This window comes from Ranitomeya variabilis, chromosome 1, assembly GCF_051348905.1.
Source record: "Ranitomeya variabilis isolate aRanVar5 chromosome 1, aRanVar5.hap1, whole genome shotgun sequence".
NCBI classification, from domain to species: domain Eukaryota; kingdom Metazoa; phylum Chordata; class Amphibia; order Anura; family Dendrobatidae; genus Ranitomeya; species Ranitomeya variabilis.
In genome coordinates this window covers 711,530,823-711,637,513 of record NC_135232.1, presented here as the reverse complement: position 1 = coordinate 711,637,513, position 106,691 = coordinate 711,530,823, and the positions used below count along the sequence as shown (strand labels likewise).

The following is a 106,691-nucleotide window of genomic DNA, read 5'->3' as shown; positions in this document are numbered from 1 at the left end:
CTTGTAGCTCAGCTTTGTTTGTACACATTACTCTGCAAGGTTAGTTCTACTCTTCATTCCATATGTAGTACAAAGGGGAGAATAAGTATTTGATATATTGCAAGTTTTCCCATCTACAAAGAATGGAGAGGTCTGTAATTTTTATCATAGGTACACTTCATCTGTGAGAGACAGAATCTAAAAATAAAAACCAGAAAATCCTATTTTATAATTTTTCCATAATTAATTAGCATTTTATTGCATGAAATAAGTATTTGACACAGTAGAAAACTTAATATTTGGTCCAGAAACCTTTTGTTTGTAATTACAGAGGTCAGACGTTTCCTGTAGTTCTTGAGCAAGTTTGCAGTGATTTTGGCCCACTTCCCCACACCGATCTTCTCCAGATCTTTCAGGTTTCAGGGCTGTCGCTGGGTAACATTGAGTTTCAGCTCCCTCCAAAGATATTTTTTTTTTTTAATTGGGTCCAGGGCTTTAGACTGGCTATGCTACTCCAGGACCTTGAAACTTTTTACGGAACCACTCCTTAGTTGCCCTGGCTGTGTGTTTCTGATTAGTGTCATGCTGGACGAACCAGTCATGACCCATCTTCAATGCTCTGAGGGAAGGAGGTTGTTGGTCAAAATATTGCGATACATGACCCCATCCATCCTCCCTTAAATACGGTGCAGTCGTCCTGTCCCCTTTGTAGAAAGGCATCCCCAAAGTATGATGTTTCCCCCCACTATGCTTCACAGTTGGGAAGGTGTTCTTGAGGTTGAACTCCTTCTTCCTCCAAACACGGCAAGTGGCGTTGATACCAAAAAGTCGTAGTTACTCACCGATAACAGTGTTTCTCAGAGCCCATGACAGCACTACCAGAGAGAGGGGATCCGCCCTTCAGGGACAGGAAACCTACAAGATAAAAGGGCGGTACTTCTCCCCTGCATCAGTTTTGTTTACAGAGCATCGGAGGTCCTCCAGGTTAGTCACAACAACAACAAAAAATATACAATTTTATCATATTGCTTAACGAGTAAACACCGTGTCTATATGGAAAAAACCCACACGTGATGAGGGGGGGGGAATAAGCAGGTGCTGTCATGGGCTCTGAGAAACAACGTTATCGGTGAGTAACTATGACTTTCTCAGTCGCCCATGACAGCACTACCAGAGAGAATTTCATAGATTATTGCTTAGGGAGGGACCACAGCCTGTAGAACCCTTCTTCCGAAGGTTAGGTCAGATGATGAGGCTAGGTCTAAGCGGTAGTGTCTGAAAAAGGTTGAAGGTGATGACCAGGTGGCCGCCTTACAAATTTGGTCTAATGGTACCTCTGACCTTTCGGCCCAGGAGGTCGCCATAGCCCTTGTAGAGTGGGCCTTCAGTCCCTGTGGGACGGCGTTCCCGGTGGAGGAGTACGCCAATTCTATTGCGTCTGTTACCCATCGAGCAATAGTGCCCTTAGAAGCTTTGAGTCCTTTTCTGGGCCCCTGGAAGCAGATAAAAAGAGACCCTTCCTTCCTATGCTGCTGGGTGATTTTAAGGTATTGAACTAGACACCTTCTCACGTCTAGTGTGGAATTTCTCTTCCTTCTTATTTTTAGGGTCTGAACAGAAAGAAGGAAGGATTATTTCCTGAGATCTATGGAATGTGGATGCAACTTTTGGTAAATAAGCAGGGTCTGTCTTTAGTATAACCTTATCGTTTAGGATCTGTGTAAATGGAGGGTTTGCAGATAGGGCTTGGAGGTCACTTATCCTACGGGACGATGTCAGGGCTATTAGGAGGGCCGTTTTAAGAGAAAGAATTTTAAGGGGTAATGCTTCTATGGGCTCGAACGGGGATTCTGTTAGAGCTAACAATACTAAATTCAAATCCCAGGATGGTAATCTACGTATAGTTATGGGTTTAGACCTTGCGGCTGCTCTGACAAACCGTATTATCCAAGGGTTGGCTGCTATGTTTTCGCAGTATAGGGTGTCATGAATCCCCAATGGCTAGGGATAGCACAGGACAAGCAAAGTACAAATAAATAACGGACGAGCTCTAGGGTGATGGAACCTGGGCTGACCGCTGCCCTACGCCTGACAAACGCAACTAGAGATAGCCAGGGAGCGTGCCTACGTTGGTTCTAGACGCCACGCACCAGCCTAAGAGCTAACTAGTACTGCAGAGAAAATAAAGACCTCACTTGCCTCCAGAGGAATGAACCCCAAAAGATATAGTTGCCCCCTCACATGTATTGACGGTGAAATGAGAGGAAGGCACACACATAGAGATGATATATATATAGATTTAGCAAATTGAGGCCCGCTGTAAACTAGAAAGCAGAACGATACAAAAGGGGACTGAGCGGTCAGCAAAAAACCCTAATCAAAAAACCATCCTGAGATTACAAGAACCCATGTGCCAACTCATGGCACATGGGGAGAACCTCAGTCCACTAGAGCTACCAGCTAGCATAGAGACATAATAAGCAAGCTGGACAAAAAAACAAACAACTGAAAATCAGCACTTAGCTTATCCTGAAAGATCTGGGAGCAGGTAGGCAGGAACCAAACAGAGCACATCTGAATACATTGATAGCCGGCAAGGGAATGACAGAAAGGCCAGGTAAAATAGGAAACACCCAGCCTCTGATGGACAGGTGGAAACCAAAGGCCGCAACCCACCAAAGTCACCCAGTACCAGCAGTAACAACCAGAGGGAGCCCACAAACAGAATCCACAACAGTACCCCCCCTTGAGGAGGGGTCACCGAACCCTCACGGCGATCAGGGTGAGCTCTATGGAAGGCGCGGACCAAATCAGTCGCATGAACATCGGAGGTGACCACCCAGGAATTATCCTCCTGACCATAACCCTTCCACTTAACCAAATACTGGAGTTTGCGTCTGGAAACACGAGAATCCAAGATCTTCTCAACAACATACTCCAATTCTCCCTCCACCAGCACCGGAGCAGGAGGCTCAACCGAAGGAACAACGGGCACCTCATACCTCCGCAACAACGACCGATGGAACACATTATGAATAGCAAACGATGCTGGGAGATCCAAACGAAAAGATACAGGATTAAGAATCTCCGAGATCCTATAAGGACCGATGAACCGAGGCTTGAACTTAGGAGAAGAGACCTTCATAGGGACAAAACGAGAAGACAACCACACCAAATCCCCAACAAGAAGTCGGGGACCCATGCGGCGACGGCGATTAGCAAACTGCTGAGTCTTCTCCTGAAATAACTTCAAATTGTCCACCACCTGATTCCAAATCTGATGTAGCCTGTCCACCACCATGTCCACTCCAGGACAATCCGAAGACTCCACCTGACCAGAGGAAAAACGAGGATGAAACCCCGAATTACAAAAAAAAGGAGAGACCAACGTGGCAGAACTAGCCCGATTATTAAGAGCAAATTCGGCCAGTGGCAAAAAAGCAACCCAGTCATCTTGGTCAGCAGAAACAAAACACCTCAAATAAGTTTCCAAGGTCTGATTAGTTCGCTCCGTCTGGCCATTCGTCTGAGGATGGAATGCAGACGAGAAAGACAAATCAATGCCCATCTTGGCACAAAACGTCCGCCAAAATCTAGACACAAACTGGGATCCCCTGTCAGAAACGATATTCTCCGGAATCCCATGCAAACGAACCACGTTCTGAAAAAATAAAGGGACCAACTCAGAGGAGGAAGGCAACTTAGGCAAGGGCACCAAATGAACCATCTTAGAAAAGCGGTCACACACAACCCAGATAACGGACATTTTCTGTGAAACCGGGAGATCAGAAATAAAATCCATGGAAATGTGCGTCCAAGGCCTCTTCGGGATGGGCAAGGATAACAACAACCCACTGGCCCGAGAACAGCAAGGCTTAGCTCGAGCACACACTTCACAAGACTGCACAAAGGTACGCACATCCCTAGACAAGGAAGGCCACCAAAAAGACCTGGCCACCAAGTCTCTAGTACCAAATATTCCAGGATGACCAGCCAACACAGAAGAATGGACCTCGGAGATGACTCTACTGGTCCAATCATCCGGAACAAACAGTCTTTCTGGTGGACAACGATCCGGTTTATCCACCTGAAACTCCTGCAATGCACGTCGCAAGTCTGGGGATACGGCGGACAATATTACCCCATCCCTAAGGATACCAGTAGGCCCAGAGTCTCCAGGAGAGTCAGGCACAAAACTCCTGGAAAGAGCATCTGCCTTCACATTCTTTGAACCTGGCAGGTATGAAACCACGAAATTGAAACGAGAAAAAAACAACGACCAACGAGCCTGTCTAGGATTCAAACGCCTGGTAGACTCAAGGTAAATGAGATTCTTGTGATCAGTCAAGACCACCACACGATGTTTAGCACCCTCAAGCCAATGACGCCACTCCTCAAATGCCCACTTCATGGCCAAAAGCTCCCGATTACCCACATCATAATTGCGCTCGGCGGGCGAGAATTTTCTAGAGAAGAATGCACATGGCTTCATCACCGAGCCATCAGAACTTCTCTGTGACAAAACCGCCCCCGCTCCAATCTCGGAAGCATCAACCTCAACCTGAAAAGGAAGTGAAACATCTGGTTGACACAACACAGGAGCAGAAGAAAACCGGCGCTTAAGTTCCTGAAAGGCCCCCACAGCCGCAGGAGACCAATTAGCAACATCAGCACCCTTTTTAGTTAAATCAGTCAAAGGTTTAACAATACTGGAAAAATTTGCAATGAACCGACGATAAAAATTAGCAAACCCCAAGAACTTCTGTAGGCTCTTAACAGATGTAGGTTGTGTCCAGTCACAAATTGCCTGAACCTTAACGGGATCCATCTCAATAGTAGAAGGAGAAAAAATGTACCCCAAAAAAGAAATCTTCTGGACTCCGAAGAGACACTTTGAGCCCTTCACAAACAGAGAATTGGCCCGCAGAACCTGAAACACCTTCCTGACCTGTAGAACATGAGACTCCCAGTCATCAGAAAACACCAAAATATCATCCAAATACACAATCAAACTTATCCAGATATTCACGGAAAATATTGTGCATAAAGGACTGAAAGACTGACGGAGCATTGGAGAGTCCAAAAGGCATTACCAAATACTCAAAATGGCCCTCAGGCGTATTAAATGCGGTTTTCCACTCATCACCTTGTTTTATCCGCACCAGATTATACGCACCGCGAAGATCTATCTTAGTGAACCACCTAGCCCCCTTAATGCGAGCAAACAAGTCAGTCAATAATGGCAATGGATACTGATATTTGACTGTAATCTTATTCAGAAGGCGATAATCTATACAAGGCCTCAGGGAACCATCTTTTTTTGCCACGAAAAAAAAACCTGCTCCCAGAGGGGACGAAGATGGACGAATATGTCCCTTTTCCAAGGACTCCTTAATATAATTCCGCATAGCAGTATGCTCTGGCTGTGACAGATTAAATAAACGACCCTTAGGGAACTTACTGCCAGGAATCAATTCTATAGCACAGTCACAATCTCTATGAGGAGGGAGCGAATTGAGCTTAGGCTCCTCAAAAACATCCCTATAGTCAGACAAAAACTCAGGGATCTCAGAAGGAGTAGATGAAGCGTTAGAAATCGGAGGTGCATCATCATGAACCCCCTGACATCCCCAGCTTAACACAGACATTGTTTTCCAGTCCAGGACAGGATTATGAGTTTGTAACCATGGCAGACCCAGCACTAGTACATCATGTAAATTATACAGTACAAGGAAGCGAATCACCTCCTGATGAACGGGAGTCATGCGCATGGTCACTTGTGTCCAATACTGCGGTTTATTCATAGCCAATGGTGTAGAGTCAATTCCCTTCAGAGGAATAGGGACTTCCAGAGGCTCCAGACTAAAACCGCAACGTTTAGCAAATGACCAATCCATAAGACTCAGGGCAGCGCCCGAATCCACATAGGCATCAACGGAAATGGAAGACAGTGAAAAAATCAGAGTCACAGACAAAATGAACTTAGGCTGCAGAGTACCAATGGCAAAAGATTTATCAAGCTTTTTTGTGCGTTTAGAGCATGCTGATATAACATGAGCTGAATCACCACAATAAAAACACAATCCATTTTTCCGCCTATAATTTTGCCGTTCACTTCTGGACTGAATTCTATCACATTGCATAGTCTCAGGTGCCTGTTCAGAAGACACCGCCAACTGGTGCACGGGTTTGCGCTCCCGCAAACGCCGATCAATCTGAATGGCCATAGCCATAGACTCATTCAGACCTGTAGGCGTAGGGAACCCCACCATAATATCCTTAATGGCCTCAGAAAGACCATTTCTGAAATTTGCAGCCAGGGCGCACTCATTCCACTGAGTAAGCACCGACCATTTCCGAAATTTTTGACAATATATTTCCGCTTCATCATGCCCCTGAGAGAGGGCTAATAAAGCCTTTTCAGCCTGAATCTCCAGGTTGGGTTCCTCATAGAGCAATCCCAATGCCAGAAAAAACGCATCCACACTGAGCAATGCAGGATCCCCTGGTGCCAATGCAAATGCCCAATTCTGAGGGTCGCCCCGCAGGAAAGATATTACAATCCTGACCTGTTGAGCAGGGTCTCCAGAGGAGCGAGATTTTAAAGAAAGAAACAATTTACAATTGTTCCTGAAATTCAGGAAGGTAGATCTATCTCCAGAGAAGAACTCTGGAATAGGAATTCTAGGTTCAGACATGGGAGTGTGAACAACAAAATCCTGTATGTTTTGAACTTTTGCCGCGAGATTACTCAGGCTGGAAGCCAAACTCTGGACATCCATGTTAAACAGCTAAGATCAGAGCCATTCAAGGGTTAAGAGGAGGTAAGAAGCAGCTAGACAGCAATTAAGGGCTAGGCAGCAAAACTCTGAAGGGAAAAAAAAAAAAATTATTTCCCTTAAACACTTCTTTTTCTCCTGCTTCAGCCCAAACAATTAACACTTTGTTGGCCGGCTATACTGTCATGAATCCCCAATGGCTAGGGATAGCACAGGACAAGCAAAGTACAAATAAATAACGGACGAGCTCTAGGGTGATGGAACCTGGGCTGACCGCTGCCCTACGCCTGACAAACGCAACTAGAGATAGCCAGGGAGCGTGCCTACGTTGGTTCTAGACGCCACGCACCAGCCTAAGAGCTAACTAGTACTGCAGAGAAAATAAAGACCTCACTTGCCTCCAGAGGAATGAACCCCAAAAGATATAGTTGCCCCCTCACATGTATTGATGGTGAAATGAGAGGAAGGCACACACATAGAGATGAGATATATAGATTTAGCAAATTGAGGCCCGCTGTAAACTAGAAAGCAGAACGATACAAAAGGGGACTGAGCGGTCAGCAAAAAACCCTAATCAAAAAACCATCCTGAGATTACAAGAACCCATGTGCCAACTCATGGCACATGGGGAGAACCTCAGTCCACTAGAGCTACCAGCTAGCATAGAGACATAATAAGCAAGCTGGACAAAAAACCAAACAACTGAAAATCAGCACTTAGCTTATCCTGAAAGATCTGGGAGCAGGTAGGCAGGAACCAAACAGAGCACATCTGAATACATTGATAGCCGGCAAGGGAATGACAAAAAGGCCAGGTAAAATAGGAAACACCCAGCCTCTGATGGACAGGTGGAAACCAAAGGCCGCAACCCACCAAAGTCACCCAGTACCAGCAGTAACAACCAGAGGGAGCCCACAAACAGAATCCACAACAATAGGGCTCCTAGAGCTGCTATTTGTACTTTTAATGTACTTACTGAAAGGCCTAGGTCTAACCCTTTTTGTAGAAACTCTAGTATTTCAGCCACTGGAACCCCATCCTTCAACCTTACCCCGGAGGAAGATAGAAAACTTTTTCCAGGTTTTACCGTAAATTTTTGTGGTCACAGGTTTCCTACTTTTCATTAGAGTAGACACTAGTTTGTCAGAAAAACCTCTTTCCCTCAATAGTGACCTCTCAAATTCCACGCTGTTAGATGGAGATTCTCCGACTGAGGGTGGAACACCGGCCCCTGAGACAGAAGGTCCGGAAGATCCGGAAGGACCCAGGGATCGGTGATCGATAGCATCCTCAGCCATGAAAACCAGGCTCTCTTGGGCCAGAAGGGGGCTATTAAGATGAGTCTAGATCTGTCCTGCCTGATTTTCCGTAGGACTGCTGGAATGAGAATAGTGGGGGGAAAAGCATACGCAAGTGTTTGTGTCCAGGGAATTGTGAATGCATCCACAGCCTGAGGGTTCCCCCTGGGATCTAGGGAACAGAAGGTTTCTACTTTCCTGTTGTGGACATTGGCAAAGAGGTCTATCACAGGGATTCCCCATAGATCTGCGATTTTGTTGAATATATCCTGATTTAGAGACCACTCTCCCTGCTTTAATTGGGTTTGACTCAGGAAGTCTGCTTTCTGGTTTTCCACCCCTTTTATGTGTAGGGCTGATAGAGAAAGTTAGTTGTTTTGAATCAAGCTGAAAATTTCGGAGGTGGTTTTCATTAATGTTTGGGATCTGGTTCCCCCCTGGTGGTTTAAGTAAGCCACCACTACTCGGTTGTCCGAGAATACCCGGACATGATGTCCTTGTAGCTAGTCTCGAAAGAACAGTAACGCATGATTTACCGCTGTCAGTTCTTTTTGATTTGAGGAAGACTTGAGATCCTGATTTGTCCATAACCCCTGAGCGACTTTGTTGTCTAGGTGAGCCCCCCACCCTGTGGGACTTGCGTCTGTGGTGACTATTTGAGACGCCTCTATCACCCAGGGAACCCCTTTTGATAAGTTGCTGGGATTTAACCACCAAGCTAGGGAACGAATAGTGAGCAAACCTAGAGACATGCGACTCTCTAACCGCCCCCCCAGTAGTTTTTGGTTCCTTAAAATGTCCCACTGGAGTGGTCTTGTGTGGAGCTGTGCCCACTGAACTGCTGGGAGACAAGCAGAGAGGGACCCCAGTAATGACATCGCCTTCCTTAAGGTCATGGTAGGGTTTGCCCGTGCTTCTGATACTAAGTGGATTATCTTTTGTTTTTTCACGTGTGGAAGGTAACACATTTGAGAACTTGAGTCCAAGGTGAGACCCAAAAATTCTTGAACTCTGGTTGGATTCAGCTTTGACTTTTGGAGGTTCACTAGCCAGCCCAAGTTTTTTAAAATGTCTATGACTTTGTCGCATTGCTGACGGCACAGTTCGGCCGAATTGCTGACAATCAGAAAATCGTCTAGATATGGAATAATCAAGATATTTTCCTCTCTCAGATGCGCCATCATCTCTGCCACCAGTTTGGTGAAGACGCGGGGTGCAATTGATATGCCAAAGGGAAGAGCCCTGTATTGATATTCCCTTGTCTGTCCTTTCATGACTACCGCCAGTCTGAGGAATTTCTGAGAGGTCTTGTGGATGGGGACGTGATAATACGCGTCGCTGAGATCTAGAACTATCATACAACAGTTTGGAAACAGATTTTTTATCGTTGACTTTATTGACTCCATTTTGAATCTTATGTAAAAAACCAAAGTATTCAACTTCCGTAAGTTTATTATGGTCCGGAAGGTTCCATCTGGTTTGGGCACCAGGAACAATGGAGAGTAAAATCCCTCTCTCCAGAGGGGGGACCTCTTGGATGACAGCTTTGTCTATTAGTTTTACGATTTCTAGTTCCAGGGCTTCTTGTTGTTGGGGAGACGATCTCAGCGGTGTTACGACATAGTTTTGTGGGGGGTAAGGATAGAAAGTCTATGTGAAGCCCGTCTCGTATCAATTTTAATATCCAAGGGCTGGTCGATATTTTCTCCCAGGCCGGGAGGAATTGAGATAATCTCCCTCCCACCCTGGGAAGGATGTCACTTGGGGGGGGGGGTTCTATTCCGAGGGGAGTTACCAAAAAGGAACCCTCTATCTTTCCTCCTCCCGTCATCCCATCGGGTTTGATCCCTTGGCGGTCTCCTTTTAAAAAAACTTCCTATTTCGAAAGGGCCGCTTATTATATGATGGGGCCAGGATGGGAAAACCTTTCTTTTTATCCCCTGCTTTTTGCAGGATATCGTCCAGAGTCTCTCCAAAAAGAAATTTGCCCTCACATGGGAGTTTTTGCTTGGTTTGTAAGTCCCCCGGCCAGCTTTTTAGCCATAGAGTTTTACGCGCTGCATTTGAAAGGGCTGCGGATTTAGATGCTAATCTAATTGAGTCAGCCGAAGAATCTGCTAGGAATGCCGCGGCTCCTCTAATCATAGGGATAGAGTCTAAGATTTTATTTCTGGGGACCCCATCCCTGAGCTGTTTCTCTAGGTTGTCAACCCAGATCATTAAAGACCGTGACGTGCAGGCTGCCGTTATGGTAGGTCTTAAGCATCCTCCTGCTGACTCCCAGGCCCCTTTAAGGAAAGTATCTGCTCTCTTGTCGAGAGGATCTTTCAGGGTTCCCATTTCCTCAAAGGGTAAGGCGAACTTCTTTGAGGCTTTAGCCACCGCAACGTCTAGTTTAGGGGCTTTATCCCATGAGACAGAAGCCTCATCTTCAAAAGGGTATTTCCTTTTAATAGAGGGAACCGATACGTTTTTCCTCTCCGGTTTCTCCCACTTTTTTTTAATTAACGACTGTATATTTTCATTAAGGGCGAACACTTTACGTTTTTTCTGGGATAGCCCCCCAAACATAATGTCCTGCACAGTTTTGTCAGGACGAGGGTCCAGCACCCCCATTGTTGATCTTACCGCCTTAACAAGGCTATCAACCTCATCTAGGGGGAAACAATGACGACCTCCACTCTCATTATCCGAAGAAGAAAAAGAGGAATCTTGTGTATCCGAGTTCTTACTCTCGGAGCTGGAGGGGTCAGAATTTTCAAGGGGAGTAGGTTGTTTCCTATTACCACTTTTCCCGCTTTTAAGGGAGCTAAACATAGTCTCAACCTCTGATTTAATTACAGATCGTAATTCGGAGGCGAAGTTTGGGGTCTCCTCACAGAGGACTCATTCTATACAGGAGTCACACAGCTTCTTATCCCACGTCTGGCAGAGCTTTTTCACACAAGGGGCAGGCTCTATTTTTCATCTTCCCCGTTCTTTTCCTTGCCTAAGATAAATGGAGAAGGGGAACCCCAATTACAAAAAGTGAACTTTCACGAAGATCACTCACCAATCTGACGCAGCCACAGGTACCGGTTCTGGAGGAGGGGTAGGATCTTGAAGTGTGAGATCCGCAGAAGGTAGCTGATTCACCACGCTGGAGATCTTGCTCTGTTGCGTGGAATGGCTACCTGACCGAGAACTCCGGGTGCCAGCAGAAGATCGCTTTTTCTGTGCGTCCGGTTTCGGTCGTTGATGGTGGCGCTGCTGCTGTGTCGGCGGCTGGAGCTGCTGATCGCTGTCTTCCATGGTTTTACCCTGGGACGGCATGCAGCAAGAAGTCTCCATGTCCACCTTCTTTTAAACTAAGCGCTTATTATTAGCCCCTCCTCTGTGGCTGCATCATTGAGGAAGCGTCCATAGAAAATTTTTTTATTTATTTTTTTTTTTTTTTAAACTCTACTGCGCATGCGCGCGCAGTCAGAGACCCGGAAATGGAGTAATCCGGTTCCGGGGCAGCGCCATCTTGGTACACCTTAGTTACTGCGCTGCCCCCGAACCAGAAGTTGTCTTTACCACTTCCGGTGCGGCGCCATGTTGGAATGCTGGCGTCCTGTGCACAGCCGAACGCCGGGAGCCCCGAACTCCTATCCGGAGTGGCGGCTGCGCTTCCCCCCGCTCACGCTCCGGACCCATCGGTCGTAGCCGTGGCGGCCTCGGACACCGCACCAGCCGTGGCAGGGGCCTCCCCGCTGCCAGGACTCGGACTGGCCGGTTCCGGATTCTTCAGTTGGATCTTCGTAGTTTCGGTCTTCAGGTACTGTCCTAGAAGGTTCCCCGTCAGGGACAGGAAACCAAACTGATGCAGGGGAGAGGGCGGATCCCCTCTCTCTGGTAGTGCTGTCATGGGTGACTGAGAAAGTTCTATTTTGGTCTTATCTGATGGTCATTGGTGAACTTCAAATAGGCCTGGCATGTGCTGGCGTGAGCAGGGGGACCTTGCGTGCCCTGCAGAATTTTAATCCATAACGGCGTAGTGTTACTAACATTCATGTTTGAGACTGTGGTCCCAGCTCTCTTCATGTCATTGACCAGGTCCTGGGTAGTTCTGGGCTGATTCCTGACCTCTCTCGGAATCATCCTTACCCTACGAGGCAAGATCTTGCATATTGCCCCAGACCGAGGAAGATCGACAGTCATCTTGTGTTTCTTCCATTTTCTAATAATTGTGCCAATCTCAGCCTTGTGGGCGTCTACAATTTTGTCCCTGGTGTCTTTAGACAACTCTTTGGCCATGGTGGACAGGTGTCCCTTATACAGGTAAGAAGTTCACAGGTGCATTTCCTCCAGGTAATGAGAACAGAGTAGGAGATCTTCTTATGGAAAAACTAACAGGTCTCTGTGACAGCCAGAATTCTTGCTGGTTGTTTGGTGATGAAATAATTAAATTGCATTTCATGTCATTGCATGAAGTATGTAAAAATCATACAGTGTGATTTTCTGTTTTATATATACATTTTTTTTAGATTGTTTCACAGGTGGTGTACCTACGATAAAAATTAGACCTCACCATTCATTGGAAACTGGAAAACTTGCTAAATCGGCAGTGAATTAAATACATATTTTCCTCACTGTACACATCATAGTCTGTGCTCATCATCCCCATGTTCCAGGACAGGGCTTGGGGGCACCCCCCGTTTCACTCCTCCGTGGGCTGGGACAGGAGTGGGCCATAGCCTGCAGCTTGATGAAATTAAGGATGTCCTCCCCGTGCACATATGACAGAATATACACAACACTCCTTTAATAGCCACTTAGTATGTGCATAAAAAATAGATCAACACCTGTAAAAAATGCGCTGAATATAGGGCCATGAATCCAAGGGGTACCTATAAGCAGTGTATCATGACGGCCGTATGTTGTATCCTCGCACAACGGTCTCTCCATTAGCCTCCTGACGAACTGGTATCATGGCAGGGAAACGCGTAGAGGCACCAGACGATCATTTGGACACCAGATAAGACTATTGGTCTACTTGGGGTAGTTAGTGGCATTTTGATAAGCAGGGTAGTGTGCAATGAGGGGACGAGTGTTTGATTATCAAACACAATGAATATAAGCATGGACATTTTTTTGCACTTTATTTGTCCTACTGTATGAGATATCATTTTTTGCAGATGCTGACCCCTGGAGGTATTAATTGTGTGGATATTTATCATAGGTTTTTACACACTTGGAAAAGGTTTAAGCATTTATCTGCTAAATTTATCACTACATCTTTGCCAATTTAAGGCTATTTTCTGTAGGATACTGTGCATGTATATTTGTACAATAACTGTGTAATAAGCTGCGGTGGATACCATTGTTTGGAGAATTCTAAATCGCTGATGCTCTAATTATCTATATGGTTCCCCCAATGTGATATGATTTTTGCCCCCTGTATCTACATGATTTATGAAATTTACTAACGATGTTTATATAAATTGGAAGGGCATTTGTACAATAACATGCTATATAGGGTATCATTTATCCTGTGGAGGGTACCTGTATGAGGAACTGTGTACCAATTGCTATTATCCTAGGTTAAGCACCTGGTATGTGGAGGTGACACCTCTCATGTGTTAATAACCCCCCCTTTTCTTGATCATATATCTATCCAATTACTCACCATACGTACCTTCTCCCTCCTCTCCTCTCCCTTTCCCCCTGGGCCCTATTAAGCTACATAAGGGCTGGTATATGGGATAGGATAAGTGGACAGGGTTATCGAGGGACAGTCGACGAGACCGGGGGCGCCAATTGCGTGATTATTTAGGGGTGCCAACCTCCGCATGCTAGGTAGGGATAGTGCCCACAGGGACTGCGTAGGTTAGGTTCATGACATCTTTTTAGCCACTATACCCAATTTCCACATTATTGTGATGTCCTATATATATTTGATAAATCTAGGCTATTGTATACTAATCACCATATCGACCCCCCTATCTATACGTCTCTAGCGGCACGTCCTACACAGGTATGGGTCTGTAAACCAGTCCTGTGTGTAGTAGGGCCAACTAGTTTGATAGTATAAGTGGATAAAGAGTGGGGAGGCCATCATTGGTACCGATTGGGGTGCCACCCATGATTGACAAAGGTGTATTAGGGAAGTATAAGGATACAATAGTCCTACTTACTTTTGCTACAGTGCTGTAGGTTTGCAGTGTTTTTGTCGATTACAGTTTTTAATTCATTTTTCTAATAAAGTAATTTTAGGTATTAGTTGTTTTGGAATAATATGCTTTGATCACTATACCCACTTATTGTTTTTTTGATTTTGCATAAAAAATAGATCAACACCTGTAAATAATGCGCTGAATATAGGGCCATGAATCCAAGGGGTACAAATGCCCATATACAAAGACTTGGAATGGATTTTCTGGCTTTCTTGCGGACCTACACACAGGGCTCTTCTGCTCTGGCAGCACCTACTGGAGCCTAGGTCACAATAAATTTGGTGGGTGTTTGTGTCTTAATTATTCTATTTTCACCTCTAGTCTCCTTACACTAAAGTGCATGAGCCCCAATATATTGAGAATGGGGACAATGCCTAGCTCGGGTGTACACAATGATGGCACGACAGACACATGGCAGCTCACAGTGTTGTGTGCCCCACGTATTAACACGTACTGAGCCGATGGAGAGGAGATGCGTTTATTCTTCTGTGCGAGCAGTACATGACAGCTGATGGGATGTAGAGACGTTCAGCTAAGGATCGGACATCTTGTCTTATGGATGTCGGGCAGCTTTACGCCTGACACCAACTCTCCAGAAATGGGTTGAGTTAGAAAGACTGATTGTCTGTGCTCCTCCGAGGCTCCAGGTGACCTGAAAGAAGGACAAGTTGTTAGGCCGTTGTCACGTGATGGATTTGTCAGTGAGATATGCTATGAGGATTATAAGATGCTAACGGGAGGGAGCTGCCGTTTTCTCCTTAAAGCGTATGTTGCATGAACATCTTAATTTTTATTGTAACTTTCACAATTGGATATTAAAAAAAAAAAAAAAAATGTTCCTGTGCTCATAATATAAATGTGCCCCTGTGTAATGGCTGTGTCTGACCGAACAGGAATGTGGACGGCACATACCACAGCTCCTGTGCAAGGAGGAAGCAAGAGAGTCTACAGCCAGGACAGTCTTGATCACAACTGCTGAGTAAGGAGGAAGCAAAAGAGTCTACAGCCAGGACAGTCATCATCACAGCTGCTGAGCAAGGAGGAAGCAAAAGAGTCTACAGCCAGGGCAGTCGTGATCACAGCTGCTGAGGAAGGAGGAAGCAAAAGAGTCTACAGCCAGGACAGTCATGATCACAGCTGCTGAGCAAGCAGGAAGCAAGAGTCTACAGCCAGGAGAGACGTAATCACAGCTGCTGAGTAGAGGAGGAAGCAAAAGTCTACAGCCACGACAGGCGTGAGAACAGCTGCTGAGGAAGAAAGGAAGCAAAAGTTTAAAGCCAGGACAGCTGGAATCGCAGCTACTGAGGAGAGGAAGCAAAAGAGTCTACAGCCAGGACAATCGGGGAGTGCAGCTGATTCTTAGGTTACTGTTTAAAAACATTATTTGGCCTTAATTGTAACAGTATAAATCATAAAATCCTACAAATAGCAATTACTCTTTCCATCATGTATCAGACAAACACCATTCTTTATTAAATATACACAAGACTTAAACCGTTCATGCCATGGCCGTTTTGTTTTTTTATTCTATCTTTCTTCGAACTGCCATAATTTTTTTTTATCATTCACTATAGCTGCATGACGGCTTGTTTTTTTTTTTGTGGAATGAGTTGTACTTTTCAATGACACCATTCGTTCTACCACATCGTGCAATGGAAAATGGGGGAAAAAATCATAGTATGCTGAAATTGCAAAATAAAAGATCAAATTCAGCACTGCTATTTACAGATTAAAAAAAATCACTATCTTCAATGAACGCCAGCCCCGGGTCAGTGTTCACAGTAGGATCGTCGTGTCCGGCATGGGGATCAGCAGCAGACCCCCGGCTGTCATGACAATCCTATGAGGGGCGTTTTATATTGGAATGTACATCACTCACAAAAAGTTAGGGATATTTGTCTTTCAGGTGAAATATCATGATGAACCAAGATGCACTCTAATGCTTTTCAGGTGAACTTAATGTTACGCGTCTCAAGCTTCTGAATACACATGTCCAACTGCTCAATATCTGAGGACTTTTTGCACAACGTGCTGTCCTCTAACAAGGAGCTTAATGAAAAAATTCACAACAGGTGTTTGATCCATGAATCGGCCAATACATTTCGGGGGCCAATTTAGCATTTGTAGTATACCGTGGTGATGAAAGATTAAAAGAGCTGTATTCTGCCATGAAGCAACGTTTCGATCATTATAGGTCTTTATCAAGCATGACACCTAACAATTGATCACCAGTACCCGCCATTGTGAGGCTTCATGCAGGATGTTGTCGGATGGAAGTGGCCACTGAGTGTAGAGCGTCGGAGTATCATCAGCAGATTACAACAGAGATACTGGAAGAGTCACAGAAAGAGAACTGGTGTAGGATGTGGCCAAAAGGCATCCAGTGTTCCCCAACTCTGGTCCTCAAGAGCCACCAACAAGTCATGTTTTCAGGATTTCCTTAGCATTGCACAGGTGATAGAATTATTGCCTGTGCAGGTGATGCAGTTATCACCTGTGCAATACTAAGGAAATCCAGAAAACATGACCTGTTGGTGGCTTTTGAGGAATGGAGTTGGGGAACACTGTCCTACACTAATGACCACTTCAATGTGAACAATGCCCTTCAAAACCGGATGATAAATGCCACACAACTCCATGTACATTTAAGGGAGGTGAGTCATCCAAGTGTCACATCTGACCATTTGAAACAGTTTACAGTGTGGTCTTCATAATAAACCACCTGCAAAATACCTGACCCCACCACCAGGCACAGGTGTTAGCATCTTGCATGGACAGGAAGCATCTACGCCGGACAAAGGACCAGTGGATCTCCGTGCTGTTCATGATGTCGCCATCGATGTTGGAGATGTCAAGGAGGGCGTTATACACCAGCCACTGTTGTCATCATATGAGTCTTTAGTGGTGGTGTTAGTGTGGGCAGGTGACTTAACCCCTTAGTGACAGAGCCAATTTGGTACCTAAAGTGAACCTGTCACCAGGTTTGGCAGATATGAGTTACAGCCACCGCCTTTCAGGGCTTATATACAGCATTCTATAATGCTGTATATAACCCCCCGCTCTGACCTGGAAGAAGAAAAATTACTTTTATTATACTCGCCTGCGGGGCGGTCCGGTCCGATGGGTGTCGCAAGTCTGGCGCCTCCCATCTTTTTATGGTCCCCGTCCTCCTGCTTGCTTCATGTGGATGACGCGTCCCTGCGTCATCCATACAGGCTCCCCGGAATCACGCTCCTGTGCAGGCGTACTTCTCTGCCCTGTTGAGGGCAGAGCAAGGGACTGCAGTGCGCAGGTGTCGGGAAAGGTCAGAGAGGCCCAGCACCTGTGCACTGCAGTACTTTGCCCTCAATAGAGCAGATAAGTACACCTGCGCAGGAGCGCGATTCCAGGGAGCCTGTAGGAATGACGCAGGGACGCATCATCCACATGAAGGAAGTAGGAGGACGGCAATCATAAGATGGGAGGGGCTGGACAAAGAAGAGCGACGCCCATTGGACCAGACCGCCCCCCAGGTGAGTATAGTAAAAGTTATTTTTCTTCTCTTCCAGGTTGGATCGGGGGCTTATCTACAGCATTATAGAATGCTATATAAACCTATAAGCAAAAAGTACGACTCAGACCATAATTGTACCAAAAATACCAAGCTTTATTGACAAAAATTAAGACCAAAGACACAAATGATGATGTGTACCAGTACAAAAGGCACCATCAGCCCGAGGTATGTACATACATTGTTCCTATTACCATATAGTGTGCCACCAAGGTATGTATATCTATTCCACCCAATGGCCCATTAGTACTATTCCCAAGGAGTAATCACTCCTATATGGCATAAGCTTAAAACAGTATATAAACATATTTAAGTTACCTCAGGTCCAATAGGTGCCAGAGCCCCTACGCACGTTTCGGCTGCGACAGCCTTCTTCCGGGGGAGTGGCATCATCAAATCACTGACTAGTTTAAATACCATGTCTGTCCAATTAGATTCTATTAAAACGCTGCACGTCATCAAGCCGCCGCCTTGTTGCGGCGCATGCTCCGACCGCCATCGCAAGGCCCGAGTCCTCCACAGCGTCATCAGGCACTCCCGCCCACATGACCGCAAAGCAGTCACGTGAGCGCAAGGACCCGATCCAGACACCAGTGAACAACGCACGGCCAAACGGTGAGGGGCGCGCACGCGCACAGCGGCAGACCATAAACGGAGCGACGCCAACCCACTAAGGGTGATATTATATTAACCCCTTGTTCTACTTTTGACCCGGATCTCATATACTACAGAGATGCCACAAACATTATGTTTATATATAAAAGTGCATAAACTCGTGCATTAATACTATACAATATATACTTATAATCATAAAAAATAGACATAAAATACAGTGCTTATATAATAAAAACATAATTAATATATAAAGTGCATATAAACAATTTACATAGTGCATAAGTGCTAATCTATATACTGTGCCATAATGAGCCATATTAAAAATACCAATATACAGTATCAGTTGTTAAATATTTTATAAAAAATCCCCCGACAAAAACTTCATATACGAGGACATATGATATATATACATAAGTAACTGTGATAGAATATATAATTTTATACAATCATAAACAAAGCTCAACCAAAGTGCAAATGTGCATTATACAAAAATTCATGAAGAATTCATAAAGTGCATCACATGAAAAGCATCTCTTCCAATTTCGTCCACCTGTATTCAAAGACTCATAAGGGCCAAAAAAGGACGTGGCGAAAACTATAAATTAATAACAAAGACAACATTAAATAAAAATCAACATAAAAACAATTAAAAACAGATGAACCACAAGAATTTTATATTAAAAATTGACAGGTATATTACAGAAAAGGTGCAAAGCTCAGTGTTTCATTTAAACCATCTGGTTTAAGGGTACGTAGTTCCCAGATCCACCGAGATTGTAAATTGTTAGTACGGGACTGTTATAATTTAACATCTCCTGACGGGCACAGGGAGTAGTTTTATTTTTCACCTGTGTTTTTGTTTGTCCTTTCGGTAATTGTAATTTGCTGTGTATTTTCACAGAGTTGTTCTTGACAAACAAATGGATTATAGAAATCGAGACACGACCTGGCAGATACAAGCTGCTTCGGTCTTTGATGGTGCAGGAACCAATGCAATGATTGACAGCAATGAAGAGGTTAAAAATTTGCAAGCTCAGCTTAAACGTCTGGTACATAAACGTACAAAGCTTTGGTGGAATAGGGCGTTCCTTGAGAACTATTTAAAAAAGAAACTAATCCCTAGGGGATTGAGAATCCAGGTCTTTCCCTCATTTCCAGTGCACGATGAAGACTTTATCGTTAAATGGGAGGAGGTGTGTACTGCATCTTCTTTTCAGTTTATGGAATTACTGATTGAACTCAACAAAAAATCTGTAACTAGCTTGGAGGTGGAGATTGATGAATTTTATGGTAATCTGAAAAAGTTGATATTTGTAGAATCCCTGTCAAATTTCAATCTAAGTATGGACAAAAATTCGGATGATTGGGAAACACAGATAAAAACAACACAGGCCAAAAAGGTGTCCCGTGACAATGCGGACTTTCAACAGGGCACTATGTATAGATGGAGAAGGAAAAACCATGGGGGGCACACTAGAAGAACCTCATCAGTGTCATCTCTGTCATCTTTGTCATCTTCTGGAGGGAGATCTGATGGAACCCAATACTCGATCCAAACAAGATTTGGTAATAACAAGAGGAAAAAAGAACAAAAAGTGGAAACTAATAAACGTCCACAGACCTCCAATCCCAGAAATGACACATTAAAGGTAATCAACCTATCCAATCATGAATTTAGTAGTGAGGAATTATCTGTTTTGTCTAAGGGTCTAACTTTTTCACCTAGCACACGGCTTGACATGTTTACGGTGATTAAGGATCTACATATATTTGGGAGATCACTACTATTCAAAAAGTGGCATCATAGTGAAGAAATCCAAAAATTATTTCCCCTACCTGAAGAACAAGCTACTTTGAGGGATTTGGAGGAGTTGGCAAAAGAGCATACCAATCCATCATTAGGTAAGGTACCACCTTCACTTCGTCCAAAATCAAAAAAATTCCCCCCCTTGTCCTTATGTCCAAACGTGGAAATCTTTATTGAATTAGTAACGGAAGAAATAAAAGGGATCCCGCCAACAGTTTGGCGGGACAATTTAACAAGGAATGAACACCAGTCCTTAAAAGCCCTTGGTAACCGTAAAGACATTTTAATAAAACCTGCGGACAAGGGCGGGAATGTTGTAATCTGGCCCACGAATTTATATGAGACAGAGGCATGTAGGATGTTGAGAGATTCTGTCTGCTACAAAAAACTGACATACAATCCTCTTGTCTCATATAAAGAGGAATTACGTAAAATGTTGTGGAGGGCGGAGGAGTTGGGAATTATCACCGTGGAGGTGAGGGATAATCTTTTTGTGAAAGATCCATGTATACCGACCCTGTACCTTTTACCAAAGGTACACAAAAATCAGAAAAATCCCCCAGGAAGACCTATTGTATCCGGGATAGGTGGCCTTACGGAGGGCATCGGGAGGTATATAGATATGTTCCTCAAGCCATTGGTGGAAACCATTCCCTCATATACTAGAGACACGTCTGATTTTTTGAAAAAAATAGATTCAATACATATAGATGAGGACATGTTATTGGTGACTTGTGACGTGGAGTCGCTTTATACAAACATTCGGCACCACGATGGCTTGAGGGCGGTATCTGTATTTTTGGCCATGACTAATTTTTCGGGGGAGGAAATTGATTTTTTGATTAGTCTTTTACGTTTTTTATTGACTCATAATTTTTTTAATTTTAATGGATCCTTCTACCTACAGCTCCAGGGCACTGCGATGGGGGCGGCTTGTGCGCCTTCGTATGCAAATGTGTTCCTGGGGCTGTGGGAGAGGGATCTTTTCACGTCAGATCGGGGGGCATCGATGGAGCGGGTCATTTTTTGGACCTGCTACATCGATGACATTTTTTTGATCTGGCGTGGTTCGTCATCTGAGTTAAAAACTTTTTTCAGACGTTAAATAATAATGATTACAATATTCATTTGACATATAAACACAGCTATGAACAAATTGAATTCCTCGATGTCATGGTCAAAAGGGACCCTAATGGCCTTTTGGTCTCAGATGCCTTCCGTAAGGACACTGCCGTGAACTCTGTGTTACATGCCAGCTCTTCTCATCCGCCTCATGTAATTAATGCAGTACCATATGGCCAGTTTCTTCGGATCAGAAGGATATGTTCCACTATGGAGGATTTTGAGAGTCGTGCACTGGAAATGAGGCAGAGATTCTTGGAAAGGGGCTACAGCCGAAGAAGTATAAAAAGGGCATATAATCGTGCTCGTAATGCGGATCGTCAGCAGCTTCTCTACTCACCAGTGAAAAAAGCGGCCACCAATCAGGTAAGATTGGTGACAACTTATAATTCCCAATGGGGTAAATTGTCTGACTGTGTGGCAAAACACTGGCCGGTCCTACTGGCGGACCCGATACTCAAACAATATCTGTCACACAAACCTTCACTTACTGCACGACGATCAAAAAGTCTGAGGGACACTTTAGTACGGAGTTTTTATACTCCAAGAGAGCGGCCTTTGTTTGAGTCACAAAGGCAGAAGCATCCCCATGGGGTTGTAAACCATGTGGGAAATGTGTGGCATGCCCCAATGTGGATACAGCGACTGATTTTGTATCTTCTGATGGACGAGAGTTCAAAATTACACATGCAATAACATGTACTACCACTGCGGTGGTGTACTATGCGTACTGTACGTGTATGAAAATCTATGTAGGATTAACTACAAGAGCTTTGAAAATACGAATCAGGGAACATGTGAGGGACATCCTTGCTGGAAAGGAGGAGGATAATTTGGATGTATTGAAAAGTGTTCCAAGACATTTTAAGCAGTTCCATGCCAGTGACCCTTCCTGTTTCAGGGTAAAGGGGATTGATTGTGTCCCCATAAGTCCACGGGGGGGTAATGTAAGTAAGGTCTTGGCCCAAAAAGAATCTCTGTGGATCTGGGAACTACGTACCCTTAAACCAGATGGTTTAAATGAAACACTGAGCTTTGCACCTTTTCTGTAATATACCTGTCAATTTTTAATATAAAATTCTTGTGGTTCATCTGTTTTTAATTGTTTTTATGTTGATTTTTATTTAATGTTGTCTTTGTTATTAATTTATAGTTTTCGCCACGTCCTTTTTTGGCCCTTATGAGTCTTTGAATACAGGTGGACGAAATTGGAAGAGATGCTTTTCATGTGATGCACTTTATGAATTCTTCATGAATTTTTGTATAATGCACATTTGCACTTTGGTTGAGCTTTGTTTATGATTGTATAAAATTATATATTCTATCACAGTTACTTATGTATATATATCATATGTCCTCGTATATGAAGTTTTTGTCGGGGGATTTTTTATAAAATATTTAACAACTGATACTGTATATTGGTATTTTTAATATGGCTCATTATGGCACAGTATATAGATTAGCACTTATGCACTATGTAAATTGTTTATATGCACTTTATATATTAATTATGTTTTTATTATATAAGCACTGTATTTTATGTCTATTTTTTATGATTATAAGTATATATTGTATAGTATTAATGCACGAGTTTATGCACTTTTATATATAAACATAATGTTTGTGGCATCTCTGTAGTATATGAGATCCGGGTCAAAAGTAGAACAAGGGGTTAATATAATATCACCCTTAGTGGGTTGGCGTCGCTCCGTTTATGGTCTGCCGCTGTGCGCGTGCGCGCCCCTCACCGTTTGGCCGTGCGTTGTTCACTGGTGTCTGGATCGGGTCCTTGCGCTCACGTGACTGCTTTGCGGTCATGTGGGCGGGAGTGCCTGATGACGCTGTGGAGGACTCGGGCCTTGCGATGGCGGTCGGAGCATGCGCCGCAACAAGGCGGCGGCTTGATGACGTGCAGCGTTTTAATAGAATCTAATTGGACAGACATGGTATTTAAACTAGTCAGTGATTTGATGATGCAACTCCCCCGGAAGAAGGCTGTCGCAGCCGAAACGTGCGTAGGGGCTCTGGCACCTATTGGACCTGAGGTAACTTAAATATGTTTATATACTGTTTTAAGCTTATGCCATATAGGAGTGATTACTCCTTGGGAATAGTACTAATGGGCCATTGGGTGGAATAGATATACATACCTTGGTGGCACACTATATGGTAATAGGAACAATGTATGTACATACCTCGGGCTGATGGTGCCTTTTGTACTGGTACACATCATCATTTGTGTCTTTGGTCTTAATTTTTGTCAATAAAGCTTGGTATTTTTGGTACAATTATGGTCTGAGTCGTACTTTTTGCTTATAGGTTTATATAAATTGTTAGTACGGGACTGTTATAATTTAACATCTCCTGACGGGCACAGGGAGTAGTTTTGTTATTTTTCACCTGTGTTTTTGTTTGTCCTTTCGGTAATTTTAGCATTATAGAATGCTGTATATAAGCCCTGAAAGGCAGTGGCCGTAACTCGCATCGGCCAAACCTGGTGACAGGTTCCCTTTAAAGAACAGGCCAATTTTTACAATTCTGACCATTGTCACTTTATGAGGTTACCGATCTGGAACACTTCAACGTATCCCACTGATTCTGAGACTGTTTCTTCATGAAATGTTGTACTTCATGTTAGTGGTAAAAAAATTTCGATTTAACTTGCGTTTATTTTTGAAAAAAAATGGGCGTTTGGTAAAAATTTTGCAATTTTCAAACTTTTAATTTTTGTACCCTTAAATCATTCCTCACATGTCTACCTTACATCAGCACAATTTTGGAAACAACGTTGACCAGCAATTTCTCGCTTTTCCAACAAAATTTACAAAACCATTTTTTTAGGGACCACCTCACATTTGAAGTGAGTTCGGGGGGGTCACTATAATACAAAATACCTAAAAGTGACACCATTCTAAAAACTGCACCCCTCAAGGTGCGCAAACTTCTTGAATGTGGTTTTATTAGCCCTTTAGGTGCTTTACGAGAACTAAAGCAATGTGGAAGGAAAAAAATAACATTTTACTTCTTTCATACAAAATTTACTTTGGAACCATTTTTTTTATTTTCACAAGGGTAGCAGGAGAAAATGAACCACAAAATTTGTTGTGCAATTTGTCCTGAGTATGCTGATACCCCATATGTAGAGGAAAGCCACTGTTTGGGCGCATGGCAGGGCTTAGAAGGGAGGGAGCACCGTTTGACTTTTTGAATGCAAAATTAGTTGGAATCAATGGTGGAGCCATGTAGCGTTTGGAGAACCTAAACAGTAGAAACCCCCCCAATTCTAACTCCAACCCTAACCCCAACGCACCCCAAATCCTAATCTCAACCATAACCCTAGCCCCAACCCTAACGGAAAAATGAAAATATATCTTTTTTTATTTTGTTATTTTTACTTAACTAAGAGGGTGATAAAGGGGGGTTTGATTTACTATTTTTTTTTTATCTTGATCACTGTGATAGACCCTATCATAGTGATCAAAATGAACAAATAGGAAAAAATTCCTATTGGTGCTGGCTGTCAGATCTCGGCGGACACACTGTGCATGCATCCACCATTTTCTTCCCAAAAGAAGACACCGTCGGCTGGAGGACATCACGGGGGGATGCAGGACGATCACATCAGAGGAGAGAGAGAGAGAAATTAAATGGGAAATCGGCCTTTTTTTCCCGGTTGCGGTTATTCCGTGAATAACGGTGATCGCAACACTGGGGTCGGTAAAAACAGACCCGAATTTCCAACACTAGGGGGGGCATACAAATGCACAGATCATGGGAAACCAACAAGGAGAATTGGAGCTGCTAACACAGGAAGAGAGAGATACTGTATGTCATAGGCATCAATGAAACTTGGTGGGATGATACACTTGCTTGGAATACAAAACTTAAAGGGAAGGTGCCATCAAAAAAATTTTTTTTACAGCAATTGTAAAAATGTAAAGAATTAATGTTTACATTTTCTTAAAAAAATATTATCATTTGTTTATAATTTAGTAAAATATGAAAAATTTGAAAAGTTTTGGAATTTCCACTTTTAAACACTAGGGGGAGCAGCTGCTGAAATTTCAGAAAAACCTAGTGTACAACTAGCTCACATTACAGCACTGCAGTAATTATGGGCGGAGTCTGCTGACGTGTGTGTGATGTCACTCCTCTCCTTCCCTTCTGGGTGTCTGCTAAGGGATGAGGATGATATTCAGGAACCCAGTGAGCAGCCATTTTGTTGGTGACTGCAGAGTAAGGCTGCCGTCACACTAGCAGTATTTGGTCACTATTTTACATCAGTATTTGTAGCCAAAACCAGGAGTGGAACAATTAGAGGAAAAGTATAATAGAAACATATGCACCACTTCTGTATTATCACCCACTCCTGGTTTTTGCTTACAAATACTGAGGTAAAATACTGACCAAATACTGAATGTGTGATGGCAGCCTTATACTGACAAGTAGACAGTCACCGAGGATGGCAGGCAGCAAGGATTCTGGGAGATATGTGGTGGAGGGAGCAGGGGACAGCAGCAGAGTATTTCAGGAGAGCAGTGTGCTGGTCTACAGGGGGCACCCCGTTTGGTGCGCGGAGCAGCCAGGGATTGTACATAGAGCGCTGTCTTTTATACACATGGATGGACCGTCTGCTCCACAGAAATCCAGGAAACATTTCTGCGGATTGATGGCCTGTTCTGATCCAGACATTGCATGCAAAGACCCCATTCCCCTCCTCAGATCCTGTCTTCTCCATCCTGTCCTGGCGATGTGTGAAAGTGAGACGACAGGCGCAGTCCGGGGTGACGCTGGGAAGGAAATGTAGCCATATAGTAACGATAAAAATGAGACCCCTCTCTTCAGCTGCCTCACCAGCCCTGACTGCACCTAACTGGAGGTCATGCTGCCCCCTCTATTACCCCAGACCGGCGTGCAGGTGCTCAGCCAGAACCACCATAGAATGGGTCTGCTTTCTGAAGATAATACTGCCATAGTGTTCTCACATAATACCGCCATATAGATCACACATAATACCGCCATATACATCACACACAATACTATCAAATAGATCACACAATACTGTCATACAGTTCTCACATAATACCACCATATAGATCACACATAATACCGCCATATAATTCTCACCTAGTACTGTCACATAGATCACACATAATCCCACAATATAGTTTTCATATACCACCGTCATATAGTTTTTACATCATTCCACAACACTGATCAAACATAATACCGCCATATAGATCACATATAATACCGTCACATAGATCACACAATACTTGGCGGCATAATGTGTGATATTATATACACTCACCGGCCACTTTATTAGGTACACCATGCTAGTAACGGGTTGGACCCCCTTTTGCCTTCAGAACTGCCTCAATTCTTCGTGGCATAGATTCAACAAGGTGCTGGAAGCATTCCTCAGAGATTTTGGTCCATATTGACATGATGGCATCACACAGTTGCCGCAGATTTGTCGGCTGCACATCCCAAAGATGCTCCATACAAGGCAGGATGGATCCATGCTTTCATGTTGTTTACGCCAAATTCTGACCCTACCATCCGAATGCCGCAGCAGAAATCGAGACTCATCAGACCAAGCAACGTTTTTCCAATCTTCTACTGTCCAATTTCGATGAGCTTGTACAAATTGTAGCCTCAGTTTCCTGTTCTTAGCTGAAAGGAGTGGTACCCGGTGTGGTCTTCTGCTGCTGTAGCCCATCTGCCTCAAAGTTCGACGCACTGTGCGTTCAGAGATGCTCTTAGGCCTACCTTGGTTGTAACGGGTGGCGATTTGAGTCACTGTTGCCTTTCTATCAGCTCGAACCAGTCTGCCCATTCTCCTCTGACCTCTGGCATCAACAAGGCATTTCCGCCCACAGAACTGCCGCTCACTGGATTTTTTTTCTTTTTCGGACCATTCTCTGTAAACCCTAGAGATGGTTGTGCGTGAAAATCCCAGTAGATCAGCAGTTTCTGAAATACTCAGACCAGCCCTTCTGGCACCAACAACCATGCCACGTTCAAAGGCACTCAAATCACCTTTCTTCCCCATACTGATGCTCGGTTTGAACTGCAGGAGATCGTCTTGACCATGTCTACATGCCTAAATGCACTGAGTTGCCGCCATGTGATTGGCTGATTAGAAATTAAGTGTTAACAAGAAGTTGGACAGGTGTACCTAATAAAGTGGCCGGTGAGTGTATATTATAATATCTCGGCATAATGTGTGGTCTTTATGGGAGTATTATGTGATAAATATATACAGTCATGGCCAAAAGTATTCACACCCGTGCAATTCTGTCAGATAATACTCAGTTTCTTCCTGAAAATGATTGCAAACACATATTCTTTGGTATTATCTTCATTTAATTTGTCTTAAATGAAAAAACACAAAAGAGAATGAAGCAAAAAAGCAAAACATTGATCATTTCACACAAAACTCCAAAAATGGGCCAGACAAAAGTATTGGCACCCTCAGCCTAATACTTGGTTGCACAACCTTTAGCCAAAAAAAACTGCGACCAACCGCTTCCGGTAACCATCAATGAGTTTCTTACAATGCTCTGCTGGAATTTTAGACCATTCTTCTTTGGCAAACTGCTCCAGGACTATGATATTTGAAGGGTGCCTTCTCTGTTATGATCCGGTGGCCTAAGAGCAGCATGAGACGTACTCTGGAGAAGGTGGTACCTGTACTGACCGCAGACCCTGAACTTAACACCGCAACTAGAAGTAGCCGTGGAATGTACCTATCACTCCCTAGACATCTCGACACAGCCGGAGGACTAATTACCCCTAGAGATAGAAAAGGGAAAACTATCTTGCCTCAGAGAAAATCCCCAAAGGATAGACAGCCCCCCACAAATATTGACTGTGAGAGGAGAGGGAAAAAAACATACAGACTGAAATCAGAATTTAGCAAAGAAGGCCACTTCTAGCTAAATAGAAAGGATAGGACAGAGTACTATGCGGTCAGTATTAAAACACTAGAAAATATCCACCACAGAAAATACAAAATCTCCACATCTAACTAAAGATATGGAGGGTATATCTGCATCTCCAGAGATACCAGCTTGGCTAAACAAATCCTTATACAGACCAAGCTGGACAAGACAAAAACATGGAAAAGAACTGAACAATAAGGCCCACAGCATGTGGACTGCAAAAAATCAAGGCCAGAACTTATATTTGTTGAAATGAACAGCAAAGCAGGAGAGACCAGGCAGGGATGTGAATCCTCCAGGAACAATGGACAACTGGCACTGACTAAAGGGTGAAGCAAGACTAAATAGCCCAGTCAGAATTGCAAAAAGTGGACACACCTGATGAATGCTGCGATCCAGAGACAGCAGCGCTACCACTTATAACCACCGGAGGGAGCCCAAGAGCAGAATTCACAACACTTCTCCAACATGCCATTTTTAGATCTCTCCACAGGTGTTCTATGGGATTCAGGTCTGGACTCATTGCTGGCCACCTTAGAAGTCTCCAGTGCTTTCTCTCAAACCATTTCCTAGTGTTTTTTGAAGTGTGTTTTGGGTCATTGTCCTGCTGGAAGACCCATGACCTCTGAGGGAGAAACAACTTTCTCACACTGGGCCCTACATTATGCTGCAAAATTTGTTGGTAGTCTTCAGACTTCATAATGCCATGCACACGGTCAAGCAGTCCAGTGCCAGAGGCAGCAAAGCAACCCCAAAACATCAGGGAACCTCCGCCATGTTTGACTGTAGGGACCGTGTTCTTTTCTTTGAATGCCTCTTTTGTTCTCCTGTAAACTCAATGTTGATGCCTTTTTCCAAAAAGCTCTACTTTTGTCTCATCTGACCAGAGAACATTCTTCCAAAATATTTTAGGCTTTTTCAGGTAAGTTTTGGCAAACTCCAGCCTGGCTTTTTTATGTCTCGGGGTAAGAAGTGGGGTCTTCCTGGGTCTCCTACCATACAGTGCCTTTTCATTCAGACGCCGACGGATAGTACGGGTTGACACTGTTGTACCCTCAGACTGCAGGGCAGCTTGAACTTGTTTGGATGTTAGTCGAGGTTCTTTATCCAACATCCGCACAATCTTGCGCTGAAATCTCTTGTCAATTTTTATTTTCCGTCCACATCTAGGGAGGTTAGCCACAGTGCCATGGATTTTAAACTTCTTGATGACACTGCGCACGGTAGACACAGGAACATTCAGGTCTTTGGAGATAGACTTGTAGCCTTGAGATTGCTCATGCTTCCTCACAATTTGGTTTCTCAAGTCCTCAGACAGTTCTTTGGTCTTCTTTCTTTTCTCCATGCTCAATGTGGTACACACAAGGACACAGGACAGAGGTTGAGTCAACTTTAATCCATGTCAACTGGCTGCAAGTGTGATTTAGTTATTGCCAACACCTGTTAGGTGCCACAGGTAAGTTACAGGTGCTGTTAATTACACAAATTAGAGAAGCATCACATGATTTTTCGAATAGTGCCAATACTTTTGTCCACCCCCTTTTTTATGTTTGGTGTGGAATTATATCCAATTTGGCTTTAGGACAATTCTTTTTGTGTTTTTTCATTTAAGACAAATTAAATAAAGATAATAATACCAAAGAATTTGTGTTTGCAATCATTTTCAGGAAGAAACTGAGAATTATCTGACAGAATTGCAGGGGTGTGAATACTTTTGGCCATGACTGTATAGCGGCATTATACGTGATCCATATGGTATTGTGCTGCTCTAGGGAGGTCACAGAGATGTATGGTGGAAGGAGCAGGGTGACAGGAGCACAGAGTATTTCAGGAGAGCAGTGTACTGGTCTATGGGGGGGAGGGTGTGCTCACACTCACACGCTCCCAACTGTATACTTAGCCTTTACTGGCTATTAAAATGGGCGACACCCCCAAAAAAAGACGTGGGGCCCCCTATAATTAATAACCATCAAATACTATGCTGACAGCTGCGGGATGACATTAATAGCCTAGGAAGGGGCCATGGATATTGTCCCCCCCAGGCTAAAAACATCAGCTCTCAGCCGCCTTTTACATGCGCCTTTTCTGGCGCTTTGCCTGGCAATTTCCACTTGCCCTGTAGCGGTTGCAAGTGCGGTTCATATTTGTGGGGTTAATGTCACCTTCATATTGTCCGGTGACATCAAGCCCACGGCTTAGTAATAGAGAGGCGTCTATAAGGCACCCATCCATTACTAATCCTATAGTTGTATTGTAAATAAAGACTCGGCCAGAATAAAGTCCTTTATTAATCTTTTTTAAACCATACCGAAAGCATAATCCTCGACTCCCTCATCTCCCACAACAAAAATAATAAACCACAATGGGGAAAGTGCATAGGAGAGGATTAGATACTGACTGCTGAGCCGTGTATCTAATCCTGTCCTGTGTGATACCGACTGCTGAGCCGTGTATCTAATCCTGTCCTGTGTGATACCGACTGCTGAGCCGTGTATCTAATCCTGTCCTGTGTGATACTGACTGCTGAGGACACAGTACACAGGACAGGATTAGCTACACAGGACTAGATTAGCTACACAGGACTAGATTAGCTACACAGGACTAGATTAGCTACACAGGACAGAGGTAGCAGTGATAGGTGGTATATAGAGGCAGGTAGCAGTGGTATACAGAGGCAGGTAGCAGTGGTATACAGAGACAGGTAGCAGTGGTATACAGAGGCAGGCAGCAGTGGTAGGTGGTATACAGAGGCAGGTAGTGGTATACAGAGGCAGGTAGCAGTGGTATACAGAGGCAGGTAGCAGTGGTATACAGAGGCAGGTAGCAGTGGTATATAGAGGCAGGTAGCAGTGGTAGGTGGTATATAGAGGCAGGTAGCAGTGGTATATAGAGGCAGGTAGCAGTGGTATATATAGGCAGGTAGCAGTGGTAGGTGGTATATAGAGGCAGGTAGCAGTGGTAGGTAGTATATTGGGGCAGGCAGCAGTGGTAGGTGGTATATAGGGGCCGGTAGCAGTGGTATATAGGGGCAGGTAGCAGTGGTAGATGCATGAGAAAAAAAAAAAAACCTGTACTTACCTTCCGTCCTCTCACAGGAAGTGCTGAATCCTGTTCAGGGCAGAGCAGTGTGACGATCTCTCTGCTGTGCTCTGAACAGGTCGGCAGTGAGCAGTGATTGCAGCCTGTACTGTAATACTAAGTACAGACAGCAATCACAGCTCCTCGCTGCAGATACTTACCTCGGACCCTCGCTTCCCAGCAGCAGCTTCTCCCTGGCAGCTCCTGCCATCGCACGCACTGAGCTGTGTGTGCGATGACAGAGGAAAATAAACAACAAAATGGCCGCGATCTCCTCTCACAGATGTGACGTAGCAGCTCAGTGGGCGTGCCCAAGTCACAGCTGAGAGGCAGGAGGAGCGGCCTCAATGAAAGAGATGCGGTCGGAGTCCGACCGTTGGCTCCTATGCCCATGGCTGCCGTAAGTGAGGTGTGCAAGTGTCGTGCCCAGACACTTACACCCACACTAATGAAAATGGCGGCCTCCAGTGGTAAAAGTAAAAGTGAATAAATAAAAAAGTATGAAAATAGTAAATTTACTTTTGTATTAAAAATAATTGATTATATAATCAATAATTATTAGTACAAAAACTAAAATCATGGCACCCTCCCTTTAAAGGCTACAACTTATTTATTAGAAACAGGCTGTAAGGATTATTGATCCTCTCACCTTGCAAGCGGGGCCTTTGTAATTACGTCATCTTGATGGGTCTTTTCACTCAGTATTGGATTTCTTTTCCTGGTGATGGTAAAAAAAAATTATATATATATATATATATATATATATATATATATATATATATATATATATATATATATATATATATATATATATATAATCTGTATTATTTCCAGATATAAGAAGGATAGGATGATGAAAAGTCACAGAGCAAACACCAGTAGAACCACTATAATTAGTGAATTAAAAATTCTGATACAGCTTTTACCTGATATTTACCATCAGGGGCCATATCCCCAAACATGTCACATGTTTGTGTCTCAGAATTAGAACCAGCCAACTCTCCAAAAAAGATCAAGCCAATTTATTATTTTCTATAACTACTGCTAAAGCTCTAAAATAATGAAAAAACTGCTATTATTCACCTCTTATAGGTGGAAAGATGAGGCAGACGGGCGGTGGATTACAGGCAGAGGGATGAGGCCGAAGGGCGGTGGATTACAGGCAGAGGGATGAGGCTAAAGGGGGGTGTATTACAGGCAGAGGGTTGAGGCTGATGGGCGGTGGATTACAGGCAGAGGGATGAGGCCGACAGGCGGTGGATTACAGGCAGAGGGATGAGGCTAACGGGTGGTGGATTACAGGCAGAGGGATGAGGCCGACAGGCGGTGGATTACAGGCAGAGGGTTGAGGCCGACGGGCGGTGGATTACAGGCAGAGGGTTGAGGCCAACGGGCGGTGGATTACAGGCAGAGGGATGAGGCCGACGGGCGGTGGATTACAGGCGGAGATATGAGGCCGACAGGCGGTGGATTACAGGCAGAAGGATGAGGTCGACGGGCGGTGGATTACAGGAGGAGAGAAGAGGTCAACGGCCGGTGGATTACAGGCGGAGGAGGCTGACGAGCGGTGGATTACAGGCAGAGGGAGGAGGCTGACGGGCGGTGGATTACAGGCGGAGGGATGAGGCCGACAGGCGGTGGATTACAGGCAGAGGGATGAGGCCGACAGGCGGTGAATTACAGGCAGAAGGATGAGGTCGACGGGCGGTGGATTACAGGAGGAGAGAAGAGGTCAACGGCCGGTGGATTACAGGCAGAGGGAGGAGGCTGACGAGCGGTGGATTACAGTAGGAGGGATGAGGCCGATGAGCAGTGGATTACAGGCGGAGGGATGAGGCCGACGTGAGGTGGATTATAGGCGGAGGGATGAGGCAGACAGGCGGTAAATTATATTATAGATGGAGGAATAAGGCTGATTGGTGTTTTATTTTTTTTTTTGTTGCACATGTTTTACACATGACCCATGAGTGCCATATATAAGTATATTCAAACATGACAGATTTTTCCACCGGGCATCTGCAGTAAAATATGCACTTTGCTTTGGTTTTGGATCTGCTATGAATTCCACCCTGCAGCTCTGTTTTCAAGTAGATATGTTCAACAATAGTGTTGAGCAAATGTGTTCCGATAAGGTGTTATCCGTGCACACTCAGGTGCTTACCGAGTTTTTTCGGCATGCTTGAACATTATGTTTGAGTTGCCACGGCTGCATGTTTCGCGGTTGTTCGACAGTCACAACACATGCAGGGATTGCCTGTTTTTTAGTAGGGAGACATGCAGCCGCAGTGATTCAAACATAGTATTCCAGCACACAGAAGATACTCTATCAGCACTTGAGTGTGCTCGGATAACATCTTATTCATCACTATTCAGCAAGTTATTGAAGGTGCTTAAGGCACAAATACATGGGTAAATTTGGGAAAATCCACAGCACGTCTGCAATGTGTGAACATGTATTGAGATTACTTAAGAATTGTTTTAATATTCTATTACCTGATCTACCAGGACCTGAAAGAGTTTTTTTTATCACTGTAGTGAAGGGACAGTCACACAGACACCCTTACCCAATGACCGAGCCATTCATCTTGGCAAACAGCAGTCTAAGAACTTTCTCCTTTTGCTCCCATGTCAGATCTGTAAAATCCACTCTTCCATTCTGAAAGTGTGACCTATAAAACACCCCAAGTTCATGATCAGATTGGGATAAAGCCGTAAAGGAGTGTGGAGGGTTTACTTGATCTATACCATGTCTTTAAAAGCTAGGATATCAGTGTGTGCACCAAAGAAGTATCACTAAGTGGTGTGCCATAGACACTGGCACACTCCAGCGCATTTCTCGTCGTCATTATTGCCTGTATGCTTAGTAAAATTAGGCTTAAAGACACATGTGTTTTCTGATGGCGGATGTGCCCTGGGTGCTTGTCAGGGTGGCACAGACGTCTTAGGTGTCGAGGAGCAGTAAACTAGCGTGAGAAAGACATCCTAGGTGTCGAGGAGGAGTAAATCAGGGTGACGTAGATATCCTAGGTGTTGAGGAGTAAACCAGGGTGACGTAGAAATCCTAGCAGGTCAGGATGGCAAAGTCATCATAGGTGCTGAGATTGAGCAGGGCAGAATGGCATAGTTGTCATAGGTGCTGAGAAGGAGTGGACTTTGGTGGAATGAACACCCCAGGTGCCGAGTGGGCCAGGAAGGCACAGTTACCCTAAGTGCCAAGAGCGTGCAGGCCAGTGTAGCAGTGAGGCCTAGATCCTGAGAGGGTGCAGGCTATGATTGCACAGATTCCCCAAGTGCTGAGACGCAACAGACAAGGATGACACAAATGAAGACCAGGTTAGTATGGAGTAAAGGCTAGCATATGTGGCTGTGTAAGGTGGGCAGGATAGACTAGAATGTAGAGGGCAGGTGCTGACTGCAAGTGAAAGTTCTGAGGGATATAGACTTGGGGAAGGATGCCTCAGGTACCCAGGGTTGAATTCTGACTATATAGTAGCACCATACTGATGAAATGACCGGGGGAAAAGTGATCTGGGTGTAGGGATGCAGTTCTCATCTCAATGTCAGTACATTACCAGTTATCTGCTGCCATCAGATCATGGCTCACATCATTGCTGCTGTGCTTTTTGTTGTGAAAGGTGCGGACCTTGGGATACTGCTCAGCCCCTGTCGCTGCCTTCCTCATTTGGCTGTGATATGCCACTTGTGCCACCTTCTGATAATAGTTCCTGCTTGACTTGATCTCCTGCCTCACATGCTCCATCGCTTCCAGGAAGAACTGTTCCACCTGCGTCCTCTCCTGCAGGATGTTGTGGGCCAGCTTCTTCACACGCTTCATCTCTCGGTCTTTCAGCTCTAGAGTTTGGTGCAGCATTAGCATGTCCATGTTTCCTGCTAGATCCGTCGTCGGCTGGAGTGGTTTCTGTGTCATGGGCAGGGTTGGCTCCTTCTGCTGATTGCTCTCCAATGCAAGCTCCAAGGTCCTGATCCTCAGCTGATATGATTGGATCTGGCTGTTCCTCTCTGATATTTCATGGATCTTTTCCTCAAGAAGCTGCTGGTTGGTCTTCTGTGCAAGAAAAAACAGATTTGAAGTGTGTGTAAATAGCCTGTAGCTCTACTAGCTGAATAAATGACAGCAACCCAGCCACAGCCATGTATGGGGAGTAGTTACCCTACAGCTAGTAGAAAAGACTCAACTCAGGCATGAATACAGACCTTACCCTGCCAAAGATGCACTGAAGATAAGCAATACCACATCCATGATGAGGGTTACTTCATCAGCGGTAATGTTTAGGTGGGTTGTAAATGTAATAGCCACATAACTGGCACGTGACACGGCGTCCCGGGGGGAGGGGGGACATATAAGATCTAAAACACCCATCGCCTCGATAATGCAGACGAGAATACATCTCACGGCTAATACAGAAAAAGAGCCGTCCTGACCTTGTCCAGCCGCAGCTGCTTCTTCTCCTCTTGCAGCTGTAGCAGCGTCTTCTGGAGCTCATGGGATTCTTTCATATGATAAGAAATGGCTTCCCTCAGACGCACATTCTCTGTAAAGACTGATCTTCCAACATCACCCAACTGCCTGAATGGTGAGAAGAACAAACCACATAATCTGACCAAGATGCAGACTCCTCCTACTCCTCCTGTAGACCCCTCTGTCCTCTTCCAGACCTCCTCTGCCAATTCCAGACCTTGGTCATCCTTCAGACCTCTGTATCATTATTATTCTCCTCCTCCAGATGCCTCTGCCCTCTTCCATACTCCCGTTTTCTCTTCTTCCTCCTGACCCCCCTTCTTTCTTCTACATGCTCCATACCCCTTTGTCCTCTTCCTCCTATAAACCCATGTCTTCTTCATCCTCCTCCAGACCCCGTCATCCTTCAGACATCTGTCCTGTCCTCCTCCAGACCCCTGTATAATTTTCCTTCTCCAGAACCCTGTATCATTATCGTCCGCCTCCAGATCCCTGTCCTCTTTCATACTCCTGTTTCCTCTTCCTCCTTCTCCAAACCCCTCCTTTGCTACACCTGCTCCATACCTGTTTTTCCTCTACCCACTCCAGACTCCTCTGTCCTACGTCTTCTCCTCCAGACCCTCCTTATCTCTACCTGCTCGACCCCTTTGTCCTACTTCTCATCCGCCAGACCCTTCTGTCCTCTTCCACCTCCTTCAAGCCCCTTTGTCCTCCTCCAGACCCTTCTGTCCCCTTCCTCCTCTAGACCCTTGTCTTCTTCAACATCCACCAGACCCCAATCTCCTCTTGCTCCTCCTGACCTCTCTGTCTTCCTACAGATTTCTTTGTCCTTATCCAGGCTTCTTGATTGTCCTCCCCTTCAGGCTCCCCTGTCCTTTTCCTTCCCATGTCCTATTCCTCTTGGACCTCTACGTTGTCTAGACTCTTGTGCAGCTTATCTCCATAAAGGATTGAAATCTAATTTTAGCTAACCCAGTTTCCCATCATTAGCTGATGGAGGTAATCGGAGACTATTTATACCAGCAAATTTGGCAGGCGTTTCTCTAATGTGTATGCCCAGGTACAGAACTTGACCAGCCCTAATCCCTTCACTGCAGCATTACTTGGAGATTGGGGGATGACTGGTGGCTGCAGTGTTTGCCCGTAGTCTGGGTTTGCTCATCTTACACATCCCCTAGATACCCTTGATGGGGAGAGCATGCACATCCTAGAAAGATGGAGAGGGTGTCCATTCCATGTGAGGAAAGCGGGCACATAGTTCATGAGGGATAGCGTGGACATGCTACTAGATGGAGTGTACGTGTACTACACTGAGGGAGAGGGTGGCCTCACTACACGAGGGAGTGCCTGTAGTAACAGTACCAGTAGTTATTGGTGTTCTTATTGCCACCAGGTTCCTGTGGCTGTAAATACACCAGGTGGGCATGCAGCTTAAGTGCAGGATATGTGTATTTCTCTGCTCCATTGAGCAAATCCAGTTGTTGGTGAGGAGTGTGGCCACAGGCTTAGGGTCTCTCTGCTCCTGGGAGTGAGTAAAGCAATTGTTTGGTTGGGAGCTTTGCACTAGGTCCAGCACTAAGCCCAGCTCAGACTAGTCAGGACGTTGACTGTTTAGCTAGTGGTCAGCCAGCCCAGGATTTATTTTGTGCCATGTGTTTTTTTTTGCTGTTGTATGGAACCTGTAAAAATGGTTGTTGCCAGTTGTGCCAAACCTGTCTGGTCTGAACTGTGCCATGGTGTGACAATGGCGATTCCGAGAGCAAATCTCTTAACCCTGTCACAACATGTACTAAATTGAGAGAAACCATCCTACATGAGAAGGCGATTTATCAGCCACATTAAAGGAGGCTTTCAAGATGGCTGCCGTTAACATCAGACGTGCGTGAGGGAGCACTTGACCCAAAAGTGCTACTCTGTCGCATCCTGCACTAAAAGAGCTCTCCCATCCATCCTTTTTGCACCAGTTGCCGCAATCCACCTTCATCAAAAGGCGTTTGTTGAGACCCTTTATGATAGCTCTACACCAGATAAAGTATTAATACTGCTGGCTCTGCCCCTTTGGTATAGCAATTTCTACCAAGGACAAACACATCCAAGCCAGAACATTGGATGAAATTCAAGAAAAATGCAAGGACCTGGGGATTACTCTAGAGAAGTACCCGGATCTGGAAGCTTCCCACACAATGTCTTCTTTGAATCGCCTATCTCAATTGGCATCGTGGAGCAACGGGCCTGCTCCCAGATACCCGCACTCTAAACGCAAGATGCCAAAGCAGCCTACTGCTAATCAAGAAAGCGACCCCAGTTGAGCCAAGTGTCTGATCTGTTTTAAGAACCTGACTTGTCTTTATTCTGAAACCTTGTCTTATTGGAAATGATTTGCCCTGTAAAGATCTACCATTTCTCTTTAAGTTTCTTTTTCTTGTAGGGCCTTTGACGGAGGGTGGAATAGTCACCTTATACAACAGACAATCTCCACACCATTCCATTAGTCATGGAAACAAAACTAAAATGATTCAACTAAGCTAACTTCAATGTTCACAGTCTTAACTACCCCATTCCGAGATCTCTGATGCTGGCCCAGCTCTGGAAAGAAAGTTTTGACATACTATTGCTTCAAGAAACCCACTTCCAAGCCAACTAACTTCCCTCCTTTGAAAAAGCCTACTATAACCAGTTGTACCATGTTACATCTCCTCAGAAATGCTCTAGGGGGGTATCAATTTCATTCGCTAAAGATACCCCCTTTTTACTCTATGAATCTCTTGTCGATCCGGAAGGACGCTAGATATTTGTAAAAGGCCTTTTGGCGGGGTCCATGGTAACACTGGGCAATTTATTCACCCCTAATAAGAAACAAATCCGATGGATACTATCTTCACTAAATAGATTGGGAGGGGACCTCTATGTCTCATTGGATCCCTTGATGGATTCCACGTCCAAAAGGAGCCATATATAACTACGTGACTTATCTCGGGTCAAAAGCTCACTGCACTCTCTGTCACTCATCCCTATGACCTAGACTACACCTTTTATTCTCACCCCCACAACTTCTACCACAGGATAGACTATATTTTCAGCTCAAGGTCCCTGCTATCGTAAAAACACCCAGATCCAGATCACTAGATAGTATCTACCAGCTTTTCATTCCTCAAACCATATTCAATTTTTCGCACATGGAGACTGAATGAATCGATTCTCGCCTTTGATGATAAAGTTAACCAATTACTCTGATGCTAATGATACGCCTTAAGTTAGCTAGCCAATTATATGGGAAGCACACAAGGCGGTCGTCAGAGGGGAATTGATTTCTATAGCATCCCACATTAACAAACAACGTAAAAATATCATTCAAAACGTTAATCACAACATAAAAAATCCCTGATCCATCACACACTGGAGACCCTTACCGCCAACAATTAAAGGATATAGTTAACAAACAATCTGCTAAACTTTAACTTAATTGGAAAAACCGATGTTTGTGCACGGTGGCAAGGCCTCCAAACTGATGATGTCCTGAATTTAAAAAAGGCAGGCGCGCACATTCATACACGCTTTGAAAACTACCGACGGCCACCGCACTGTGGGCCACAACCAGATCTCTGCTGAATTTTTTTAATTCTACTCGATCTATATCAACTTAACTCACACAACTCGGACTCTTAGAAGGCCAGGAAACAGTCGGACAACCAATAATTCTTAACAGAACTCAATTTGCCCAAACTGTCATTAGAGTAGCAGACGGCCCTCTGAAAGCCATTTGACTTGGGGGATCTCCAGTCCACCCTAGCACACAGCCCAGCGGAAAAGGTACAAGCCCAGATGGACTACCAATTATGTATTACAAAGCTTTCTCCAAAATGCTGGAGACTAATCTCCTCAATATGTGCAATGCCATTCTCCGAGGTAGCACTTTCCCTCCACAAACCCTAGAAGCCCATATCTCCCTCATCCATAAGGAAGGTATAGATCCGGAATGCTGCAGCAATTATAGACCAATATTCCTTTTAAATGTGGGTTTAAAGTATATGCCAGCATGATAGCAAATCGCATTGCGAACTATCTACCTCTCCTTATATCACCAGACAGGCTTTATAAAAGGGAAAGAGGACAAAGACAACGCCTTAAGTATTTTACATTTAATGCAATACTCGAACTTGCATAAAATCCCGGCGGTGCTTCTTGGCACCGATGTGAAGAAAGCTTTTGATAGGGTGGACTGGACCTTCCTTCAAGGGATGCTCAGATGCTTTCAATCTCCTTCTGATATTATTAAAGTGATACTCCAAATATACACTAAACCCACAGCTAAAATTAGACTCAACAACTCTCTTACCAAAACATTTGATATTCATAAAGGACCAAGGCAGGACTGCCCGCTATCCTCCCTTCTGTTTGTGTTGGCAATCAAGCCTCAAATACAATCCATTAGGCAGTGCCATGACATAGTGGGTGTAAATATACAGGGGACACATCATAAAGCTGCAACCTTGGCGAATAACCTACTAGTCATCATGACTATGCTAGACAGGGGAATTCCCACTCTCATGCAGATTCTAGAGAGGTATGGTTCCCCATCTAATTTCAAAATAAACTTGTCCAAATTAGAGGCCCTGGGTATAAACATCCCCAAACAATCCATCGACCGTTATAAAATTAAATTTCCATTTAGATGGCCCCCCAGCCATAGTTCATATTTAGGTATTAAAGTTTCCCAGAGATCTCTTTAGCCTCAATTACAAGCCCTTTTTTTCTTGCTGTAGCGGAGCACACCAAATTATGAAAAGCCCTTTACCTCTCCTTGATGGCCAGGAAAAACTTGATACAAAGTATACTCCTACTTAAGTTTATTTACTTATTCCATATGCTTCACATCCCAATTCCAAAGACATACCGTACCTATCTAAGGTCAACTCCTTCTTTTTTAATTACATTTGGAATACACACAAATTGCGGCTCAACTCACATAGCCATACTACTTACTAGAACTGTTGACTGGGTTAGAAGACCAGAGGTTAAGTCCTGGCTCTCCCTAGAAAAACACGTCCCCCATTCCACTTCGTGCAGTATTATTTGCTCCACATCACTTTCCAAAAGAAAGAACATTCCGTAACCTATTGACTGGAGCCATTATCAAATGCCGGAAGTCAGTCATAGACATCCTTTCCTCTCCCCATTCCCCTCTAACTTGAGTGTCGGATCTGATGGAACCAAATTTGGAGGCGCCTAATAAATACAATAATCATGGTAGGCCGGACACATCCCCTCTAATAGACCACATATTACAAGATGGGACTTTTATAACCTACCAGGAAATGAGGGCACTGCCCACACTGTCCAACCACACTTTTCTTCACTACGAATCTCTAAAAAAGAAGGTGCTCCATGCTGTGTCTCATGCTAACCCATTCAGGGCGATCACTTCATACGATTTTTTCCGTTCACAAACGTGTCCCCCCTAAAAATTCTCTAATTTCTTAATAATAATCTGCTGCTCAGAAGAGACACACTGCTAAAAAGAGCCTTCATTTCTAAACGGGAGAAAAACCGGAAACCCAGACCAAACACATCTACAACTTTTCTCATGGACCCTTTCACTGTGTCAGAGTTAAAGAAAATTCATATAAAATAGTCACATAATGGTACACAACTCCTCTCTAGACTCACAAGTGGTTCCCAACTACCTCTGACCAATGTTGGAGATGTGGTAAAGATAAAGAATCCTATATACACATATGGTGGTCCTGCCCAAATAATAGGGACTTATGGAGAGATCTCTCTCAAATTCTAATGGAGCTACTCCACTCTCTTGTAACCCTGACCTCAGAGCAAGTCGCCCTATACTTTCCAGTCAAGGCTAACAATAGGTTCCTATCTAAGTTAGCTTTTATATATATTTATACTAATGGCCAGCAAACTTCTAATACCGCATGGTGGCGCACAACCAACACTCCTTTCAAGAAACAACTGCTCCTTAAAATAGACCAGCTCTACCACAGTGAAGAGATAGTTGCACTCCCCCACCATAATTTAACCCCTTTCCACAAAATTTGGTTGCCGTGGCAGAAATACAATTTCCCCCAAGTTCGTCTCCCTAACTACTGCACTCACATAGTGTGTAGTGTCTGAAGTATGCCACGGTAAATGATCGATTCTATTGCAGACTAAACATCACCTCCATCTAGAATGGATTAGAAGGAACCAAACCTCTGTCAAAGTACGAGATAGGTGACAAGTGACAAACACTCCCCCCATCTACCCTTACCACTTCCTTCCTCCTGTGCCCCAAGTCATTTCTACCTACATTCCTTCCTCCTGTACCCCTAGTTAACCCTACCCACCTTCCTTCCTCCTGTACCCCTAGTTAAATCCACCCACCTTCCTTCCTCCTGTGCCCCTAATTACCCCTACCCACCTTCTTTCCTCCTGTGCCCCTAGTTACTCCTACCCACCTTCCTCCCTCATGTGCCCCTAGTTACTCCTACCTACCTTCCTTCCTACTGTGCTCCTAGTTACCCCTACCCACCTTCTTTCCTCCTGTGCCCCTAGTTACTCCTACCCACCTTCCTTCCTCCTGTGCCCCTAGTTACTCCTAGCTTCCTTCCTACTGTGCCCCTAGTTACCCCTACCCACCTTCCTTCCTCCTGTGCCCCTAGTTAGCCCTACCCACCTTCGTACCTCCTGTGCCCCTAGTTACCCCCTACCCACCTTCTTTTTTCAAGGATGATATTCTGTTGATCACATCACACTTCACAGAACAAAAAAGGAACAACTTCTCGATATGCTATAAAATGCCCTACATAATCAAAAAGATCTGCAGGTTATGAACGTAGAATATCTTCTAAACATTCGTTTTTTTAACTTTGTACCTGTAAAACTACCTATATCTGGGACCTACCTCCTGACAGCACCATGGATGTTGTTCTTATCCTTTCAGGGACAGCAAACACACAAGAGATTAAAAATACCCTCCCATCCACCTCCCTCAGTGCTTTTTCCAAGTACCACACCAGGATTGATGCAACTTATGTTTTATTAAATTCCCGTACAATGTTAAATCACAATAGTAATAGGAAATCATAAGGGAAGGAACTAACCATGCTGTCAGGATGGACTCCTGGAAACATAAATTACCGGTAGGTCTAATCCCCATTTTCCAGGACGTCCCTCCTGATAGCGCCAAGGAGAATACCAAAGTACCTCCTTCTAGGGTGGGACCACTGCTTGGAGAACTTTCCTTCCAAAAGCAGTTTGTTGACCTGACATCCAATGTATAATGTTTACAAAAGGTATTCATTCTGGCCCAAGTTGCTGCCCCACTAATTTGTTCCACCAAGGCCCCTGCTCTTTCAGGCCTGGAGGAGCCAACTGCTCTAGTCGAGTGGGCTTTTAGGTTCCCTGGAGAGATCTTCTCTGAACTATAGGCTAGATTTTATCCATCTAGATATAGTGGGTTTGGAAGCTTTCTTCCCCTTTTTCTGCCCCTGTATTGAACGAATAGGTTGGTATCCTGCCTCCACTCACGTGTGGCCTCTATGTAACTAATGACCGCCTGTCTTACATCCAAGGCATGGAAGAGGTGCTCCTTTTTGGTTTTTAGGATGTTGACAAAAGGAGGGTAAGACTATTTCCTGATTTATGTTCTGGGTAGATACTACCTTAAGCAATAAAGCTGGATCGAGTCGTCCAGGATCTGAAGATACAGATCCTGGATGGACAGGGCCTGTGTCTCCCCCACTCTTGTAGTCGAAGAAATGACTACTAAAATGCTGTGTTAAATGTTACTCTTGCAGTGCATATGTCCTCTGAGGGCACATAAGGGAGTTTACTTAGGGCATTAAGAACTAAGTTTAAGTCCCATGGAGGCACAGATCTTCTTATAGTGGGTCTTAGCCTCTGCATTGCTCTAGTGAATCTGGTCACCCACGGGTGAGAGGCTAGGGGATGGTAAAAAAAAACACTTATATGTGCACACGATGCAGATTTAGTGCAGAATTGGTGCAGAACTGCAGCAGATTTTTCTGCTGCAGAAACGCTGCAGAACTGCACTGTGATTTACAGTACAATGTAAATCAATGTGAAAAAAAAAAGCTGTGCACATGGTGCAGAAAAATCTGCGCAGAAACGCTGCAGATTTCAAAGAAGTGCATGTCGCTTCTTTTGTGCAGTTCTGCAGCGTTTCTGCACCCCTCCATGATAAAAATCTGCACTGGTAAAATCTGAACAGAAACTGCACAGAAACTGCACAGAAACTGCATCAAATCTGCACCTGCGATTTCTGCCAGGAGATGCAGATTTAGTGCAGAAAATTCTGCACCACATTTCCTACGTGTGCACATAGCAAATAACGCTGATATCTGGACCTATGTGCACACGTAGGAAATGTGGTGCAGAATTTTCTGCATCTCCTGGCAGAAAACGCAGGTGCAGATTTGATGCAGTTTCTGTGCAGTTTTTACCAGTGCAGATTTTTATCATGGAGGGGTGCAGAAACGCTGCAGAACTGCACAAAAGAAGCGACATGCACTTCTTTGAAATCTGCAGCGTTTCTGCACAGCTTTTTTTTTTTAACATTGATTTACATTGTACTATGTGCACACGTAGGAAATGTGGTGCAGAATTTTCTGCACTAAATCTGCATCTCCTGGCAGAAATCGCAGGTGCAGATTTGATGCAGTTTCTGTGCAGTTTCTATGCAGTTTCTGTGCAGATTTTACCAGTGTAGATTTTTATCATGGAGGGGTGCAGAAACGCTGCAGAACTGCACAAAAGAAGCGACATACACTTCTTTGAAATCTGCAGCGTTTCTGCGCAGATTTTTCTGCACCATGTGCACAGCTTTTTTTTTTCACATTGATTTACATTGTACTGTAAATCACAGTGCAGTTCTGCAGCGTTTCTGCAGCAGAAAAATCTGCTGCAGTTCTGCACCAATTCTGCACTAAATCTGCATCATGTGAGTGTGCTTGGCCTAAGACCCCTATTAGGCTATGTTCACACGATCCTTTTTTGGATCCTTTTTTTTTCAGGTCCTGTTTTGGAAAATCCGCAGTGCAAAACTGCACTGCTGATTTTCCGACTGTTTCTTCTGCGGATTCCTCTGCGGGTTTTCAACAGCACTTTCCTATTGGTGCATGTTGAAAACAGGAGCGGAATCCGCAGCAAGAATTGACATGGTACTTCTTTTTTTCCGCAGAAAATCAGCGCGGATTTTCCAGCGGAAAAAAGGATCGTCGGCACAGCGGGTTTTGTTTTCCATTGGGTTACATTGTACTGTAACCTGCATGGAAAAAGGATGCGGATCCGCAGCTGCAATTCCGCTGCGGATCCGCAGCAAAAACCGCAGCGTGTGAACATGGCCTTGGGTATGTGCACACGATGCAGAATTGGTGCAGAACTGCAGCAGATTTTTCTGCTGCAGAAAGGCTGCAGAACTGCACTGTGATTTACAGTACAATGTAAATCAATGTGAAAAAAAAAAGCTGTGCACATGGTGCAGAAAAATCTGCGCAGAAACGCTGCAGATTTCAAAGAAGTGCATGTCACTTCTTTTGTGCGTTTCTGCACCGTTTCTGCACCCCTCCATTAATAGAAATCTGCAGTGGTAAAATCTGGCCAAAAACTGCACAAAAAACGCACTAAAAAACGCATAAAAAACGCACCTGCAGATTCTGCCAGGAGATGCAGATTTAGTGCAGTAAATTCTGCACCACATTTCCTACGTGTGCACATAGCCAAAGGGAATCTGTCAACCCCTGGGACACTTTTCAGCTATAACTATAGGCATACAAGTAATGGAAATGCTAATCTAGCCTTACCTGTATGCCTCATAGTTGCTGTCTAGATGTGGAGAAATAGACTCTTATTTCATTATTCTAATGATTTCTTCCAGGCTCTGGGGCATGTGGTGCCAGGAAGCAATCCCTGCCTCCGCTCTTCATTATACCATCAGCCCTCTCTGCACATCACACTGACCTGTGAAGTGCAGTTGTGGTGCTTGAATCCCGAGCATGCGCCCTGCACTATTTCAACAATCTGCGCTCCTTTTTTCTTTCTATGGTCCAGTTCTTGTGCACAGGCGCTGGAGCACAAGAACACTGAATACACTGACCATAAAGAGAAGGAAAAGGTACAGATTGTCGCTCAAGTGCAGGGCGCATGTGTGAGATTCTGGAGCCACAACTGACCGATTCAGACATAAACCCTGTGGCATCTTGCTTAAATGTTCCTCCAGTTGCCCGATCCACAAGAACATGGATCTGGTACTGAGGTGGTGGCTATGTCGGTTTTCATTATCGCCACTGATGGTTCCCAGGCTCCTTTCAGGTTACCTGCCTTCCTATCCATTGGCTCCTTAAGGCTTGGCTTGAAAAGTCTTCAAATGATATTGAATTCTTTTTAGCCACTTTAGCAACTGGTACTTCAATCTTGGGGATTTCTTCCCAATTATTAATGTCCTCGGGCTTGAAGGGTAACCGAATTCTGAAATCACAGGGTATGACTAGCTGTTTTTCCCCTTCCTCCCATTCTTACAGGATCATTGCACGGATATGGTTATTTACTGGGAACACCCTCTTGCTTTTGGGATCTCAGACCCCCAAACATTTCATCCTCGATTAACTGCGATTTCTGAGCTTCCTTCACCTGCATGGTATTCCGGACCGCCTGAATGAGCTTGTCAGTATCCTCCGAGGAATACAGATATCTTTACCCACATCCGGGGGCTCTGAGATTATTTCACCCTCTTCCTCCTGATCAAATCCTAGAGATTGCAGTTCTTCTTCTGAGCTAAACTCCATTTCCCATCTTGGTCTTTTAGCCCGTGGAACCGGTTGGGGAGTCTGTGGAGGAGCAAGGATAGAAATAGAGGCCTAGACCGCCACTCGAATCGTGGACCTCATCGCTGATAGGAATGTTGGCTGTTCATTCCTAACAATCTTATTGGTGCATCCTTCACATAACCGTTTCCCATAGACCTCGGTCAATTTTATGCTGCAAATGGGGCATCTCTTGGACTTCCCAAAGGCCTTACCAGACCTCTTGGGGGTAGGGAGTGATGTAACAGGAGTTCCCTTGTCCTGAATTGTAACAAGAGAAAAGTGGGGAAAGACTCTCAGGATCTTGCACAACTAGGGAGCCTGTATATTTCCTACTCACCATGTAGTCCTGACTGTCTGCTCTGCCTGCATCTTCCATCGTGCTCTAGATGTATGTGTGCAGTGTGACCCCATTAGACAAAGGCAATGTTCTTATTACCTTGTCTTTGGCTCTTCCACTTTCCACCGTGCCGGCGCATCCCAGGAAGAAGCCAGACACTGCCGGTGGGTGATGGAGCCGAGAGCCCCCATCAGAGGGAAGCGGCTCGAGAACCAGGAGCTCCTCTGCTCTACTGGTTTATGGCTGAGGGACCCCCCTTCAGGGGGTGTCCGCCGTAGACCTCTTGACAGAGGGAAGGAGATGACGAACCACTCGATCGCCGTGACCCAGTTCCAGTAAGGTGATCCTCTTCTCCGATGTCTCCTACCGTGTCTGTCCTTACAGGGATAGGAAAAACATTGGGAAGGGTGGGTGGGAGAGGCCTTTTAAAGTCTTGTGTGTTTCTTGTCCCTGAAAGGCTAAGAAGGATAACCTGCATGGTGTTGTCAGGATGGACTCCTGGAAACATATTTACCTGTTGGTCTAATCCCCGTTTTTCGTAACAAATTTATGGTTTTGGCTTTATTATATGTACTTTATACTTGATTTTCCTGATAAAACAATGAAAAGAAAAGAAAGACGCATTAAAGGGGTTGTCCACTACTAGGACAATCCCTTTTATACTAAATGTTCGGCCCCGATAAAATAATGTACTGACCTCCCGTGCCGGCGTAGTTCCCACGGTGTCAGCATTTGCTCTCCCCGAGGCTCTTGTGCGGTTGACATGTGACTCCGGCATCCAATAAGCGCTGGAGTCACTGTCTCCGTCTTCAGACAAACTGAACATGAAGAGGAAGTGTGGGCTGCGTCTAATCCCTGACTTCTCTTCATGTTCAGTTTGTCCGAAGGTGGAGACACTGACGCTAGAGCTGATTGGATGCCGGCATCATGTGTCACAACACCGTATCACAGCCACGGGAACGGAGCTGGCACGGGATGTGAGTATAGGTTTTATTATTTTATAAGGGGGGCCAAACACTAGTAGTGGACAACCCCTTTAAGGGAATAAAAATGGTCAGCAGAGTGCTCACGTGACGGCCTCCGTGTGAGCTTCCTCTGCCAGCAGCAGAATCTTCTTCTCCGCCTCCTTCTCCAAACGTTGCTGTGGACAACAAACAAAGAAAACCAAATGGGATCCTGGAAAATGCAGATGAATGCACCAGCAGAATACGTGGGACCCAACGATTCCTGGGTGATGGACAGTGCACAGAGGTTTACCGCCCATCTGTCTTCTAACCGCTCTCTCCCAGGTTTGTTCTAGACGCTGCAGATAAGTCATGTCATATTGCCCAGTAATTTAGAGCTGTTGCTTTTGGAAAGCAGTGTGTGAAATCTCTGCTTGTAATACAACTAGGCATTTCCTTAGAGTGTGCTCTCAGGGCAGCGCGGCCCATCACATCACGGCAGTGTCTAGGAGGGCGGGGTAAAGTTTCATGCCCTGAGTCCAAACTCTGAAGAAGCCCCGCCCAGTTGCACTACAGAGATTTCACATAGTGAGCTCCAGAACAAATGCGAATTACTCTGCAATAGAATAACGAAATGCAAAACCCGTAAACAACAAAGTTTTTAATGAGGCATTTAACTCAAATTTTTGGAGCAAGTGACAGACCCTCTTTAGGAGAACGTTTATCTGCTTTCACAAGTAACATTACCTTCTCTTCGATGAAGTGCTTTTCTCTGGCAGACAGAGCTTTTTCATGATCCTTTGTGGCTTTGAGGAGCCTGTCTTTAATCTGTAGGGATAGATCATGAATGTAAATAGGAGTCCATCTTCTTTATTGCTGACACACATGCCGGGGGAAAGTACCAACCTCATCCAATTCTCGCTCTAGTTCTGCTTTTTGTCTGCGGAATTCCTTCATCATTCTGAACTCGGACTGAATGACTTGCATCTCATGGGCTCTATGGGAACATTCCTCTTCCAGACACGAAATCTGCTTCTTATATGTCTCCACCTTGGAGAGAATACCATTTTCACTGATTGATAAGGTCATTGGGCCAGAAAAGCGAAGTATGAGTGGACAATAACTCCCAGCATCACACACAATGTCAGCTACCAAACAGCCATGTAAGGATAAGTACCGGGCAGCTACTGTGACCTGCGCGGACTCCGAGGTTCCAACTAAATGGCCCCTGATCCTGGCACACACTAAGAACAGAACCAACACGAGAAAGCTGAAATATGTAAAATGAAGTAAATCACCCACAAAAACTAAGGGCAGCTGTCTGAATAGCCCCACAGGCAAAGTGGGTCCACAAGAACTACGGACAGCACACCACACAGACGCAGCAACACACAGACACAGCAGCCCAACAAGAACTACGGACAGCACACCACACTGATGCAGCAACACACAGACATAGCAGTCCCACAAGAACTACGGACAGCACACCACACAGACGCAGCAACACACAGACACAGCAGCCCCACAAGAACTATGGACAGCACACCACACAGACAGAGCAACACACGGACACAGTAGCCCCACAAGAACTAAGGACAGCACACAGACACAGCAACACACAGACATAGCAGCCCCACAAGAACTAAGGACAGCACACCACACAGACGCAGCAACACACAGACACAGTAGCCCCACAAGAACTAAGGACAGCACACCACACAGACGCAGCAACACACAGACATAGCAGCCCCACAAGCACTACGGACAGCACACCACACAGACGCAGCAACACACAGACATAGCAGTCCCACAAGAACTACGGACAGCACACCACACAGACGCAGCAACACACAGACACAGCAGCCCAAAAAGAACTACGGACAGCACACCACACAGATGCAGCAACACACAGACTCAGCCCCACAAGAACTACGGACAGCACACCACACAGACGCAGCAACACACAGACATAGCAGCCCCACAAGAACTAAGGACAGCACACCACACAGACACTTATCTTTGCTGATTTGGCAGCAAGGCAGGAGGAACCAGACAGAGATGCAAAACCTCCAAGAACAATGGACAACTGGCCAGGGCTAATGAATCCTGCACACCTAAATATCCCAGTCAGAGCTGCAATCAGCAGGGACACCTGCCCAGGATTGCAACCCAGGGACAACTGCATTACTACCAACAACCACCGGAGGGAACCCAAGAGCAGAATTCACAACAGACAGCACACCACACAGACGCAGCAACACACAGACATAGCAGCCCCACAATCACTACGGACAGCACACCACACAGACACAGCAACACACAGACATAGCAGTCCCACAAGAACTACGGACAGCACACCACACAGACGCAGCAACACACGGACACAGCAGCCCCACAAGAACTATGGACAGCACACCACACAGACGCAGCAACACACAGACATAGCAGCCCCACAAGAACTACGAACAGCGCAGCAACACACAAACACAACAGCCCCACAAGAACTAAGGACAGCACACTACACAAATGCAGCAACACAGACAAAGCAGCCCCACAAGACCTAGGGACAGCACACCACACACACACAGCAACACACACAGCAGCCCCACAAGAACTAAGAACAGCACACCACACAGACGCAGCAACACACGGACACAGTAGCCCCACAAGAACTAAGGACAGCACACACACACAGCAACACACACAGCAGCCCCACAAGAACTAAGAACAGCACACCACACAGACGCAGCAACACACAAACACAGCAGTCCCACAAGAACTGAGGACAGCACATCACACAGAGGCAGCAACACACAAACATAGCAGCCCCACAAGAAATACGGACAGCGCAGCAACACACAGACACAGCAGCCCCACAAGAACTAAGGACAGCACAATACACAAACGCAGCAACACAAAGACATAGCAGCCCCACAAGAACTACGGACAGCACAGCAACACACAGACACAGCAGCCCCACAAGACCTAGGGACAGCACACCTCACAGGCACAGCAACATACAGACACAGCAGCACCACAAGACATATGGACAGCACACCACACAGATGCAGCAACACACAGAAATGGCAGCACAAGACATAAGGACAGCACAGCACACAGACGCAACTCAGAGACACAGCAGCCCCACAAGAACTAAGGACAGCACACCACACAGACACAGCAACACACAGACATAGCAGCCCCACAAGAACTACGGACAGCACAGCACACAGACTCAGCAACACACAGACACAAGAGCCCCACAAGAACAAAGAAAAGCATACCACAGACGCGGCAACACAAAGAAATAGCAGCCCCACAAAGACTAAGGAAAGCACACCACACAGACGCTCAACAAGAACTAAGGACAGTGCACCAACACACAGGCACAGCAGCTCCACAAGAACTAAGAGCAGCACACCACACAGACGCAGCAACACACAGACATAAAAAACTGGAGTAAAAGGAGTAACAAGTAGACATGAAAAAAGTTTAATAAGTAATCCACATTAAAAACAGCTTATGGTGCAAAAAGGAATGTGAGGCAAGACAAGGATATACAAACGAAGTACTAGCCATAAGTCATTCCATCATCATAGGTGAGAATGCAAGAAGAAATGATTGGGTAAAACAGAGGCACATCCACATAGGTATAATTAGGGTCTATGAGCCAAGTGGTTAAAATACTGTAGATGACCCCATTGGTCGGCTTCCTGTGCACACATCATTCATTGGCTTACTGTAAACAATATCATCCACCAAATGTTTGCACATAATACGCCAAAGTCTTGGTGCAATCACATGATTATATCTGCCACACTGTCTCCACACTCATGATGATCGCCTCTATATTAAACATACATACTGGGGACAGGCTACATGAGTGACGCTGCTGGAGGACAACAGTCTGTCGTAATTACAGTGCCTGGAAAATAGCCACCCGATGACACTCACCAGCCTCACTCGCTCCTCTTCTGCTGACTTCTTCTGCGTCACCAGGTGTTTTTGCAGTTTTTCAATCTTTAGAAGAAGTAATAGAGATAGTTACTGCAGTGATAATCGGCCCCTGGTGACCATTGGACCACTAGACTACACAACTACCACACTGCAAGCAAGAACTCACAATTTACCTAGGAAAATTGTGGGATGAGCTAGCACTCAAGGGTGAGGAGGTATTAAAAAAAAAAACAGAAGGAAAATAAATCAGGACACAATCCTAGAACCAGGATGTGGAGTATCTGGCACTTATCAGTCTCTACATTGCTTCCATTCTTGCAGTGAAGAACGGAAATTGCTTCACATTGAGACATTTAAGCAGAGCAAGACACAGGCCATCAGCAAGGTCTGCAAAGGATTCCAACCTTGGCCTACTCAATAATTCTTAAATATACAGTATATGCTGATCTTCCAGTAAAAAATATCAATTGCAAATGTACAATGATTATACTGCTGTGTGGTTCTAAAATAACTCCCCTGCAGCACGCCCTCTGGCTTGGGTCATATTTCACTCAGATCTTTCCTTCACTCCCTATATCCGATCACTCACTCGCTCAAGTCACCGGCGCTTCAAAAACATCTCTAACATAGTAACATAGTTAGTAAGGCTGAAAAAAGACATTTGTCCATCCAGTTCAGCCTATATTCCATCATAATAAATCCCCAGATCTACGTCCTTCTACAGAACCTACTAATTGTATGATACAATATTGTTCTGCTCCAGGAAGACATCCAGGCCTCTCTTGAACCCCTCGACTGAGTTCGCCATCACCACCTCCTCAGGCAAGCAATTCCAGATTCTCACTGCCCTAACAGTAAAGAATCCTCTTCTATGTTAGTGGAAAAACCTTCTCTCCTCCAGACGCAAAGAATGCCCCCTTGTGCCCTTCACCTTCCTTGGTATAAACAGATCCTCAGCGAGATATTTGTATTGTCCCCCTTATATACTTATACATGGTTATTAGATCGCCCCTCAGTCGTCTTTTTTCTAGACTAAATAATCCTAATTTCGCTAATCTATCTGGGTATTGTAGTTCTCCCATCCCCTTTATTAACTTTGTTGCCCTCCTTTGTACTCTCTCTAGTTCCATTATATCCTTCCTGAGCATAGGTGCCCAAAACTGGACACAGTACTCCATGTGCGGTCTAACTAGGGATTTGTACAGAGGCAGTATAATGCTCTCATCATGTGTATCCAGACCTCTTTTAATGCACCCCATGATCCTGTTTGCCTTGGCAGCTGCTGCCTGGCACTGGCTGCTCCAGGTAAGTTTATCATTAACTAGGATCCCCAAGTCCTTCTCCCTGTCAGATTTACCCAGTGGTTTCCCATTCAGTGTGTAATGGTGATATTGATTCCTTCTTCCCATGTGTATAACCTTACATTTATCATTGTTAAACCTCATCTGCCACCTTTCAGCCCAAGTTTCCAACTTATCCAGGTCCATCTGTAGCAGAATACTATCTTCTCTTCTATTAACTGCTTTACATAGTTTTGTATCATCTGCAAATATCAATATTTTACTGTGTAAACCTTCTACCAGATCATTAATGAATATGTTGAAGAGAACAGGTCCCAATACCGACCCCTGCGGTACCCCACTGGTCACAGCGACCCAGTTAGAGACTATACCATTTATAACCACCCTCTGCTTTCTATCACTAAGCCAGTTACTAACCCATTTACACACATTTTCCCCCAGACCAAGCATTCTCATTTTGTGTACCAACCTCTTGTGCGGCACGGTATCAAACGCTTTGGAAAAATCGAGATATACCACGTCCAATGACTCACCGTGGTCCAGCACATAGCTTACCTCTTCATAAAAACTGATTAGATTGGTTTGACAGGAGCGATTTCTTATAAACCCATGCTGATATGGAGTTAAACAGTTATTCTCATTGAGATAATCCAGAATAACATCCTTCAGAAACCCTTCAAATATTTTACCAACAGTAGAGGTTAGACTTACTGGCCTATAATTTCCAGGTTCACTTTTAGAGCCCTTTTTGAATATTGGCACCACATTTGCTATGCGCCAGTCCTGCGGAACAGACCCCGTCGCTATAGAGTCCCTAAAAATAAGAAATAATGGTTTATCTATTACATTACTTAGTTCTCTTAGTACTCGTGGGTGTATGCCATCCGGACCCGGAGATTTATCTATTTTAATCTTATTTAGCTGGTTTCGCACCTCTTCTTGGGTTAGATTGGTGACCCTTAATATAGGGTTTTCATTGTTTCTTGGGATTTCACCTAGCATTTCATTTTCCACCGTGAATACCGTGGAGAAGAAGGTGTTTAATATGTTAGCCTTTTCCTCGTCATCTACAACCATTCTTTCCTCACTATTTTTTAAGGGGCCTACATTTTCAGTTTTTATTCTTTTACTATTGATATAGTTGAAGAACAGTTTGGGATTAGTTTTACTCTCCTTAGCAATGTGCTTCTCTGTTTCCTTTTTGGCAGCTTTAATTAGTTTTTTAGATAAAGTATTTTTCTCCCTATAGTTTTTTAGAGCTTCAATGGTGCCATCCTGCTTTAGTAGTGCAAATGCTTTCTTTTTACTGTTAATTGCCTGTCTTACTTCTTTGTTTAGCCACATTTGGTTTTTCCTATTTCTAGTCCTTTTATTCCCACAAGGTATAAACCGCTTACAGTGCCTATTTAGGATGTTCTTAAACATTTTCCATTTATTATCTGTATTCTTATTTCTGAGGATATTGTCCCAGTCTACCAGATTAAGGGCATCTCTAAGCTGGTCAAACTTTGCCTTCCTAAAGTTCAGTGTTTTTGTGACTCCCTGACAAGTCCCCCTAGTGAAAGACAGGTGAAACTGTACAATATTGTGGTCGCCATTTCCTAGATGCCCGACCACCTGCAGATTTGTTATTCTGTCAGGTCTATTAGATAGTATTAGGTCTAGACTTTGACCTTTCCTCACCTTTTGACTTTTACTGTCGCTCTTATTATCGCCTGGAGTATTGCAACTCTCTACTAATCGGTCTCCCTCTTTCTAAAATTTCTCCTTTTTCAATTCATCCTGAATGTAGCAGCCAAAGTCATGTTCCTGTCCAAATGCTACATTGATGCCTCCACCCTGTGCCAGTCATGACACTGGATACCCATCTAGAGAGTACGATATAAACAAATTACTCTCACCCACAACACTCTACAGTGCCACCCCACCCTACATCTCCTTCTCATCTCTGTCTACCTCCCTACCATCTCCACTGCTGCACCGCTCTACATCTCCTCCTCATCTGTTTATCACCCTACCTGTCCTCTCCACAGTGCTGAACCATCCTACTTCTCCTCCTCATCTGTGTCTACCACCCTACCTGTTCTCTCCAGATTGCCGCCCCACCCTACATCTCATCTTTCTACCACCCTACCTGTCCTCTCCACAGTGCTGCACCGCCCTACATATCCTCATCTGTCTACCACCCTACCTGTCTTCTCCACAGTGTCGCACCACTCTACATCTCCTCATCTGTTTACTATGCTACCTGTTCTCCCAACAGTGCCACACCATCCTACATCTCCTCATTTCTGTGAGAACAAATAAATGATCCACAATCAATATGTGCTAACATCACTATAACACCCTATCAGTATCATCCTAAGTACCAGAATTGGTAATGACACCGAAAAAGCACACCAAATTCCAAGTATAAAATATAATTTTTATTAATCCCATCTAAAATTACAAATACAACACAGATAAGAAAACCAAATTATCTCAGATTGTGAGGGACCCAGAAGATCACTATTCACATGCAACATATGGTACAAGCAAAAATATTATTGTCTGAAAAATTGTCAGAGCGCCCCCTGAAGAAGTGTTGACGAAACGCGCGTCGGGGTTGGAGGGACCGGGACTCTTCACTGAGCTATGTAAGTCAAGCGCTTTGCATATTTTATTTCATTTGTGCCCTTGCCGTTCTGGTTAATATATTGCTTGCTGATAGATGTTTCATACGCTCCGGATAGCTATTAACCTGGCAGTTCATTGGGCTTAAACCCACTACCCCTATTAGGCTGTGGGACAGTCTGTATAGAGTGGCTGTATATGGGGTGACAATTTTTCAGACAATAATATTTTTGCTTGTACCATATGTTGCATGTGAATAGTGATCTTCTGGGTCCCTCACAATCTGAGATAATTTGGTTTTCTTATCTGTGTTGTATTTGTAATTTTAGATGGGATTAATAAAAATTATATTTTATACTTGGAATTTGGTGTGCTTTTTCGGTGTCATTACCAATTCTGGTACTTAGGATGATACTGATAGGGTGTTATATCTCCTCATTTCTGTCTACTATGCTACCCATCTACTCCACAGTGCTGCACCACCCTACATCTCCTCATCTGTCTACCACCCTATCAGTCCTCTTCAGTGCTGCACCACCCTTCATCTCCTCATCTTTCTAGCACCCTACCTGTCCTCTCCACAGTGCTGCACCAACCTACATCTCCTCTTCATCTCTGTCTACCACTAGTGATGAGCGAGTGTACTCGTTGCTCGAGTTTTCCCGAGCACGCTTGGATGACCTCCAAGTATTTGACTGCTCAGAGATTTAGTTTTCATAGCACCGCCCTACATATCCTCCTCATCTGTCTACAACCCTACCTGTCCTCTCCACAGTGCCGCACCACTCTACATCTCCTCATCTATTTACTATGCTCAGAGCCGCTATCAGGGCATTACTGCCCTGACTGGCGTATGGGGCCCGGTGGGCAGAGGGGGCGCGCATCGGGCCTCGTCTCTTCTGCTCATCGGGCCCGGGCCCCAGCGGCAGGCTTCTATTGGTAACTGAACCTGCGTCCGAGACGCAGGTTCAGCTACTCTATTGCAGCCTTGCGGGCCCGCACGGCAATGGTTAAAAGCCAGCAGCCAATCAGAGGCTGGCAGCTGATGTCAGCGCGCATCGCTGGCGTATGACATCATTGTCATTCGCCGGCGAGTGCGCGCTGAAACGCTGGGAGGGATTTCTGCAGCAGGAGCGCAGCAAGGTAAGAAGAAAGGTTTTTGTTTTTTTAAATTATTTTTATTGAAAGCGGCAAGCCACAATATGTCACCGGCAGGATGGAGACTGTTATGACCCCAATGGCGAGGGTCTCAGAGGAACGTGGAAGTCTGCAGAATACAAAAATCCAGCTCATAGGGCAGTGGTAGCTGGGTTGACCATATATCTACTCCTCACGCCAACACTAGAAGTAGCCGGGGATCATTCCTACGTAGATTCTAGATGACACGCTCCAGCCGGAGAATCTAGCTACCCCTAGTAGAGGAAAACAAAAGACCTTTCTTGCCTCCAGAGAAGGGGACCCCAAAGCTGGATAGAAGCCCCCCACAAATAATAACGGTGAGGTAAGAGGAAATGACAAACACAGAAATGAACCAGGTTTAGCACAGAGAGGCCCGCTTACTGATAGCAGAATAAAGAAAGGTAACTTATATGGTCAACAAAAACCCTATCAAAATCCACACTGGAAATTCAAGAACCCCCGAACCGTCTAACGGTCCGGGGGGAGAACACCAGCCCCCTAGAGCCTCCAGCAAAGGTCAGGATATATATTTGGAACAAGCTGGACAAAAATACAAAACCAAAACAAAATAGCAAAAAGCAAAAAGCGGACTTAGCTGATATAACTGGAACCAGGATCAGTAGACAAGAGCACAGCAGACTAGCTCTGATAACTACGTTGCCAGGCATTGAACTGAAGGTCCAGGGAGCTTAAATAGCAACACCCTTAACTAACGACCCAGGTGCGGATAAAAGGAATGACAGAAAAACCAGAGTCAAAAAACTAGTAACCACTAGAGGGAGCAAAAAATAAATTCACAACAGTACCCCCCCCCTTAGTGAGGGGTCACCGAACCCTCACCACGACCACCAGGGCGATCAGGATGAGCGGCATGAAAGGCACGAACTAAATCGGCCGCATGAACATCAGAGGCGACCACCCAGGAATTATCCTCCTGACCATAGCCCTTCCACTTGACCAGGTACTGAAGCCTCCGCCTGGAGAGGCGAGAATCCAAGATCTTCTCCACCACGTACTCCAACTCGCCCTCAACCAACACCGGAGCAGGAGGCTCAGCAGAAGGAACTACAGGCACAATGTACCGCCGCAACAAGGACCTATGAAATACATTGTGAATAGCAAACGACACAGGAAGATCCAGACGAAAAGATACAGGATTAAGGATTTCCAATATCTTGTAAGGCCCAATAAAACGAGGTTTAAATTTGGGAGAGGAGACCTTCATAGGAACAAAGCGGGAAGAAAGCCATACCAAATCCCCAACGCGTAGTCGGGGACCCACACCGCGGCGGCGGTTGGCAAAGCGCTGAGCCCTCTCCTGTGACAACTTCAAGTTGTCCACCACATGATTCCAGATCCGCTGCAACCTATCCACCACAGAATCCACCCCAGGACAGTCAGAAGGCTCCACATGACCCGAAGAAAAGCGAGGATGGAAACCAGAGTTGCAGAAAAAAGGCGAAACCAAGGTGGCGGAACTAGCCCGATTATTAAGGGCAAACTCAGCCAACGGCAAGAATGTCACCCAATCGTCCTGATCAGCAGAGACAAAACACCTCAAATAAGCCTCCAAAGTCTGATTGGTTCGCTCCGTCTGTCCATTAGTCTGAGGATGGAAAGCAGACGAAAACGACAAATCAATGCCCATCCTACTACAAAAGGATCGCCAGAATCTGGAAACGAACTGGGATCCTCTGTCTGACACAATATTCTCAGGGATGCCGTGCAAACGAACCACGTTCTGGAAAAACACAGGAACCAGATCGGAAGAGGAAGGCAGCTTAGGCAAAGGAACCAAATGGACCATCTTTGAGAAGCGATCACATATCACCCAGATAACGGACATGCCCTGGGATAGCGGAAGATCAGAAATGAAATCCATGGAGATATGTGTCCAAGGTCTCTTCGGGACAGGCAAGGGCAAGAGCAAACCGCTGGCACGAGAACAGCAAGGCTTAGCTCGAGCACAAGTCCCACAGGACTGCACAAATGACCGCACATCCCTTGACAAGGAAGGCCACCAAAAGGACCTGGCCACCAGATCTCTGGTGCCAAAAATTCCCGGGTGACCTGCCAACACCGAGGAATGAACCTCGGAAATGACTCTGCTGGTCCATGCTGGTCCACTTATCCGGGACAAACAGTCTGTCAGGTGGACAAGACTCAGGCCTATCAGCCTGAAATCTCTGCAACACACGTCGCAGATCCGGAGAAATAGCTGACAAGATAACTCCATCTTTAAGAATACCAACAGGATCAGCGACTCCAGGAGCATCAGGCACAAAGCTCCTAGAAAGAGCATCGGCCTTCACATTCTTTGAACCTGGTAAATACGAGACAACAAAATCAAAGCGGGAGAAAAACAATGACCAGCGGGCCTGTCTCGGATTAAGGCGTTTAGCAGATCGAGATACATCAGATTTTTGTGATCAGTCAAGACCACCACACGATGCTTAGCACCCTCGAGCCAATGACGCCACTCCTCAAATGCCCATTTCATGGCCAACAACTCCCGATTGCCCACATCATAATTTCGCTCGGCAGGCGAAAACTTCCTAGAGAAAAAGGCACAAGGTTTCATAACAGAGCAACCAGGGCCTCTCTGCGACAAAACGGCCCCTGCTCCAATCTCTGAAGCATCCACCTCAACCTGAAAGGGAAGTGAGACATCGGGCTGGCACAAAACAGGCGCCGAAGTAAACCGGCGTTTCAACTCCTGGAAAGCCTCCACGGCAGCAGGAGCCCAGTTAGCTACATCGGAGCCCTTCTTGGTCATATCCGTCAAAGGTTTCACAATGCTAGAAAAATTAGCGATAAAACGACGGTAGAAGTTAGCGAAACCCAAGAACTTCTGTAGACTCTTAACTGACGAGGGCTGAGTCCAATCAAGAATAGCTCGGACCTTGACTGGGTCCATCTCCACAGCAGAAGGGGAAAAAATGAACCCCAAAAAGGGAACCTTCTGTACACCAAAGAGACACTTTGAGCCCTTGACAAACAAAGAATTTTCACGCAAAATTTTAAAGACCAACCTGACCTGCTCCACATGCGAATCCCAATTATCAGAAAAAACCAAAATATCATCCAGATAAACAATCAAAAATTTATCCAGATACTTCCGGAAAATGTCATGCATAAAGGACTGAAAAACTGAAGGCGCATTGGAGAGCCCAAAAGGCATCACCAAGTACTCAAAATGACCTTCGGGCGTATTGAATGCGGTTTTCCATTCATCACCTTGCTTAATGCGCACAAGGTTGTACGCACCACGAAGATCTATCTTGGTGAACCACTTGGCACCTTTAATCCGGGCAAACAAGTCAGACAACAGCGGTAAAGGATACTGAAATTTGACAGTGATCTTATTTAAAAGCCGATAATCAATACAAGGTCTCAAAGATCCGTCCTTTTTTGCCACAAAAAAGAATCCCGCACCAAGAGGGGAAGAAGACGGACGAATATGTCCTTTCTCTAGAGACTCCTTGATATATGAACGCATAGCGGTATGTTCAGGTACCGACAGATTAAACAGTCTTCCCTTAGGAAATTTACTGCCTGGGATCAAATCTATAGCACAGTCACAGTCCCTATGAGGAGGCAGTGCACTGGACTCAGACTCACTGAAGACATCCTGATAATCAGACAAATACTCCGGAACTTCCGAAGGCGTAGAAGAAGCAATAGACACAGGCAGGGAATCCCCATGAATACCACGACAGCCCCAACTTGAGACTGACATAGCCTTCCAGTCCAGGACTGGATTATGGGTCTGTAACCATGGCAGCCCTAAAACAACCAAATCATGCATTTTATGTAAAACCAGGAAACGTATCACCTCGCGGTGTTCAGGAGTCATGCACATGGTAACCTGTGTCCAATACTGCGGTTTATTTGCTGCCAATGGCGTAGCATCAATACCCCTAAGAGGAATAGGATTTTCTAATGGTTCAAGAGTAAAACCACAGTGCTTAGCAAATGACAGATCCATAAGACTCAGGGCAGCACCTGAATCTACAAACGCCATGACAGGATAAGATGACAGTGAGCAAATCAAAGTTACAGACAGAATAAATTTAGGTTGCAAATTACCAACGGTGACAGGACTAACAACCTTAGCTATACGTTTAGAGCATGCTGAGATAATATGTGTAGAATCACCACAGTAGTAGCACAAGCCATTCCGGCGTCTATGAATTTTCCGCTCATTTCTAGTCAGGATTCTATCACATTGCATTAAATCAGGTGTCTGTTCAGACAACACCATGAGGGAATTTGCGATTTTTCTATCACATTGCACCGAATTAGGTGTCTGTTCAGACAACACCATGAGGGAATTTGCGGTTTTGCGCTCCCGCAACCGCCGGTCAATTTGAATAGCCAGTGCCATAGTATCATTCAGACCTGTGGGAATGGGAAAACCCACCATAACATTCTTAATGGCTTCAGAAAGGCCATTTCTAAAATTAGCGGCCAGTGCACACTCGTTCCAATGTGTCAGCACGGACCATTTCCGAAATTTTTGGCAGTACACTTCAGCCTCGTCCTGCCCCTGAGACATAGCCAGCAAGGCCTTTTCTGCCTGAATCTCAAGATTGGGTTCCTCATAAAGTAAACCGAGCGCCAGAAAAAACGCATTAATATCAGCCAATGCCGGATCTCCTGGCGCCAGCGAAAAAGCCCAATCCTGAGGGTCGCCCCGTAAGAACGAAATAACAATTTTTACTTGCTGAGCAGAGTCTCCAGATGAACAGGGTCTCAGGGACAAAAACAATTTACAATTATTCACAAAATTCCTAAACTTAAACCTGTCTCCGGAAAACAGTTCAGGAATCGGTATTTTAGGTTCTGACCTAGGATTACTGATAACATAGTCTTGTATGCCCTGCACACGAGTAGCCAGCTGGTCCACACTTGTAATCAAGGTCTGGACATTCATGTCTGCAGCAAGCATAGCCACTCTGAGGTAAAGGGGAAGAAGAAAAAAAAAAAAAAAAACTCAGAATCTTCTTTCTTATAATCCCTCTTCTGCAATGCATTAAACATTTAATACTGGCCTGGCAAACTGTTATGACCCCAATGGCGAGGGTCTCAGAGGAACGTGGAAGTCTGCAGAATACAAAAATCCAGCTCATAGGGCAGTGGTAGCTGGGTTGACCATATATCTACTCCTAACGCCAACACTAGAAGTAGCCGGGGATCATTCCTACGTAGATTCTAGATGACACGCTCCAGCCGGAGAATCTAGCTACCCCTAGTAGAGGAAAACAAAAGACCTTTCTTGCCTCCAGAGAAGAGGACCCCAAAGCTGGATAGAAGCCCCCCACAAATAATAACGGTGAGGTAAGAGGAAATGACAAACACAGAAATGAACCAGGTTTAGCACAGAGAGGCCCGCTTACTGATAGCAGAATAAAGAAAGGTAACTTACAGTGCCTACAAGTAGTATTCAACCCCCTGCAGATTTAGCAGGTTTACACATTTGGAATTAACTTGGCATTGTGACATTTGGACTGTAGATCAGTCTGGAAGTGTGAAATGCACTGCAGCAAAAAAGAATGTTATTTCTTTGTTTGTTTGTTTTTTAAATTGGGAAAAGTTTTTTCAGAGGGTCATTTATTATTCAACCCCTCAACCCCCCAGAATTCTGTTTGGTTCCCCTAAAGTATTAAGAAGTAGTTCAGGCACAAAAAACAATGAGCTTCACATGTTTGGATTAATTATCTCTTTTTCCAGCCTTTTCTGACTATTTAAGACCCTCCCCAAACTTGTGAACAGCACTCATACATGGTCAACATGGGAAAGACAAAGGAGCATTCCAAGGCCATCAGAGACAAGATCGTGGAGGGTCACAAGGCTGGCAAGGGGTACAAAACCCTTTCCAAGGAGTTGGGCCTACCTGTCTCCACTGTTGGGAGCATCATCCGGAAGTGGAAGGCTTATGGAACTACTGTTAGCCTTCCATGGCCTGGACAGCCTTTGAAAGTTTCCTCCCGTGCCGAGGCCAGGCTTGTCCGAAGTGTCAAGGCTAACCCAAGGACAACAAGGAAGGAGCTCCGGGAAGATCTCATGGCAGTGGGGACATTGGTTTCAGTCAATACCATAAGTAATGTACTCCACCGCAATGGTCTCCGTTCCAGACGAGCCCGTAAGGTACCTTTACTTTCAAAGCGTCATGTCAAGGCTCGTCTACAGTTTGCTCATGATCACTTGGAGGACTCTGAGACTGACTGGTTCAAGGTTCTCTGGTCTGATGAGACCAAGATCGAGATCTTTGGTGCCAACCACACACGTGACGTTTGGAGACTGGATGGCACTGCATACAACCCCAAGAATACCATCCCTACAGTCAAGCATGGTGGTGGCAGCATCATGCTGTGGGGCTGTTTCTCAGCCAAGGGGCCTGGCCATCTGGTCCGCATCCATGGGAAGATGGATAGCATGGCCTACCTGGAGATTTTGGCCAAGAACCTCCGCTCCTCCATCAAGGATCTTAAGATGGGTCGTCATTTCATCTTCCAACAAGACAATGACCCAAAGCACACAGCCAAGAAAACCAAGGCCTGGTTCAAGAGGCAAAAAATCAAGGTGTTGCAGTGGCCTAGTCAGTCTCCTGACCTTAACCCAATTGAAAACTTGTGGAAGGAGCTCAAGATTAAAGTCCACATGAGACACCCAAAGAACCTAGATAACTTGGAGAAGATCTGCATGGAGGAGTGGGCCAAGATAACTCCAGAGACCTGTGCCGGCCTGATCAGGTCTTATAAAAGACGATTATTAGCTGTAATTGCAAACAAAGGTTATTCCACAAAATATTAAACCTAGGGGTTGAATAATAATTGACCCACACTTTTATGTTTAAAATTTATAAAAATTTAACTGAGCAACAAAACTTTTTGGTTTGTAAGATTTATACATCTGTTAATAAATCCTGCTCTTGTTTGAAGTTTGAAGGCTCTAACTTATTTGCATCTTATTAAACCTGCTAAATCTGCAGGGGGTTGAATACTACTTGTAGGCACTGTATATGGTCAACAAAAACCCTATCAAAATCCACACTGGAAATTCAAGAACCCCCGAACCGTCTAACGGTCCGGGGGGAGAACACCAGCCCCCTAGAGCTTCCAGCAAAGGTCAGGATATATATTTGGAACAAGCTGGACAAAAATACAAAACCAAAACAAAATAGCAAAAAGCAAAAAGCGGACTTAGCTGATATAACTGGAACCAGGATCAGTAGACAAGAGCACAGCAGACTAGCTCTGATAACTACGTTGCCAGGCATTGAACTGAAGGTCCAGGGAGCTTAAATAGCAACACCCTTAACTAACGACCCAGGTGCGGATAAAAGGAATGACAGAAAAACCAGAGTCAAAAAACTAGTAACCACTAGAGGGAGCAAAAAGTAAATTCACAACAGGAGACCCATGGACCAAGTGTCTCCATCCAGCTCGGTGCAGAATGGAGACAGGGGGCAGAATGGAGACAAGGGGCAGATTGGAGACACGGTGCAGAATGGAGACATGGGGGCAGAATTGGAGACACGGGCAGAATGGAGACAAGGGGCAGAATTGAGACACGGGGCAGACTGGAGACACAGGGGGAAGAATGGAGACAGGTGGCAGAATGGAGACACGGCATAATGGAGACACAGGAGGCAAGACTGGAAACACGGGGCAGGATTGGAGACACAGGGGGCAAGAATAGAGACAAGGGGCAGAATGGAGACAAGGGGCAGAATGGAGACAAGGGGGCAGAATGGAGACAAGGGGCAGATTGGAGACCGGGCAGAATGGAGAAAAGCAGCAGAATTGAGACACGGGAGCAGATTGGAGACACAGGGGGAAGAATGGAGACACAGCAGAATGGAGACACAGGGGGCAAGAATGGAGACATGGGGCAAGAATGGAGACATGGGGCAAGATTGGTGATGGGGCAAGAATGGAGACACGGGGGCAGAATGGAGACACGGGGGCAGAATGGGGACATGGGGCAGAATGGAGACAAGGGGGGCAGAATGGAGACAAGGGGGGCAGAATGGAGACACGGGGGCAGAATGGAGACAAGGGGCATATTGGAGACGGGGCAGAATGGAGACAAGCCGCAGAATTGAGACACGGGAGAAGATTGGAGACACAGGGGGAAGAATGGAGACAGGTGGCAGAATGGAGACACAGGGGGCAAGAATGGAGACACGGGGCAGAATTGAGACGGGGCAGAATGGAGACAAGGGGTAAGAATTGGAGACACGAGGGGAAGAATGGAGACAGGTGGCAGAATGGAGACAAGGGGCAGAATGAAGACAAGGGGGTAGAATGGAGACAGGGGGCAGAATGGAGACACGGGGGCAGAATGGAGACGGGAAAGAATGGTGACAAGGGAAGAATTGGAGACACGAGGGGAAGAACAGAGACAAGGGGGCAGAATGGAGACATGGGAGCAGAATGGAGACACGGGCAGATGGGAGACAGGGCAGGATGGAAGACATGGGGGCAGGATTGGAGATGGGGGCAGACTGGAGACAGGGGGGCAGAATGGAGACACGGGTTTAGATGGGAGACACGGGGTGCAGGATTGGAGACACGGGGTGCAGGATTGAGACATGATGCAGGATGGAGACAGATGGGGCAGGATCATGGGACAGATGGGGCAGGATCATGGGGCAGGATGGGGAGATCATATGGGGCAGGATGGGACATCACATGGGGGCAGAATAGGAGAACATATGGCTGGAGCCAGGAAAGAGACACACGGGGGCCAGGATAAAGGATATTATTACATAGGGGCCAATTAAGGGATATTATTACTGCAGTGATGTATTTATTTTATTTTTTGAGGATACTGTTTTAAATGAAGGGGGTTGGTCCTGTTACTGTGCAGAGCATCACTGTCGCTTTTTTTCTTCATCTGTTGTAGTTTAGAATTTGGGGAAAAAAAAAAATAATGTGTTCTGCAAGCGATGCTCTAGATAACTGTAATTTCCTGCAGAAACAAGCCCTGGCTGGATGAAGTGACGGCGGTCTGTGCTGGATGAAGATTAAAAGCAAATATGAAGGACTTCACCTAGAGACGTCACTGGTGAGTCAGAGTGTCACCTGTACACTGATGCTATACACTGTATACTATATACAGCGGTCCTGTGTACAATGTCACCAGTGATCATTGTATTACCTTTACATTATACACTATATACAGACCTCTTGTGTATAATGTCACCGGTGATCACTGTATTACCTGTACACAGACACTGCATACGAAGTACAGCTCTCCTGTGAAAACTGGCACTTATGGTGATATTAGTATTGGGTTTTTTTCATTTCATTACTGATCAGTATTGTAGTATTCAGTCACTATGTGGTGGTAATATGTTGTCCGGCTATGCTGTTGCGGTATTTGTTCCTTGTATGTGCTATTATTTGGTCACTATGTGGTGGTAATATGTGGTCTGGTCATGGTGTGGTGGTATTTGTTCCTTGTATGTGGCATTATTGGTGATCATATGGTGGTAATATGTGGTCTGGACATGGTGTGGAGGTATTTGTTCCTTGTATGTGGCATTATTGGTGATCATATGGTGGTAATATGTGGTCTGGTCATGGTGCGGTGCTATTTGTCCCCTGTATGTGGTATTGGTAATTTTAAAAATGGAAAAATAAATAAAAATATACCTAAATTGTATTGGATATTTTAACAAATGTTTAATAGGTTAGAGTAGAGTAGGGCCCAACCTTGTCATGGTGGTGGCTTTAAAAATCTTCTGACCGTGGACAATCCAAGGGGTGGAGGCGGGGCTGGGGTGGAGCCTGGGCAGAGTCTCAAGGGGGCGCCAAAAATTTTGCCAGTATGGGGCCCCGAAATTTCTAGTGGCAGCCCTGACTATGCTACTTGTTCTCCCAACAGTGCCACACCATCCTACATCTCATTTCTGTCTACTATGCTACCCATCCACTCCACAGTGCTGCACCACCCTACATCTCCTCATCTGTCAAGAACCCTACCTGTCCTCTCCACTGTGCTGCACCACCCTACAGCTTCTCCTCATCTTCATCTACCACCCTACCCATCCTCTCCACAGTGCTGAACAACCTTACATCTCCTCCTCATCCGTGCTTCCCTCATTTTTCTAATAGATTGCAGCTTGCGAGCAGGACTCTAACTCGTTTTGCAACTGAACTCTGTGATGTCTTTATTGTCTGTACAATATGCTTATTGTAAAGTGCTGCCAAATATGTTGATGCTACAGAAAAAAAAAGTTATTATATAACAGGTGAAAACAGAAGTTATGCTTGTATTGAATGCAAGTCTGACTCCATAAAGTACTTACCAGTGCAGTAACTGTCTTCTCGTGACAGTAAATGAAAAGAGCAGTGAAAGCGGGAGGAGGGTGTAAATGACGAGAGCAGTGACAGTGGGAGGAGGGTGTAAATGACAAGAACAGTGACAGCGGGAGGAGGGCGTAAATGATGAGAACAGTGACAGCGGGAGGAGGGCGTAAATTTCGAGAGCAGTGAAAGAGGGAGGAGGGTGCAAATGACGAGAGCAGTGACAGCAGGAGGAGGAAGTAAATGATGAGAACAGTGACAGCGGGAGGAGGGCGTAAATGACGAGAGCAGGACAGGGGGAGGACGTAAATGACGAGAACAGTGACAGCAGGAGGGTGTAAATGACGTGAGCAGTGACAGCGGGAAGAGGGTGTAAATGACAAGAACTGTGACAGCGGGAGGAGTGCGTAAATGATGAGAGCAATGACAGCGGGAGGAGGACGTAAATGATGAGAACAGTGACAGCGGGAGGAGGGCGTAAATGACGAGAGCAGTAATAGCAGGAAGAGGGCGTAAATGAAGAGAGCAGTGACAGCAGGAGGAGGAAGTAAATGACGAGAGCAGTGACAGCAGGAGGGTGTAAATGACGAGAGCAGTGACAGCAGGAAGAGGGCGTAAATGATGAAAGCAGTGACAGCGGGAGGAGGGCGTAAACGAACGAGAGCAGTGACAGCGGGAGGGTGAAAATGATGAGAGCAGTGGCAGAGGGAGCAGGGCGTAAATGACGAGCAGTGACAGTGGGTGCAAACAACAAGAGCAGGGACAGGAGGAGGGCCTAAATTATGAGAACGATGACAGGGGGAGTAGGGTGTAAATGATGAGAACGATGTCAGGGGGAGGAGAAAGGGGTAAGTAGTTAAAGTGGCTACAGCGGAAGGAGGGTGTAAATGATGAGATGGCATTTTTGGCACTTCCTGTATAATTTTTTTTAACAACGAATGTAGGATGGTCAGGATGCACTGGTGATATGAGAACCAAGTGTAGCAAAAAATATAGAAAGTTTATTAATTAGAACATTGAAAAAATCAAAATCATGCATTAAAACAATGTAAAAAAGTGGATTCTTCAGCCTCGTCTTTGGAGGTGTAACCTAATTTCTGACTGGCTGATAGTGATGCCAGTAATTCACATCTTATCGAGCCTGCCCTCCCTGTTAAATACAACTTATTTCTGTTGTATTCCAGCCTACTCCTGACATATTCAAGTTAGCGACTAATTAAAACTTTATGTGCATCCTTTCTGATTGGTCCCATAAATGTACACAAAACATGCTCCTGTAGGTGTGACGCCACCCTCAGACGAAGGCAGCACATCAAAACGAGCATCGGGGCCTGGCACCACATCCCACAGGAGTAATGACCCATGTTATATGCCGCTCTCTTGTCATCTGTTTGCTTATTTCACCTGTTCCTGTCGATTTAAACCATTTTTCATGAAATATCTTTTTGATCTTATATAAATTAGTGTATTTCCATGAGGGTACATAGATTTGCTTTATGTACGATAGAGACACAAACAATTTCATATACCTCCTGTTATATATTGCATGTGGGATTGTGGCGCCATCTTGTGGTTTCCCACTTTTTAACATTCTTTTAATGCATGATTTTGGTATTGTAATCAATAAACTTCCTATGTTTTTTTGCTACATATGGTTCTTGTGTAAATTTTCTTCGTATGATTATACGATTCATCTGTACTGAACCAGTTATCTATTCCATGTAGCCATTTTCTGGCACTTTAACAGTAGCTTTTCCTTTACTTTATATACGGTATGCACTGTGAATGTTATCACCTTTGTAATCATAATGGTGATATGAGAAGCAGAATGATAGACGAGATACAAAGTGGGAAGATTTCATTCAGAACACTGCTGAAATGAAAAATGAAAAGGGTATAGCAGGAAGGGATGCAGGATCACCGGCTTCTAGAGAACAGTCTGTTTTTGCCTTCTGTGAGAACGGGGGGCGTCGTCCTTGATCTCATTTTCAGCAGAAATTTTAAGATTTGTGAATTTGTCAAATTAATTTACCATCTCTTCTTTTTTCTCATCCTGCTTTTTGAGGAACCCGATGACATCCAACATGTCCTTCTCCAGCTGATCCCTGTTCTTGGTCAGCTCCACATTGTTGTGCGCCAGACTGCGTGCAGCTTCCCGGTACTCTGCTCTAGAACATTCCGTCATCTTCAGCCGGGCCTCCCACACAGCCGCACTCGCCTTCGCTCTCTCCACCTCTGACTCCTTATCCACTTTGGATAATGTTTCACGTTTCCCAGCCGCCTTCTTCCTACAAAAAAAAAGGTCAGGATAGTGACTAACCCATAACATTTGAAGGCCTTCCCCTTTGGTGGAGTCGAAATATCTTTTGGGGTAGAGAGCAGTGGTCTTCTCTGCGAAGGGTCGGGTTTTTTTCTGGACAAAAAAAAAAGGCGGAACCAATTGGCAACAGAAGAATTGCAGAGAGAGACAGTTCTCGTGCGGGACCTGGACAGGTGCTTTGCATCACGAAGTTCCTGGATACTCAAATGAGAATTTGGTGCCAAAGAGAGGAGCGCTGCAGACATGGACCAAAGACTACGCTGAAGCCAATGTGACAGGCCACAAAGGATAGCCTGAGCCAGCAGAGTGCCGGTCACCGACAGACGACCCAGAGACTGAACCTGCGCCAGTTGAGACCCAGAGTCAAGGCTGCACCAGTCAAGATGAGAACCCTCACCCTGTGCCAGTCAAGTTCCAGAGGCCAGACCACGACCGTCAAGAGTTGGGACCAAGCCCTCTCTACCCCAGGCCTAGGAGACGCCTACCAACCGTCAAGCACCGAAGATCCGCAAGGAGACATCAATCAGAGGAGGATGCCTGCAGTTACAGGGGACCACACGAGTGAGCAGAGCTGTCAGTTCCAGCCATAACGTACTGTACAGGAGTTGGCCTGGGTTAGGACAACAGGTGGGGTGGGGGCTAGTTGGTGCACAGGAGGCTCAACGTTCAATGATAAACTTTGTTAGGAGGACTTGCGGCCTAGTGGGAAAACCCGATGACCATTGTTGCAGAAAGAGCTAAAGTATTAACTCCAAGGAATGGGTGTACCAACCTTATATAAAGAACATTAGCATAATTCTTGAGAGACTTTCCCCGCTCATCAATTGTATAGTTTCATGATTAATTGCTGTTCGCACAGTTTGATATTATTAACTGTCTTCTAATTGCTAAATATACAAAAAACACAAATAATAGCAAATGCTAAGTATCCACTGAAAGTTACAAAACCTAAAAATATGATACACAACCAAAGTCTATAAAGAATATATAATGTTTATTGACAAAATACTAAAAAACAAATAACTCATAAGCACAAAAAGGAAAAGCCACCAGGTGTTGAAAAAGAACAGGGCACCATCAAGGGGTGTGAATATTTGAATAAACCTACTCAGTAGAATTAGTTATACAGTTTAATACACAAGAAAAAAAAAATGTTTGTAGAAAATGTAAATATATAATATAAAAGTGATATATAGTACTACCATTATGTGCATCAAAGAGTATAACAATAGATAATTAATTATACATAATAACATTCAGCAGTTGGCTACAAATTTTATAAAAAAAAGAACTGGACAGAAAAACAGCAAAAGATAATAAATAAATATAGTAAAAATAGTAAGAGTAGGACAGGTAAGTATAAATTGAGGACAAATGTCAATAATGATAATAAATAGCCTGCCTACTAATTATCAAAGTATTAGTGCATATAAATGTATAGCTGCGCACAAAAAAAAAATTATATATATATATATATATATATATATATATATATATATATATATATATATATATATATATATTTTTATATTTATAATAATAAATACCCTGAGTGTGTTGGGGAACTTCGCTTGGCACGGGATTTAAGCACTCAGGCACGGTTTCTCCACATAAACAGTCTATCCGGTTTATTAAGCTTCATAAACCGGGTCACAAACAGTTCATTATATACATCAACGGAACACATTAACCACCGACAGTCTGTTCCAATGGCAGATACTTCTCTGCCCGTAACCCCCAGTTATCTGGAGTTACCTTACAGGAGCTCCTGCGCCACACACTGCCTCCTGTCAGTCCTGGTTCCCAAGGAAAAGCTGCCTCACTGGGGATCACTGTCCTTGTGACCAGGGCACCTCAGATAGTCCAGACCCGCACTAGGAACTGTAGATTCCCCAACACAGTAGCCGTCCCAGGCTCTGCAGATATGGCCTCTCCGTGCGCAATTCAGGAAGTCCAGTCCCAGGCACTTCCAACACACAGGCCTTCAGTCCATGGTCTCATCATGTGCTTCCAGGAATCCTGTCAACTCCAGGACATTCCAACACACTGACCATTCAGTTCATAGCCTCAGCAGGTGCTTCCAGGAATCCAGTCCATTCCAACACACAGGCTATACAGGAACTCACACTCTGAACCTCCCAGGTCCTTACACTCTCAACCATGTGACCCACACCCTGGTCACATTATGTAGCTGAAACCACTCCCATAGGTGGGAGGTGTGTGCGTGGCTAGTTCGACCCACCCTGCTCTTCAAACTAGCCTTATAAGCCTCCCATTATAACTATAAAAATACTTGTGGGACTACAGGTCCCAGAACAACAATACTACTCGGCCATTTACAATAATGCCAGTCCCTAATTCACCATCATAATTATGCCTCCAAGCGCATCCTGAAGCACACACACAGTGCCCCCTGGCTATAACATGGGTCACTGCATCACACAATATAATCACTGTATTATCAAAACATACAGTATATAGTGATAAATAAGTAGATACGGAGTTACATGAAGCTTAAAAGACAACTGAAAATGGAATGGTGGAAATGAGAGGACATCTCACTGGCTGACAGTGTGCACTAGGGCAGGCAAAAGCCCCCACCAGCCATTTATGGGACTTAATTCAATGATGGAATGAACATTTTTTTTTCCTTTTTTTGCCATTTATAATTCTTAGGTAATAATAATGTTTAAATTTAATTAACTAGTCGAGTCTATGCCCTTATATGCGGAGTGCTGTATTCTGGACCTTCATCATCCAATTGGAAAAATTTCAAACTCCAATTGGAAAGTGTTTCAAGTGGAAATACCACAAGGCTCTGTAATGGCTCCAGTGTTTTTCAACATTTTTAGAAGTGACCTATATAAGGAAAGTGAAGGTAAACTGATCAAATTTGCAGACCATGCAAAGCTAGGAGGGATAGCTCACTTGAAGTACTCACGTGAAGTACCGTATATACTTGTGTATGAGCTGAGATTTTCAGCACAATTTTTTGTGTTGAAAACGCCCCCCTCGGCTTATACATGAGTCAGCTGTCCAGAACGCTGACGGGGGAGGGGGAGCGGCGAAGCAGCGGCAGGAGCCGGCGGCTGTGGCACATTGACAGCTACAGCTGCAGCCACCGGATATCAGAAGACATTATACTCACCCTCCATCACTGCATCTTCATCCCTGCATCTCCGTTGTCACGGTGACGGCGGCTCACCTCTACTGAGCGGGCACGTGGTACCGCTCATTAAGGTAATGAATATGGACACATCTCCACTACCATAGGCATGGAGCGCATATTCATTACCTTAATGAGCGGTACCACGTGACCGCTGAGCAGAGGAGAGGGGAGCCGCCGACACCATGACAAAGGAGATGCAGGGATGGAGATACAGGCGCGAGGAGGGCGAGTATGATGGGGGGGGCAATATGGGCCATGCATACAACCTGGGGAAGGGGGGAGATGAGCCATGTGGAACTGGGGGAGCTGAACCATGCGGGACAGGGGGAACTGAGCTATGCGGGACCAGGGGAGCTGAGAAATGCGGGACCGAGGAAGCTGAGCAATGCAGGACCGAGGAAGCTGAGCAATGCGGGACCGGGGGAGCCATGCATACAACAGGGGGAGCCACACATACCAGGACAGGACAGGGGGAGCTACATTCCAGGACAGGACAGGAGGAGCCACACATACCAGGACAGGACAGGGGGAGCAACGCATAGCAGGACAGCGATGAGGGGGACAATGCATACCTGGCTTATATTCGAGTCAATAAGCTTACCCAGTTTTCCGTGGCAAAAGTAGGTGCCTCTGCTTATACTCGGGTAGGCTTATACTCGAGTATATATGGTAATTATCCCCTACTCCTCCATGGTCAGGCCTCATTTAGAATACTGTGTCCAGTTCTGGGTGCCAAATTTTAAAAAAATACATTGAAAAACTGGTGCAAGTTCAGAGAAGAGCTACCAGGATAGAGAGCAAACTGCAAAGTATGTCCTTCAAGAAACGCAGTGATCATCAATCATCAACAATGTAATGCAACTGAAAGGGAAAAGATACAAATTAAATATTAAAAACAACACTTTTTGACAGTGAGGGTGATCAATGAGTAGAACAGGCTACCATGAGGTGTTGAGTTCTCCTTCAATGGAAGCCTTCAAACAGAGGCAGGACAGACAGCTGTCTGAGATAGTTTAGTGAATCCTGCACTGAGCAGGAGGTTGGACATGATGACCCTGGAGATCCCTTCCAAGTCTGACATTCTATGATTCTATCAATGAATCTAATGCATTGGTCCTCATCAGTTTATACTCCGATTGGATGTCTGTCCTGTACCAGTAGTGCTGGAGGATTATTCCCCCGGATGTTGTGTACTGTGGAGCAACGGACACCTGTATCCTGTCCTGAGTGGAAACGGACGCTGCATTACCTTCTGCATTTAGCAGTCCAACATTATATATTTTGTGCTATATTCCAGGTCGGGGTTTCCTCCGCAATGAGAGGCAGGGTCTCCTCCTAGACGGAGGGTGGTGATATCAACCAGGATCCAGGAAGAAGACGGGGATCTCATTCAAGTCAGGCTGTGGGGGCTTCCTCCATGGTAGTGTTCTCCTCTAGGGCAAAGGTGGATAACTCCTCTGGAGGAGTCTCCCTCAGGGTGAGGGGGGGTTTGCACAGGGTGAGGGTCTCCTTGTAGGTGGAGGGGTCTTTTCTGGTGCCTCCTACAGAGCGGAGGTAGCGGGTCTTCTCTGGGATGGGGAGTCCAGCCAGGGGTCCTCTGAGACTTAGGGCCTCCTCTGGCACGTTGCTCACCTCAGGCTTGTGGTGGGGTTTCCTTTGGGGTAGAATGCAGGTTTTCTCTAAGGTGGTGGTCTCCTCCAAGGTATGAGGTCTCCTGCGGTGCATGATCTCCAGAGTGGGGGTCTACTGTGGGGTGAGATCTTCTCTGAAGCAAATGGTGGGGGTCTCCTGTGAGGTGGGATCTCTTCTGGAGTGAAGGTCTCCTGTGGAGTGGGTCTCCTGTGGAGTGGGTCTCCTCTGGAGTGGTGGTGTCCTGCGGGGTGGGATCTCCTCTACAGATGGTGAACGTCTCCTGTGGGGTAGGATTTACTCTGCAACAGATGGTGGGGATCTCCTGCAGCATGGGATCTCCTTTACAGCAGATGGTGGGGATCTTCTGCATAATGGGATCTCCTCTGCAGCAGATGGGTGGGGTCTCCTGCAGAGTGAGATCTTCTCTAAAGCAGATGTTGGGAGTCTCCAGCAGAGTCGAGTATCCTCTGGATCGGGGTCTCCTGCGGTGTAGTATCTCCTCTGCAGTGGGGGTTTCCTGTTGGGTGAGATCTCCTCTGGAGCAGATGGTGGGAACTAATCTGGACTTAGGGTCTCTTGCGGGGTTGGATTTCCTATGGTGTGGGGAGCGTCTGTGGGGTGGAATCTCCTCTGTGTGAGGGTCTCTTGTGGGGTGGATCTCCTCTGAAGCAGATGTGGGGGTCTTCTGTGGAGTGGAATCTCCTCTAGAGTGGGGGTCTTCTGCGGGGTGGGATCTCCTCTAGAGTGTTTCCTGTGAAGTGGGATCTTCTCTAGAGTAGAGGTTTCCTGCAAGCTGGATCTCCTCTAGAGTGGGGGTTTCCTGAAGTGTGGGACCTTCTCTAGAGTAGAGGTTTCCTACTGTGAGGAGCTTTCCACTTACTAAAGACTATTGGACCAATGCCCGTAGAACGGGATGCAGACTTTTCCAGCACAGAGCACTTGTTGCGTCAATAATGTTATGTTTTATTACAGATTAGCTTGCTGTGTTATTAGAGATTTGCTTGCTCGTAAGTTCAGCCTCAGGAACCAATGTTTCCATTCAGTGACAGCAAGCAGAGGAAGATGTGAAGGCTGGATCTGATGCACACCTAAAGGTACCTTCACACTAAGCGACGCTGCAGCGATACAGACAACGATGCCGATCGCTGCAGCGTCGCTGTTTAGTCGTTGTGTGGTCGCTGGAGAGCTGTCACACAGACGGCTCTCCAGCGACCAACGATGCCGAAGTCCCCTGGTAACCAGGGTAAACATCGGGTTACTAAGCGCAGGGCCGCGCTTAGTAACCCGATGTTTACCCTGGTTACCATTGTAAAAGTAAAAAAAAAAACACATACTCACATTCCGGTGCCCGGCGTCCGCTTCCCTGCACTCCTCCTGCATCCTGTGTCAGCGCCGAACATCTCCGGCATCTCCCACAGAGCAGAGCGGTGACGTCACCGCTCTGCTTTACGGCCGGCACTTACACAGGATGCAGGAGGAGTGCAGGGAAGCGGACGCCGGGCACCGGAATGTGAGTATGTGTTTTTTTTTTTACTTTTACAATGGTAACCATCGGGTTACTAAGCGCGGCCCTGCGCTTAGTAACCCGATGTTTACCCTGGTTACCAGTGAAGACATCGCTGGATCGGTGTCACACACACCGATGCAGCGATGTCAGCGGGAGATCCAGCGACGAAATAAAGTTCTGGACTTTCAGCAACGACCAGCGATCTCACAGAGGGATCCTGATCGCTGCTGCGTGTCAAACACAACGATATCGCTATCCAGGACGCTGCAACATCACGGATCGCTATCGTTATCGTTGTAAAGTCGCTTAGTGTGAAGGTACCTTAAGACCAGACAAGAGATTTCTAAAGGTAAATGTAAAACAATCATTCTATTACCGTAATCTCATCTGTATCTCAGGGTCTCAAGCCATTGTGCTCACAGCCACTAGACTCATTGTGTGGATGGGGATAGTAGACCCAGAGGAGTCATCACTATCTGGGGTCCCATCTACAATCTCAGGTGATGGGCTTATGGAATGTGCTTCATTCTTGAGCAAAAACCAAATGTTTAACCCCTTTACCCCCAAGGGTGGTTTGCACGTTAATGACCGAGCCAATTTCTACAATTCTGACCACTGTCCCTTTATGAGGTAATAACTCTGGAAAGCTTCAATGGATCATAGTGATTCTGATATTATTTTTTCGTGACATATTGTACTTCATGTTAGAGGTAACATTTCTTTGATATGACTTGCGATTATTTGTGGAAAAAACGGAAATTTAGCGAAAATTTTGTAACTTTTGCAATTTTTCAACTTTGCATTTTTATGCCCTTAAATCACATAGATATGTCACACAAAATATTTAATAAGTAACATTTCCCACATCTCTACTTTACATCAGCACAATTTTGGAACCCAATTTTTTGTTAGGAAGTTATAAGGGTTAAAAGTTAAACAGCGATTTATCATTTTGATAACACCATTGTTTTTTTAGAATTGTCAATTTTTATTGAAAATAAACATTTCCAAAGTGATGAACTCACAACATGAATATCGACATTCTCTTATTTAAAACAGTGTCAAACAATAAATTGTCAAATCAATGAACCAGTAAGATGTTGCCGACATTATATTAGGTGGCATTATAATGAATGATATACCAGCAGAATGTTCAACCATTGTATACATTAATGGGTATACTCAAAAGTGGGGGACCAACCAAACAGACACAAGACAGGACATTAACAGGGGGGGGGGGGGGTATCTGAAAATCAGAAAGGGAAGACCGGCTATATAGGCTATATAGTCTAGAGAATCGGGTTCATGTATTTATTGAGGCCCAAAAAAAGTCCCAAGGAAGCCAGATAGAATCAAATCTATCAATCGTGTCATTATGCAGGGCTGCGTGGCATTCAAAATTTCTAACATAATTAATTCTGGCATATAAGTCAAGTGTAGATGGGGGAGAAGTTTGCTTCCAATGGGACGCCACCAAACATCTGGCAGCCATCAAGATGAGTAAGAGGAGCCTAGTAGTTTTTTTGTTAGGGAAGGAGGGACAATGTTAAGGAGAAAAATCTGGGGGTCCAGAGGCAATGTCAACTCCAAGACCTGGCCTATCAATCCCTGCACCTGCTTCCAATATGGGTTAATCAGTGAGCAATCCCAGAATATGTGAAAGATCGATCCTCCTGAAAGGTTGCACCTCCAGCAGGTGGGAGAGACAGAGGGGTCCAGCCTATGTAAGAATTCAGGTGTGTGATACCAGAAATGAAGGATCTTGTACTGGTTTTCTTTATATGTGACACAAGATGCTGATATAGCTGCTCTCGACCAGACAAATCCCCAATCTACATCAGTCAAGGTTTTTCACAAATATCTCTCCCATTTAAGCATGTAGGGATGTCTCGTCAGGGAGTCTGCATCAGGCTTTTGAATGATGCTATAAATTGTGGAAATTAATCCCTTTGTTGATCTACCGTTTAATAATCTTTCAAAAGCGGTTGGGAGGAAGAGCTTCAGACCCTGGAAAGTGGATAAGGCGAAGTGTCTAATTTGAATATACTGGAATAGCGAGAGACTCCGTATGGATAGATTAGTTTTTAGTTCTAGGTATGGGACTATGGATCTTGTTCTATGATCTATAATATCAGCAAAGTTGAACAAATTTGAGACGACACTCCCGTCATTGGGTGGGTCAAACTATCAGCGAAGCCTGGGTGATACAAAAATGAGGTAAGAGGAGGGTTTGTGGACGAAAGTTTTAATTTTTTGGAACAAGTTTTCCAAATGCTTTTAGTTAGGGCCATCGAGTCAAGGAGGTCACACGCTGGTGGATTGTAGGAATTATTCCAGATCAGGGAGTTAGGATGAGCAGGAGCAAGCCACAGTTTTTCAATTTCCATCCATTTTGTATAGGCAGGCTTGGAGGTCCAGGCTGGGATTCTACGCAAGTGAGTTGCCCAGGAGTAGCGAATAAGTTGTCCCCCAGTATTCCTACTATTTAACATAATTAACATTGGGATCCTGTGATGCTTTCCCGCCCAACCAAACCTCATAATGCTTGCCTGTATAGATCGTAGATCTCTGAGAGGAACTGGAACGGGGAGGGTTTCAAATAGATAAAGCAGTTTCGGGAGGATAGACAATTTAATCGCATGATGTGACCTAGGAGGGATAGAGACATCCACTTTTTTAGCAGAGACCTTATTTCACGATATAACACTGGGAAATTTTTGTCATATAAGGTTGAAAAGGAAAACGTAAGGTTAAAGTGAACCTGTCACCCCCAAAATCGAGGGTGAGCTAAGCCCACCAGCATCAGGGGCTTATCTACAGCATTCTGGAATGCTGTAGATAAGCCCCCGATGTATCCTAAAAGGTGAGAAAAAGAGGTTATATTATACTTACCCAGGGGCGTTCCCGGTCCGGTCCGATGGGCGTCACGGTCCGGTCCGGCGCCTCCTATCTTCATCAGATGACATCCTCCTCTTGTCTTCACACTGCTGCTCCAGCGCAGGCTACTTAGTCAGCCCTGTTGAGGGCAGAGCAAAGTACTGCAGTGCGCAGGCGCCGGGCCTCTCTGACCTTCCGCAGCGTGAAGACCAGAAGAGGACGTCATTCTATGAAGATGGGAGGCCCTGGACCGGACCGTGACTCCCATCGGATCGGACCGCCCCTGGGTGAGTATAATCTAACCTCTTTTTCTCATCTTTCAGGATACATCGGGGGCTTATCTACAGCATTCCAGAATGCTGTAGATAAGCCCCTGATGCCGGTGTGCTTAGCTCACCGTCGATTTTGAGGGTGACAAGTTCCCTTTAATCCCCAGGTACTTAACATGGCAGTCTTTCCAATGGAATTTATAATTAATTTGAAGTAGGCTCAATTGTGAGTCTGGGATGTTGATAGGTCTTCTGTTTTATTCGTATTTGTTTTGTATCCTGACAGAGCTCCAAACTGAGACAGGGTTGCAGGGAGCGATATATGTGGGCTAGTGAGGGTTAATAAAATGTCGTTGGCCAAAAGGGAAAGTTTAAATTCCTTACCATTGACCTGGATTCCTGAAATGTCTGGATTCATTCTAATACTCGTGGCTAAAGGCTCTATACATAGGACAAAGATCAACGGGGATAGAGGACATCCCTGCCTGGTACCATTTTTTATTTTGAACGGTGTAGGGGAGTTATGAGGTAACCTACTTGTTGCTGAGGGTTTAGAGTATTTGATGCCTTTGATAGCATTTAAGAAGGGCCCCTTTATACCATAAGTCTCCAAAGTCTTGACACCATTCTTTTTAGGGACCACCTCACATTTGATGTCACTTTGAGGGGTCTATGTGATAGAAAATACCCAAAAGTGACACCAATCTAAAAACAGCACCCCTCAAGGTGCTCAAAACCACATTCAAGAAGTTCATTAGCCCTTCAGGTGCTTCACAGGAATTTTTGGAATGTTTAAAAAAAAATGAACATTTAACTTTTTTTTCACAAAAAATGTAATTCATACCAATTTTTTTTTATTTTACCAAGGGTAACAGGGGAAATTGTACCCCATACGTTGTTGTGCAATTTGCCCTGAGTAATGCTGGTACTCCATATGTTGGGGTAAACCATTGTTTGGGCGCATGGCAGAGCTCAGAAGGGAAGGAGCGCCGTTTTACTTTTTCAATGCAAAATTGGCTGGAATTAAGATCGGATGCCATGTCGCGTTTGGAGAGCCCCTGATGTGCCTAAACAGTGGAAACCCCCCACAAGTGACACCATTTTGGAAATTAGACCCCCCATGAAACTTATCTAGATGTGCGGTGAGCACTTTGAACCCTCAAGTGTTTCACAGAAGTTTATAATGTAGAGCCGTAAAAATAAAAAATCATATTTTTTTGCCTCCAATTTTTTATTTTCCCAAGGGTAACAGAAGAAATTGGACCCCAAAAGTTATTGTGCAATTTGTCCTGAGTACGCTGATACCCCATATGTGGGGATAAATCACTGTTTGGGTGGCAGAGCTCAGAAGGGAAGGAGTGCTAGATTTTACTGTTATGGTTTGCAGGTACAATGACCTACTGGGAGAGCCCATGAGGTGCCAAAACAGCAGAACCCCCCAAAAGTGACCCCATTTTACGAACTACACCTCTCAGTGAATTCATCTAGGGGAGCAGTGATCATATTGACACCATGGGTGTGTCACAGAATTTTATACCATTGGGCAGTGAGGACAAAATAACTACTTTTTTACCACCAACATTTTGTTTTAGCCAAAGATTTTCACACAAGAAGTGAGTAAAAACGGCAACAAAATTTGTTCCACAAATTCTACTGAACGTGGCAATAACTCATATGTGGCTGTACAGTGCTACTTAGCCATGCGGAGAGACTCGGGACGAAAGGAACGCTATTTGCTTATTCAAGTGACTGGGTCTGTGCACGTCAGTTTGTTTCCATGGAACGTGTGTCGGTTGGCAAAACATGCTGACATGTACATTTTTAATGTAAGCACGGGCCATAAAATGTCCCGCACACGTGCATACACATAACACACGTCGATGTCACCCATGTGACACGCATCGGCGCCAGTGAAGAAGCGTTACAGTAAGCGCTTTTCCCCGGCACCGGGTGCTGAATACAGCTCTCCTCATTCTTCCCTGTTCTGACGGCAATCAGATGCTTCTGTGAGATCCCCGCTAGCACTGCGAGCCGTGAGCGCTCACTGTGCTAGAGGGGATCTGATCACAGTTCAGCCAGGCTGGGAATGGAGCTCAGTGACCGGAAGTAACCTCTATGACGTCACCCCCAGTCACTGAAGCTCCGCTCCCAAGCAGGCTCATTCGCCAATGGTTTTCAGCCGAGATGGTCGCATCTTAGTACCGTCCAGGTTGAAAACTGTATATCCATCAGATATGGATTACGGCGTGGGACAGAACGACGAACAGGTATGGTATATTGTTGTTTTTTTATTTTACTTTTATTACAGGAGATCGAGGGCTTCTCTTGGATTATGTGTTGCAGTAAGTATGTTTTAATTAAGAATAATAAAAAGAGTCTGTGTCATTTTTTTCAAATAAAAGACTTTAACATTACAACTATAGGATTAGTAATGGATAGGTGTTTTATAGATGCTTCTTCATTACTAAGCTGTGGGCTTGATGTCACCGGTGACATCAACCCCACAACTATTACCCCACTTGACACCGCTACAAGGCAAGTGGGAAGAGCCAAGCAAAGCACCAGAATTGGCGCATCTAATAGATGTGCCTTTTCTGGGCAGCTGCGGGCTGCTATTTTTAGGCTGGGGGGTCAATATCCATGGCCGCTTACCAGCCTGAGAATACCAGCCCCCAGATGTGAGCTTTAGCAAGGCTGGTTGTCAAAAATGGGGGGGACCCAGGTGAGGGGACGCCAGGACTATCCACTTTGTAAGTTATAATCAATTTTCATTGCATTTCATTTTACCATTTGTTTGCCACATCGTTTTGACCACAGCATGTCAAGGTAGAGAGAAGGAGCATATATCTCTAGTGAGATTATACGGTGATTATGGGCTTGAATGTTTTAATTGCCTTAAGGTTAAATTGAACACAGGATATAATTGATAATCCTCACATATTGCCCTTAAAAATTTAGTTGAGGTATATTGAGGTACATTTATGTGGGTGGTCATTCGGAAGTATTATTTTTGGCAGTAAATTATTATAATGATTTACAATTGATGATTTTTTGTAATTTGATTATTGTTACATGTGGGGAAATTTTTCCTATTTAAGTACCGTATATCTGGCGTCCCCAGACCGCATTTTGCTTTTTTATTAGTATTGTCTTTTATTGTCAAATTGTGACTTAATAAAAATATTGTTTTTATTAAAATATCATGTGGGATCTCTTCTTAGTCCCTTGCATTTAAGGATGCGGGATTTGGTTTCTTTGCATTTAGATGAAGTGCCCTAATATCATAGGACATAAGTTGATTTGAGTATTTGTTAGTGTTCGGAGATTGGATTCTAACACGTCTGGTTGGGTGAGCTGATGAAATCCTAGTATTTACAACACTGTATTTGGGCCATATACCCAGAGTTATAGTAAAACTATGGACGTAAAGAATAAAAAATAGTTGCATCGTTTACCTGCCTAGGTGATTATTACAAACCACAACCTCAGATCTTAACACCAACTGTGTGGGATCTCCTCTGGAGAAGATGAGGTGGGATGTCCTCTGGGTTGGGGGCCTCCTGCGTGGTGGGATCTCCTCTGGTTTGGGGGTTTACTGTGTGGTGGGATCTCCTCTGGAGCAGATGGTGGGAGTCTCCTACGGGGTGGGATCTCCTCTGGAGCAGATGGTGGGGTGAGATCTCCTCTGGAGAGGGGGTTTCCAACAGTATGGGATGTCTTCTGGATTAGGGGTCTCTTGCGGGGTGGGATCTCCTCTGGAGTGGGGGTTTCCTGTGGGGTGGGATCTCCTCTGAAGCAGTTGGTGGGGGTCTCCTGTGGGGTTAGATATTATCTGGGGTAGATAGTTGGGTGGGATTTACTCTGGAATAAGGGTTTTCTGCACGACAGGATCTCCAATTGAGCAGATGGTTAGGGTCTCCTCCAGGGTGGGATCTCCCCTGGAGCAGATGTGGGGATGCGATCTCCTCTGAAGTGGGGTCTCCTGTGACGTGGGGATCTCCAGCGGTGTGGGATCTCCTCTGAAGTGGGGGGGACCTGTGGGGTGGGACCTTCTCTGGAGCTGGTGGTTTGCTGAGGGGTGGGATCTCCTCTGGAGTGGGGGTGTCCTGTGGGGTGTGATCTCAGGAGTGGGCGTTTCCTGATGGTTGGGATCTCATCTAAAATGGGGGTTTCCCGGGGGTGGGATCTCCTCTGGAGTGGGGGTCTCATGCAGGGTGGGATGTTCTCTTTAGCAGATGGTGGGGTGGGATCTCCTCTGGAGTGGGGGGTCTTCTGTGGGTTGAGATCTCCTTTGGAGTGGGGGTCTCCTGCAGGGTGGGATCTCTTCTGGAGCAGATGGTGGGGTCTCATGAGGGGTGGGAACTCCTCTACAGCAGATGGTGGGGTCTCCTGTGGGGTGGCTACTCCTGTGGAGTGGGAGTTTCCTGCGGCGTGGGATGTTCTCTGGAGTAGGGGTCTCCTTCAGGGTGGGATCTCCTCTGAAGTGGATTGGGATATTCTCTGTAGTGGAGTTTTACTGTAGGTGGGATCTTCTCTGGAGCAGATGATGGTATCTCCTTTGCAGTGGGGGTTTCCTGCAGGGTGGGATTTCCACTGAAGCAGATAGTGGGGGTCTCCTGCAGGGTGGAATCTACTCTGGAGCAGATATCGGGGTGGGATCTTCTCTGGAGTGGGGGTTTCCTGTGGGTTGGCATATCCTCTGGAGAGGGGGTTTCCAGCGGGTGGGAGCGTCTCAGGAGTGGAGGTCTCCTGTGGGGTGGGATCTCCCCTGGAGCAGATGGTGGGGGTCTTCTGTGGGGTGGGATCGTTTCTGCAGGAAATGGTGGATGTCTCCTGTGGGGTGGGATCTCCACTGGATTAGGGGTTTCCTTTGGGGTGGGCTATCCTCTAGAGTGGGAGTTTCCTATGGGGTGGAATCTCCTCCAGAGTGGGGGTTTATTTGGGGGTGGGATCTCCTGTAGAGTGGGGTCTCCTGGGGGATGAGGTCCCTCATAGGCGGTCCGTGCACGGTCGGACGTACATGACCCCGGGTGAGGCTCACCTCTTGCTTTTCTTGCCCTTCAACGCTCTCTTCCGAATCCCGGCCATGACGGAACAGAATTAGCAAGGAACTGAATACTTTGTGTACTGACGGGGGAAGTGGTAACCAAGGAGACAGCACACGTGACTGTCGCGTGAACGTGCAGCAGAACAGAGAGCGAGGCCTGACGCATGATGGGAGGTAGATGAGGTGACGACGACTGACAGCGCAGGGAGAGATGGGAAAGAGACCGCACAGCACGGGGAGAGATGGAAAAGAGACCGCACAGCACGGGGAGAGATGGAAAAGAGACCGCACAGCGCGGGGAGAGATGGGAAAGAGAGAGACCCCACAGCACGGGGAGAGATGGGAAAGAGACCGCACAGCACGGGGAGAGATGGGAAAGAGACCGCACAGCGCGGGGAGAGATGGAAAAGAGACCGCACAGCACGGGGAGAGATGGAAAAGAGACCGCACAGCGCGGGGAGAGATGGGAAAGAGACCGCACAGCACGGGGAGAGATGGGAAAGAGACCGCACAGCACGGGGAGAGATGGGAAAGAGACCGCACAGCACGGGGAGAGATGGAAAAGAGACCGCACAGCGCGGTAAGAGATGGGAAAGAGACCGCACAGCACGGGGAGAGATGGGAAAGAGACCGCACAGCACGGGGAGAGATGGGAAAGAGACCGCACAGCACGGGGAGAGATGGAAAAGAGACCGCACAGCGCGGGGAGAGATGGGAAAGAGAGAGACCCCACAGCACGGGGAGGGATGGGAAAGAGACCGCACAGCACGGGGAGAGATGGAAAAGAGACCGCACAGCGCGGGGAGAGATGGGAAAGAGAGAGACCCCACAGCACGGGGAGAGATGGGAAAGAGACCGCACAGCACGGGGAGAGATGGGAAAGAGACCGCACAGCGCGGGGAGAGATGGAAAAGAGACCGCACAGCACGGGGAGAGATGGAAAAGAGACCGCACAGCGCGGGGAGAGATGGGAAAGAGACCGCACAGCACGGGGAGAGATGGGAAAGAGACCGCACAGCACGGGGAGAGATGGGAAAGAGACCGCACAGCACGGGGAGAGATGGAAAAGAGACCGCACAGCGCGGTAAGAGATGGGAAAGAGACCGCACAGCACGGGGAGAGATGGGAAAGAGACCGCACAGCACGGGGAGAGATGGGAAAGAGACCGCACAGCACGGGGAGAGATGGAAAAGAGACCGCACAGCGCGGGGAGAGATGGGAAAGAGAGAGACCCCACAGCACGGGGAGGGATGGGAAAGAGACCGCACAGCGCGGGGAGAGATGGGAAAGAGACTGCACAGCGCGATGAGGGATGGGAAAGAGACCGCACAGCACGGGGAGAGATGGGAAAGAGACTGCACAGCGCGGGGAGAGATGGGAAAGAGACTGCACAGCGCGATGAGGGATGGGAAAGAGACCGCACAGCACGGGGAGAGATGGGAAAGAGACCGCACAGCACGGGGAGAGATGGGAAAGAGACCGCACAGCTCGGATAGAAATGGGAAAGAGAGACTGCACAGCGCGGGGAGAGATGGGAAAGAGACCGCACAGCGCGGGGAGAGATGGGAAAGAGACCGCACAGCGCAGGGAGAGATGGGAAAGAATGAGACCCCACAGCGAGGAGAGAGATGGGAAAGAGACTGCACAGCGCTGGGAGAGATGGGAAAGAGACTGCACAGCGCGATGAGGGATGGGAAAGAGACCGCACAGCGCGGGGAGAGATGGGAAAGAGACTGCACAGCGCGATGAGGGATGGGAAAGAGACCGCACAGCGCGGGGAGAGATGGGAAAGAGACCGCACAGCGCGGGGAGAGATGGAAAAGAGACCGCACAGCGCGGGGAGAGATGGGAAAGAGAGAGACTGCACAGCACGGGGAGAGATGGGAAAGAGACCGCACAGCGCGGGGAGAGATGGGAAAGAGACCGCACAGCACGGGGAGAGATGGAAAAGAGACCGCACAGCGCGGGGAGAGATGGGAAAGAGAGAGACTGCACAGCACGGGGAGAGATGGGAAAGAGACCGCACAGCGCGGGGAGAGATGGGAAAGAGACCGCACAGCGCGGGGAGAGATGGGAAAGAGACTGCACAGCGCGATGAGGGATGGGAAAGAGACCGCACAGCACGGGGAGAGATGGGAAAGAGACCGCACAGCGCGGGGAGAGATGGGAAAGAGACTGCACAGCGCGATGAGGGATGGGAAAGAGACCGCACAGCACGGGGAGAGATGGGAAAGAGACTGCACAGCGCGGGGAGAGATGGGAAAGAGACTGCACAGCGCGATGAGGGATGGGAAAGAGACCGCACAGCACGGGGAGAGATGGGAAAGAGACCGCACAGCACGGGGAGAGATGGGAAAGAGACCGCACAGCTCGGATAGAAATGGGAAAGAGAGACTGCACAGCGCGGGGAGAGATGGGAAAGAGACCGCACAGCGCGGGGAGAGATGGGAAAGAGACCGCACAGCGCAGGGAGAGATGGGAAAGAATGAGACCCCACAGCGAGGAGAGAGATGGGAGAGAGACTGCACAGCGCTGGGAGAGATGGGAAAGAGACTGCACAGCGCGATGAGGGATGGGAAAGAGACCGCACAGCGCGGGGAGAGATGGGAAAGAGACTGCACAGCGCGATGAGGGATGGGAAAGAGACCGCACAGCGCGGGGAGAGATGGGAAAGAGACCGCACAGCGCGGGGAGAGATGGGAAAGAGACCGCACAGCGCAGGGAGAGATGGGAAAGAATGAGACCCCACAGCGAGGAGAGAGATGGGAGAGAGACTGCACAGCGCTGGGAGAGATGGGAAAGAGACCGCACAGCGTGGATAGAAATTGGACAGAGAGACTGCACAGCGCGATGAGAGATGGGAAAGAGAGAGACCGCACAGCGCGGAGAGAGATGGGAAAGAGACCGCACAGCGCGGGGAGAGATGGGAAAGAGACCGCACAGCAAGGGGAGAGATGGGAAAGAGAGACCACACAGCGCAGGGAGACATGGGAAAGAGCGAGGGACCGCACAGCACATGGAGACATGGGAAAGAGAGAGACCACATGGAGACAAGGGAAAAAGAGAGACTGCACAGCACATGGAGACATGGGAAAGAGAGAGACCGCACAGCGCAGTAAGACATGGGAAAGAGAGAGGGACCGCACAGCACATGGAGACATGAGAAAGAGAGAGACCGCATGGAGACAAGGGAAAAAGAGAGACTGCACAGCACATGGAGACATGGGAGAGACCGCACAGCGCAGGGAGAGATGGAAAAGAGAGAGGCCGCACAGCGCGATGAGAGATGGGAAAGAGAGAGACCCCACAGAGCGGATAGAAATGGGAAAGAGAGAGACTGCACAGCGCGATGAGAGATGGGAAAGAGAGACCACACAGCACATGGAGACATGGGAAAGAGAGACCACACAGCGCGGAGAGAGATGGGAAAGAGACCGCACAGCGCGGAGAGAGATGGGAAAGAGAGACCACACAGCGCATGGAGACATGGGAAAGAGAGAGACCACACAGTGCGGAAAGAGAGAGACCGCACAGCGCAGGGAGTGATACGAAAGAGAGACTGCACAGCGCGGGGACAGATGGGAAAGAGAGAGACCGCACATTGCAGCGAGACATGGGAAAGAGAGACATCGCAGGGAGACGTGGGAAAGAGCGAGACCACACAGCACAGGGAGAGATGGGAAAGAGACCGCGCAGTGCGGGGAGACATGGGTAAGAGAGACTGCACAGCGCATGGAGACATGGGAGAGAGAGAGACTGCACAGCGCAGGGAGACATGGGAAAGAGAGAGACCGCATGGAGACAAGGGAAAAAGAGAGACTGCACAGCACATGGAGACATGGGAAAGAGAGAGGGACCGCACAGCACATGGAGACATGGGAAAGAGAGAGACCGCATGGAGACAAGGGAAAAAGAGAGACTGCACAGCACATGGAGACATGGGAGAGACCGCACAGCGCAGGGCGAGATGGAAAAGAGAGAGGCCGCACAGCGCGATGAGAGATGGGAAAGAGAGAGACCCCACAGAGCGGATAGAAATGGGAAAGAGAGAGACTGCACAGCGCGATGAGAGATGGGAAAGAGAGACCACACAGCACATGGAGACATGGGAAAGAGAGACCACACAGCGCGGAGAGAGATGGGAAAGAGACCGCACAGCGCGGAGAGAGATGGGAAAGAGAGACCACACAGCGCATGGAGACATGGGAAAGAGAGAGACCACACAGTGCGGAAAGAGAGAGACCGCACAGCGCAGGGAGTGATGCGAAAGAGAGACTGCACAGCGCGGGGACAGATGGGAAAGAGAGAGACCGCACATTGCAGCGAGACATGGGAAAGAGAGACATCTCAGGGAGACGTGGGAAAGAGCGAGACCACACAGCACAGGGAGAGATGGGAAAGAGACCGCGCAGTGCGGGGAGACATGGGTAAGAGAGACTGCACAGCGCATGGAGACGTGGGAGAGAGAGAGAGACTGCACAGCGCAGGGAGACATGGGAAAGAGAGAGACCGCATGGAGACAAGGGAAAAAGAGACTTCACAGCACATGGAGACAAGGGAAAAAGAGAGACTGCACAGCACATGGAGACATGGGAAAGAGAGAGGGACCGCACAGCACATGGAGACATGGGAAAGAGAGAGACCGCATGGAGACAAGGGAAAAAGAGAGACTGCACAGCACATGGAGACATGGGAGAGGCCGCACAGCGCGGGGAGAGATGGGAATGAGAGACTGCACAGAGTGGGGAGAGATGGGAAAGAGCGAGACCACACAGCTCAGTGATACATGGGAAAGACAGACCACACAGCATGGGGAGAGATGGGAAAGAGAGACCACACAGCGTGGGAGAGATGGGAAAGAGAGACTGTACAGCGCAGGAAGAGATGAGAAAGAGAGACCGCACAGGGAGACATGGGAAAGAGAGAGACCACACAGTGCAGGGAGTGATGGGAAAGAGAGAGACCGCACAGCGTGGGAAAGAGTCCGCGCTGTGCAGAGAGAGATGGGAAAGAAAGAGACCGCACAGCACATGGAGACATGGGAAAGAGACAGTGCATGGAGACATGGGAAAGAGAGAGAGACAGCACAGCGTGGGAGAGATGGGAAAGAGACCGCACGGCACAGGGAGACATGGGAAAGAGAAACACCTGGCCGCTTGTATGCATCTTGTGTACTGCACTGCGCATAAACCCAATGTACCTCACCACTCCTCGTATACACCGCGTGTACCTCTCCGCTGATCGTTTACACTTTCTGCTCTGCACTACATATACACCCCGTGTACCTCACAGCACCGTCTATACACCCGTTTACTTCACCGCCCTATCTATACACCCCGTGTACCTCATCGCCGCAATTTTTACACCCTGTGTACCTCACTACACATCTATGTACCCATCTGCTATATAATCGTCTAATTCTCTCTGTAATGGAAATCCCAGCCGCTCTCGACCAATCAGCGACAGGCGCAGTCCGGCCGTAGTTCAGTCACGTTTACTGAACAAGTTCTGTCAGTCACAGTGTACGTAGTTTAGTCAGGTTTACAGAACACTTTCTGTCTGTCACAGTGCGACATAGTTCACTCGCGTTTACTGAACACGTTCTGTCAGAATATTCTAGAATACCCGATGCATTAGAATCGGGCCACCATCTAGTAAACTATAATTACATACACTACCATTCCAAAGTTTAGGGTCGCTTAGAATTTTGCTAATTTTTGAAAGAAACCACATTTTTTTTTCCAATGAAGCTAACATTAAATGATTTAGAAATACACTCTATACATTGTTAATGTGGTAAATGACTAGTCTAGCTGCAAACGTCTGGTTTGTAATGCAATATCTTCATAGGTGTATAGAGGTCCATTTCCAACAACCATCACTCCAGTGTTCTTATGGTACTCTGTGTTTGCTAACTGTGTAAGAAGGCTAATGGATGGTTAGAATACCCCTGAAAACCCTTGTGCAAGTATGTTAGCACAGCTGAAAACAGTTTGGCTGATTAGAGAACCTATAAACCTGCCCTTCCTTTGAGCTAGTTGTGAATCTGGAGCATTACATTTATTGGTTCCATTAAACTCTCAAAATGGCCAGAAAAAAATAACTTTCATGTGAAACTCGACAGTCTATTCTTGTTCTTAGAAATGAAGGCTATTCCATGTGAGAAATTGCCAAGAAACTGAAGACTTCCTACAACGGAGTGTACTACTCCCTTCAGAGGAGAGCACAAACAGTCTCTAACCAGAGTAGAAAGAGAAGTGGGAGGCCCTGCTGCACAACTGAGCAACAAGACAAGTACAGTAGAGTCTGTAGTTTGAGAAATCGACACCTCCCAGGTCCTCAACTGGCAGCTTCATTAAAGGGAACCTGTCACCCCCCAGGCGTTTGTAACTAAAAGAGCCATCTTGTGCAGCCCTAATGCAGCATTCTGACAAGGTGGCTCTTTTAGTTATTGTTCGTTGCACTGCAGAAATAATTGCTTTTGAATTTGGTCCCTCATACCTGTGAAATCGCCAGGGAGGCAAGTCTTTCTCCCTCATCCAGACACAACACAGCCGTCACTCTGCGAGAAGGGCGCCGCCTCCTCGGCATTATTCAGTTGTCCAGGCGCCTGCGCGGTCATATTCTGCCTTGGGCATGCGTAGTTCGTACTTCCCGACAACTGACATCACTTGATGTCTTGTTTACTGCGCCTGCATGCACGCGCGGACCGAGATCCCGCGGGTGCACACAGGCGCAGTAAACAAGACATCAAGTGATGTCAGTTGTCAGGCAGCGTGAACTGCGCATGCCCAAGGCAGAATATGACCGCGCAGGCGCCTGGACAACTGAATAACGCTGAGGAGGCGGCGCTCTTCTCGCAGAGTGACGGCTGGGAGGCAACACACCTGAAATACATTATGGATCCTAAAGGTAGGTGGCAGAGCAAGGTGGAATGCTAAAGGATTGACGATGGCTACAATCTTACAACTACGGATAAACCTGGGACTGAGTTTCTAAGATGGAACCTTCGGCTTAATGTTCCTAGAGGACAACCACACCAAGTCGCCAACACACAGGTCCGGACACACGAAACGTGTCCGATCAGCCACACATATTTGGATCCCATCTTCCTCGAATTATTAATAACACCCTGCCATACGGACATAATAGAAGATGAAAACCGGTCCTCTTCAGGTAAATCAGAAGGACTGCCTTTATTAAATGAACTGAGGATGGAACACATATGTCCCGAAAAACGGGAACTTACCGGTCGATTCCTGACATTTACAGTGAATTCTGCTAATAGGGAGTAACTCAATCCTCGTGATTTTCACGTGCAACACACCTGAGATACGACTCCTGATTCTGGTTAACCCGTTCCGTCTGCCCATTAGACTGCAGGTGAAACGCAGAGGAAAATGACAGATGGATCCCCAGACGGGTGCAAAGTGCCCAAACAAAAAACACCGGGTAACTCAGTGGTGGCTTTATTACCAGGATGTCCAGCCAAAACCGAATTGTGATGTTCACTAAAGACTCTAAGATGAAGATTAACAGAAACAATTAATTTACCAAGTGGACAGGCAGCAGGGCGTCCCCCTGATAGTCAACAACCTATCTTTCCAGATTGGAGCATATAGGCGCTATAACCACCCCTTTCTGAAGAATAGGTACATGTTCTCATTTGTTTTCTCCCCCAGGAAAATGAGACAAGGCATTGGCCTTAATGTTTTTGTTCCCCGGCCTATATGTGACTAAAAAGTTAAACCTGGTAAAGAACAATGCCTATCGAGGTGTTAGATGTTTTTTCTGATTCCAAATATACCAGATTCTTATGATCCATGATTACCATAACTGGATGAACATGAGAACTGCTCCCTCCAAAAAATGACGCCAGTCTTCCAAAGACCATTTGATTGCTAAGAGTTCCCTGTTATCAATGTCATAATTTTTCTCAGCAGGAGACTGTTTCTTAGAAAAATAAGCACGTGTCATGGTTCCATCCCTTAGTGTGTTTGGGATGCAGTTACTGACCGCTCGGCCGTCCATTCTTGTATAGGCGTGTGCTGAAGCTGTCAGTACTTTGACAGTTTGGCCATCTAATCTGGCACAAGGGTGTGCTGAGCTGTCAGTGTTGATTGACAACTTGACTATTCTGACAGTGAGGTGTCTGCTGTCTCCATTTAGCCGAGGTTAGAGTTGCCAATCTTCGTGTTGCGGCGAGAAGACAGCGACAAGATCTCAGACTCTGTCTACACTGTAATCTCTCTGGACATTTGCTTAAGAATTGCTCAACTTGTACTCAAGCTATCAAACCATCGGGAGATCGTCTGAGTCTGGGTGATGGCCAAGAAGGTCACCCAGACTCCCAGGTACCTTTTTCTTCCTCTGATAAAGTACTGATAAATACGATGATTTCCTTCGAGAACCAGGTGTTATCAGCATTGGCATTCATTGACTGGGTATGCTGCTAACTTTAGTGATCCAGGACTGGTTCTGAAGTTAGGGATAGAGACAGTTAAGAAGACCCATTCAAGTCATCACCCTTGACAAGACACAGCTCACAATTTGGTCAAGAGAGCAAACTCTTTAAGTGGGAGCCCTCCACTCTGAATCCATCTCCTGTTTTGTGTTAGATTATTTACTTACTGGATTGGTACTGGTCTTTCTATGGTTCCAGATTCACAATCCAGTTATTGATTGGTGTCAGAAGGGGATTGCGAAATGGAGCCCAAATTGTTACAAGAAATGTCTAAAGAATGTACAAATATGCTCCGCTAGTCTGGAGGGTCTTCCAGGGTACCTGAAGGACTTCGGAGATATGTTCTGGGAAAAAGAGGCGGAGATACTACCTCCCCATCGTCCCTATGATTGTGCTATTGATCTAATTCCTTGCTCCAAGTTGCCAAAAGCTCACCTTTAAAATTTGTCAGGGCCTGAACAGACCTCCATGAAAGAATATGTTAACGAAAGTGTAATATCCGTCCTTTCTCCTCCCCTATAGCTGCTGGATTTTTCTTTGTTAAAAAAAAGTTGGGGTTCTCCGTCCTTGCCTTGATTTCCAAGAACTAAACAAGATCATGGTTAAAAATACGTATCCACTTTCACTCATCCCCGACCTATATAATCAGCTTCTGGGAGCCAGGGTGTTTTCTAAACTTGATCTTAGAGGGGCTTACAATTTGATACGCATCCGGAAGGGTGATGAGTGGAAAACAGCATTTTTAACGCCTAAGGGTCTTTTTGAAAACCTTGTCATGCCTTGTGGATTATCTAATGCACCTGCTGTGTTTCAAAATTTTATGAATGATATTTTCTCTGATTGCATTGCAAGATTTGTTGCGATTTACCTTGATGACATCCTAGTTTTCTCGCCAGACTTGGAAACTCACCAGGAACATGTCCGTGTTGTGGAAAAAAATTATTAAATTTCAGCTCACCACTGTGATGGCCGTTTAAGATGTTCCAGCACGGATGTAGTTCAGTCCAAACTAAGCACAGCTATATCCAAACAAGAAGAGTTTTTCCAGAGAGTGTTGGAGGAACAGTAGTAGATGTTTTTGCAAAAAAAATCTTGTTATTTAATGAAAACGTTACATATAGAGACAAAAAAAATCCCCCCTCCCCCCTAAAACCATCTTGACTTCAGAGTACCCCCGCCTTCCCAGTGCCCCAGGTACTGGACCTCAATCATGCCCATCTGGCACTTTCCCTGCTTGATGGTCAAGGCTGCTTGGTGAATGCGCATGAGCACCTGCTGCAGATGCTCGAGGTGATCCTCCCAGGTGGGACTGAAGACAGCAATGTCATCCAGGTATGCTACCGCGTACCTCTCCAGTCCATGGAGCAGGTTGTTGACCATCCACTGAAATGTAGCAAGAGTATTCTTCGTTCCAAAAAGCATGACTGTGGACTCGTACAGTCCAAAGGGGGTGGTAAAGTCAGACTTCTGTGCCTTGGGGCTCAGTGGAATCTGCCAATATCCCTGGCTCAGATCCATAATGGATAGATAGCTCATGCTAGCTAACCGCACAAGTAGCTCCTCGATGCGTGGCATTGGGTGTGCATCAGAGGCCATTATGGCATTGAGTCACCTGTAGTCCACACAGAACCGGGTGGTCCAATCCTTTGGCACAGGTGAGGCCCACGCACTTAGACCGTTTTATTACCCCCAACTTCAGCATCTCATCGATCTCCTGGCACATGACATGCTGCACCTCGTCCGAGATTTGATAGGATGTCTGCCGGTTTTGGTTATGATTCCCGGTGTCCACTTCGTGGACCACTACCTCAGTTCTTCCACGCATGTTGGTAAACAGTGCCTGGAAGGATTTTAGCTTTGCTCGCAGCTGAGACCGCTGGCATGTGGAAAGCAGGGCACTTATCTCCACATCCTCTATGGACCCGCCAGCCTTCGCTTGGGCCAGCATGTCCAGGAGGGGGTCTTCCCATCATCGGGCAGGTTGCAGACCGGTAGGACGCAGGCTCCACGTTCTTGATGAGCCTTCATCATATTAACATGGAAGGCCTTTCACCTACCCTGAGCATGGTCGAGAAACCATGTAGGTGACTGAGTTGAGCTGTTGGTGTATGACGTACGGGCCTTCCCAGGCCGCCTAAAGCATGTCTTTTGGTACGGGAACCAGCACCCACACATTCTGACCCACCTGGTACATCCTCTTCTGGGCATTCTGGTCGTTTCAATGCTTCTGGTCAGCCTGGGCCTGCGCCATGTTGTCATGCACCAACTGCGTCAAGGTCTGCACGGAAGCTCAAGACATACTCCACGATTGACACTCCTGGAGGGCTCGGCTCTTCTTCCCAGGATTCCCTTACCAATCCAAGGAGTCCCCAAACTCCCCTGTCGTACAGTAGCTCGAAGGGGGAGAACCCCGTCGAGGTTTACGGAACCTCTTGGTAAGCAGATAGCAGGTGTTGGAGGTACCACACACAGTCGCGTCCCTGGGACTCAACCAGCATTTTTAGTATCTGAGGGTACCGCTGAATCGCTCACACAAACCATTGGTTTGGGGATGATATGGGCTTGATACCAGATTCTGCACCTGTATTTTCTTACAGAGAGCCTCCATTAGGCGAGACATAAATTGAGTCCCATGGTCGGTAAGCATCTCCCTGGGAAATCCTACTCGAGAAAAGATGGCTAACAGGGCATGCGCCACCTTATCCACCCTAATTGAGGACAGAGCCACTGCCTCCGGATACCGGGTAGCATAGTCTACCACAGTAAGGATGAAACTTTCCAGAGCTGCTGGGTATGGCCATTGGTCCCACAATATCCACAGCAATCCTCTGTAAAGGCTCCTCTATCACTGGCAAAGAGATCAGGGGAGCTTTGGGAGCAGGCCCTGACTTTCCTACTCTTTGACACGTGATACAGGAGCACCAGTAAATTGTCATATTTGTTCCCGTTTTGGGCCAATAGAAGTGGTGAGACAGCCAGGCCTTAGTTTTGTTGACCCCCAAGTGTTCAGCGAGTGGAATCTCATGGGCAATTCATAATAATTCATCCCTAAATTGGTAGGGTACGTCCAGCTGTCTCTCTCAACCACTCCTGTTGGGGTTTACAGGGAACCGTCTCCTGGTACAACCTCCCTTTCTCCCAGAATACCATCTCCTTATCAGTCTCGGAGGTGGGCTTCTCAGCGAGGTTCCTCAACATCTCCAGGCTAGCATCTGAGTGCAGAGCTGCCTGGAACTCCTGGCGGGAGGCAGCCAGAAGTGACGTTAAAGTCCCATCCTCACGGGGACCCTCTGGGACCTGCTCTGGGTCCGTAACTGGTTCAGTTATTCCTCTGGCTGAGGAGGGTCCAGAAGGCAGGGTGTTACTTACGTTCTGGGCACTGTGACAGTGGCCATATAGGCTGTCTACCCGGGGAATAACACAGTCCCATCAGCCTGCCCGGCTATGGTTACTACCCTTATTACCTCAGGAGCAGTGCTGATTATGGGGCAGCTAACATCAGCCCCATATGGGGCAGCTAACATCAGTCAGGTTACCTTCCTTTGTGACACTGGTCAGTTTCACGGTATAACCTGCTTCATGGTTCCCGTGCCTCTCCCCATCCCCCTTAGCACTGACACTTGCTCCTGTTAGGGGGTCCTCAGCAATATCACCCCGCAGAGTGACATGCCTCAGCTTTCCTGTACCTCCAGATACATTATTATCAGGTACAGCATTGATAGTCACATATTAGCATGAACATTACCATCAGTATCAGGGGAGGGGTGTCGGGGACATAATAAGCAAACATCCTCTCCAAATCAGTTCCCAACAAAACTTTATGGGTAGGTTTTCGGACACCCCTACTTCCATCCCCCATCCCACTTGCGGCACCGCAATCTATAAAAACCCATCCCATCGGCAGGGGACAGCGGACGACTCCAATCTCGGTGACTCAGGGTTTTTCCCAGGATAATCTCTTGAGGAGATACCAGGTCCGGTCGGATGAGGGTTTGTTCGGCCCCGGTGTCCTTGGGGCCTATAGTGACAGTGCCCCCCACGGTGACAGACTGCAAATTTTCACAGGTCCTCTCCCCGCCCCACCCACAAATAGAACTGCTGCATTGGGCCCTGGGGCCTTGGATGGGGGCTCTTCTGCTTCTCCGGACAAGTTGCGCAGAGGTGTCCAGTCCAGCTGCAGAAATAACACTTGCGGGGATCAGATGTAGACCTGGCGTTGGCAAAGGGGGCAAGGCCTCCAGTAGGTCGGTTGGCAGGGGCAGGGATGGTGGTCAATGGCTTAAAATCACAGAGAAAAAAGCAGAGATAATTACTTGCTGAAAAAAACACAGGTGCAAAAAATACAGATGAAACAACCACTTTCAATCCAGTGTTGGCTGTTTGGCATTAGTGCACAAAAAGATAAGCGATAATAGTCTGTATGTGGCATTGTTCACACAGGCAATATACAGACTATTATCGCTTATCTTTTTGTGCACTAATGCCAAACAGCCAACACTGGATTGAAAGTGGTTGTTTCATCGGTATTTTTTGCACCTGTGTTTTTGCCATCATTAATCGGGTCCGATGCACCCTGCTGGTGCATTTGTTTGGAGGCTTCAGCAGGTAATCATCTCTGCTTTTTTTTTTTTTTTTCTCTGATTTTTTCCAATTTTCTGGAGGATTTTTAAGTCCTCTTTTTGTGTCTGTGAGCTTTTGGTCAATGGCTTACCCCCTTTCCAGCTGGCGATGATTGGCTTCTGCACCTACGGTTTACGATTGGCCTTGTAGGTGTTGGCAATATGTGCTGCTTTATCCGATATTTGGGCTCCCGGTCCATCACGAACTGTCGCCCCTCAGCCGGACAAAGATGTAGGAACTTGTCTTTCACCATCAGGTCCTTTAGCTGCTCAAAGGTGGTCACTGACAGTCCTTGGACCCACTGCTCAAAGTGTTTTCTGAGCCCATGCACCACATCACTGTAGCTGTTGTGTGGTCCACGTTTGAGGTTCCGGAACTTTTTACAGTAGACCTCAGGAGTCAGCTGGTATTTTTTTTATCAGGGCCTGCTTGATGGCCTCATAGTTTCCATCTTGGTCTCGAGGGAGAGAAGCAAATGCCTCCAGAGCTTTTCCACTGAGCCCTGGAGTTAGATATTGGGCCCATTGGTCCTCAGGCAGCTGGTACTGTCTGCAGGCTTTTTCAAATCCCCACAGAAATATGTCCAAGTCCGCATCATTGTCCATCACAGGAAAATGCTCGGGACGGGGTTTAAAGAAATGAGCGTTGCTGGACTCACTGCTGTACTGCGAAGATCTCTTCCCCTGGACTCGGGCTAACTCCCTCTGGTACCGTCTCTCTTCCAGCTCGGCCTGGGCCTGTCGCTCTTCCCACTCAGCCAGAGCCTTTTGGTGTTGCTAAATCAGGTTCAAATGTCCCTCACGATCGTCTGCGTGAAGTTGATCCAAGGCCATCTGCAGGAGGGAGTCCACACAACTCTGGTTGCGAGTATGGCTGGCATTCACACGTTGGACCTCTGCAGTAGCGCTACTTGTGCTTGGGCTGGCTTCTCTGTCAACAGGGCTCTGGTGATGGACTGGCTCTGCGGCACCTTGCAACAGTTCCGCAATCATTTGGCGCTTGGTTTTGCTCGTGTAGTTAATCTGTCTCATCGTACAGCGGGCAATAAGAGCATCCTTGGTCTGCTGGTTATACCAGGCCTCGCCGATTGTAACCATAATTGCCAAATAAAAGATAGGACAGAAAAACGAAGAGTGGTAGGGTGTAATTGCTACACATACAGTATTGTCTCAGATCTAATAAACACTGAGTTCGTTCTTCAAACCTTCTTGCGCAGGGTCCTCACAAGAACCGTGCAAGTTTTTAGTGAGAGGAATGATTGCTCAAACCAGATCATGAATGCCCTATGATCCCACTGCTGCCACCAATTTGTCACGAACTTAATAGTCACTTTTAGCCATGAACTTACAGCTCTCTGGTGCCCCCCTACTCTTCTGGCCAATAAGGGTATTGACAGAAGACAAGAAAAAGGGTGCAGCTGCTCAAATTTATGTGGAATATTGCGGCAAGTGAGGTGACGGGATGTCACCGGTTCCTTGTAGGAACATACAGTTAGGTCCATATATATTTGGACAGAGACAACCTTTTTCTAATTTTGGTTATAGACATTACCACAATGAATTTTAAACAAAACAATTCAGATGCAGTTGAAGTTCAGACTTTCAGCTTTCATTTGAGGGTATCCACATTAAAATTGGATGAAGGGTTTAGGAGTTTCAGCTCCTTAACATGTGCCCCCTGTTTTTAAAGGGACCAAAAGTAATTGAACAATTGACTCCAAGGCTATTTCATGGACAGGTGTGGGCAATCCCTTCATTATGTCATTCTGAATTAAGCAGATAAAAGGCCTGGAGTTGATTTGAGGTGTGGTGCTTGCATTTGGAAGGTTTTGCTGTGAAGTAAACATGCGGTCAAAGGAGCTCTCCATGCAGGTGAAACAAGCCATCCTTAAGCTGCGAAAACAGAAAAAACCCATCTGAAAAATTGCTACAATATTAGGAGTGGCAAAATATACAGTTTGGTACATCCTGAGAAAGAAAGAAAGCACTGGTGAACTCATCAATGCAAAAAGACCTGGGTGCCCACGGAAGACAACAGCGGTGGATGATCGCAGAATAATCTCCATGGTGAAGAGAAACCTCTTCACAACAGCCAACCAAGTGAACAGCACTCTCCAGGAGGTCGGCGTATCAATATCCAAATCTACCATAAAGAGAAGACTGCATGAAAGTAAATACAGAGGGTTCACTGCACGGTGCAAGCCACTCATAAGCATCAAGAATAAAAAGGCTATACTGGACTTTGCTAAAAAACATCTAAAAAGGCCAGCACAGTTCTGGAAGAACATTCTTTGGACAGATGAAACCAAGATCAACCTCTACCAGAATGATGGAAAGAGAAAAGTATGGCGAAGGCGTGGTACAGCTCATGATCCAAAGCATATCACATCATCTGTAAAACACTGCAGAGGCAATGTGATGGCTTGGGCATGCATGGCTGCCAGTGGCACTGGGTCACTAGTGTTTATTGATGATGTGACACAGGACAAAAGCAGCCGAATGAATTCTGAGGTCTTCAGAGCCATACTGTGTGCTCAGATCCAGCCAAATGCAGCCAAACTGGTTGGTTGTCGTTTCATACTACGGATGGACAATGACCCAAAACATAAAGCCAAAGCAACTCAGGAGTTTATTAAAGCAAAGAAGTGGAATATTCTTGAATGGCCAAGTCAGTCACCTGATCTCAACCCAATTGAGCATGCATTTCACTTGTTATAGACTAAACTTCAGACAGAAAGGCCCATAAACAAACAGCAACTGAAAACCACTGCAGTGAAGGCCTGGCAGAGCATCAAAAAGGAGGAAACACAGCGTCTGGTGATGTCCATGAGTTCAAGACTTCAGGCAGTCATTGCCAACAAAGGATTTTCAACCAAGTACTAGAAATGAACATTTTATTTACAATTATTTAATCTGTCCAATTACTTTTGGTCCCTTTAAAAACAGGGTGGCACATGTTAAAGAGCTGAAACTCCAAAACCCTTCATCCAATTTTAATGTGGATACTCTCAAATGAAAGCTGAAAGTCTGAACTTCAACTGCATCTGAGTCGTTTTGTTTAAAATTTATTGTGGTAATGTCTAGAACCAAAATTAGAATAATGTTGTCTCTGTCCAAATATATATGGACCTAACTGTATATATACCTCGATTCAGTCACCAAGCCCCCAACACCACATAAATGCGAAAACTAAGCTGCCACCACCGACCTCTTACAGGTGGATCGGACACCCGTTTGGTAGCATGAATTTGCACAGAGTATGTGGTGGATCGCTTGTAGAGCAAGAAGAATTAAGCTAGCAAATGTATAACTTTACTCCAGAAAAAAACAGCAGTGTTTACAAAAGATACAAATGATATTAAAAAAGAGACAAAATACAAGTATGTACAAACAGTTATGAAATCAAAAGGGATGAAAATACGAAACTTACTAAATCTCTGTCACAGGTATGACGTGTCGATAAACGGGAGGAGAGATCCCAAATAAATAATCCAGTACCACAGCATGGTGTCTAGCTGTCTCTCCTGGCTATGAATGATTGCCAAAGATGGATGCTCCTATTTTATGCTTTGGCCATAAAATTAGGAAGTCCCACTTTGCTGACCTCACGTATGAGCTGTTTTCTGGGAGGTACACATAACTTTGAAAGTTATCAATAACTCCTTTCCTTCATATCTTTGGCCTGGAAACTCTCAGGCCAACGATATTGGCATTATCTTATCCCTTGCGATTTTACCGTTCTTTAGAGTCCAAACATGTTATGTCTGAGATTTGCTGGTGGATAGAAATTTGTTTCCCAGATTTCTGATGGCCCTAAATGCCGCAAAACGCTGCCATGCATAAATCCAAGTGCCCAGATCCTGGAAATATAATTTTCATGTTTCTGGGATTAATGTGTCCTATTAAATTTAGCTCTGAATGTTTTGCTCAGAAGACCGAGGTTTTTGGAGGGAAGCGCATTCAGCTCTGCTAGTGCTAGCAGGCAATAAAAGTCGCATTCCACACTGACCCTTTGCCTGAAGGGAGGGGGAGTGGAAATTCACAGAGGAGGAGAGGGGCTGCATGAAGGATATGGTCTTACAGAAACCAATGGTCGGAGGAGTCGTAGGCCAGCTCTGGTTGGGTTTTCAAAACAATGGAAAATAATTCAGATTTTCCTGACAGATTTCATTACAGATTTGTCTCTGGCTGATGGGAAGACTGCTGTCTGCGTGGTAGTTGATTCAGCAAACAAGCTCATTTTGTCCCTTTGTTCTAATGCAGAGACACTCTCCAGATTGTTTATTTCTCATATTGTAAGGTCCCTCTGAACATTGTGACTGATCGGGAAGTACAATTTGTCTCTAAATTTTGGAGAGCTTTTTTGCAATAAACTAGGGATTGACTTGTCATCTTCATCTGCTTATCACCCTGAAACCAAATGTCAGACTGAGAGGACAAATCAATCTTTGGAACAAATTATAAGGTGCTTTGTGGCAGCGCAACAGGAGGACTGGTGTTCGTTTTTCCCTCTCACTTAGTGTGCTTTTAACAGTCGAGTAAATCAAGCTACCGGAACCTCACCATTCTTCTGTAATTATTGTTTTCATCCCCATTTTGGTGAATTTTCTAGGATTATTTCTGAATGCCTTGGAGTGGAGGTTGCCGTACAGAAACTTGGGGATGTCTGGAGGGAGGTTCAAAAGAATATTGGGTGTCACGATATGGTATGAAATATCCTATAAGTTTAGTTCTCTTGCTAGCATGCTGTGGGCTAAGCCCCCCTTCTTGGAGTGATTCTGCAACAGCTTGTAGCTGCAAATTCCTGACTTTCAGCTCACAAGCCCTCATCCCCCTCGCCAAGGTATTTACGACCGGCATTTCCTGTAGTGGAAAGTGACCAGCTTTAACTGGATTAGAAACTTCCAGAATCATGAAAGTCCTTTGTTCTGTTTTTGTAAGATATTAGCCCAACCATTTAAGATAGGAACACGAAAATATATATTCTTAATCTCCATCGGAGCATCTATCCAGCACTCTAAACATGAGCTTCTAACTACATCAGGTAAAGAAGTAGGGATTTATCTGTAAATATACATCCCAAATAGGACATATTTGATCTCACTAGAATGCCAGCGATAATACGAGATGAGTGCTGGGTGTGGTATGATTATGACATGTTCTGTAGCGAAGTTACGGGCATCAGATATATTTAATGCACAGTTAGTAAAACTGAAGAGGTAGGAGGGTTTGGAAAAGCCAGCCCTTTCTGTGATGTCACAGGCTGTAGGTTTTAAGTTTCAACCAGGCTTCCAGGAGTCAGTTTTTCAGTTTTTTACCTGAGCTGTCTGCCTGCTGTCTATCCAGACCTACTGATGCATTTTGACAGATGGAAACTCCACTAGCCTGGTTGCCTGCAATGCTCTGAGAACATGTGAGTGTGATCTTTTCACATTTAATCCTTTTATGTTATAATTACGTTGTACATATTTGCAATTGTCTCATTTTGTAACATCTTTGTAAAATATTTTGATATAAACACTGCATAAACTTTATGAGTATAATATTTCATACTAGTTCGTTCTTCCTGTTCTAAAACGTACCCTAAGTCTCCTGAAGGGAATTAGCTACTGTGTTGGGTTAGCTTCGGACCCGTTTAATCGGAGCTGGTGGCAGCAAAAACGTGTGCACTGGACCTTGGGTGATGTTGTAGCGACTGCGGCGTTAATAATTATTGTTCCTGCCTGAGTGGGAGTAGTTATCGCGTCGCTGCACCATGCCCAATAGCCAGTACATAGCAGGCAGCCTTTCTGGCGACTAATTACCCTAGGTGCAGTACCTAATCTGACCTGAGAGTAAGGGGGGCGCCAGAGAGTTGCAAGTGTTAAGTGGAACTGTAAGTGGGATACATAAGTCCCTGCAGTTCGTGATATATAGAAGAGCAGTGGGATACCTAGAATACGCCCCTGCTGTAAACTAAGAGGTCAATAGCCTCGTGTGTGTCTTTTTATCACATTGTGGAGTGGAGGGATAACGAAGATAAGCCCCCCTGCACATGTGATAGCCGTCTGTTGGCCTAAAGTCACCCCGATCCGTGACGTAGGGGTGACGGTCACGGTGTGGATCCCTGACATATTGGTGGAAGCGGTCAGGGGTTCGTGACATTGGGACTGCCCAGATTCGACATAACCGAAAGGCAGATAGAAGACGTTCTGTGGGTCCTGTTTTTAAGATTGGGGATAAGGTTTGGTTGTCTTCTAGGAACATTAAACTTAAAGTGCCACAGGTGAAGTTGGGTAAAAAGTTTATTGGTCCATATGAGATCCTAGAGGTGGTCAATCCTGTGGGATTTAGATTAAAGCTTCCTTCATCCGTTCGCATCCCTAACGTATTCCATAATTCCTTATTAAATCCCTTCTGCATTGTCTTCCTCATCCCCGCCTCCTCTGCTTTCAGTAGACGGTGGCCTGGTGTATGAGGTTTAGAGGGTTGTGGATTCTCAGAGGGTCCATAATTCCCACCAGTACCTCATCCACTGGAGAGGATACGGACAAGAGAGATCCTGGGTCCCTGCTCAAAATGTGATGGCCGATCGGTTAGTCAGGGCTTTCCATCAAAAATTTCCTGGGAAGCCTGGGATCCAGTGGCCCCACCCCTAGAAAAGGGGGTACTGTCACGGTTCCACCCCTCAGTGTGTCTGGGATGCAGTTACTGACAGCTCAGCCATCCAATCTGGTATAGGGATGTGCTGAAGCAGTTAGTACTTTGATTGACAGCTTGGCCATCCAATCTGGTACAGGGGCGTGCTGAGTTGTCAGTGTGTTGTTTGACAACTCGGCTATCCAATCTGAGACTGTGAGGCATCGGCTGTCTCCAGGTGTTCATTGTTCCAGGTAATTGCCATGCTTCTTAGCTGAGCTGTGTCTCCTAGAACTCTGCCAGACGTACATTCAGCTTGTGAGGTTTGTGCTTTCCTGTGCTTTGAGTTCTGTATGCTGGATCTGTTGCTCGATCTTGAACTTCGTTCTGACCATCTGCCTGTTTAACCCCTTCAGCTCTGATCCGTTATCCTCCCGGTATATTAACCTTGGAACGTTACCTGACTACGCTTTTGGCTCTTCCTTCTGATTATGCCGTACCCTCCTGGCTTCTGACCAAGGACTCCTAGACCACCCTGTCTCACAGCTTGGCTGTGAGAAGTGACTAGCGTCATAACATGGTTGTTATTTGCCAGGTGATGCCTATATAATAATGCCATTACACTGTGCCTGTACAGTAACAAAACCGTACAGTGCCTATATAAATATGCCATTACATTGTGCCTGTAAAATAGCTCCACCATACAGTGCCTATATAATGTCATTACACTGTGCCTGTACAGTAACACCACCGTACAGTGCCTATATAATATTATTATTCTGTTTCTGTACAGTAACACCATCATACAGTGCCTAAATAATAATATAATTACACTGTGCCTGTACAGTAACACCACCGTACAGTGCCTATATATTATTACACTGTGCCTGTACAGTAACACCACCATACAGTGCCTATATAATATCATTACACTGTGCCTGTAGAGTAACACCACCATACAGTGCCTATATAATAATGTCATTACACTGTGCCTGTACAGTAACACCACCGTACAGTGCCTATATAATATCATTACACTGTGCCTGTACAGTAACACCACCGTACAGTGCCTATATAATATCATTACACTGTGCCTGTACAGTAACACCACCATACAGTGCCTATATAATATCATTACACTGTGCCTGTAGAGTAACACCACCGTACAGTGCCTTTATAATAATGTCATTACATTGTGCCTTTACAGTAACACCACCGTACAGTGCCTATATAATATCATTACACTGTGCCTGTACAGTAACACCACCGTACAGTGCCTATATAATAATGTCATTACACTGTGCCTGTACAGTAACACCACCATACAGTGCCTATATAATAATGTCATTACACTGTGCCTGTACAGTAACACAACCGTACAGTGCCTATATAATATCATTACACTGTGCCTGTACAGTAACACCACCGTACGGTGCCTATATAATAATGTCATTACACTGTGCCTGTACAGTAACACCACCGTACAGTGCCTATATAATAATGTCATTACACTGCCTGTACAGTAACACCACCGTATAGTGCCTATATAATAATGTCATTACACTGCCTGTACAGTAACACCACCGTACAGTGCCTATATATCATTACACTGTGCCTGTACAGTAACACCACCATACAGTGCCTATATAATAATGTCATTACACTGTGCCTGTACAGTAACACCACCGTACAGTGCCTATATATAATATCATTACACTGTGCCTGTACAGTAACACCACCGTACAGTGCCTATATAATATCATTACACTGTGCCTGTACAGTAACACCACCGTACAGTGCCTATATATCATTACACTGTGCCTGTACAGTAACACCACCATACAGTGCCTATATAATATCATTACACTGTGCCTGTACAGTAACACCACCGTACGGTGCCTATATAATAATGTCATTACACTGTGCCTGTACAGTAACACCACCGTACAGTGCCTATATATCATTACACTGTGCCTGTACAGTAACACCATTGTACAGTGCCTATATAATAATGTCATTACATTGTGCCTGTAAAATAGCTCCACCATACAGTGCTTATATAATGTCATTACACTGTGCCTGTACAGTAACACCACCGTACACTGCCTATATAATATTATTATTCTGTTTCTGTACAGTAACACCATCATACAGTGCCTAAATAATAATATAATTACACTGTGCCTGTACAGTAACACCACCGTACAGTGCCTATATAATGTCATTACACTTTGCCTGTACAGTAACACCACCGTACAGTGCCTATATAATAATGTCATTACACTGTGCCTGTACAGTAACACCACCATACAGTGCCTATGTAATATTACACTGTGCCTGTACAGTAACACCACCATACAGTGCCTATATATTATTACACTGTGCCTGTACAGTAACACCACCATACAGTGCCTATATAATATCATTACACTGTGCCTGTAGAGTAACACCACCGTACAGTGCCTATATAATAATGTCATTACACTGTGCCTGTAGAGTAACACCACCGTACAGTGCCCCACCGTACAGTGCCTATATAATAATATCATTACACTGTGCCTGTACAGTAACACCACCGTACAGTGCCTATATAATATCATTACACTGTGCCTGTACAGTAACACCACCATACAGTGCCTATATAATATCATTACACTGTGCCTGTAGAGTAATACCACCGTACAGTGCCTTTATAATAATGTCATTACATTGTGCCTTTACAGTAACACCACCGTACAGTGCCTATATAATATCATTACACTGTGCCTGTACAGTAACACCACCGTACAGTGCCTATATATCATTACACTGTGCCTGTACAGTAACACCACCATACAGTGCCTATAT

General features: G+C 45.8%; 2 protein-coding genes across 2 annotated transcripts; both read right to left on the bottom strand.

Moving 5' to 3' along the window:
- Positions 1–14,717: 14,717 nt before the first annotated feature.
- BBOF1 (basal body orientation factor 1) lies at positions 14,718–84,290 on the bottom strand. The gene is made up of 11 exons (XM_077267394.1): positions 84,138–84,290; positions 69,355–69,610; positions 51,908–51,973; positions 48,860–49,003; positions 48,701–48,781; positions 48,080–48,150; positions 35,816–35,960; positions 34,945–35,438; positions 33,937–34,041; positions 32,022–32,090; positions 14,718–14,905 (listed from the first exon to the last, which is right to left on the bottom strand). The coding sequence occupies exons 1-11, from the start codon at positions 84,182–84,184 to the stop codon at positions 14,782–14,784; spliced, it is 1,602 nt and encodes a 533-aa protein (XP_077123509.1). The 5' UTR covers positions 84,185–84,290; the 3' UTR covers positions 14,718–14,781.
- Positions 53,948–68,261, bottom strand: LOC143778640 (uncharacterized). Its single transcript, XM_077267401.1, has 2 exons — positions 67,325–68,261; positions 53,948–54,025 (listed from the first exon to the last, which is right to left on the bottom strand). The coding sequence occupies exons 1-2, from the start codon at positions 68,222–68,224 to the stop codon at positions 53,948–53,950; spliced, it is 978 nt and encodes a 325-aa protein (XP_077123516.1). The 5' UTR covers positions 68,225–68,261.
- Positions 84,291–106,691: the final 22,401 nt, after the last annotated feature.

What these genes read in the sequence shown, in the direction of transcription:
- BBOF1 (XM_077267394.1), bottom strand. Translation starts at nt 84,184, where the DNA reads ATGGCCGGGATTCGGAAGAGAGCGTTGAAGGGCAAGAAAAGCAAGAG. An exon ending in ATGAGAAAAAAGAAGAGATG is followed by an intron (nt 51,974 to 69,354) that starts GTAAATTAATTT and finishes CTTCTTCTAAAG; the next exon opens with ATTGAAAAACTGCAAAAACA. An exon ending in CTGATGGCAGCAGATAACTG is followed by an intron (nt 34,042 to 34,944) that starts GTAATGTACTGA and finishes GGTGTTTTATAG; the next exon opens with GTCACACTTTCAGAATGGAA.
- LOC143778640 (XM_077267401.1), bottom strand. Translation starts at nt 68,224, where the DNA reads ATGCCATCTCATCATTTACACCCTCCTTCCGCTGTAGCCACTTTAACT. An exon ending in AGAAGACAGTTACTGCACTG is followed by an intron (nt 54,026 to 67,324) that starts GTAAGTACTTTA and finishes TCTTATTTTTAG; the next exon opens with GGACTCTATAGCGACGGGGT.